The following is a 121,805-nucleotide window of genomic DNA, read 5'->3' as shown; positions in this document are numbered from 1 at the left end:
GAAGACTGGAGATTTCTGAAAAGAAATAAATTACAAATCTATATAACTTTCTGACAACAGTTGATTTGAAAGATTTTTTTTTTTGCCACAGTGTTCTTTTAGGGTGTTCACATTAACTATACTAAATGAGAACCATTTCCATCTACTCTACTCTCCTTGTTTTAACTTAACTTACACTTTCAAGTCATCCTGGTTTCTGCCCACTCCCTGCAGCTGCTGCTTGAATTTTAGAGCTGGTCTTCTTCCCTCAGTTCTGAGCCTACTGCTTTCTGCTAAAGACACAAAAAACTGTGTCTGAGCTGTTCTGATGGTCTCTGCTCTCAAACCCCTCTTCCTCCCTCCCTTCCGAGACGGCTTATGTAAACAATAATGGAAGTAGTCCAACAGCATCCAATTTTAAAGGAATCTTAAATTCTTTATTGTGCTCACAAGCAAGGATACAAATAGTATCCATGCTTGTGAGCACAATGAAGAATTGAAGATTCCTTCAAGATTGGATGCTGTTAGACTCACTTTCTGAGATAGTGGGCCCCAGTGTGCAGCCCAGTGTGCTTTGGTGCTGCTGGACCCCACTTGCTACTGGCTTATGTAAACAAGTCCCTATCTGCAACTTAGTAGCTTCTTTGTAATACCGGGAGGGATAATCTGAGGTCTACTTGCTGATGGACTCACTGTAATTAATCTCCCCGGCATTACAAAGTTGAAGATAGGGACTTGTTTACATAAGACAGCTCAGAAGGAAAAGGGAGGGGAAGGTTGAGAGCAGAGACGGACTCTCAACAGCTCAGATACTTCTGTGTCTTCTGCTGTGTCTTCAGCAGAAAGCAGCCGCTCAAAGCTGAGGGAAGGAGACAAAAAAGGTAAAGACATGTATAGAAAGAATTGTTAGTCTCCAGGAGGGGGGGATGTTTCAACATATATTTTACCTAAGCGGGTAAACCCTTTAATATAAATTCATTGGTTTTCTTTGTTAATTGTTCATTCTTGCACCAAATACAATAGTGAAGGAGTGGCACATTGATTATATAAGTACAGTGCCAAATTTTGCAAGTGGGTCTTAGTTTGAAAGAGAGAAAAACTTTCCTCTGATGTGGAGGATAAGCAGAATAATTAGTAATTTTGTGGCATTGGATGTTATAATAGATCAGTATATATATATATATATATATATATATATATATATATATATATATATATACTTTCTGATGTGCTGAAAGGAAACTTCTGACTAAAACTTTTTCCAGACATAATATTGACTTGATTTACATCCAAGCTGTTCTTTCCACGTGATGGTATTACAGACGTGTGTTTGCCTGAAAATTCTGAACATTTTAGATTGATTTTAATTAACTTATTCTGCTACTAGAAGTATTGACAAGAAGTTTTTATACTGATCCGTAATCTTTTTCTGACTAGGAGTTGTAAATCCTAGTATTTGTTCATGCATACACTTTACTTTGTTCTGTGTTCAGACAGAGAGCTCAGCCAAGGTTAAATCAAAATCATGTACAGGGGTGTAGCGAGGATTTATGGAGCCCATAGCAAAAAACACAGTTTGGGGCCCCATGAATCCTGTACCCCTATAAACTCACCTGGCCTGGTGCAGTCCCCCAGGGTTCCTCTTTTCTTCCTTGGCACATGAGTGAGGTCATGGGGGGATTGCACCAGGCCAGGTGAGTATGGAGGGGAAGGGGCAGATTAAAGGCTATTATCAGAAGTGAGACCTTCCAGTAGATTTATAGACCCCCTGTGAGCCTGGGCCCCATAGCAGCTGCCTGCCTTGCCTACATGATAGTTATGCCACTGACCATGTATTAATTCTAAGCTAAGAGGTTACCTGGCTATAACCATTTCACTCCTTTTAAATTCCATTATAAAGCTGGTGAGATGGCTAGATGTAAAATAAAAATAAAATATGATCGATTGTTTGCAGATTTTCAGCAATACTGTTTGCAGCTAGAGATGAGCGAACAGGTTCACCAAACTTTGAAGCAAAGTTTGAGTTCATCTGACCCGAACCTTAAATGGACGTACTAAAACAGCATTTTTTCGTTCCAGTGTTGCTGTTGGACATAAAAAAACAGCAACATTGGAACAAAAACATGCTGTCATAACTAAACATACACAAAAGAAGCTAGCGGGGGAGAAAGCAATTGCAATACACATAGATCACGTCTATGTAACTGCTTAATTCCCCAGAATAATATAAATTATTAAAGGGGTTATTCAGTGCTATAAAAACATGGCCACTTTCTTCTAGAGACAGCACCACTCTTGTCTCCAGGATAGGTGTGGTTTGCAATTCACTTAATTGGAAGTGAGTTACAAAACCTGCACCCAAACTGGAGACAAGAGTGGTGCTGTCTCTGAAATGTTTTTGTAGCCCCTTTAAGCAGTTGCAAGCAGTTAGTTTTCTGTATGTTACCTTTACATGACCCCTGTGCATGCTGATTGCTTTCTCCCCCACCAGCTTCTTTTGTGTATATTTACTTATCTCGTTATGTTTTTATTCTAACGTTGCTGTTTTTTTGTTTCCAACAACAACACAGGAACACAGACATAAAGTGAAAAGTAAATATACACAAGCTGGCGTCACCATAACTTGGGGGAAAATGCCTTCCGGCAGGGGTCCCGGGGCCGGTCACACAGGGCATTGTGGGATCAAGGAGAGGTAAGCAATACTTGCTAGTTATTTTCTCCCCTGCCACTTGAAACATTTTGGAAACGGACGGACTTTTCCTTTAAGCATGGGCCCTGCTTGCAGTCTATGAGGAAATAGTAGAGACACAAAAATTTGAGAAAACCATGTATGTTCGGATGACGCTCTTGGTAAAGTACAATGCTAAATAGTAGAAGATCTAGATAGGAGGAAGGCTGAACCTGTAGGTTAGATCCAGCTTCTTAGTCAGCTTCATCCTTCCTGCCCACATAGGTTTGTGTATAGACACTTATCCTTCTGCCTTGGGGTATGTGACTAACTTAAAGAATGATGCTTTATTTCAGAACAAAGCTGCTCCTGTTCCTGATGCATGAAGTGTATACTCAGACACAAGTATTCTCTTTGTTCTATAATATATAAGAAAACATTATGTATTGTAATTACTAAACCTGTCCAAATCCCATAGCCGTGAGGCATTATATTCACATATTCTTTACAGGCTCAATACAACGATGAACGGACCTAAAATACTTACGTTTTTAGAGGATTTCATCTTTTAAATGAGACCAGATGGAAATAGTTAGAGATGTTTATGGAGAGACCACAATTCCAGATTCCTTTTAGTATAAGAATAGTTAATATCTGACTTCGGCTTCTGAAAAGAGGGTTATGGAAAAGCTTGTCTAGGAAATGTATAACATCCTATTAAAATGTTTGTAGACTGCAAAGATTTCTACAGACATTCACTTGGACTTTAGTTAGTCAATAGTCTAGGCGGCCACCGTGTGGAGAACAGGAGATGATGGTGACCAGGTACAAGATGAGAAGGGAAAAACAATGGACTGTTACCCTTTCAGGACCGGCCAAGATAGTTCCTAGAGCCCATTTCTGAAATCTGATCAGTCTCACATTATGTGGTTATCCCTCCGTGATATTAAAATTTTATTGTTATGACTAAAGTCACAGAGAGATGCAGGAGAGACACAGACAGTGTACCCTAAGCTCAGCCCTGCCCCGCCCACTGTCCCTGCCTACTTGTTACTATCTGCCTTAAAGTGGCAGCGGGCAACTGGGCGACGGTCCCTGGCCTGAATACGTGAAACAAAAAGACAAGACGAACAAACACAATAAGAATAGTCAGCAATGAAGGTCACAACAGTCGGGCAGCAAAAGTACAAAATCAGGATCCAATAGGCTTAGTCAAAAAACAGGCAATATGGTCCGGGGCAGGCAGGGATGGTCAGAAATACAAAGCAGAAGGGTCAGAATAAACACAGAATAGCAATGACAGAAGCAGGCAGAGATAAACTCAATAACCAGCAAGGAGTATACAGACTGGGGGCGTTATATAGGAGACCAGGGGTCTGATCCGGGATACAAATGGACCATCCCCCTTATCTCCAACCACAGGCACCACAAAAAACATCCACTGGCAGGAAGACCTGTCAGTCACAGAATGGACCAAAACAAGATTAACCATGAAGTGGCCAGACAGAAGTCATCAGGTGTAGTCGGGAGTGTCCATGAAACCGAGTGAGCAGACAAAATAAACCAGTGTTCAGACTAATGCGAAACAAAACACAGAAACAGAACAAATTCAAGAAAATCAGTGCCTTCTCGGCCGCACAGCGCGAGCCGAGGGGCGCATCAAGCTCCGCAAAGATACAGTCCTGACACTTAGGGTCCTATTACACGGAGCGATTTTTAACGACTAACGATAAATGATCGCAAACAAGATTGTTTATCGTTAGCCTGAAATCGATCACTATATTACACAGAACGATAATCGTTAGTTATGATTGTTACTATGATCGTTTACTCTTTCTGATCCCAGAAAAACAATGAACAATGTGCAATTACACTGAGCGATTAGTGAAAAAATGTGGAACTTGAGCGAACAAATGTGGAATTACAGCAAACGATTAACGATAATTTTAGGTTCGGATCTAAATCAACAATCAACGACATATTAACGATTTTTCAATCGTTGCCTGCATTTACACAGAACGATTATCGTTTAAATACGAACTATTTTACGATTTTTCGCACCACAATCATCCCGTGTAATAGGGCCCTTATCTTAGCAATTCTGAGATTGTTTTCTCATGACATATTGTACTTTAGGTTAGTGGTAAAATTTGGCCGATACCCGTATAATTTTGGTGTGAAAAATGCCCACAATTGCCAGCGTCATTACACACGCGACAATACTGAATATGTGTACTTTTTGTATTTATTTATTTTTTTACATTTCTTATTGCATTGGGGGCTATGGGGATGGTATATGTTGTGTTCTTTTATTTTTCTTTTTTGTATGTTTTATTTACTGTCATACTTTATTTTACTGTCCCACTATGTGGACATCACTATTCGATTGCCTGATTACAGGCACATTACATTACATTGCAGATCTGCATTGCATTGTAATGTGCCTGTAAAATAGGCCAAGCTGACCAGCCTTAGGCCTTCAGGGAAGCCCCCTGGAGCCATAACAACCATTGGGGCCGTGCAATTGCTTCTGCACAGCCCAGATGGGAATAGAGGGAAGATTTTCCCCCTATTCTACACTATAGGTGCTGCGATCAGCCTGATTGCTGCACCAATAGGGTTAACTGCAGCAATTCGCGCTCAGCAAGGGTCATGGCACATGCGGCGGGTGCCCGGCCATCACTGACAGCCAAGACCTGCCGCGGGATAGCACGGGCACAGCTTCTGCGCCCATTTCATCCCAGGACATAACTGTACGTACTTGAGTGGTAACGCAAAAAAGGACATCCAGTTACGTCCTGAAGGGGTTGAAGGAGACATCCAGGCAGACCTTTTTTTCACAAGTGCCAGGGAGGGGAGAATAAAAGAATTAACATGCTCTCACCTCCCCGGTTCCAGTGCTGGTGAGCGCATACCGCCGATTCTTTCCCGGGTCCCTGGCCGATTCAGTCCCGAGTGGGGACCCGAGATGTGAAATGTCAGGTCCACTCAGCCAGTCAGCAGCTGTAGCTTGGTCCCACCACTGACTGGCTGTGTGGACCTGACACATCCCCACTGGGATCTGAAAGCGGCCGGGGACCTGGCACTGAATTGGCGGTATGCGGCCACCAACGCTGGACTGGAGGAGGAAAGAGCATGTTATTTTATCCTCCCCCTCCCCATCACTAGTGGAAAAAGGAGGTCTACCCAAACCTTTAGCAGTCATAAAAGACAGCCGCACAATGACATTATGTGAACATAGCCTAAATCTCAAAAATGGCTGAAAAAACTAGAAACATAGCCTTAGGCTAATTTTTTGTCTCCCAGAGAACTCCTTTAAGTATAGGTAAAAAATATTTTTTTGCCAAGCCTTAAAGTCAAAAACCTATAAGCATAATTATATTTCTGTAATATTCGGCATACTACTAGTATAAATGATCAGAAGTCATTGTTTACAACTTGGAAACATCTGCGGAAAACAAGACTAGGCAGGTCATAAAACGATTACATAAAGTTATAGCACAGATGGAGGGTGTCAAACTGGGCTAAGATTTCTAACATGTAAAACAATTGTACTAAATAAACATCTTTAGCCAAAGAAATAGTATCTACAGGGAGGAAGGAATCAATGTCCATCCCAATGTCAAATCAACTAAAAACAGGAGTTTTATTTATAGATAGTAAAGTATTTGCTGATGGCAGAAAACTTTATACAAAGCTAAGCCTATTTGTCATTTTTTTTTTTTACAGAAAGACCTTAATAATCTCAGAGCATGTTCAAGAACATGGTACATTTAAAGGGAATCTCTCAGAAATTCAGACCTGACCCGAGGTGCTGACAGTGTGATACAGATGACAGTGCCCTAGTGGATATAGCACCTTTTGTATATCTATCCGTGGAGGAGATTACGCACAATCTTTATTTTCTTATAGTAAAGAAGAGTCAAAGAGGAGTGGTGGCTCAGTGTTTGTGCCGCGCTCTGGCACGCCTTACCACTCCTCCTCCTTCCTCTTCTCTATGAATGAGCTTTTTGGCTCCGCCTCCATTGCCGCTGATATCAAGAGTCGTGCGCGTCCTGCATACTTAACCTCTGCAGGTGGTGTAGCCGGAAAGAGGCACACACTGGCACTGATCGGCTGGAGCCTATTCCTTTAGCTGAAGTGTGGCACTTTTTCCATCTTAAAGGGGAACTATCAGCAGGTTAGCAGGTTCGATTAATCTAACCTGCTGATAGGCCTCTATTGCACACAGGGTGCCGAGGAGGAAGATGTGTCGGAAGGGTGTTACCAATGCATATAAGAAACTTATTCAAGCAAAAACAAGAACAGAAAGCACTGAATGCTGTGCATACATAGTTTAAAATAGCTTTATCTTCACAGGAGGCTCAAAAATAAAACCACTTAAACAGACGTAAAGGCGTACATCTGTGTGGATCTCCACTTCTGCTTGGCTATAATAAGTCGTACATAAAGCCAGGGAACGATATATTCTAATGTGATATTCCGAAGGGAGAACCTTCTTGACGTGTGAAGGAAAGGCAATTCAGCTATCATTAACAATAGCTATATATACTATGTGATAAGCAGTTAACACTTAAAGGGGAACTATCAGCAGGTTGGACGAATCTAATCTGCCATCTATAGCAGTGTAATCCTAAGAACCATAAGGAGGACTGCCCCATCCCCATCAGTTGACCTAGCCCACTCCTTCCAAAAATAATCAATGGAGTAGATGGGCTGGATCGGTGCTCTGGGGGCGGGGCTGTGCTCCTAATGGTTCTCCGGACCAAGAATTACACTGCTAACAGCACAGGAACAGAGGAGGAGGAAGGTAAGAGACATACCGTCCTCCTCAGCGACCCCGACGCTATAGGCAGCTACCAGCAGATTAGATTCATCCAACCTGCTGATAGTTCCCCTTTAATGTATGCTTATGACATCATAGTGGGTCACTGCTGAGGTCAGTGATTGGCTGCAGTGGTCACATGTCTAGAGGGACTGGATACATAGTAGTATTATAGGCAGAAGATAATGCTAAATCTCTTCTGAATTTTTTAATGGTTTAAGGCAAGTAACATCCAGCAGAGTGCAATGCAGAGAAGACTACCGAATGGAATACTGGAAAACGTTAGTGACACATCGAAGAGAGTGTAAAACTGTGCACATATGAGTGTGAATGGAGATCGCCGGAGAGAGCCGAGTACATCACATGGGAGAGGATAATATTGAGGTCGCCGGGGCGTACAGAGGTTAGATTCCCGGCAATCTCTTACTAGTTCCTTATCCTATGAATAAGGAACAAGTTAGTTTTAGGCTATGTTCACACTACGTAAAAGTACGGCCGGCAACAACGGTCGTACTTAATGCAGTGTGGAACATAGCCTATTGTGCTATGGGATTCTGACCGGAGCGTATACACATCGCATACGCTCCGGCCAGGATCCCGTACAGGGCCGCAAATAACTGACATGTCAGTTTTCGGCGGCCGCAATTCAATGAGTTCTGATGCGGGCGCGCGCTGGTGCGTGAGAGAGATAAAAGTATTTACAGGTACAGACTTTGCAGATAGAACCTCGACTGGAAAGTGATGGAAAAAGCTCGAGAAGAGAGAACTAAATTGGATATGTAAGAACGACAGAATAAAGATGTCTGATGAGTAGAATGGATCACATGGAGACAGTGGGTGGAGTTACGTAGATGACGTATATGACACTTTGAGAGTGTTTTATATCCTAGTGTGTGACGCAGGAGGCTCAGTCAGGTCAGTCTTTGCTCCGTGTCTGAGGTTGGATCATATTGCTCCCATATGGTGGGGCAGCGGAGGTTTTCATAGCAAACATTATAACCTTTACCATACAAGAGGCTACTTATAAAAATATCATGTCTTTTTAGCTTTCAGGGTTACTATTACATTGTGTGGATTTCTGATTTTAGCATTGAATGGTTGAAAGTTTTGTGGAAAAGGAAAAAGTTTGATGAAGGTCTTAACTAAATCCCCGACCCTCTGTCTCCTATAGGATTCATTGATGGGCCTCTCAATAAATCTGGTGAATCGGAGGCATATGTCCAGTAATCTGCTCCAGCTTTGAGATGACGTCGATTATCACCGTGATTTACAGTTACACCTGCTTGCAAATCATGGTAAATGGGGACAGGAGGAGGCCATGCTCCCTCTGCACCTTGCTGCACCCCCTCTGCATCTTGCACGTTGGGTTGTGTCATAAATTCCCAGTTTGAGCAGAAAATTGTGACTTTTTGTAGTCTGAGGAAAAATCCTCCCTTGGAGAATGTAGGAGGAATTATACTAATGATTGCTGAATAAAGGGAATGTCTGCTCCTGCTGCCGTGGGGGCAGGGAAGGGTTACCCAGTACAGAAAGAATGGAAAGTGATTTTGTTCTGCACCTTGGAAAGCTGTGTGATCTGGGATGATGACCTGTAGGGATGAGCAAAACTGGAAGTACAACAAAGTTTGCAAGAATTTTTGTAAGCTTTGTTTTAAAATTTGTACTGTCTCAGTCAGTCCGTCAGTGATTGGCTGAGCGAGAGAGTGACAGCCTGCTCAGCCAATCACTGGCCACAGGGCTGTCTCATCTCAGTTAGTGATTGGCTGAGTGGGAGAGTGACAGCCTGCTCAGCCAATCACTGGCCACAGCGCTGTCTCGTCACAGTTAGTGATTGGCTGAGTAGGAGAGTGACAGCCTGCTCAGCCAATCACTGGCCACAGCGCTGTCTCATCTCAGTTAGTGATTGGCTGAGTGGGAGAGTGACAGCCTGCTCAGCCAATCACTGGCCACAGCGCTGTCTCATCTCATTTAGTGATTGGCTGAGTGGGAGAGTGACAGCCTGCTCAGCCAATCACTGGCCACAGCGCTGTCTCATCTCAGTTAGTGATTGGCTGAGTGGGAGAGTGACAGCCTGCTCAGCCAATCACTGGCTGCGTCGCCGTCCCATTGTCTCAGTTGGTGATTGGCTGAACTGGGTTGTGGCAGCTGCAGAGAGATAATGGACATTGGGGGAGCGTGGACAGGTAAGTATTGATGAGTGAGTTCTTTTGAACCACACTAAAACAGCTAAAAACCTTTTAGCTATTTTATTGCAGTTTGTATATGGTTCGGCTTGGACAAATCTAAACTTTATGTTAAACTTCGGCTAATGTATGTCCTGCAGGAAGTGGTGTTTTCTTTCCAGTCTGACACAGTGCTCTCTGCTGCCACCTCTGTCCATGTCAGGAACTGTCCAGAGCAGCAGCAAATCCCCATAGAAAACCTCTCCTGCTCTGGACAGTTCCTGACATGGACAGAGGTGGCAGCAGAGAGCACTGTGTCAGACTTGAAAGAATACATAATTTCCTGCAGAACACACAGCAGTTGATAAGTATGGGAAGACTGGAGATTTTTAAAGAGAAGTAAATTACAAATCTATATAACCTTCTGAAACCAGTGGATTTGAAAGAAAAATATTTTCGCTGGATAACCCCTTTAAGTTAACAAATAACACTTGCAAAGAGAATAATACAGCTCTTCTTCAAAACCTCATTGGGTTATAATCAGTGGCGTGTGTTTGAACCCAAATGGTTTGTGATCAAATACCCAAATTATGTAATGAAACCTCCTAAGCGCTGAGCTGAAGGCATACAATGTGTACTGGGGATTATATTTCAAATGTTCCTTATTTCCAGTAATCAAGAACGTTCGGCGTTCCCTCAAACCAACACGTCATTGATGTAAGATATTAGGACAGACACATTTCCCACTCTTCATGTAGGTTGGATACATTGCTTTTGGGTTCTTCATACCGCATGTGTTTTTATATGTACTAGAATGTAAAAGAGACATGATTGTTAGTGGATGATTACAGCCCCGTGCAGTGTACAAGCAATAGAATGTACCTGTTCTTTCAAAAGAATAAATAAAAAAAAAAACTGCAAGATTTTATTACATTTAAGAAGTACTCTGGCGAAAATATTTTTCTTTTAAATCAACTGGTTTCAGAAAGTTATACAGATTTTTAATTTACTTCTATTAAAAAATCTCCAGTTTTCCAGTACTTATCAGCTGCTGTATGTCCTGCAGGAAGTGGTGTATTCTTTCCAGTCCGGTCTCTGCTGCCACCTCTGTCCATGTCAGGAACTGTCCAGAGCCCTGACCTTACGGTCCTGAAATAATATGAATATACAGAAAAAGTGATTACTAAACTTTGATGAAATTAGAAATGATCCCTTTGTTGGGCCCAAGGAAATCTATATATTTTTTTCCCACCGGAGAAGAAGGACGAACTTTCCTGGGTTTGGATTATGCTTAAAAGATCCTATTTGTAGAGTAGAGATGAGTGTCTCTTTGATTGACACTGTCAGCTTGCTTCGTTCTGTGAAGTGGATTCTTGCCAATTTATCAAGGAAATCGATATAGGGAGAGAGAGGAGAGACTAACAGAGCGATATAGGGACAGAGAGGAGAGACTAACAGAGGGATATAAGGACAGAGAGGAGAGGAAGGCTGATTGTAGGGAACTGCTTGTTGTAGCTGTAATGGGGAACATCATTACTGTATAAAGGTACAGGGGTTTTCATTTCTTTATGAGGTACAGGAAGGCATTGGTATTATATGGCGGCACAGGGGGCTTTATCATTATACGGAGGCATATGGAGCATTAATAGTGTAAGGAGGCACAGGGGGCATTGTTATTGTATGATTATTGTATGAGGGCACAGTGGGGACATTATTGCTGTATGGGGGCACAGAGGCATTTTTACTACTGTGTTTCCCCGAAAATAAGACATCCTTCTAAGATAAGACACCCCAGCTAGCCTACAATTTAGCTTAAAACAAGGCTTCCCCCCGAAAATAAGGGAGGCTGGGGCGAGAGTCGAGGGGGAGACCAGGGGGAGAACTGAGGTTGGAGAGCCGAGGGAGGAGGCCAGGGGGAGGCTGGGGGGGAGCACTGTCTTATTTTGGGAGAAACAGGGTATATTTGGGCACAGAGGATGTTATTTCCCTATGGAAACATTATTGCTGTACAGGAGCACAGGGCTTTACTATATTACTATATGGAGGCACAAGGGAAATGTTTAGTGTATGAATAACAGGTGACATTTTTACTATATGTTGGCACAGAGGGCAAATTTCTGTATGGGGGAAAAGGGATGTTATCACTGCACAGGAGTACATTATTATAGTATATATATTATTATTATATATTAGTTACTATATATTAATAAAACGGAAGATTTACCAAAAACCAGCACTGAGGATGAAGGTAACAAAACTACTTTCATTCTCAGCGTCTAACCTCCCCTGCTGCTCGTGCTGTACAGTCTATTCTAAGAGCGGAGTTGTATAATACACATATATATCATGTTCAGGATGAGAAATAATATAGTACAATGTGAGGATAGTCATGTATCTGGATATGTTTAGACCTGAGACGGAATATCCATGATGGATATAGGACAGCATTCTCACCAAAATGACCCGTGAATTAGAGAGAAGACATTGCGCACAGTGTATTTATTATAATATCTACCTTACCTTCACGTCTCGTCTACAAGCAAATGTTATGTAGATGAACGCGAGTGCAATATAAATTATAGGTTATAATAACAATTTTCTGCTGTAGCAACAAGGCTTAGCACATTGTAACCATACGGACCACAGTTTGTAGTCATCATGCGGCTAAATAGTAGTAAACAGATTACGTATGGCGGATTCTGGATGCTTAAGGTAATGTGACTGTCTTCAGCCATCAATCTGTACATAGGAATATTCCCCTGACCTTTCCTTATTGTGAAATACATCACTAAGACATTTTGATATTATATTCTCATCCTTCATACGTGTCATTTCAGCTACATTGTTGCACTGATCACCGTGGTGACCGATCTGAAAATATTGTGGACTGAAGTCGGTAAATATTTACAGCCGAGCCAGATGGAGACTGATCGAACTGCAAGGTGTATTGATTTCAGGCTAGGTTCACACTGCGTTTTTGCAATCCGTTTTTTTCATTAGTTTGTTGTAAAAAAATTTATGCATTTGTGTGCATCCGTTTTTCCATTGACTTCCATTGTAAAAAAAAAACTGCTAAAAACGGATCGTTTTTTTTTTGACGGACACAAAAACGTAGCTACTTTTGTGTCCGTCAAAAGAAACGGATCCGTTTTCATTCTTTTCTTTTTTTTTAAATGGAAGTCAATGGAAAAACAGATGCACACAAATTCTTTCCTTTGTTTTTCATCCGTTTTTTTTTTTTGGGCAAAAAACTGATTAAAAAAACAGATTGCAAAAATGCAGTGTGAACCTAGCCTAATTTTCACATATACATTATGTGATATTATGGGGTGACACTTTTATTAGAAAAACAAAATGGCCGGCACACTTCAGTATCACTTAGGCTTGTAAGATTGCACATACTTAAAGGGCTAGTTCACCAAATTGTATATTTCTTTCACATCAATTGGTCACAGCAAGAGCCAGAGATTTGTAATTTACTTCTATTAAAAAATCTGAAGCCTTCCAGTACTTATCAGCTGCTGTATGTCCTGCTGGAAGTGGTGTATTCTTCCCAGTCTGACACAGTGCTCTCTGCTGCCACCTCTGTTCGTGTCAGGAACTGTCCAGATCAGTAGCAAATCTCCATAGAAAAGCTCTCCTGCTCTCCAGAATGAACTCTGGCACTAGTTGAATTTAATTTTTTTTCTGAACTACCCCTTTAAGCTTTTTATTGTATCTTTTTTTATAACATATGTATAGCTTATGTACTGTATTTCTGTTTGTTTGTTTATTTATAATTTATTTATTAAATAGTCAATTTTATTCTTATCTATTACCCATAAAATAAAAGCCATTGAGGACATATAGTGAAAAGCATGAAAAGTGTTGTTTTTTTTTTTCTTCTATTTGATGACTCTACCCCCACGATGCACCCTTCCAATGATTTCATTTATTTAGAAATGAATCACTCTGAACTAGTTGTTTGCTGAACATCGTACAAGGGAGTCGACTGTTTATGCAAACAAACATGACAAAATAGTAAAGTAAAAGAAACAATGACATAACAGTAAAAGAGAAAGTACAAACATGGACATCCTAAAATGGAAAACTACAGGATGATCCTACTAATATGTCAATCAATGTATCAATACATATGCATGGAAAGTGTTTGTATCGTCATTGTTCCTACTAAACATAAGTTTTGTTAATTTTTGATTAAACATATGAAAAGTAAAATCTGTCAGTGGGGGAATGAATCCATGGAAATTTTAGGACAAAAATGTAACTTTATGGGTAACTTTATTAATAAGATATTTGCTTATACAATGAGCCCTCGCCTCAGGTATCAGGGTTCCTCAACCAATAGGAAAGTAGCTGGTGGTGACAGTCATAGAGGTCTTTAGTCTTTTGTCCTATCAGATGAAGTGATTTTTATCGTTTATCGATAAACGTTCGCCAACAATAGTCCTGGCAGATCTAGGCCCTGGCTTGGCTACAACAGGGACGTCTGCTCTGTGTTTCCCTCTGCCACGAGAATCTGGGAAAGAACTGACCTCCTCCCACCAAGTAACCTCCTACAGGGACTAAGTAAGATACCCTGTGAGTGGTAGAAAGGAATGTGTGCAAGAAAAAGAAGAGATAGGTTGGAAGTAAAGAGAATCTCCTATAGGTCAGCAGAAGCACATGGTACACATAAAACAGTAACCCATTCCTAACTTTAGCTTTGCAATACATAAGAGTATACATATAAAAAATACTGACATATAGTGGTGACACTTTAAAGTGAACTACATCACCACTTAACCTGGAGTAAGAAGCTTTTTTGGAAGGTGCAGAAAACACCCGTGGTGGGACACTGCATAATCATTACATGCAATAGTCCCCTAGGGGAAATTTGACATAGCCCCTCCCCCAGTTAAAGTTTAAATCACCCCTCCCCTCCTTTTTAAAGATGAAACATGTAAAAATAAATGAATATATTATATATTGTAGAGTGCATAATGGTCCAATCTAGTAAACTATAATAAGATTATTCCCGCATTGTGAAGGGCGTAAAAGAAAAGAGGAAAAAATGCAAGGATTACTGATTTTTTTGTCACTTTATGAGAAAAAATTGTAAAAAAATATCAAAAATTCCCATCTACCTAAATAAGATACTAATAAAAACTAGAGATTGATGAAATAAAAGCGCTATGGATTTTAGAAGGAAAGGAGGAAAAAACGTAAAAACACAAAAATAAAAAAGGGGCCTGGTCCTTAAAGGAGAAGTCTGGAGGAAATAAAAATTTTCAAGCAGGCAGGAGAAGGGAGGAACATAATAAACAAGTCCTACTTACGACTCCAGCAGGGCTCAGGGATCTCCTGCTCCAGCGACCCCATGACTCAGATAATGGATTGCCTGCTCAGCCAATCAGTGACTGGGGTGGGACACAGCTCCTGTCACTCATTGGCTGAGCATGCATTCCATCAACCAAGTGGGGCATTTTCCACCAAGTCGTGGCGACATTTTGTTTTTTGGAGGGGGTTGAACATGCTCTGGGTCTCATGCCCAATCTTCTAACATCCTAGCATCACCCCTAATAGTCATTATACTTTCTATCTTCCCCAAAAAATAAAAGTTACTTTTCTGACCCATCTGTTCCATTTCATACAGCAAGAAGAGGTTCCTAATATCTGCTCACAAGAGCTGAACAGTTGTGGGATTTCAGACGTCTCCTTGATGCTCTTGGTAATTTGTACCAGGCTACAATCTCTGGGCGTTGGAAACAATTTGCACCACAGCTTGATGCTGCTTCTAAAGGAATGTGACTGACTAAGCAGAAGGGATCCCGGCCAACATTCGAGACTCATTCTGAACTTTCTGATCCGTATAAAAAGGCATTTTCCATGAAACTGATTGATAAAATGTGAGATGGCTATTTTGTAAACAGTGCAGTTACCCCGGTATTGCTCTCATTGATTATTTTGTAAACACCGCTCCCCAAGGTGTCCCCTGGGAACCGGGCCTGAGGGTATGTTCACACTGAGGAATAGGAGAGGAATTTCAAACCCCCGCTTAATTTTCCACAAATTGTGCTTGAAGTTCCGCCTGTAAAATAAATACAGAGCAATGTCCCATTGTGTTCAATGGAATTTCCGCTCTGTGGTGGAATTAACGCACGGAATAGTCAACCTCGGATCCGCTTTCCGCCCCAAAAATTAACATGGCAATTCTTTGGGTGGATTCCGCTAGAGAAATCCCATAGAAGCCAATGGGGCTTTCAATTTCCGCTTTCCGATTGAATTCCGCACAAGTTCTGTGCCAACTCAGGGAGAGGAAATTTTTTTCAGGAAAATTTTATATTTTGGGCGGATGTCGGATTGAGCTTCAGAATATCATTAAGTCAATAGGACAGGCGGAACTTTGAGCGGAGTCCATCGCGCGGCCTTTGCTTGAAATTTTTGCACATAATCCATAGTCGGGACATACCCAAACACTGATCACTGTCAGGAAGTACTGATGATTTCCTGAAGGCCTACTGATTAGGATTTCCTGACAGTAAAAACTAACACGGAGGTGTGAGGGGGGGCCTTAATCCTAACAGCATACCATTTTAAGTTGGAAAATAAAAAGCTGTCACCTTTCTATAGTTACAAAATTCTCCACTTTTCCATTATTTTTCTAAATCTCCTCCATTGATATAAATGACATTTAAAGTTGAAGTCCTGCAAAAATTATAAAAGGCTTCCAAGTGGTGCGAGAATATAATAAACAAAGAAACTCACGCCTCCTCAAGCCTTCATTGCGCTGCTCCTGGGTCCCATTGATGGCCGCCAGCTGTCTCCTTCTGCTGAAAACTAGGTATGTCACATACCCAGCTCTTCCAGCTGCAACGTCCCGCCCCAGTCACTGATTGGCTGAGTAAGCAATCACTCACCCAGGTCTGTGACGTTGCAGCTAGAAGAGCTGCAGGAGGCTGCCGGCTGTCGACACGAAGAAGGGTAAGTTTACTTTTTTATTATTTATGACAGAGGCTGCAGGTCACTTCCGGTACAGTCAGTGTCTGTATACCCCGCTGCCCGCCCCGGAGGATGTTGGGAGTGCGCGCTCTACCGAGAGAGGAGCTGCTAGGACCAGCGGACAGGTGAGTTACTGGTTTATTGTTTTTTCCGCTGGGGCCACAGAAATGGGGGATTGGCTACTCTGTGGGGCGCTATATGGGGTATTGGCTACTATATGGGGGATTGGATAATATGTGGGGCACTATATGGGGGATTGGCTACTATGTGGGGCATATTTGGGGGCATTGGCTACTATGTGGGGCACTATATGAGGGATTGGCTACTATGTGGGGCATATATGGGGGGATTGGCTACTATGTGGGGTACTATATGGGGATTGGCTACTATGTGGGGCACTATATGGGGGCATTGGCTACTATGTGGGGCACTATATGGGGGCATAAGCTACTATGTGGGGCTCTATATGGGGGCATTGGCTACTATGTGGGGCACTATATGGGGCATTGGCTACTATGTGGGGCACTATATGGGGGCATTGGATACTATGTGGAGCACTATATGGGGGCATTGGATACTATGTGGGGCACTATGTGGGGGATTGGATTCTATGTGGGGCACTATGTGGGGGATTGGACACTATGTGGGGGATTGGATTCTATGTAGGGCACTATGTGGGGGATTGGATTCTATGTAGGGCACTATGTGGGGGATTGGCTACTATGTGGGGCTCTATATGGGGGCATTGGCTACTATGTGGGGCACTATATGGGGCATTGGATACTATGTGGGGCACTATGTGGGGGATTGGATTCTATGTGGGGGATTGGACACTATGTGGGGCACTATGTGGGGGATTGGATACTATGTGGGGCACTATATGGGGGCATTGGATACTATGTGGGGCACTATAATGGGGGATTGGATACTATATAGGGCATTTTTGGCGGGATTGGATACTGTATAGGGCACTATTCAGTCAGCAGCATGTGGTGACTGTAGGGGAGTGGCTATGGAGGGTTGCTATGGGGGCGTGGCTATGGAGAGTTGCTATGGGGGCGTGGCTATGGAGGGTCGCTATGGGGGCGTGGCTATGGGGACTGCGGCACACAAGTCCCTCTTTGCTCTTTGCAAAAGTTGGGAGGTATGCCAGTGCTCCATACAGTCTTACCAGAGTGAACGACTAAGTGCACAGGAATGGCACTTTAATCCATCTAGAACACAGAAAAAAAGACAAATTTGGTCAGCTCTCCTAGAACACCATTCACACTAGGCAGGAGCACGTTGCTATGGCTGACTTTAATGCTTTATGCTATGGCTGACTTTAATCCATCTAATCTGCTGTTAGTTCCCCGTAAGTTTTTTATATGAATAGATCGCTGACGGTGCGGAGATGCCAGAGCTATGGTCCTTCTTTTGACCCTCGGCCCAGTTCCGGTGCCAGTCTATTCCTAGGCACTTCTCCAGCCTGGAGCACTAAAGGCGGATTCACCTCGTGACAAAAGCCCCTCCCCTCTGTGACGCGGCTCCATTGATTTGAATAAAGCCACATCACAGAGGGAAGGAAGCTTTATCACACTGCGGACGGGCCCACCTCCAGTGCTTCAGGCTGAGCCGGTGTCCAGGAATAGACCAGCGCCATGCACAGGAACTGGGCCGCGGTTCAAAAAAAAGGACCGTAGCAGCGGCGTCCTTGCACCGACATATAAAAACCTTGGGGGAGATTTATCAAACATGGTGAAAAGTGAAACTGGCTCAGTTGCCCCTAGCAACCAATCAGATTCCACCTTTCATTTTCCAAAGAGTCTGTGAGGAATGAAAGGTGGAATCTGATTGGTTGCTAGGGGCGACTGAGCCAGTTTCACTTTACACCATGTACTTTACTGCAATGTACTTTACGGTACATTCCCTTAAAATATAAAATAAGAAATGATGGTTAGAGATCATAGACCTCACAATCTACCCTATTATTATTAAGCGGAGAATACTTTAAGCTGGATTACCCCTTTAAAGATCACACGCTGTAAAAAGTAATTAGGATGGAGTATATAAACAGAAAGCATGTGGAAAGATTTAATCGTTTTTTGTTTTTTTTTGGCTTTTTATCACACAACCGGGAATTAAGCTTTTGTCAGTCTATTTTTAAATAAATTTGTCCTGGACTGTCTCGCTTTTCACCCCGTGTCACATTTTTAGTTTGACTTCTGAGAGGCATGAGAGAGTTCGGCTGCTTATCCTCTTATCACCCCAGAAAAATACGATTTAGTCAGCACAAAGTAAAATATACGGCCACCTCAGCACTCTCCCCGCACCGCGCCAAAACTGACTGTAATGTTTGGAAATCGAGTCCCATAAGACCGTGGTGAGAAGTCGTACAATAACATTCCTGCTTACATTATATACTACGCATGCTATACTGCACCAACTAATGGTGGGAGATATCATAGCGTAAAAGACTGTATGTATGGCGAAGGTTCCTTGTGGCTTCTCACCATGTATTTTTATGTTAGGTCCCTCAGGATGCCACTGGATGGATGGGTGGATGGATACCTAGATCAGCTGCAAAGTATTAAAGACAAAAATACATGGAATCAAACACTGGGAAATGAAACACATCAAGGATCCAAGTCTGATTTATTTAAATCTAACCAAAGGCTTCCAGCACTTTACAGGAAAACATGGGGGGGAGGGGTCTTGCCAAAAGCTACTGAGGCAATAACTCCTAAGGAAGATTATCCCCATCTCGCTGGTGGTTATAAATCTTGAAAAACTACAGGAGATTACATTTTTGTGGCAAAACCTTTCAATGCCTATTGTTATTCAAGACGTCAGAGCAAAATTTATTTAGAAACCTTAAAGAAACTCTGTCAGTAGGATTATGCAGCCCTATCTAAGGGTAGTGACAGAGAAGCTGTACAGAATGATGTATCACTTACATTGTTCTGTGCAGCTGATCCGGAGATATCCTCCTGAATAACATCCTCTTCATTATGTGCATGAGCTCAGTAGTCCTGGATATTCATCAGAAGGAGGAAGAAACTCCGCCCACCAACTGCGAATTGGCAGTTATCAATCCATGCTGTGTATGGGCAGTCAACTGTCATTCAGCAGCTGGAGGGCAGGGGAGGGATGTGGCAAGAATCCTATTCTCCTGCATATTAGGAGAACTGCTGAACAGAATGATGTAAGTAATACACCGATCTGTTCAGCACTTCTGTCACTAGTTTATGTTGCCCTCATTTAAGGCACCATACACCTAGTGACAGATTCCCTTTAAGAATGAAGTATATGAATGTGCATGGTATTCACATGAACACTGCTAGATAGCAGGTTGCACTAGATGCACTAACGCAGTTTATTCTATAGTAACAGCGTCACTATCACAGTGACGTTCCAATAAAAGGTACCAAAGGAAACAGCTTTTGTCTCATTTTCGTTGACACAAAATGCCTAACTACTAGAGATGAGTAAACCTCGAGCAAGTGACATTTGATTACTAGTTGCTGAAGAAGTTGGCCTGTTCAGACCTCAGCATGGTCCTCTACTGGTGACATAATTCCGAGACTGCGCTGTTGGCCATGATGTAGTGTCTGAATTGTATGGTTTCTTTGTACCAGTCTGAACTCTGTTCTATTCCAGCCCTTGCGGTGTGGTTATTGACAGGTTCTACCACACCCTTCTGCTTTCTTCTGCTAGCTTTAGTGTTGGGCTGCAGATAGTTTAGACTGAGTGGTCGACAGTTGCCTTCACCCCTCATCTACTGTGCCTGTCAGCCTGTGTTCTGTGTGATCTGGATGTCAGAGGGCTGGTCCAATCATGCCCTGGATCAGGACTCTGGCATCTTTGTCATTATCTTGCTCATTGCTTGCGATAGTCTTTTGTAGCTTGAGCTGGTGTTTTTATTCGATTTGATTGCTTCAGTTTCTGACCTCTCTGCCTGTCCTTCTGACCTCTCTGCCTGTCCTTCTGACCTCTGTTTTTGCCTTCTTTGCCTTTGGGGCTGCATCCAACTTCTTCTACCACCGGTATTTAAATGCTGCACACTCGAGCTTGGATTAACCAGAGTGTTAAGGTTCGCTCACCTCTACTAGCTATCGGAAAGTGGTGAAGCTACGGATCTACCCAGCTGGAGAAAGACCAAGTTATCATTTTGTCAACCTACAAGTGGTGTCAGGGCTTACCGTATAAACTCCATATGATAAAAATAACTGCTCTAGAGATTTTTTAAATTAGATTCTTAGAAAACCATTTGATTTGAGTGTACAATCTTGACATGTTTTAGAAAGAGATGGTCCTATGTGTTATATATGGGGGGGGGGGGTATGTCATAGAGAAACGTCATAAGTTTTGATTGGTCCAGGTCTGAGCATTTAGAACAAGCGGGGGGAAACGACCACTCTGCAGTGGTGTCCACTCCCAGCTCTGTGTCAATGAAAAGAGACGGCCTCATAGACTTATTATTATGAGTCCGACCATCCCTAGTTTTGACATGTCTCTGTGGCATTTCAATTTATTTTATTTTTTTTTCATTATGACAGCAACACTTTAAGGATTATGGACACATTTGAAAAGCATTTTTTATTCTTGATTTGCACTTACTGTAGTGGAGAAACACTCTCTCCATAGGTCTTTATTAAAAATCTTCTTCTATGCCACTACACTACACTAGAGAGGGAGCTCCTTCTCTCTACAATTGTATAAAGCTTGCGTGATTCTCTCAGAGTAAACTGCATTGTATCTGCTCTCCTCTCTCTAAATCCTGTGTGGGCTACTCTCCTAAGATCCTGTCTAGAGATGAGCGAACCTGGAGCATGCTGGAGTCCATCCGAACCCGATCGTTCGGCATTTGATTAGCGGTGGCTGCTGAAGTTGGATAGAGCCCTAAGGCTATGTGGAAATCATGGATATAGTCATTGGCTGTATCCATGTTTTCCAGACAACCTTAGAGCTTTATCCAAGTTCAGCAGCCCCCGCTAATCACATGCCGAAAGTTCGGGTTCAGATGGACTCGAACCCGAACCCCGTTCGCTCATCTCTAATCCTGTCCCTTCTGTCCGCAGTCTGTGCAGTATGTAACTCCCTTCTCCTACTTGCTGCCGCTATTAACACTGAGAGAGCAAAACGTCTGTCTGATAGATTTATATTATTTTTCTAGTAGCAGCTAAATGGTAGGAAATTTTCAATGGAGACTATATAGTTTTAGTGTCATTGATAAAACCATGATATACTGTACATTGGTTTAATTTCAGAGATGAACGAACCTTGAGCATGCCTGGGTCTGTTTGAACCTAAACGCTCTTTTCAGCCGATTACCGGTGACTGAAGAAGCTGGATGCAGCCATAGGGAGTCCTGGAAAACATGGATACAATCTATGACCTATGGCTGTACTTATCCATGCATATCCATGCTGTATCCATGTTTTTTCTCACAGCCCTAGGGCTGCATTCAACTTCTTCGGCCAAATCAAATGCAGATTGTTCAGGTTTGGATGAACCCAAGCGTGCTCAAGGTTCGCTCATCTCTATTCACTATTAATACAACCATGTGGCTTAATGGTAGAGTGAATACAATGTTCCTCTGCATTGAGCAAACACAGATGTTTAAGTCTGACGACAATCAGTAAAGTTTCCAAAACCTTCTTGAAAATTTTGTGAAAAGAAAATTTTAGAACCAAGCAATTGACATGTCATTTATGGTAGAAAATACTTGTTTTCTTCCACCTCCAGATACATATCGCATGTGAACATATAATACTTTAGTCTATGTAATAAAACAATACCACCTGAAATACTAACACAGTTAAAGCTTTCCTGGGAAACAGGATCCCGAAATCGACATCTGGAAGACCCAGGTTTATTATTAATACTGATGCAAATTTCACAGTTCAGCGGGTCCATGTGGAACAATAATATTCCAAAATATCTCAATAGTGATTAATCTAAGAGCCTGATAGATGGAAGGAGCTCCCTCTGGCAGCCCATAATAGGGGCTTAAAGGGGTTATCCAGGCTTGGAAAAAAAACATATTTGCTTTCTTCCAGAAACAGCAAGACTCTTGTTCATTTGAAGTGAATGGAGCTGAACTACAATACCACACACAACCTGGGGACTGGGTGGTGCTGTTTTTGCAAGAAAGTTTTTAATTCCATTTTAATCTGTTTTTTTTTTCATTGAATTCCATTATAAAAAAAACAGATTGACCTCATTTTTGTGCCCGTTAAAAAAAAAAGGATCCTTTTTTTTTTTTTTATAATGAAGTTCAATGGAAAAACGGATCAAAAAAATGCACACACTCAACTGGTTTTTCCATCCGTTTTTTGCAAAAAAAGTGATTGCAAAAACATAGTTTAAACCCAGCCTAACTCCATTGTCACTGTCAGGTTTTTTTGTGTTTTTTTTTTTTTTTTGCAGAAATCAATAGTCCAGGCGATTTTAAGAAACTTTGTAATTGGGTTTATTAGGCAAATCTGCCATTATCTGCATTCAAAAAGACTTTCCCCAGGTCCCCCCCTCCCTCCTCTCTCTATTCCACTGCTCATTATCAGGAAATCTTGACTAGTTTATATCAGTCGAGCCCTGTGTAACCTATGGGGAGGGGAGGGGGGGGAGGAGGGAGATTAGTCGCCAGCAGAGAACAAAGGATTACACAGTGGGAGCTGTATGAAAGGCTTTGGCTATATCCATGTTTTCCAGGACTCCCTAGGACAGCATCTTACTTCTTCAGCCACTGGTAATCAAATGCAGAGCGTTCAGGTTCAGACAGACCTGAGAATGCTCGAGGTTCACTCATCTCTAGTAGCCAGCATTAGATTTTTGGCCATTTGCGCAAAAGAAGCTATGCTGCAGCTTGCCTCTGATTGGGCACATTAGGCACCCATGACCCTGGGCCCTAATGTTGTCCTGTCCTGGATTACATTTGGTAAGTACTAACCCCTGCTTACTGTACCTCTAAGATGCCCTGACAAAGGTTTTTAGGCATCACTATGAGGCAGGCAAAGGGAACCCTTTACACCCTTAATGGGCCCATGATGAAAACAAACGTCATGGGTCGTTAAAGGGTTAAAGTTAAAGTGCCCTCTTAAAGGGGCACTCTGGAAGTCACTTTTAAAAGGGTGCTCATTTCAACTAGTTCATGGTATTTACTTAACGTAAAGGGGTTATCCAACGAAAATCTTTTTCCTTCAAATCAACTGCTGTCAGAAAGATATATATATGTGTGTGTAAATTACTTCCGTTTAAAAATCTTAAGTCTTCCCATACTTATCAGCTGCTGTATGTCCTGCAGGAAGTGGTTATTCTTTCCAGTCTGACACATTGCTCTCTGCTGCCACCTCTGTCCATGTCAGGAACTGTCCAGATCAGCGGCAAATCCTCATAGAAAACCTCTCCTGCTTTGGCAGCAGAGAGCACTGTGTCAGACTGGAAAGAAAACACCACTTCCTGCAGGACATACAGCAGCTGATAAGTACTGGAAGACTGGAGATTTTTAAATAGAAGTAAATTACAAATTTATATAACTTTGTAATTTGAAAAAAAAAAAGATTTTCACTGGAGTACCCCTTTAATATTATGGACTGAACTGTATAACCGGCGCACACAGCTCTTCAAGTAAGAACAAGTGTATATGGAATATCCATAGTGGATTGTCAACTTCCCATTGGTTTTTTTCTATTATAAATATACAGCAATAATAATAGTTTAATCCACAACTCACATGGACCCTTTATTAGAGGAAAAAGGAGTACGTCCACCAAACAGAAATAATGTTACTACTAGAGAAAAGTCTTGGTAAAACCTCTGTTTATAGTTTATTTGCTATTATGACTCTTTGGAAAAATATTTTTTTTTTAAAAAGAGACAGCATTTGGCTAAAGGACGTTCTTTGTAAGCTTTGTCCACATAAACAAATAAATAAATATATACAATCTTTGGCAAACAAAAAAAATTATTTTCTTTTTAAAGTTAAACAAAAGCTAAAAAAAAAATTGAAAAAAAAAATCAAAGAAAAAAAAACATAAATAATTTACAAAGAAATAAGATGTACAGTCTATTAATATAAACATCTTTGCTCCACGTAACACTTTGCGGAACAAATCCTGAATAGACTCCATATGAAATACAATGCATACATTTAATGAATGAACGGAGAGAAAAAAGAAAGCTGTAGGCATGGCAAGAATAATAGTACATGGACTTATGGCAAATATATAAATGTGCATAGTTCATATTGCATACAGTGGCACTAAAACCGTGGATTAAAATATGAGTGACAGATGCCACAAAATTCCCTTTTACTAGGACCCAATTTTACATTGATATTTTCTATCAATATTTTATATTGCAGTTGAATATTTTATATGAGACATTAAACTATTATTATTACAATGCATATCTATAATAATAACAACATAAATGCCTATGTACACCAGTATTATGCAATAGACTAGGAACAAACCAATCAGAAATCAGCAGGTGACACTAAAACTAAACACGCGAGCGGTGAGTTAATAATCTGGCAGCGTTTAGTTCTGACTATAATAAATAGATATGTTTTACGCTTTTGCGTCGCATGGTAAACTATAGCAGGGGGCAGAATCCCACATGCACCTTCTGTGGCCGTTGAGTCAAGGGCAGAAGTGGATCGGAAAAACCATCAATAGGATGTAATATGGCACATATTATTGTATTACAGCTCTGTGCACCTTAGCGCTTAAAGTGATTCTGTAGCAATGGACTCCCCCGACAAACCGCCGGTACTGTTTTTCGTCTTCATCAAGGCATGTCCGGTCCCAGGGTCTATCTGTTTCCTGAGGCCGCTATTCTGGCTAAAAACAACTGGCGCAGCGGGGGTGTCCATGAGGCGGGCCTAGAGCATCCATGCCTCTCTCCCCATCTCTCTTCTTTTTCACCACGCCCCTGGGCTGGATCTTCAACACATCAAAGATAAAGGTGATGCCGAGAAAGAAGAAAGGTGGGGAGAGAGGCCCTATAGACATAAGGCATTGATGCTCTTCGCCCCACTTCATTCCCACCACGCCATCGGGTTTCTAACCTGAATACTGGCCCCCAGGAAACAGGCAGACCCCGGGACTGGACATGTCTTGATGAAGACGAAAAACGGTACTGGAAGCAGTCCGGCAGTACAGATTCGCTTTAAAGGGGTCATCCATAGTTAGGAAATGTTTTATATATTGCTTCCCTGCTGGAGAACATGATAAACATGTTATGCTTACCTCTCTGCGCTCTGTGTCCTCTGCGGTGTCCCCTGCTGATTGCAGCTGCCGTCATTTCCAAGACAAACGTGTTCCAGGAGTGACCGCCTGCTCAGCCAATCACTGACTTAGACCGAACAGTGCCGCGGCCAGTGATTGGCTTAGCGGGTTCTCCTTCTTGAGACGACACTGCACCCGAAGCGGCGGCAGCAGTCAGGGAGAGACTCCTCAACAGGACACCGGGGGGAGCTCAGAAAGGTAAGTATATCATGTTTATTATGTTCTCCAGCATGGCAGCGTTACATAAAAATTTTCTGAAAGCTGGTTAACCCTTTTAAACTGCACTCTATTGTGGTTGTGTACAAGATGCTATTTAGGTTTTGAAAACATGGAAAAATATGTAAAGGTAAGATGTCGGATGGAAATTCTATTGCCTTGGCTATTGATTCAGTTTAAAGTGCTAGTTTTTAAAGGGAAGCGGTCACTAGATTTTTCTACACTAAACTTCTACTGTTACGCTGCTGGGGAGTAACACTCTAAGAATGCCCGTTCTAAACGTCTTAGCATCATGTATGTAGAGATGTCATGAGTAGAGATGATCGAACAGCGGAAAATCTTAGGTTCTATAGATTTTCTGTTGTTCGATCATCTCTAGTCATGAGAGCAACTCGAGCATGCTCATCTCTACTTACAATGAATGAGACGGGGCTGCTACATTGTATTATAGCTTCCTTTTATACAGTAACTTGTTATATTATAAGATGCTAGTGGTTTGGTGTACAAAAATCTAGGGTCAGGTTCCCTCAAAGCGTACCTCAAGTCCAAGACAAATAGTAACAATTATAAATCCCTATATAAACCCTAGAATACCTTCATAAGGATATCAGAATTTGGGTGGACCGTTATGATCTCTCATATCATGTCTGGCTGCAACAGGGAGAACTAAAACCTAAATTCTATACACATAAGCACACTAGATACACAGATAGAAACATTTCCGCAAGATCACACTTCTATTAGGCCATGACCACACAACGGCTTTTTTTGACCTTATGAAAGCCGTTTTTTGGGGACTGACGGCATTTCACGTCCAAATTAGAGATGATCGAACATCAGAAAATCTTAGGTTCTATCGAACTTGAACCTTGTCGAACCTTCCGCATTTGATTCCTGTTGCCTTCCCGGTCCACGGGGAGGGAGAAAACAGCCTGGGTACCGCCTGGAATTCTGGGATACAGTCTAATACCTAGGCTGAATCCCAGAATTCCAGGCGGTACCCGGGCTGTCTCCTCCTTCCCTACAGACCAGGAAGGCATCAGGAATCAAATGCTGAAGGTTCGATAACGTTCGAGTTCGATAGTCCAAATAAGGGCTGTTTTTTTTAAAACAACTTTATTTGGGCATGAAGTGACAGTTGTCTAAAAAAAAAAAGTCAAACAGACAAAAAAGACGTTGTGTGGTCGTAGCTTAAAGCTTAAAGGAGAAGTCGGTCCGTTTTTAAAATCCGGCAGGTGCAGGGGGGAATTTGATAACAAGTATGAACTTACCTCTCCCTGTGCCTGTAGTGAGAAGGGGCCACGGGACCCTTGCTGGGCTCTGAGATCTCCGGCACTGACACGTCACAACCCAGCTGATGGACTGGCCGCTCAGTCAGTCAGTGACTGGGGCAGGACGCCGCTCTATCAGCCGGGACAGGCATTTTCCCCCTAGTCACGACGTTACCACAACTTGTGGGAAAATGCCTTCCAGTGGGGGCCCGAAACCCGTTCTGTCTCTCACTGCAGGGACAGGGAGAGGTAAGTTCGTACTGGTTATCACATTCCCCCTGCCGGCAGCCGGATTTCAAACATGGACTTCTACTTTAAGAAGATTAAGGCTACAATGAAAACTTTCATATGAGAATCTTACTCACGACTCATTTTGCCCGTCCAGCATATTACGTTAAAAACAGCAAGTGTACTCATCATGTGCATACATCGATAGCCACGTTATTTCTTTATTCTTGTCAGCTTTCTTACATCACAAGAGCATACAAAACACTAGAACAACTGTTATGATTGTGATTGTCCCTGAGGAAGGTCATTTTATGCTATGACGTACATGTACGTGCCTTTACTATAAAAAAAAAATAATTATAATTAAAAAAAAAATTAAAATAAAAATATTGTTACCATGGTTAACTGTTAAAGCTATTAAAAAAAAACACAACTAATTTTTTTACACTATGCTGGGTTACCAGGTGTTATACTGTGTGAATAGTGCTAGTTATTAGTGCTACTATTTAGGATTATGAAGTGATGTGAATGTTGTTGTGTACGTTTTAGCACCAACATTGACACATATATAAATTTTTTCTTACTTTATAAAAAAAAAAATTTTTAGTTATTAAAACACACAAAAACAATGTGCATAGAACATTAACTAGTCCTAACATAAATCTAGGAGATTGCCATGACCCGAATTCTCATATTGTTACATCCTGTGACATGACCGTCATTTAGATGTGTGCTACATTTAATAATATAAAGCGATTAAAAAAAAAAGAATGTACTAAATTAAGGTTAAAAAAACAGGCAAACAAGCATTGGTGACATTGTGGTATAAAGCGGATTGATATTCCAAGGATACACAAGCACATTTATAAACCTTCTAAGTAAGATATGGGAGTCGGTTATAAAAGATTGGAGCATAAATTAAAATGTGCGCTCTTATTGCGGTAACATTTTACACAAATCACCGTCTGAAACTGCGGATTTATCCACCTAGGAAGAGATGGGCTACAATTGTGCAATTTGTTTTTCTTAATGGTTACATGAGGCATTGCCCTTCCTGTAGTGAAGGGGTCATTTTGATGATGCTTGGGAGTCCTAGGTTGAGTTGAGGTGTCTTGGTCACATGGGATGTACAGTACACAAATCACATCAAACATTTCTTAAAAATCTGTAAAAAAAAAAATTATTACAATTATTAAAAAATTATTTTTTTAATTACTAAAATAGCACATAGAGATGAGCAGACTTCCAGAGTTGCCAAACTTTTATTAATCCTCTAAAATAGAAATTATACAATTTTAGTAAATTAAGAAGTTGCATACAGTTAGTTTTCTGTGTGCTAATGTTCCCCGTGTATGCAGATTGCTTTCTACCCCGCCGACTTGTTTTGTGTATATTTAATTATAACAACATGTTTTCATAACAGTGTTGATATTTTTTTTTTTCATTTCCAGCAACATTGCAATGAAAACTTAAGTTGTGATAATCTTCTATGTTTCTATGGTTACGAACTTTGCAAAAAATTCAGTTTAGTAACAAACCAAATTTTTTGCAAAGTTTGTAATACATCTCGGTTTGCTCATCTCTAAATACCTTTTGTAAATAGTACCAGAAAGGGAAGGGAGCTGTACGGAGCAGAATGTGGAGAGAATACATATTGAGGAACTCACACAGGCTGTAGATAGGGAGGAACGCACACATAAGGCAGTTTTGAAGTGAGAATCATATGCTAAGTACATAGAAATGTATATTTTGCCATCTCTAAAACTAGTAGATCAGAAATGCTACTTGACAGATTTATGCTATTATTCTGATAATAGTGGCTAAATGGTAGTAAATTTGTTAATAAAGACTATTTAGAAGGTTGCTTAATTTTGCACCATCTTGCGACAATAATAAAAAAAAAAAAACATTTAGTGCAAAGGTTTCCATAACCGGTAATACCACAGAAATAGCATCTAACTAACCCGGGAAACCACACATCGAATCAGAATCACACACTGGCTTTCGTGCCAACACTCTCTCATTTTTACTGATTTCATAATGGTTTTCTACATTGTTTGCACATATTGTTTTGATTTTGCCTGATAATATGCCACATTGCTCTGATTTGCTGCATCTATGTACATTATAACTATATTTCTGGTATAATTATATGCAGAGATGAGTGGACTGAACTTCTCAAACAGTGATTCGTTTTGTACTTTTTGCAAAAAGTTTGGTTCAGTACTGAACCAAACTTTTTGCAAAAAGATTCAATGAATCAAACTTTAAAACAAGTTGTAAAGATGTCTTCCTCTGGGTCTTCAGAGTCTCCAGCCGCCTCCAGTCCGTTCGGCCAACCACTGACTAAGATGGGACAGCATCATGGCCAGTGATTGTATCTCTTGTCTCAAGTAAGTTGTGTCTCCGCAGTGTTTTGGACAACCATCATTCCTTTGAATGCACTTACTAGGCTTTGCTCCCACTAGCCTCACTGATGAGGGGCAAATACCCTGAAACAGCTGTGTGTGGATGGATACCTTGCTTGGGTATTTTCCAAGTCCTGTAATTTTTGAGACCCCCTTGGCTTAGTTGTTCCTTCCTGGTAGAAGGACTGGCTAACTCACTGACGTTGAGAAACATGTGATGATGTCTCTGCAGTGTTTTGGTTGATCTCCCTGAGGTCAACCATCTTTTTTTGGCTGAATAGGATTTTGAATATTCAGTTTTTGGCTGAATTGGATTTTGGGAGCTGAGGAGGACAACAGAAAAGAAGAACACCTGGGGTATGCAGACAGGTAAGTAAAGATGAGCAACTTATATTCACCGTACTAAAAGTGCTAAATGCCTGCAACCGTTCAGCTGTTTAAGTGCGTCCAATTGTCCAATGTTCAGTTCAGATGAACTTGAACTTTACGTTACATTTAAATGAACCTTTAGAAAGTTTGCTTATCTCTACTTATCAAATTTTAAGGAGTTTTGCTGTGATATATTTCCCTTTTACTCCTTAGGAAGTGGAACATTGGGGACCATCTCATTATATCAGTCCATGGTTTGTGGTCTTAATTTGTTTTTATGTGGAATTTGATATATGATTTAGGATTGGCAATGCCCGAAACTTGTCAGTTGTCTGTTGTTTTTTTATTTTGTTTAGTTTTTTAAGGATGTAAGCCACAAAAACACTCAGACACCTTTCCAATTCATGTTAATAGTATAGGGCCTGTCTACTGTTGCTTGTGCCCATAGAGCTTGGTTTAAACACTCCTTTTAAAAGGGTATACCCATTTAGTTCATTGACCCCCTGTGACCTACTTGAAGCTACCAAAGCTGGTCGGGAAGCTGAAAACAGGCGAATAGGTTGTTTTATGCAATTTACGTAACTCCTATGTAGGTTTTTGGGAGTTTCTAGATAGGAATACGCCTTTAAAGGAGAAGAAATTAAAAATTGGAGAGAAGGCAGAGGGCTGCGGGAAAATAAAAAAGTATTCTAACCTGTCCCCGTAGTGCTGCTTTTGGGTCATGTTGACAGCCGCTGGTGTTCTGCAGCTTTTCCAGTGGCAACATCATGTACCCGGGTGATCAATTGCCTGCTCAGTCAACCAGTGGCTGGCTGAGTGAGCAACTGCTAGGCCGGGTCATGATGTTGCAACTGGAAGAGCCGTGTACGTAACGTACTGGGATTCCAGTCAAAAATTACATCTTGCGACCATTAGCGTGACCCAGGAGGGGCACTATGGAGGCATGGGGTGAGGTGAGTTTATCCCCCCCCCCCTTCCTTTTTGAATTTTGCGTGACTTCCCCTTTAAGCATTACTATAGAAAAGAATTAGGTTTGCAATATGACCAGAGAGGTAAATTGTAGTTGGGTTCCTTGGACAGCAAAAAAGGACAGAGGACAACCAAAGTTTACAAAAGTCTGTGAATTCCCAGCTTTCCTCTCGTCATATTTGAAATTGCCAGAGGAAAATTCAACAGCTGGTGAGTGTCTGAGATTCTCAGAGACTTTATATAGTTACTTTATGAGATAGCTTATGTCTTGGATGAATCCAGAAAGATGACCTAATACTTTGACTAAACATATGGAATAATTATTGTAAATGCATAGAGGTTGGGCTTGATTCCATTTTGACATTCTGGTGAGATCAAGAACAACGTTATATATTAGCCCCATCTGTTGTCGTAGCCTGACCCTTTTATACACTTTTACAGACTGTTTTTATCTTAGTTAACTTGGATACCATCCTGAATTGCTTTCCTAGATAGTCACATTGCTGCATTTACTTTTTTTTTATCCTTATAGTACCAAGTTTTATCATGTACAAATATGGGTCACCAACAAAGGAATTGTAAAATCAATGAAAATATGAATTCTCCATCTACGTCAAATTATGAGCGTGAGTATAAAGCCCTTTTCTCACTGCCATTTATTCTGTATAATATTCTGAATAATGACCCATTCATTTCTATGGCCCCAAACACACACTCCTAGGTGTTACGAGTCTGTGTTGGGTCTATGATCTGTGCCTCAAAAAAATGGGCAAGCCATTGTATGGCTAATCGTTGTGCCATGGCTCACCTCTTCTCGAAGAATGGGTCTGTGCTAATGTGGCTGGTTACGGATGTGTGAATCTGGCCTAATTACAAGAGTTTTTCCTTCTGTTTCAGAACCAGAGGTCAGTATACATTCATCTATTTGTTTCAGTTAAAGGAGTTATCCACCACTAGTTCCAGGTCAGGTGTGGTCTGCAATTAAAGGGGTTATCCAGTGCTACAAAAACATGGCCACTTTTCCCCCTCTCTTGTCTCCAGATTGGGTGGGGTTTCAAACTCCGTTCCATTGAAGTAAATGGAGCTTAATTGCAAACCACACCTGAACTGGAGAGAAGAGAGGGGGGAAAGTGGCCATGTTTTTGTAGCGCTGGATAACCCCTTTAAGCTCCATTCACGTCAATGGAAAGGAGTTATAAAACCAACACCCAAACTGGAGACAAGAGCGGTGCTGTCTCTGGAAGAAAGTGGCCATGTTTTTGTAGTGCAGGATAACACCTTTAATTTCACATCTAACAGTACCACTGATCCCATAGTATTTTTGACCTACCATATATGATCTATTGTTTTGCTAAAATATTTATTTTAAAAAATTCAGATTATAGGATGTCTTCAAAAACACTCACCTTTACATTCATACTTGAGATCAGAGAAATAGATCAGCTCCTGGGAGAAAACAAAGAGTCCCAGCCGTCCCCCTGCATATGTCTTGTCAAACAGCGGCCCGGAATCTGCCATTATCTGTTTTCCTTCAAACACAACGACTCTGCGTCAAGAAAGTGATAAAGAAAGGGTCACATGATTGCTTTAAGCCTGGGAATCTGTATCCCATAGACTTCAGTCGCTGAATCTGTAGAAGAATCTGGGTCTGTACTAGGACAAGCCTTTTGTAAACTACTGATCGTGTGAATAGCCCAATAGAAATCAATGGGCACTAACTTGAGTAGGTAGTTGCAAATTGGTAATTGGCATTGATTACGGGGCATGTGAAAAATACCTTAGACTATAGTGGGCCAAAAGCCCCCTATGCAAAGTAAATAGATTTTTCCAGCTTAAAGTGTCACTGTTGTTACAAAAAACTTTTGATATGTCATAGAAATATAAAAAACTAAAAGTACAACAGCAACTTACAGGTGCAAGTGCTTACCATATATACTCCCCCCAGTGTACACACGATAAAAACCTGCTTTGTAGATATTGAAAAATGAGGATCTTAGCAAACTATTTGATCAAACAGAATGTACCATGTCGCCACGTTAAGGTGCCCTCAGAGACATGGTGCCTACTCTAGCATTTTCACACTAGCAATGGCCTCTCCTGGGCTGAACAAGTCTACAACAGGGCAGATAGGATCCAAATGTTCTCTTTTATAGCACCCTTGGGACAGGCTTGTTTAGCCTATAACAGACCACTGCTAGTGTGAAAATGCAAAAGTAGGGTCCATGCCTCTGGATACACCTTAACGTGGTGACATAGTGACATGGAACACTCTGTTTGATCAAATAATTTGATATGATCCCCATTTTTTAATATCTATAGAGCAGGTTTTTTTTTATAACGTGTACATCGGTGGAGTATATATGATAAGCACTTGCACCTGTGGGTTGCTGTTGTACTTTTTGTTTTTTTGGCTGTACTTAAGCCACATGCAGTGTGTCAAAGGTTTTGATCGGTCCAAATCGGAGTGTTCAGACCTCTACCGATCAGGGAGAACAAGCAGGGAAAAGACGTGCAAATTATCTCCCCACTTTGAGTTAGAAAAAAAGAGTCAGGCTCCATAGAACTCCATTAAAAGTCCGTCTCTTTAACTCTTTCCCCGGCTCACATTCTCAATCTGTACAGGTCCAGACTAGGACCAATCAAACCTTTTGACATGTCTCTATGACATGTCAAAGTTTTTTGTAATGACAGTAACACTTTAAAGTAAAGTGACTTACCAAAAATCTACAATCACTTATACATCTAAATCCCCAAAGAGTTTGTGTCATCCATTAGATGCCATATTTCTTACCTAATATATCCAGTCTTGGGTCTGTGAGTTAGATGCCACCTATATGCAGTATAATCTTTCCAGCCGATATTCTTGGGATCGTGCCATAAAGTTCTCACCTAAGAAAGTCAAGTTTTATTTTGTTAGAACAAAACACAAGAAAAATATAAAATACCAATAGTCAGATACTAATGTGGTTTATACCTCTCCGGGTGTATTTCCAGTATGCCAGAGAGCATTTCTTAAGTGCTCGCCAGTGCCCGTTGTAGAATTGACAACTTTTATCGAAACTCCTGAGTACCCATAAGCCCTGGATGGTTTGTCTTCCCAATAGGTCTGTGTAACTTGTTTCCACATAAAAACATAAAACCTGCTGCTAGACTGATAACCAAACACAAAGCCGGCGTAGTCATCATCCCGATCTGTGTTCACGAAAAAGGTTCCGCTGAAGTCCACTGCGCTGAACTCATCATAGCCTGGAAGACAATACCACAATCTGTGAGCGTATGTAATAAGTATAACATACCATAAACCTATTCACGTACAAATGTTACAATTTAGACATCAAACAAGTGGAGATACTGACTACCAATTGGGATTTAAATAAACTTGGCTATTAAACTATAAACAATGCCGGGTGCCTGCTCCTGGATCCTGCTGACCGCCTGCACGTCTCCCTCTGCTCCTACGTTACCACCCGGCTGAGGGATACCCCGCTCAGCCAGTCAGTGACTGGGGATACCCCGCTCAGCCAGTCAGTGACTGGGGATAACCCGCTCAGCCAGTCAGTGACTGGGGATAACCCGCTCAGCCAGTCAGTGACTGGGGATAACCCGCTCAGCCAGTCAGTGACTGGGGATAACCTGCTCAGCCAGTCAGTGACTGGGGATAACTCGCTCGGCCAGTCAGTGACTAGGGCAGAATACCACTGCAGTCACTGATTGGCTGAGCAAGCTAAGTCCCACCCTTCAGTGACGTGGCAGCAGACTCATGACGTACTTCACAGCCGGAGTAAAATGGCATCCAGTGAGGTACAGGAGTCCAATGATGAGGCGCAGAGCTGGCATGAGGTCCGGTAAGCATATGTTATTTGTTATGTTCCCCCACCCCCTGCCCAATTTAAATTTTGGCACCCTCCCCCCCAAGACTTCTCCTTTAAGACAAGAAGCTTAGTCTGGTAGCCACTAGACATGCAGTTCCTCAGATATTGTGAAGGAGAAGGGGGTGGGCTCCTGTATGGCTCTAAAGGGAACTGATCACCTGTGAGAGAGAGTGAATTGGCTCTAGTACCTTACAGCTGACAGCCCAGCTCTCTGACACTGTGGCTGATATTCTTTGGCAGGGCGGCAATTTCAAAACCTTGATCTTTAATCCGTCCCGACGCCCGGTAACTAGGCATGAGGGGGGGAGCGGCATGTAGTCACGATGGCTCCGTCCTCTTCTCAACCACTCACTTTATTGGCAGCCTAAGCGCTGGGAACCAAATGCAAAGCTCAGGCTGCCAATAAAAGCATGTTGGGCTGGGAAGAGGGCGGACATGATTACATGCGCTGTGGCTCCGCCCACATGCCTAGTTACCTGGCACCGGGATGGGCGATTAAAAATTGTGGTTTTGAAATTGCTGACCTGTCCAAAAATGCCAGACACAGTGCCGGAGAGCTGTGTCCGGCAGCTGTAAGGTACTCTGGCCAACTCAAGAGGTGATTGGTTCCCTTTAAAGGGGAGGGTTAGCAAGAATTTTTTTGAATGTGTTATTATAACGGAAAGATTTGCACAGCTTGGCTATGTTCACAAACTGTCAAAATGTTGGCCGTTTTTATTTTATATTTATTTATTTTTTAACAACTGCGGCTATTCCTATAACAACAATGATCATTGTAAAATAATGGCAGCTACTTGTTGTTAAATGACAACCTTCCAATAAAAACTTCCGTCATTTTGACGGTGTGTGTGAACATCGCCTTTCTGTGTTATTTAACCCACTCTTGGTTTTGGTTGAAAAAAATACTGACCAAAATACTAATGGAAATGCTATGTGTGAACATAGCTGAAAGATTCTTTCCAAATACAGGTATTTATATCATTTGAAATATTGGATGTTTTTTAGCCTTATTTTCAGTTGTTTGTTTGGATCTCACACAATGTTTTTTTGCTTTTTGCTTGTCTCTAGTCCTTTTTCAGACGTTTACGGCTTAAGAAACTTTAAACATATCTTTAGAGGTGTGGAATTCTTCATTACAGTAGGAGTTCCCATAGTCATATAGAGGAATTTATTATTTTTACATATAATACTCATTTTAGATTTCATGTAACAATTGATTGAGGGATTTCCACTTTCCAATGATGATAACATTTTTTTAGAGTAATTTATCAAGTAAAAAAAAAAACAGTTTTCTGATTTAGAAAAGTTACACATTTTTGTGCTAGTCTTAATTACACAAAAATCGGTAACATTTTTAATGCTGTTCACATTTTTATGTGGGGGTGGGGCTTAGTGGGTGGAGCATGTGTCAGATTTAAGTGACATATGTGTAAAAGACTAATAAGGTCTTCATTGGAATGATTGGAAGACGATCTAACCAGAAGATGAACTTCATATACAATATTAAAGTCACCTACCCACTGCTATTCCTGGATCGGAATTAGCGGTCTGAACCAACTCTTTGCCTTGATGGCGAATGACCCAGTTGGGGTCAATCTGTGCTGTTCCCTTAGGATCTAGAGGCACCATCTGGAATTTTCTAAAGTCTGTCTCACTAATTCCGCTGTTTTCTGGGCAAACATCAAAGATGTCAGGAATACTGTCATTATCAAAGTCATCTTTGCAGGCATCGCCCCGGCCATCACCTGTAAAAAGAAAAATAAATTAATATGATCATAAGATGTTATTTATCCATAATGGAGCATGCTCGAGTTCAGTGGTGCGGCATATGATTACCGGTGGCCAGGGGCGTAGCTAGGATTCATGTGGCCCCATAGCAAGAAACTTTACACCCCCCCCCATTCTCACATGACCTAGCGCATTCCCATAGTGTTCCATTTTGCCAGATCCCCGGCACAAGAGTGACCTCACTGCCACACTAGGATGCTGGGAGAATGGAGCGATGAAGGTCATGCGAGGGGGTTTGGGGGTTGTGTGCATTGGGGGTTGGGGTGGGGGTTTGCTCTCGTGGCTTAAGGTGCAATGCTGCCTCCAGCCACAAGAGAAGTGGGTGCTGTCAGTTATAGCTGCCATGAAGATAGACCATGATTCATCCGGGCATCCCAGGCCCCATAGCACTTGCGTGGTCTGCCTCCATAGTACCTACGTCACTACCAGTGGCTGAAGAAGTTGAATGAGACCCTAAGGAGTCTAGGAAAACATGAATACGACCATAGGCCATAGGCTGTATCCATGTACTCCAGGACTTCCTAGGGCTGCATCCAACTTCTTCAGCCAAATGATCAAACGATCGATTATAAATAATAACAATAACACTAAGTTACAGAAAAAAAAGACAAATACATTTAGTTTTCTATTAATCTTTCTTGTCTTTGTCAGGAATAACGGACAGAGCTCGCCTTCCCTGATTCAGTATATTTTGGCACGCTGCTCGGTATGCAATTTAGCAATGACTGGCTTAGGCCTTTTATCCCTGACATAGTTGCCTGCAGGAACATTCCATTATGGATATTTAATATCAAGCGCATACTATTGCGGCTTCCCTATCAGGATCAAGATGCCGTATATCACAACCTTAAGGCCATATGTGATCGCAGGTGAAAAATGAATCTCTTTCACATGTAAAGGCTAATACAAGTTAAAAGACACGGAAACCAAGACATAAAAGTATGCAAAAAGCATTTACCTTGAGAAACAAGAACTGTTGTGCTCAATAGATTAGGCTGTTCACACAATGTACAAGTAAGTGCAAATAACGGTCGTTATCAATGAACTTGCACATTAATAACGGTCAATGTTTGGCAACAACGACCATTATTTACACTTATTTTTACAGGTGAGCGAGCTCGGTGCTTGATCGAGCATCACGGTGTTTGGTATACAAAAAGCTTATTGAAAAGCAATCAGTAAGGCGGCAGAAATGCATAATGCTCGAGTCTCCCAACGTTTACAATAAAGAAAAACTTCCACTCCAAGGAAACACAGGTATAAAATGGACGCAGGACTTCAGTATGAGAGGAAAAATTTAAAGGGGTATTCAAAGATAAAATAACTCTACAGGATAGGGGACAATTAACAGATTGTGGGGGTCCGATCTCTGTAGCCCCCAGTAATCTCCATATCGGGCCCACGGCTCCTTTGTTATGAAAACAGCCGCGACTACAGGATGTGACCCGCGACTCTATTCGTTTCACTGGAGATCACCGTGGGGTACCGAGATTTTCTCACCCACTCATACTGAGGTTTCCGCACCATTGTTTTTATTCCTCCATTGTTTACAATGGGGTTTGTTCCTCGGGCGTTAAAAAATTCTTGATTCGAGTAATGAACACTCGAGCAAAGCTCAACACTAATAATTGACTGTGTTTTTCTGTACGTTAAAAGTAACCAATAAAAAACGTATCCATTAAACGGACAGCAAAGACGCAGTGTGAACCCAGCCTTAAAAAAAACCCAAAAAACTAACCAGTATATTTGCTCAGTATTTTGGTCAGTATTTTGCCACCAAAACCAGGGGTGGATTGGAAACACAGAAAGGCTATGTTCTCACACTGTTGAAAATAAGTGGATGCCCGTCATTTAACGGCCAATAATTGCTGCTATTTTAAAACAACAGGCGTTATTTGCCATTAAATGGCGGCCATCCACTGAATTTCAACAGTGTGTGAACAGAGCCTTTCTGTGTTTTCATTTTTTCATTTCATTCCTGGTTGGTTGCACAATACTGAGCAAACATACTGCATGGGAACATAGCCTTAGGCTATGTGCACACACAGTAAGAGACTGGCCGTTCCGTGACCCGGCTAGGTCATGTAACGGCCGGTCTCTGAAAATATCATCCTGGCCGGTACTTTAGCCTCGGACGGATGATGTTTGCAGCCGCAGAGTACTGATGCAGGTGCATCCGTGCGCGCCCGCATTAGGACTCCCCACTAAACTCTATGGAGCATATGGCCACAGCCGCTCGCTCCACAGTGTGCACTGACATGGTTTTCTGCAGCCGCTATTCAATAAAAGAGTCCTTTAGCCGGACAACCTTTTACATAATGCATTGCTCAAATCTGATTATGTGCATCAATAAGTATTATAGCTGGAGGGGTTAGGTCCTGTGTGTTAATAGACAGGTACAGAAGCAAAATTATACGTATGAAAGTGAAGACAGCCGTGCCTTTCCATTTCATAGCTGTCATGTCTGAGCTTATGGAGAGAACTGTGATGGTGGAAGATAGCTGTGGAATGTCTCTACGCTAGATATTAGTTTCCAGGTTAATGCTTCATTAAATGTTGTTGGGTAGCACAAGTTACACTGCAGCGGCAGGACAGAAGTATTCAGCAGCCGCTTCTATCCAGAGCTTGGTTGTTTCAGCCACATATATTGTTTGTAGCTGCATATTAAGAAGCAAATAAACTAAAAAATTATGTCTCATCAAAATGCACCTTTGGCCGTGTTTCCACATTTGTGTTGAGAATAGAGCCATTTGGTTAGTGGTGGCTGAAGAAGTTGGATGCCGCCCTAGGGAGTCCTGGAAAACATGGATACAGCCTATGGCCTATGGTTACCGTATTTTTCGCTTTATAAGACGCACTTTTTTTCCTCCCAAAGTGGGAGGAAAAACCAAGTGCGTCCTAAAAAGCAAAGACGGCTCCCAAGCAGTGCTGAGCACCGCAAGGAAGCCGTCCCGCCCGCCCCCTGTATTGCCGCTCACTGTGCATATGCATAGTGAGCGGCCCTGAGTGATCCTCTCCGCCCGCCCAGCCCGCCCCTTCTATCGCCGCTCAGCTGAGCCAATCAGAAGCCTGGGAAAGTGCAATGAGCAGCACTTTCCTGGGCTCCTGATCGGCTAAGCGGCGATGGAGGGGGCGGGCTGGGCGGGCGGAGGGGATCGCTGTCCTACTCACCTGTCCGCCAGCACCAGCAGCTCCTCTCCCGACACTCGGGTCTCCCGTCATCCTCCAACACAGGCAGCGGGGTACAGAGACGCTGCCTGTGACCCGGAAGTGTTCTGCAGCGGCTGCAGGACACTTCTGGCACAGGCAGTCTCTCTGTACCCCACTGCCTGTGCCGGAGGATGACGGGAGACCCGGGTGTCGGGAGAGGAGCTGCTGGTGCCGGCGGACAGGTGAGTAACCTGTTTGTTGTTTTTCTGGTCGCAGGGGGCATTGGCTACTGTATGGCGGCATTGGCTACTATGGGGGCACTGTATGGGGGCATTGGCTACTATGGGGGCACTGTATGGGGACATTGGCTACTGTATGGGGGCATTTGCTACTATGGGGGGCACTGGCTACAATGGGGGCACTGTATGGGGGCATTGGCTACTATGGGGGCATTGGCTACTATGGGGGCACTGTATGGGGACATTGGCTACTGTATGGGGGCATTTGCTACTATGGGGGGCACTGGCTACTATGGGGGCACTGTATGGGGGCATTGGCTATTATGGGGGCACTGTATGGGGGCATTGGCTACTGTATGGGGGCATTGGCTACTATGGGGGGCACTGGCTACAATGGGGGCATTGGCTACTATGTGGGGCATTGGCTACTATATAGGGGCATTGGCTACTATGGGGGGCACTATATGGGGGCATTGGCTACTATGTGGGCACTATATGGGGGCATTGGCTACTATGTGGGGCACTATATGGGGGCATTGGCTACTATGTGGGGCACTATATGGGGGCATTGGCTACTATGTGGGGCACTATATGGGGGGATTGGCACCAATCACACTGCTGCTATCTCCAAACTGTGACAATGAGCAAAATATTTTTTTTTCTATTTTTCCCCCCTAAAATCAGGGGTGCGTCTTATCAAAAGGTGCGTCCTATAAAGCGAAAAATACGGTATATCCATGTTTTATAGGCATCCAACTTCTTCAGCCACCGGTAATCAAATGCTGAATGTTCAGATTCAGAAAAACCCAAGCATGAGGTGATCAGTCGGGCTCATAATGTAAGACTAAGGCTAGGTTCACACTTCGTTTTTGCAATCCGTTTTTTCATCCATTTTTTGCAAAAACAGATTAAGGCTATGTTCCCACTACGTATCTTTTCAGCCGTGGATGCGTTCGCTTGAAAGTATACGATATACGGCCGCACAGTGCACACTACGTGTGAGCTTACGGCCGGATCGTATGCAGCGCCGTGAAAAATGAACAAGACCATTGTTTGAGGACGAAAATGTTCCAACTCATGGCCGTGGATCTCCATGCGGTCACGTACGGAGTACTTATTTCAGCCAAATTGAACGTGATTTTTAGATCCAAAAGGTTTTGTGTGTTTTATTGGGCTGGGCGAAGATTTCCAAGTAAATGACCTGTTTCAGATCGCTTAGAAACAAGCTAGGGAAGCATAACTGTACTACAGGCGTATGTTCACGGTTCGCCCGCATGTTCGCAATCCGGCCACGTCTATTTTTCCCATACAAGCGAACAATAACAAGAAATCGTTGATCGTTTATTAAGACCTGGACCTATTTTTATCGTTGCTCGTTTCGCAAATCGTTCGCATTGAATAAGACGTCGTTCGGTCGTTTGCAGTACTGACGAATGCAATAGCGACAACAAGACGACCGCAAGAACAATCATAAGTAACAATTATCGTTCCATATAAACGGGTGAACGATTTCAGGTCTTTCACAATAGCGGTCGTTTGGATCGTTTATCGTTAACGAATATGCTTACGATAATCGTCCCACTTTTAAAAGCTTTTTATACCTAGTTTACCTTTATTTTTGTTTTGCTTTTAGAGTGTGAATATAGTCTAAGCCTAAAACATAAAGCAACATGGAGGAGGATTACAGGCTTCCAATGTTCCTGGTTTAGCTCTTGTGCACAAAACAATCCCATAAAGAAATGATCCAAGTGTAGTATTTATCTGCGGAAGCATTCCGAACACCATGGATAGCCGCCACAAGTTACAGAAGTAACCCTTCCTCTTAGTTCTATATGCCCATTCATCTTCACGGAGTTTCATTGTAAGTTATGTTTTAGACTTGTTTTTGTCTTATTGTTAGAGTAGGATCAGGCTTATCGATATGATATGACATTTTTGTTAAGCCAAATACAAGAATCTTAAAAAACATATATTGCATAGAAATATCAGGCACTTCTATTGTATCTTACCATTGGAGTCCTTTTGGTCAGGGTTATAGACTAGCCGACAGTTGTCCCGATCATCCGGGACACCATCGTTGTCGTCATCTGAATCACAGGCATCTCCTCTCCCATCTTTATCATGGTCTGCTTGGTTTGCATTAGGTATGTAGGGGCAGTTGTCCAGGTTATTCTGGTAGCCATCATCATCGATGTCTTCATTGTTATCACACTGGTCTCCCACAAGGTCATTGTCCCAGTCGGTCTAGAAGTAAATATTCATTACAGCTGAGTATACGAGGAGTTGGTGTGAAATACCACAAATACCTGAAGTACTCCTGGCCAAGGGCTTATTCCCACGCCCCAGAATTGTACAGACTCTATGGACAGGGAAGCCCTGTAGTGGAGTGTTTCCCCGACTGGCATGATCTATGAACATAATGCCGGGAACGGGGAAACTGTTTGAATCTCCGCGGCACTATAGCCGTGCGGCATAACATTGACCAGTGTATGCAGTAATCTAAGATTGCATGTAATAGTCCTTAAAAAGTGAGAAAAAATTATAATAATAAAAGTTAAACTTGCCCCTTTACCATTTTATACATAAAACACAAAAATAAACATATAGTATATCGTATCGTTCGTAATCGTCTGATCTATAAAGCTATAACAATGATATTCCCATACGACGGGGGGAAAAAAAAAGGAGGTGAAAAAAAAAGGCACCAGGACTGTAGAGGATTTGTTTCATTACTTATCAGAAAAAATATAATAAGAAAATATAAAAAAAATTAGATACTAATAAAAACTGAAGTTTGTGCCGCAAATAAATGATGCCCCAACCAGCCTTGTAGGTGATAAAAACAAAGCGCTATGACTCTTAGAAGGTGAGGAGAATAAAAAACGAAAATTGGCCTGGTCCTTAAAGGAGAAGTCCAGGCAGAGACATCTTTTTCAAACTTGCCGGCACGGGGTGCGTGAAAAAATAACATGCACTTACCTCCCCGGCTCCAGCACTGGTGCTGTACACCAGAAAGCGGCCAGGGACTGGGGATCTGAGTAGCACATAATTTTGTTTAACCACCCCCTCCCGGCAAAAAAATGTCCCTGCCCGGACTTCTCCTTTGAGGCTAAAATCCACTGTGTGCTTAAAGGGGTTATCCAGCGCTACAAAAACATGGCCACTTTTCCCCCTACTGTTGTCTCCAGTTCAGGTGCAGTTTGCAATTAAGCTCCATTTACTTCAATGTAACTGAGTTTCAAAACCCCACCCAATCTGGAGACAAGAGAGGGGGAAAGTGGCCATGTTTTTGTAGCGCTGGATAACCCCTTTAAGGGGTTAATAGACATTCCATGTTGGATCTCAATCCACCTTTATTTGAGCTACAAGGTACATGTACAACCTGCCAGATAGCAAGTAAAATGACACCTACTAACCCCCCCAGTATAATTCTACTACATGGATCGTTCCAAACCATAATAGTTATTTGTGTTTTGCACAAGAGTCGGTGTGTATGTCAGGCATTCAGACATGCGAGGCTCCGAATTTCACATTGAACTGTCTTGCCCAAACAAAAGCCTCTGGGAATGAATGACTGCCATTGACTTTCACAATTTTCAACTATTCAGCCTGGAGGTACAATTCTGAGTACTTCTACATTCCACAGATAATGTCTGTATTAAACAAAACTACTATAGCTGAGACAAAATTTTTATTATATAATTTTCAGCACAAGTTATTTGGGTTGCAGCAATATATTTGCAATTTTAGGCTATGTTCCCATAACGTCTTTACTAGGCTGGGTTCACACCACGTTTTTGCTAAAAACGGATGCATTTGTGTGCATCCGTTTTGATGCGTTTTTCCATTGACTTCCATTATAAAAAAAAAACGGATCAAAACGCATCCGTATTTTTTTCAACATACACAAAAACATAGCTAACCTTACATTTGTGTCCCTTAAAAAAAAAAAAAAATGCGTTTTGATCCTTTAAGTCAATGGAAAAACGAATCAAAACGGATGCATCTGTTTTTTCATACATTGTTTGCAAAACAAATTGTTGCAAAAATGTAGTGTGAACCCAGCCTTAGACAAAATTACAACCGCTTTGTTGATAATGACGGCCATTAATTATTATCTTGATCATTATTGATTGTAAAATTATAAAACGGCCGTTATTTCACCAAAAAAGCTGTTGTGGGAACATCGCCTCAATGACATTAAATATAACACAAGCTCTGCTTCTGACTTACCTGGTCAGGGTTACTCTTTAAAGGACAGTTATCACATTGGTCACCGACTCCATCTTTATCTGTATCTATCTGGTCAGTATTGTACACATACGGACAGTTATCCAGCTCATTCAAGATGTCTGTAGGAATACAGAGTGGATTATTCATTAGTCATCAATAATATAATATAAAGGGTTATAAAGGAATTCATATTAGTTAGCAATGTGTTATCTTTATTCTTATAACAAACAAAGTTTTTTTAATAGGCCGGTACACCCTTCTGCATTATGAACTGACGGTAATCTAACCTTTATTGTGCTTAGTCTTATAGGGAAGAAAAACTCTGGACCATGGCATATCACAATTATTATTCTAGATTTGCAAAGAATTCATAGCACAATAGGATACAGTATGGCATGAAAGATAGCTATAGGCCACGTGTATGAATATTAAGGCTATGTTCGCACACCATTAAAATGACAAATAGACAGACATCATTTAAAGTGCAGTTATTGTCCTAAAAAACAACTTTTAAACTTGCAGCCCTGTGTCAATATGGCGTGGCCTAGAGTGTCTGTGCCCTAGGCCTGCAACGCCTCTCCGTCTCTCCTCCCCGCCCTCCTCATCATTAGAAATGCCCCTGGGCTGGATCATTGAGGCACATGTGCAGTGTTCAGACAAGTGATGAATAGGAGAAATCCTGCCTGGGGCATTCCTAATGGTGAAGAGGGCGGGGAAGAGGGATGGAGCGGTGTCGCAGGCCTAGGGCACAGGGCTGCAAGTTTAAAAGTAGTTTTTTAGGACAATAACTGCATAATCTGCCGAATGAACCCCAGGACAGATCTTGAATTAAAAGTAGTTATCCGAAGGTACAAGCGGTTTGGGGGGGGGGGGCAGATTGTGGGCACAGAGTTGCTTTAACGGCAAATTACGTCCATTATTTTATAATAACAGCCACTGTCTTACAAATAACGCCAGTTGTTATTAAACATGACAGCCTAACAGCTCATCACACTGCTCACTGCCTTTCACAATGCTCTGCTCCCTGCCGATCCTCCCAGGTTGCCGGGAAAAGCTGAATCCAATTCTGGGAAACTGGGAGAAGTTTCCTGGGGTGCAGAGCAGTATGAAAGGCTGGCGGCTTGATGAGCGAAGTGCAGATGAAATAAAGCTCTTCGCTCATCTCTAGTGAGAGATAGATATTTAAGATATTGCTATCTCTTTCTTACAATGTAGGTGAAGCCGATAGAAAGGGAGAGCGACATAGAAAGTGGAATCAATCTGCACTCCACCATACAGCTCTACAGCTGGTGTACACTAAGGAGTTATCCAGCACTGGAAAAAACATGGCCACTTTCTTCCAGAGACAGCAGCGCTCTTGTCTCCACTTTGGGTGTTGGTTTTGTAACTCAGTTCCATTAAAGTGAATGGAGCTTATTTGCAAACCACATCGGAACTGAAGACAAGAGCGGTGCTGTCTCTGGAAGAAAGTGGCCCTGTTTTTGTAACACTGGATAACCCCTTTAACTCCCAAACTAAGGGTGCCCCATTGACATTGCCATGGCAGACAACCGGTCCCCCATGCATTTTTTTGCACTGAAATATGTAACAATATTCATCAGGAATGAAGAGTAATTACAGGAGATGTCTGCAGTGAGACAACCACTTCAAGGTGATGAAAATGACAGATTCTTTCTGTCAAGTAAAAGAGAGGTAAATTAATAAAGAAAGGAGCATACCGTCTCCATCAATGTCCACAGAACAAGCATCCCCCTCCCCGTTATTATCGGTATCTATCTGAGCCGGGTTGTGCACGTAAGGGCAGTTATCACACCGATCTCCTACTTCATCCTTGTCATAGTCAAACTGGCGCGGGTTATAAAGCAGGGGGCAATTATCCTGTAACATAAAAAAAAACACAAAAGGTACATCACTGATCAGTTATTGAACTTTATATATTTAAAATTCTAGTTAAAGAATAAACAATAACAAAGCAACTAAAATGAAAAAGAAAAAAAAAATTTGACATCTTATAAACACATAACAGATGTTCTGATCAGTGCTGGTCTGGGTTCTAAGACCCAGAATCATTAAAAATATTATTATTGGGGTTTTTTCAGGATTTTAAGGCAGTGTGAAACCAGCTTAAAGAAGAACTCTAGGCCACAACTAAAAATCCACTGCAGGCAGGAGGGTGCGGTAACAAAAAAGAATCTATACGTACCCGCCCCTGTAGCATGCATTGTCGCTCCCGGACCCCCGCCGTCCTCCTGGAACGTCTCGAGAAAGACTCAGGGATGCCCATTCAGTCAGTCAGTGAATAAGGCCCAACCGCTGGGTCAAGAAGTACCAGGAAGCCAACAGACAATGAAGTCCGGCAGCTTACAGAGAGGTGAGGATGTGGCAATATGAGGGCACGCGGATGGGTAAGTATAGGTTGTATATTATGTTGCCGATAGGTTGGATGTTTTGTTGCTGCCCTGAATTTTTTTTTATGGAGTATTCCGTTAAAGTTATATAATTTTGCAATTTTGCAATTTACTTTTGCAATTGCCTTCCAATGAGCCATGTTTCTGTCATGTGTAGAGATGAACGAATACGATTCGATCGAGTAGGTATTCAATCGAATATTGTGGTATTCGAAAGATCCGAATTCAAATCGAGTAGTGAGGCGAATACGCGGGAAACATTTGAAAGCCCTCCCATCGCAGTTGGCTCTTTTTTTAATCCAATGACCACGCAAAGAGGTCGTGAGGGACCCTAGGAGTACGCACGCAGCGCGAAAACGGCGTCTACCCTCATTGGATGGCTGAACCACATCACCTTGAATCTTAAATACTTGGCTCCCGCCTCTCGACTGCAGATGAACTTTCAACCTAGTCAGGGAGAGATCTTCCAGCAGGGAGAGATAGGTTTTAGTAGCGTTTTGGTCAGGCAGGATTACTACTGAACCCCAAAGTCCTTTTCAGGGCTAAAATACAGCGAAAAAGTCGTCTCTGAATCCAAAGCTTCTCAGTGCTAAGAAATAGATGATATAACAGCAGCATCAGCAGGTGTATTCATTCCAGTACCCTGTGTGTACAAGTCACTTATAGTGTCCCTGTTTAACACCAATAAGGGCACGTTATACATATAGTTCCAGTAGCCCACTAAGGGCACCTGATATATACTGTTTCAGTATCCCAGTAAAAGGCACGTGATACCTATTGTTCCAGTAGCCCAGAAAAAGGCACGTCATACATACTGTTCCAGTAACGTTCGTACAGCATTATGCGTGATACGCGTGAATAACGTGACGCTCTGCGGACGCACATTGGAATCATGTATGTAACGCTGCGCAAGAAATACGAATGAAATGTGTGAACATTTCCATAAATGTTTGTAAAGCGTTCACAAATATTTTTCCTTCGCAACTGCAGAGAGTGGCATTATATTACGATTTTGGGGTGTTGGGTGCACCCAGGCATGCTCCCCAATGTCCCAGTGTCATTCCGGAGGTGTTTGCATCGTTTAGGGAGGTTTCATGTGGGACTTGGTGACCTCCAAGTGGTCGAATTTTGATTTCCAAGTGCCGCAAATTTTTTTCCCCATAGACTATAATGGGATCGAATACTCATTCAAATAGTCGAATATCGGTGCCTATTCTATTCCAATTCTCTAAAGTCGAATATTTCACTACTCGCTCATCTCTAGTCATGTGTGATCTTGAAAACCAGGAGGAATTTATACAAAGTTTTGACACTGTGCCCGGCAGTCTCACAGAGGAAGCAATTTCAAAATCTTGATCTTTAAAGGGGTAATCAACTCAAACATAACTTTTCATATGTTGCTGCCCATAGTGAGACTAACAATTCATTCCATACAGAAGGGGGGGGGGGGGGACGGAGAGAAAAGCTCACACTGTTTTTTGTGTCTCAGAACTGGGGGGAAGGAGACTGAATAGATAACAACAAGTATGGAAGGAATTGTTATTCTCACCATGGGCAGCAACATATGAAAAGTTATAAAATAACTTTCATATGGAAATACCATAACAAACAACATATTCTTACCTTTTTGCACTCCCCAGGTGTGTTTGCGGCTGAGTCGGACTTGTCTGGAGGTGACAGCCTGCTCAGCCAATCACTGGCCATGGCGCTGTCCCATCTTAGTCAGTGATTGGCTTAGCGGGCTGTCACCATCAGACAAGTTAGTCTCGGAAGTGGAGCTGAACACCTGAAGATGACATAGGAGGACACCGGGGGAGTGCAGAAAGGTAAGAATACATTGTTTTTTCTGTTATCCCTATGGACAGTCTGTTCACACAATGTATTGCCATTCTCACGGCTGTACATTGTATTGAAGTCGATAGTTGGTTAGTTGGAGTGCAGGCACACCCAAATGTGCCCACATTCCAATTAAAATAATATGATGTTCAGTATCGGCCGGGTGAACGTGAGAGACAGCTTCCGTTGTTCTTACATAGTGTGAACATTCCCTAAAACAGAAGAGTTTTGACCACTCTCCAGGTCTTAGAAGCCAGAGGACTGTGCATAAATCTCCCACCCAGGCTTTCCTGAGGAATATCACAGATGCCATAATAGTCCAATACAAATAATATCAGTATGAAGCGTCCCTTGGTTTTCTATGAAAAGAGATCCGTGCTTTGTAAACATCTGTGTTAGATCCATGAGTGTAATTGATCTATCCTCCAGTGTTTTCTGTGTCCTATAGTAGACGGTTGTAGATAAGGATATTATTATCCGCTAGATTGTGAAATACGCGGCAGACGAGAAAACAAAAGCTTTTCACATGACAGATTTACAAGTTATAATAAGTGGACGCGCTGTGAGCCAAACCTCTCTGGTTCAGTCCCAAGTCTCTGCAGGCGGAAGGGAACAGGATCTGTCTGGATTTCCAGGAAGACCCAAGGACGCTGATATCACTTTAGCAGGGATGTTACTAAGATTTAAGACTCAATAGCCAAAATGACGCTGGGATGGAAAGTTATGTGTCGGCAGGAAGTCACCAGCAAAGAAATCTAGAGAAAACCTAATGGTGAGTAAACAACGGCCATAATATCCTGGGAAAAAAATGCTCATATTAAAAGCAGGTGATGTTAGGTTTCCATGGACGTCCTGCGCAAACCCCCTGGGCCGTGCCGAGAGCTTGTGGATTAATTCAACGGTGTTAAGAGTAGGTGCAGGTGCAGAAGTTGGACCGGACCACATGACGTTATGGTCATTGACATAAAGCTTCAGTGTTCCATGAAAGAACGTTGCAGTCAATTCTTAACTAGGTAGAAGGGGAACGAGTTGGAATCTATACCTAGCTGAAAAATATGTTTTTCTTTGAGTTTCAATGACTGTTGTATTTAAAAGGAATCCCAGAACATACGAGGGTTATAGGTGAGCTCATATTTTTACACGTTCTGAGCAGCTACATCGTGCTCGTCTGCGTCCTCAGGGTATAGATATATGAGGTTGTCAAAAAAACAGAGAAGATTAGCGTTCTTCCGTCTGTTTCCTACACGGCTGGGCCTTGAAGCCATCGGGGGCACCCAAATTCATCATCCAGATCCTGCGCTTCCATTGAGAGATGCAATTTGGGAGCAAGCCAATGGAAGTATTAATATGGCGATAATGGGGGGCGTTAGGACTTGTGGTACAAACGGGAGAGGGGGGGTCTGTGACTACTGGCTGCAGCTGGTGGCACTGTTTAAGGGTCACAATGTTTGTCAATGTCATGTGGATCTGTAAGTTGAGACTAACACAGGTGACAACTTTTGACAGGTCTTAAAAGTTATCAAGTTGTAAACTGTAAGAAAATTCTAATGTTTGCTATTATTAATGAGGTCGTCCATGCAAAACTAAAGTGTCAACTATCCACAGGATAGGGGACAAATAAGAGATTGCGGGGGAGGGGGGGAGATGAGTCAGACCTCCATACCACCCGACAATCTCCATATTGGCCCATGGCTCCTTTGTTATAAATAGAGCAATGGGTACGGCACATGACCCACAACTCTATTAATTCCTATGGAGCCACTGGAAAGAGACAAGTACAGCTCTCGGCTCTTTCTGGTGGCTTAATATGAATGAATAGAGCTGCGGGTCACATGCCGTACCCATGGCTGTATTCATAACAAAGGAGATCGGCAGGGCGTATGGAGGTCGGACCCCATACAATCTATTACTCGCTCCCTATCCTTGGATAGTGGAGTGGACAACCTCTTTTAGATTCAATACACAATAAATTTACCTTTTCATCATCTACTGAATCGTTATCATCATCTTTGTCGCAGGCATCACCAATGCCGTCCTTGTCAAAGTCTTCTTGTCCTGAGTTCGGCAGCATGGGACAGTTATCCTACAAAGTAACAATATGAAACAATAAGGAGCCAATCACGTTCTAGATACGGAGAAAGAAAGTCTGACTGATCTAATAAAGAGTTTGATTGGGTGGGCTTAGGCCAAGTTATAGACCATCCCACCATGAATCCACAGATATTTGCTTCTTCATTCATCCCTCGTCTCAGCCTGTACCATCTGCTCGTCTTTACAATTAACATGAAGTGTAAAGTCTGTAGTGACAATACATTGAGATATATATATATATATATATATATATATATATATATATATATATATATATATATATGTTAGTGTAGAGCGAGCATGCTTGGTTGAACATAGAGCTCGATCAAACATCGGGATGCTGGATCCTCCACCAAGCATCTTGTGGTGTTCTGGTAAAGGTGGCTATACACCTTCAATAACTGATGGCTGAACGATCATTCCTCCGTCAGCAATATTGAACGCCCACCACAGTAACCCATTAAATTTTTAGTTCAATTTTTGTATCTTTCATCCCTTCAAGTGACGTCTAAACAAAATATACAAAAATTTGAAGGAAAAAAAAACACTAGGTTTCTGCAAGACGCATTAGAACTCCGGTGGGATGCCGACAATTTTTTCACACTCATTTTTGTATATTTCATTTAAACATCCCTTCAAGGAACGAAATATAAAAAAATGCAACCAGTTGAACCAGGCACCCTCAGCTTTGCGAGCAGGGGGCAAGTGGTAAAATGATCAAGTCTCCCATTGATATTAATGGGGTTCGTTACTCAAGTTGAGTAAAATGCCCGACTCAGATAACAAGCACTCGAGTATTTTAGTACACTATATACTAAAGTATATAAATTTCCAAGATTAATTTACAGCTCCCTGGTGGATATTATCCACATTCTTACCTTTACACAATGGTAAGTAGCATTGGCAGCACAAATGAGGTTAGTATTCGGCCATCCATCCAAATCAGTGTCTTCCCCACAGATGATACCGTCTCCAGCATATCCCGTCTGACATTCGCACTTGAAGGACGGTTCACTAAAGTGGCCAATATAAATACATTCGGCATTCTTGTGGCAGTTGTGAGTCTTGTCCTTGCACGGGTTAATGGGTTCACATTCCTGCAGACACATTTTTTAAATTATTATTTATGTATTATATTTCTAGTAAAAAATAATATGTAATTAGGTTTATGTTTTTTTTTATTAACAATAAAGCAATATAATTGTCCCCACTGGCTACATTGCTGCTAAGAAGGCGAAATACTAAGTAAATTAGGTTAAACTGTCCACATTCCTGTCTCCTCCGCCAACAAGCGGTGCCCTGTGCATTCCATCGCCGGCCTGTCACTCTCCATAGTAAATACGGACAACCTGATACTGTTTTGACAGATGCAGTTCATTACCGTTCCTTGAAAGAGTTTCAAAACATGGAGTGGAGATTAATGATAGTGTGTCAGCTACCCAAAACAAGGCAGTCTGACCTGATAATGGAGACTTTGCTTCAGCCTCCATTTACTCTCTCAATTGTTTAGTGTAAAGAAACCTGTATTCTGTTTCTACAATGCAAAAGCATCACATTACATAAGACATTGTCAAGTAACATGGAAGCGGACTAGCCTCCCATCCCAAAGAGAATTATATATTGTATTAAATTAAAGCAAAAAAGCAACGGGGCAGCAAAAATTCTGTTTGGGCAGGGGGGGTGGGGTATGCATTGCTACCGCTTCCATGCCCGTGCTGCACACAGTCGGCATTCTGCTGCTCTCACCTCTTCTATGTCATGACCCGGTTGATGGATGCCCCATTTAGCCAGTCACCGATGCAGTCACTGATTGGCTCATGGAGCATCCATCAACCGGGTCAGGCATTTTCCCCCTTGAGTTGTGACTCAGGGAAAATGCCTCCTGTTGGGGGTCCCGAACCTTCTGACATGGTGACTCGCGGGCACGGGGAACGATAAGTAGTTGTTGCTTATTATGCTCCCCCCCGCCCCTGTCGGCTGTTAAATAAAAAAAATGAAAAAACGCCGGACTTCTCTTTTAACTAAACTTACTTGTTTTTCTTTCTTGGCCACTTCTAATCCAACACCAAATGGTTGACTGCCCTTGTAGCGTGGTGGGCATGGCAGGCAGTGAAAACCTGGATCTGTGTTCACACAGCGATGGACACCTCCCAGTCTGAAGCAGGCGTCAGCAACTAGTGCGCACTAGAGGGAAGACAAAGAGGCACCAGGATCATTGAGTGGGCGCTACTATTTTGGCTAATAACGAAGACGTAAAAGATTTATAAAGGCATTTGTGTTACTTTTGAGCAGTTTGCGGCGGCTGTGCCATTTTTAATTTTTTACTCTCAGATTAGTCTCTCTATTAGTCAGATTTATCCTGTGTAATTTCTTCAGTTTTTGAACAAGGAAAAATTGCGCAGCAGTACTCAACTCCTACCCAGACATAGTTTTTTAGCCAAGCAGTTTTAGCCAATAAATTGCGCAAGATTGTGCAGATGATGAATGTGCCCCAAAATGTTATTAAAGGGGTTATCCAGTGCTACAAAAACATGGCCACTTCCTTTCAGAGACAACACCTCTCTTGTCTCCAGTTCAGGTGCGGTTTGCAATTAAGCTCCATTCACTTCAATGAAATTGAGCAGTAAAACCCGCCAAGCTGGAGACAAGAGTGGGGTTGTCCCTGGAAGAAAGTGGCCATGTTTTTGTAGCACTGGATAACCCCTTTAAGGCTATGTGATCATAGCGGGGAATGGTGGCCGTCTTGTAATATTGATGGGCGCAAATAAAGATCGAGCCTAAATGCTACGTTTACACGAAACAATTATCGGCGAATTTTCGCGATAACGATCGAATTCAAACGATAATCGTATGTGTAAACGCGGCGAACGATCAATAAATCGTTCATTTTGATCTTTTAACATGTTCTTAAATCGTCGTTCGTAAAAAATTTGCCGATCGTTCCGTGTAAACAGTCGTTCACTGATTTTACCTATGTGTGAGATAGGCTTAAGCGATTGCAAAACGAATTTTCTGTACGATATATCGTTCCATCTAAACGCTGCTCGTTATAAAAAAAAATTGTTACTTCGAAATCGTTAATCGTACGATCGGGCCAATAATCGCCTCGTGTAAACTTAGCATTAGGGTCCATTTACACAGAAAGATTATCTGACAGATTTTGGAAGCCAAAGCCAGGAATGGATTTGAAAAGAGGATAGATCTCAGTCTTTCCTTTATGACCTGATCCCTGTTTATAGTCTGTTGTTGGTTTTGGCTTCAAAGATCTGATAGATAAATCTGTCTGTGTAAACGCACCATAAGGCTATGTTCCCACTAGGTAAAAGTGAAAACTGTTTTTATTGGACCGCCATCATTTATTCCCAAATAGTGGCTGTTATTTTACAACAATGCTTTAAAATAATGGACGTTATTTGCCGGTAAATGATGGCCATCCAATAAAAACGGTTGTAATTTTGATGGTGTGTGAGCATAGCCTAAATCTGCCATCATTTCATTTTAAGGTATATTGTACCTCATCCAGATCCTCACAGAATGTTCCGTTACCGAGGTATCCGTCAGGGCAGGCTCCACATGACCAGGATCCGTCCGGATAGCTATTACATTCAGCTCCAGGGAAGCACGGACTAGATAAGCATCCATCTGTTTAAATATTCGGGAAAATAAACAAAAGGTCAATCAAACATCCCCCTGCTCCTCCCCGGCCTCTGGAGGAGAAAATTCTCTCTTTTGGACATTTTATAATTCATTCACTCCCATTTATCCCAACTGCTATAAGGTACACGCACCCCGCTGCACCATCCATGCAGACAATCCAGAAAAATCACATTTTTCCATACTTAACAGCTGCTGTATGCCCTACAGGAAGTGGTGTATTCTCTCCAGTCTGACACAATGTTCTCTGCTGCCACCTCTGTCCATGTCAGGAACTGTCCAGAGCAGGAGAGGTTTTCTATGGGGATTTGCTGCTGCTCTGGACAGTTTCTGACATGGACAGAGGTGGCAGCAGAGAGCGCTGTGTCAGACTGGAGAGAATACACCACTTCCTGCTCCAAAATATACTCAAAGTAACCACTAACATATGGAAAGATCATCTGGTCATGTCAAAGGTGTCCATTGCCTTTAAAGGGGTTGTCCAGTGAAATTATTATTATTATTATTATTTTTATTTTATTTTTTTTTCAAATCAACTGATGTGAGAAAGTTATATAGATTTTTAATTTACTTCTATTAAAAAATCTCAAGTCTTCCCATACTTATCAGCTGCTGTATGTCATGCAGGAAATGTTTTATTTTCAGTCTGACACAGTGCTCTCTGCTGACATCTCTGGCCGAGAAAAGAACTCTGTCTCGGTTTTCTATGAATCCCCCATAGAAAACATCTCCTGCTCTGGACAGTTCCTGTTTCGGCCAGAGATGTCAGCAGAGAGCACTGTGTCAGACTGGAAAGAATACATCACTTCCTGCAGGACATACAGCAGCTGATAAGTATGGGAAGACTTGAGATTTTTTTAACAGAAGTGAATTACAAATCTATATAACTTTCTAACACAAAAAGCTTTTCGCTGGACAACCTCTTTAAAGTGCTAGCTATGCTACATTGTAACATAGCTATGGAAATCCTATCTAAACAGAAAGCCTTCCACCAGCCAAACCTTATTACTTAGTCTCTCTTCCCCGTGGCTAACTTTAATCAAAGTTCCCATGAAAAGTACAGTATAAAACAGTTCATTGAAGCCCCCCCCCCAAATTCTGTCCCCATTAGGACGTTCATATGGCGGATGAGTTAAAATATTGCTGGGAAGTTGAAAGTTGATGTTCTCCTATTCAGATCATATGATATTGATTTCCATAAAATACCCTAATAATAAACAGATGTGGCTGTACTGGATGAGGATTGCCTGGAAGATTCTATAATTATATACATCCAAAGCTATAAAAATGACTCGGACTTAAAAAAAACACCACAAAGTTGGGGAAAACTGCAATTATGTTTTACATGCAGTATAGCAATGAAGTTTCCCAGGAGTATTTCCTATATCCAGGTCTTTAAGGGTGTGTTCACACATACAGGATCTGCAGCAGATTTGAAGCTGCAGATTTAAAGCAAATCAATTCTGGGCCATCAAATCTGCTGCGGCTCTGCTGCAGATCCTGTACGTGTGAACGCACCCTAAGGGTACAAACACACACACCATATACGCAGCAAATACGCAGCAGATTAGACCTAAATAACTGAACACAGCATCAAATCTGCACCATCAAATCTGCTGCAGATCTGCTGCGTATACGGTGTGTGTGTTTGTACCCTAAAGGGTTTATCCACAATTAGAAAAACACGGCCACTTTCTTCCAGAGACAGCACCGCTCTTGTCTCCAGGTCAGGTGCGGTTTGCAATTAAGCTAAATGCACTTCAATGGAACTGAGTTTCAAAACCTGCACTCAAACTGGAGACAAGAGCGGTGCTGTCCCTGGAAGAAAGTGGCCATGTTCTTGCAACACTGGATAAACCCTTTAAGAGTGCATTCCTATTACGTAGCATAGATGGAAACACCATCAGGGGACCCCTCTGTGATGAAAGTACGACATATGAACAGTGGTTATCTGCATGTTAGAATAACACTAATATAAAACACCACCCAAGATGCAAAAACAGCATAACTTCTCCTTTAAAATATAGAAAAGGCCAGATAGGGCCCATTACATTCTATAGGTGCCAATGCCTTTGATATGTAACAAAGCTATATACTGGCACGTACGCAGAGCGAGCAGACACTGTAAGAATTCATCAACATCCGGAGATAAAATTATTCTAAAAATACTTGGTAATTTAAAAAAAAAAAAAAAAAAAAGATTTTCTATACAAGAAACTGTATAGTAGTGCTAGCATAATTTTCAATCTGGCTTTTCAGAACAGTGATATTTAAAGGGGTACCCTGGCGGAAAAAAAAACAAAAAATTCAAATCAACTGGTGTCAAAAAGTTTGTAAATTACAAAAATTTGTAATTTAATAAAAAATTTAATTAAAAATCTTAATCCTTCAAGTACTTAGCAGCTGCTGTATGTCCTGCAGGAAGTGGTGTATTCTTTCTGGTCTGACAGTGCTCTCTGCTGCCACCTCTGTCCATGTCAGGAACTGCCCAGAGCAGGAGAGGTTTTCTATGGACATTTGCTGCTGCTCTGGACAGTTCCTGACATGGACAGAGGTGGCAGCAGAGAGCGCTGTGTCAGACTGGAAAGAATACACCACTTCCTGCAGGACATACAGCAGCTGATAAGTACTGGAAGATTTGAGATTTTTTAAATAGAAAAAATGTACAAATTTCTATAACTGACACTGGTAGATTTTAAAACATTTTTTTTCTGCCTTTAACATAGAAAAATGTCTTTGTGATTACATTAAGATTTGTTCTCAATAATAATAACTACTGCGTTGTTATCACCATTCTGCAGCCGATATTTTAGACTTATGGGGGGAGATTTATCAAACATGGTGTAAAGTGAAACTGGCCCAGTTGCCCCTAGCAACCAATCAGATTCCACCTTTCATTTTCCAAAGAGTCTGTGAGGAATGAAAGGTGGAATCTGATTGGTTGCTAGGGGCAACTGGGCCAGTTTCACTTTACACCATGTTTTATAAATCTCCCCCATGATGTATAAGAGTGTTAGGTTACATATACGTGTCCTCCCTTGAGCCGTGTGTTATTCTCACTTCTTTATTCGCTTTCATTGAATTCATTGAATTTTTTAGCCGCCACATCTAACATTCCCAGTAGCCCAAATCTTAAAATTTGACTTCAAATTTCTAAAAATCTTCTCTGGGAATTTTCAGGAAATTGCTGTAACGTCTAAACTAAAATATTTAAAAATGTTATCTTTCCAACATGTTCTGCACAATGGCGCACACACTCTTCAGGGCGCACAGAGCACCTTCACTGTCAGCATGTTGTTTCAGGGATCGGAATTCATACAAGCAGCTGCTGCAGATCTCTGCTCCCAGAATCACAGACAAAAAGTTTCTGGGAATCCATTCAACATTGTGATCATATCAGACTATCTTAATATTTTCTTTTGCTTTCATTTGCTCCTTGCTAACATTTATATAAAGCAGACGGAATGAGTAAAGACATAGGCATGGTATTAACTGAAACCTTTTCGTCTGCTTAGGGTGGATACTATGGCTTCAGATCCCAGTCGGGCCAAAAATGCTGATAATTCAGATAATTAGATATACAGTTGGGCTGGGTTCACACTATGTAAAAATGACGGACGTCTTTCTTAACCCTTTCACGACCTGGGGTCATTGATGCCTCAATACCCAGGTCGCGTTTGGGCATCAGCTTATGGGATCATAATGATCCCATAAGCTGATGTCCGTATCTCTGCCCCCTCTCCTCTGTCCCCTTCCGCTGTTACTATCTTTTGACAGCGGCAGGGGAGAGAAGGGAGGGGGCAGAGCTCACGGGCGTGCGCCCAGCCTTCCCTCCCGACCCCCGCCGGCTTCCGTAGCCAAGAAACTGGAAGCCGATGGCTCCCATTGGGGCTCTGCGATCACTTCGCAGAGCCACGATGGACACTGGAGAGAGAATTCTCCCTCTGTAGAGGGAGAAATCTCTATCTGGAGCCCTATAGATGCTGCAGTCTTGCTGACCTCAGTATCTATAGGGCTATCGGTCCCCGGCTGTCAGCTCCTGCGCCTGTGTCAGCTGTCATTGCACAATGGCGTCCGTTGTTATGAAAGACAGCCGTCATTTTTACATAGTGTGAACCTATCCTGGATGGTTTGGTTGAAAAGAATACTGACCCAAAGATTGACGGAAATACTATGTTTGAACACAGCTTTAGGCTATGCTGATACACAGTAAAATAGAAGCAAAATACGACAGTAAAATAATTGTAAAACGCGGCTGTATTTCTGAATTGAATAATGAGCTACATTAAAGTCTATGGACAAATGGGCGTCTGTGGAAAAAAAAAATTCTTCCAAAAAGTAGAAACGTGAATGGTTGCGACGATTCCCATTTGAGCCAAAATGACGGCCATCCAAAAAAGCATTGTGGAAACATAGCCATCATTTGCTTTTATTTTATTGTGTGAACATTAAAAGAGGCGATGGGATAACTGCTTTAAGGAAAGATCTATGAAAGATCCATGGAAGATCCATACCTGTGCTCCCTGCTTGCTTGTTAAAGCTGCTGGACATGTCGGAAGTCAGTAATCCCTGCAGGGGGCGGCTATGCAGAGCAGTCCCGGCGGGGATGATTGACATCACAGATGCCTGGAGACATTGGAAGCTGATGCTGTATTATTCAACCTATGATGGTCTGTAACAGGCCATCGTAAGTGGGATCCACCGCATGTTAGGGCCATAGTAAATCAGAGAATTATTGTATATGTCTAGTAAGCCCATAAAGTTTGTGGCCAGTAGATCTGTCACAACTGTAAAATGCGACAGCATGATGTAACTCACCTATAGGACAATCTTGCTTGTTGCACATTTCCTTTTCTTTAGTCTCACCGGCGCATTTCTTTCCTCCATATTGGGGTCTAGGGTTGTTACAGATTCGAGACCTCTCTCGTAGACCTCCTGCACAGCTCACAGTGCAACTAGACCATGGCGACCAAGGTCCCCATTTACCGTTAACTAATAAACAGAAAATTAAGTTTGAACGTTGTATAATGTGACAAGCATAAGCATTATGTTACTTCTACGATACGAAAATTTATGGCCATATTATATATAAATGCATAAAGAATTACAAAGTTTTTGTCTTCTTAAAGGGCTATTTAAGGACCATATAAAAATTATATTCTGCTGTTCAGGGTAAAAGTACAAAAAGAAAAAAAATACTTACCTCAGTCCTTCACAGCTAGCATTCCTGCTGTTCACCCCTTGCTCCTGCTTCCAAGATAAGACACTACTGGGGCCAGTCACTGGAGAAGGACACTACTGTGGTCAGTCACTGGAGAAGGACACTACTGGGGCCAGTCACTGGAGAAGGACACTACTGTGGTCAGTCACTGGAGAAGGACACTACTGGGGCCAGTCACTGGAGAAGGACACTACTGGGGCCAGTCACTGGAGAAGGACACTACTGGGGCCAGCCACTGGAGAAGGACACTACTGGGGCCAGTCACTGGAGAAGGACACTACTGGGGCCAGCCACTGGAGAAGGACACTACTGGGGCCAGTCACTGGAGAAGGACACTACTGGGGCCAGTCACTGGAGAAGGACACTACTGCGGGCAGTCAATGGTACAGGACACTACTGCGGCCAGTCATTGGAGCAGGACACTACTGCGGCCAGTCATTGGAGCAGGACACTTCTGCGGCCAGTCACTGGAGAAGGACACTACTGTGGTCAGTCACTGGAGAAGGACACTACTGCGGCCAGTCACTGGAGCAGGAGACTACTGCGGGCAGTCAATGGTACAGGACACTACTGCGGGCAGTCACTGGAGCAGGACACTACTGCGGCCAGTCATTGGAGCAGGACACTACTGCGGCCAGTCATTGGAGCAGGACACTTCTGCGGCCAGTCACTGGAGCAGGACAGGACTATTCTGATCACCATTGGAGTTGGGGAAAAAAGTTTTCTCCCTGTGATGGGAATAGGAATCTACCTTATAGGAGTTTTTGCCTTCTTCTGGGTCAGCACTTAAGGGTTTTCGGGGGGTTGGACATGATGGATTCTTGTCTTTTTTCAACCTTATTAACTATGCTACTATACATTATATACATATGATCTGCTCATTACCCATAAAATATGCACAATAAAAATATTCCCTCTTTTTTTGCCAGAAATTATTGGTACATCCCAGACCCAAAAATTTGATACATTTAAAGTCTATTCACTTTGTATTGTCATAATGCTTTAATAAGTAAGCAATCACATACTCGGACATGGGACGCCTTCACATGCTTTTGTCTCCCGTCCATTCCCAGTGCAGTTCTTGCCTCCAAGCTGTGGCTTGGGAGAGTTGCACAAACGAATACGTGTAATATTACCAATTCCACAGGTTACAGAACAAGCTGACCATGGTGACCAATGACTCCAACCACCATCCTGTTGTACTTAAAAAGAAAAAATAAATAAAAGAAACTTTAATGCAAATTTAAAGGGAAAAAGATGGTTCTTAGTGATAAATTATAGATGGTTCTGCACTTACTGCGGTTGTCACATCTTCCAAGATTGCATGTTCTTGTTTGGATTGATGAACCAGTGCATGTGCTAATGGTCGCATCACATGACCTTCCTCGTTGTTGAGTTCCAGATCCACAAGTTAAAGAACATTCTGTCCATTCAGACCATGGAGACCAACCAGCTTCACTGTCTGATGCTATTAAAATATATATACAGTATATGAAAAGAATGAATAACAAACTAAACTAAATTTGAAATAATATTTTGCATAAATTTTAACCAACTATTTTTTTGGACAAAATGTTCAATGAATTTTCAACTTTATTATAGATAACACAGACACAATTTTTATATAGTACTTACACACACAGACAGGGCAGCACTCCCCTTCAACAAAGGTTGGGCTGTCACAGTGGACGGTTGGACACGTGATCTGGTGGCAAACTGTCTTTGAACTCTGGGAAATTTCAAATTAAAAAAATAAAAATAAATTGTGCTAAAATGCCAAATTATACAAAGAAAAGAACACCCAGCCTTTCTCCTCAACGCACAGGAAATTCCCACTTAGCCAACCATTGGATGATGGAAGCCATCACTGCGGCCAGTTCTCTGCACAACCTTTTGGTCTTGCTTTTATCTTATTTTGGTTTATATTGTAATTGAAATAATTTGTGAATATTTTTGTACATACTAATCTTATATCTACATACTTGTGTTTTACGTATAGTTTCCCGAAAGCCCTAGGGACAGTCCTGGAAGCTGAGAGTGGCAAATATTACATTGAAATATTGGCTACACAAAATATTTAGGGCCCTATCACACGGAGTGTAATAAAGACAACAATCATCCGATCGGCTGATCATTGGCTGATCGTGTCATTTGGTCCTGAGTTATAATAACCACCCACAGGACGGTAATAGTGACGCATAGCTGACACCTGGTGAATCTGTAAAGAAAACTACCTCTCCATGCTCCCCAATATCTTCCTGGCTTCTCTCTGCTCCCCACAGCTGCCACTGCAACTTCAGAGCTGGTCTCTGAAGTGGCAGGCTGCTTATCCAATCACTGCTCGGGACAGGACTGCCGCAGCCAGTGATTGGCTAAGGGTCCTATTCCACGGGCCGATTAACGATGTAAACGAGCGCCGATCTGCTAGATCGGCGCTCGTTTACTGGGCCTATTCCACGGCCGCGATGATCGTTAAGCGAGGACTGCAGGGACATCTTTGCCGATGTCCTTGCAGCCCTTGTTTCATACATTACCTGTCCGGGCTGCAGGTCTTCTCCTTTTTCCTCCCGATCCCGCGACGCAGCAGCTTCGGAGCGGTCTGTCTGAACTGACAGACCGCTCAGCCAATCACTGGGCGCGGCGGTTCCGGCAAGTGATTGGCTAAATGGTCTGTCAGTTCAGACAGTTCAGCTCTGAAGCTGCTGTGGTGCGGGATCGGGAGAAGGAGAAAACCTGCAGCCCGGACAGGTAATGTATGATGCTGCTGAAATCATCGGTCGCTGCCGCAAAACGCTATTCCATCGTAGCGATGCGCTGGTGGCGAACGATGATTTTGGGTCTGAACCTAAATGATCGTGTCATCGGCTGATCGTTCTCTCTATTCTACGGAGCGATAATCGGCCGAATCAGGCCGATTCGGCCGATTATCGCTCCGATTCGGCCGATTATCGCTCCGTGGAATAGGCCCCTGAGCAGTCTGTCACTTCAGAGACCGTCTCTGATGTTCCACCGGAGACTGTGGGCAGAAGGCAAGAAAACACCATTGCTGCACGATAATTGAGCGGTGTAATAGGCTCAGTAAGCGAGCGCCGGTCTAGCAGATCAGCGCTCTTTTACTATAGTGATCGGGTCCTGTAATACGGCCCCTCCACAATGGCAAGAGACAGTTTCTGTTTTCAAAACATTCCATAAATAATTACACCTTTAGAATAGTATTGAGTAGGAGCAGATTACCTGGCAGGTGCACTTTGTACAGCTGTCTACAATCCAGTCCTCGTTATCAGCAAAGACACGGCCGTCCTGCCAGCATACTGACTGGTTCCTCAGCGTTCTGTTGGGACCAATCAGTTCCCACAACTCCTGGTTTTCTTCAGACTGAATCATTTATGAAATTAAGGAAATGTTCATTATGATTTCGAATATGAAGTTCATATATACATACTTAGAATTAAATAACTCTAATAATACTAATATATTATGACAATAGAATATTAATGTAATATAGAAAAATAAAACCTTTTACGTGATAATTAGAAACGAGCGAAGGGAATGTCCCAAACCGAGATTTGTTATGAACTTTTTGCAAAGTTTGGCACAAGTTTGAAAAGCTGGAGACTGCACATCTAAAAATAAAAAATAAAAAATGTTTCTTTCACCTGTCTGTGCTCCCTCAGTCTCCTTCTTTAGGTCTCTGGAGTCTCAAGCACGTTCAGCCAATCACTTACTGAGAAGGGACAGCACCTCGACCAGTGATTGGTTGAGCAGGCTGTTACTCTTGTCTCAAGATTGACAGCCTGCTCAGCCAATCACAGACTGACTGAGACAGAATATCTCCAGTGCCAGTGACTGGCTAAGCGATATGATAAGTTTAGGTGTATAGATTTAATCGTTTAGCCGTTTTAGTCCAGTTCGTTTAAGGTTCCGTTGGGATGAACCCAAACTTGAGGTTAAAAGTTCGTCAAACCTGACAAACCGAACTTTTGAAAAGTTTGCTGTAAGAATAATGTAAAATTAGTCTGTCGGTAAGGTTACTACTTACTACTTTCTGAAGATTTTCTAGGAGATTATTGACAATAACACGGAGTCCGGACAGCTCAGTAAACATGGTTCCTAACTCTTCACATGAGCGATCACAGAAGTCTATCTGTCTATCTTCTTTCTTTCCCACGTATTCAGTCAGGGGGGTGAGATGGATCATTTCGGTTTTCTCATTGATTGCATTATCCCCTAGAAAGACCAAGGAATTAACAGTAATTTAATTAAGGGGAGAGGGAAAACTTTTTTTAAAATTGCTAAATAAAGACATCTGCACGCAAAAGTTCAAGTGTGATCGGTTACGGAAATTTTTTTTATGTTTAATGCATATCTTCCATGTACAGGTCTGTGGGGGAAATTCCATGCAGTTTCCCTATTTTTAGGTCATTTTCACTGTTGTTTGTAACCACTCCCCACCGTCTCCCCGGCTATACTTCAACAACCGGGGGGTTCTCGCAAGTGAAGCCCACCACACAGTGTAGGTTTCCTTTTTGAATTGGCACACATTATAAATCTGACGTCACTTAAGCCAAGCCAATACCTTGGGACTATGCGTGAGAGATGCAGAACACCAGATAACCCCACTCAACTGGACTGATCCACCATCGCCTGGCTCACGGAACAGCCGTGTCAGAAAAGATCATCCTGAATGATCTTTACCGTCGCTGAATTCGTGCGCTCCCGCATCCGAATTTCCCGCTGTGTAGTGTGAACATAGCCTCAGGGTGGATTCCGACCTCCTCAATTACATCTAGGGAAATTCATGGCTACTGTGTGGTTGACTTACGCCTAGAAAGCTTCTGACAACCGCACCAGCATGTCGTTTTAACACAGGTCAGAGCAGCTGCCAATATGACTGTTCATGGTCATGCGGTTTTAAACGTAAAACTGCTGTTTACTTGCAAAATGGCAAGTTACACACAAATAAGACAAGTGCACACTTGGTATAAACCATACATGGAAGTGCACAGAGCGATCAGAGAACTATAGAAATAAATATATAACCACACAAAAGAAGAAAAAAGCCTGAGATAACTGTGCACATCACACAAAATGTAAAATTTAAAGGGGTATTCCGCTCAAACATGTTGCTGTCCATGGTTAGACAAACAATTCCTTCCATACTTGTTATTATCTATTCATCCTATTTCCCCAGTTCTGAGCTGCTACTCTCTGCTGAAGACACAATAAAACTGTGTGTGAGCTTTTCTTTCTGTCTCCCCCTCCTTCCCCCTTCTAAAAACGGCTGAAGTAAATAAGTCCCTATCTGCAATCACAGTAAGTTCATTGGCAACTTGACCTCAGCTTAATCCTCCCAGCATTACAAAGAAGCTACAAAGTTGCAGATAAAGCCTACATCAGCTGTCTCAGAAGGGAGGGGGGAGGAGCGGGAGACAGAAAGAAAAGCTCAGACAGTTTTTTGTGTCTTCAGCAGAAAGAAGCATCTGAGAACTGGGGGAAGGAGACTGAATAGATAATAACAAGTATGGAAGGAATTGTTAGTCTCACCAGGGACAGCAACATATCAAAAGTTATGTCCAGGAGAGAACAAGACAATAAGACCGAATAACAATACCAAATAACAATACCAAAAGAAGAATGATTCCAGCACCCAAAACTCTGATCCCCTTCCAGCCAGCTCTGCCTACCAGGCTATTATCCTCAGCCTTTCCTATTATGTTGGTTTGGTACCTGCTGTTCTATTCCTGGCTTTGTTCCTTACTATTAGAGTTGAGCAAACTTTATGCAGACCAGGATAAGTCTGGTATTGCAGCTATGATCCATTACTTAAAAGGAGAAGTCCAGCAAAATATTTTATTAATGTTTTGTATTGTCCCCCAAAAGTTATACAAATCCCCAATATACACTTATTACGGGAAATGTGTATAAAGTACTTTTTCCCTGCACTTACTACTGCATCAAGGCTTCACTTCCTGGATAACATAGTGATGTCACTTCCTGGATAACATGGTGATGTCACTTCCTGGATAACATGATGATGTCACTTCCTGGATAACATGATGATGTCACTTCCTGGATAACATGGTGATGTCACTTCCTGGATAACATGGTGATGTCACTTCCTGGATAACATAGTGATGTGACTTCCTGGATAACATGGTGATGTCACTGCCTGGATAACATAGTGATGTCATTTCCTGGATAAAATGGTGATATCACGACCAGACTCCCAGAGCTGTGCAGGCTGTGGCTGCTGGAGAGGATGATGGTAGAGGTATGCTCAGTGTCCCTCCAGTGCCCTGTGTCCCTCAGTGTCCCCCTGCCTTCATCCTCTCCAGCAGCCACAGCCTGCACAGCTCAGGGAGTCTGGTCGTGATATCACCATTTTATCCAGGAAGTGACCTCACTATGTTATCCAGGAAGTGCCATCACCATGTTATCCAGGAAGTGCCATCACCATGTTATCCAGGAAGTGCCATCACCATGTTATCCAGGAAGTGACATCACCATGTTATCCAGGAAGTGACATCACCATGTTATCCAGGAAGTGACATCACCATGTTATCCAGGAAGTGACATCACTATGTTATCCAGGAAATGAAGCCTTGATGCAGTAGTAAGTGCAGGGAAAAAGCACTTTATAAGCATTTCCCGTAATAAGTGTATATTGGTGATTTGTATAACTTTTGAAGGCAATACAATACTTAATAATTATTGCCAGACTTCTCCTTTAATAGCAGTATGCAGACCCATTAATTTGTATGGTCCCATACACAAATCTGTAGGTACCACAGATTGTATTGGAGCTGGGATTGATGTCACAAAAAATACTGGCAAGTCATTTTAAGGCCCCTATCTTGAATGCAAGGGAACATGCCCTTTTAGAAAGCTGCGGATGCACATCCATGGTCCCATCTGTAGCCACAACTCTGCGGGACAACAGATGTTAGAAGGAGGCCTAAGGATATTAACAAGGTACTTCGGCAACTTTTTTTTCTCTTTCATATCAACTGGTGTTAGAAAGTAGTAGAGGTTTTATATGGAGATTTGCTACTGCTCTGGACAGTTCCTGACATGGACAGAGGTGGCAGCAGAGAGCACTGTGTCAGACTGGAAAGAATACACCACTCCCTGCAGGACATACAGCAGCTGATAAGTATTGGAACACTGGAGATTTTTAAATAGAATTAAATTACAAATCTATATAACTTTCTTACATCAGTTGATTGCAAAGATTTTTTTGCCAGAGTACCCCTTTAACTGCTAGATACAGTAGTCAGCAAATAACAGGAGAAGTTAAAGGGGTATTCCCCCCAAAATTATTTTTGCATTAATATGTTGCCCACCCGTAGCTTTCCATCTTTCCAATATCAATGTATTAAGGATTCTGCACAGTTTTGCTGTTATCCAGCTGCATTCACCCCCACGGATTGCAGAGAATCATCAGACCTCAGTCCACACCGATACGCTCCCTGCTCCTGGCCCCCACCCTCCGTGACGGCATCACGTGTCCTCAGTCCCAGCACAGTGAAGTGACTGAGAACACTGATGCGGTGGCTGCTGTTACAGAGGGAGACAGTGATCAGCGCAGCTAACTAACAGCAGCCACCCGCTCACCCCCAGCCCAGAGCTCACCCCCTGTGTCCAGAGCCTCCAGGCGCATCGTCCAGCACTCACTCGCAGCACACAGGGTCCACAACCAACAACCAACCCGGGTCCACAACCAACCGCCTTCCCCCCCAATCACCTGTGGCATTCCTCACTCACCCACGGCATAGCCTCAGCACTCACCCGCGGCACCCCCCGCAAGCTCCGCCCCCGCGATCGCTCACGACAAGCTCCGCCCCCATCACCCGCGGCAAGCTCCGCTCCCCCGTGATCGCCCGCAACAAGCTCAGCCATGGGGCATCACCTTCACCCGCGGCACTCACCATCTCAGCTCTGCTACTCGGTCAGTGCCATCTCAGCTCTGCTACACCTTCCCCCCAACTCAGCTCTGCTACACCGTCATCCCCAACTCAGCTCCACTACACCGTCCCCCCCAACTCAGCTCTGCTACACCGTCCCCCCCAACTCAGCTCTGCTACACCGTCATCCCCAACTCAGCTCTGCTACACCGTCCTCCCCAACTCAGCTCTGCTACACCGTCATCCCCAACTCAGCTCTGCTACACCGTCATCCCCAACTCAGCTCTGCTACACCATCATCCCCAACTCAGCTCTGCTACACCGTCACCGCCAACTAAGGTCTGCTACATTGTCATCCCCAACTCAGCTCTGCTACACCGTCACCGCCATCTCAGCACCGCTACACCGTAATCCCCAACTCAGCTCTGCTACACCGTCACCGCCAACTCAGCTCTGCTACATTGTCATCCCCACCTCAGCTCTGCTACACCATCACCGCCAACTCAGCTCTGCTACATTGTCATCCCCAACTTAGCTCTGCTACACTGTCATCCCCAACTCAGCTCTGCTACACTGTCACTTCCAACTCAGCTTTGCTACACCGACACCGCCATCTCAGCTCTGCTACACTGTCATCATCTCCTTCATTGTCTCAGCTCTGCTACTTCACCATCATCAGGCAGAAGCATTGCATGATGGGAAATGTAGTTTCCTATCTTGGATATAGATCGGCTTTTAGAAAAACTTGTAACTCAGGAATGGCAGCAGCTAGAAAGATGGGAAATGTCTCAAAATACTCAGAGGGACTTGGTGAGTAAGGCCAGCTAGGTTTGGGGACATTACATTTTTTTAGCTCTTGGGGGGGGAATACCCCTTTAATTTTTGTCTAGATATCTAAAGGTATTTTTTTTCTCTTTATAGTGCAATACATTATTTATCCTAAAAGTAGCCATGTATCCTATTAAGTGGCCACGTCAGCTATACAGTAAGTAATATTTAGAGGGGAGACTTTGCGGATAGATTACCTGGTACTGTCAGAGCCTGAGCTGAATTATGTTTAACAGGAGCAGACAATCAAACACGCACTACATATGTACAATGAATCACTAAGGCTTCCAGTACTACAGCAGATCATAGGTCCCCATAGCACTATGTCTTCCATAACATATGGATTTGTCCTTTTACTCCTTTCATGAAGCCCTCGAGAGATCAATGAGAACAAATACACAGTGATGTCACACGCCAAATCGTACTGGATAAAAACAAACTAGGAAAGCTTATATAAAAGTATAATAATATTACAAAACCACAAAGGAAACAGAGAGAAATATTCCAACACCAGTGGAATAGAGAAGTGCTTTTCCACACTGATGGTAAAGGGATTGTTCACCTTTTTTTTTTTACTTTCAGATCAACTGGTCCCAAATGTGTAATTTACTAATTTACTAATTTTCTAATACTTATCAGCTGCTGTATGTCCTGCAGGAAGTGGTGTATTCTTTCCAGTCTGACACAGTGCTCTCTGCTGCCACCTCTGTCCATGTCAGGAACTGTCCAGAGCAGCAGCAAATCCCCATAGAAAACCTCTCCTGCTCTGGACAGTTCCTGACATGGACAGTGGTGGCAGCAGAGAGCACTGCGTCACACTGGAAAGAATACACCACTTCCTGCAGGGCATGCAGCAGCTGATAAGTAATGGAAGACTGGAGATTTTTAAATAGAAGTAAATTAGAAATATATATAAGTTTTTGACACCAGATGATGGAAAAGAAAAAAAGAAAGAAACAGGAGTACCCCTTTACGGGGGACATAAGACTACTGATCCTTCATAAGCTTAGGAAACAAAGATCATTGTTAAACGTCTGTTACTGATTGGTAATACAATGGGGCATGCATGTGGATGGCACTACCTGTGTGGCTCAGCTGGCAGCCTTTTGTCCTTAGAACATCTTCAACTGTGGTATCGAATATTAGCTGGACGTTCTGAAGCAGTCCCTGCAGATACAGCGGAAATAGATAAGCCGCAAGTAAGATTTAGGGTCCTATTACAGTGATCGATTTTTAACGATTAACGACTAACGGTAGACAATCGCAAACGAGATTGTTTATCGTTAACCTGAAATCGTTCACCATAATACACAGAACGATAATCGTAAGTTACGATCGTTACTATGATCGTTTACTTCTTCTGATCCCAGAAAAACAATGGACAATGTGGAATTACACTGAGCGATTAGTGAACAAATGCGGAACTTGAGCGAACGAATGTGGAATTACAGAGAACGATTAACGATAATTTTAGGTTCAGATCTAAATCAACGACACAGATGATTTTCCGATCGTTGCCTGCCATTACACAGAACGATTATCGTTTAAACGATATAACGATTTTTTGCACGATAATCGTCCCGTGTAATAGGGCCCTTAGAGTTTTTTTAGGCTCTATTCACACTGTGTTTGCGATGCCATTGTGTTTGGAAGTCTCCAGGCATATACAGTAAACGCATACAATTGCTGATTGACAGCTATAGAAGTGCCAAGAAGGTGGGTCACAGGGTTGGTAATTTATTGCTACTAGGGTGCAGCACTATTTCATAGAGAAGTAAACAATAAAAAAATCTGCATGATATATTTTTATAACATGCAGCATGTGTCATAGGTATACAGCAAAAGTATATGTCATGGAATTATTGTACCTCCAATCGGCACTATGAGATCCATTATTACAAGAGCCTTAGTTATCTATTCACCATGACCTTAAAGGGGTACTCTTTCAAATCAAATGGTGTCAGAAAGTTATATAGATTTATAATTTACTTCTAATTAAAAATCTCCAGTCTCCCAGTACTTATCAGCTGCTGTATGCTCTGCAGGAAGTGGTGTATTCTTTCCAGTCTGACACAGTGCTCTCTGCTGCCACCTCTGTCCATGTCAGGAACTGTCCAGAGCAGCAGCAAATCCCCATAGAAAACCTCTCCTGCTCTGGACAGTTCCTGACATTGCTTTTAGCAAATTTACCACTAGTACATCGCTTTTTATTTTCACATGAATAAACTGCCGCCGACATGGGGATACAAGTCCTTTTTTTGAACAGCAGTTCCCGCGCATGACACTGGTTTATTAACAAGCACTGGTGGGCATGAAGCACTGGGTGGGTGGGCCCGCCGGCCCCTAGTGTAACAATCTCTCCTCCCCTCTGTGAAGTGGCTTTATTGATTTTAATGGAGCCAACAGAGGGGAAGAGGGTTTCACCACACTGGGGCTAGCTGGCCCACCCCCAGTGCTTCATGCCTGGCCAGTGCTTGGTAATAGACCGGTGTCATGCGCAGGAACCCGGCTGCTGATAAAAAAAAGGACATCCCAGCGGCGGTCTATTCATTGAAAAAAAAAAAAAAACAGAAAAAGTGATGTGCCTAGTGGTACGGTCTTTTTAAGGTTTCTTTTAAATAGAACTAAATGACAAATCAAAATAACTTTCCGACACCATTTGATTTAAAAGAAAAAGAAATGCCAGAGTACCCCTTTAAACAATAACAATTTTTAAATAATTAAAAAAAAAAAAATTCCTAATGATAATTAGATCAAACTTTTTCTGGAGGCAGAGATTTTGCCATATATATATGTTTTATATTAAATTATGGACAGGGTAGCGCTGCATTTTTGCAGTCCAAAAAAAAACGGATGGAAAAATAGATGCAATTGTGTGTATTCATTTGAATCCGTTTTTCCACTGACTTCCATTACAAAAAAAAAAATAAACAGATCCAAAGGATCATTTAATTTTTAGCATACACAAAAACATTATGACCACTTTGTGGACATTAAAAGTAACCATTTAAAATGGATCAGTTAAAAAGACAGCAAAAAAAGCAGTGTGAACCCGGCCTAACAGAACACAGAACACAGAACACAGAACTGTATCGATACCATGCGCTGTACTGATGGTTTATCCACTCATTTCCAATTTTTGTGCTCTACTTTTTAGGCCATGTTCCCACTACGTAGGTTCTGCAGTAATCACGGCCGAGGTAACAACGGCCGTGATTCCTACGGAACTCACGTAGTGCTGCTTTCTAAGGAATCCCAGCCGGAGTGTATACACATGGTATACACTCCGGCTGGAATACCTCGCAGCGCCACAAGAAACTGACATGTGAGTGCACGCAATGGAGCGTGCGGCTCCGGCTGCACGCTCCATTGTGAGCAGCGGGGAATTTGGATGCGGGTGCGCACCGATGTGCCCGTATCCGAATTCAGTGGCGCTAAAGGTCATCCTTTATGATCTTTTCTGACATCAGCCGCTCCGTGACCCGGGTCACGGAACAACTAGTGTCATACAAAGTGTGAACATAGCCTAAAGGAGTATTCCCATCCCTTTGAGTTCAATGCTCAGAAATGTTCTTCGGTTCTATAGAGAATGAATGAAGTCCTGGCTAAGCACAAGCAGTGCGCTCTATTCACTCTGGAATGTGGATCAGTTCTTGGGATCACTGAAGTGGGAAACCCAACAGTTAGAAAACGAGCAGATGGTGGGGAATCTGTCACTAGGTTTATGTGGCCTTAAATGTGGGCAGCATATACTAGTGACAGAAATGCTGAACAGATCGGTATATTACTTCCATCATTCTGTTCAGCCGTTCTCCTAATATGCAGGAGACTAGGGTTCTTGCCACACCCCTCTGCCCACCCTCCAGCTGCTGATTGACAGTTGACTACCTATACACAGCATGGATAAATAACTGCCAATCAGCAGCTTATGGGCGGAGTTTTCTGCTTCTCATGAATATCCAGGACTACTGAGCTCATGCACATAATGAAAAGGACTAGTTATTGTCCACGTTATTCAGGAGGAGATCTCTGGAAGTAAGTGATACATCATTCTGTTCAGCTTCTCTATCACTAGTTCATGCAACCCTTAGATAGGATGGCACAAACCTACTGACAGAGTCTCTTTAATAAGATGGCAATGCACCAACACAGAATAATTAAGAAATAAAAGGATTTGCTTACCCTAAAGTGATTCTCACGTATCGAGCCCTTGGCCAAATACATCTTGTTGTTAGCTCCTCTTAAATGCTCATAGAAGGTTTCCTCCAGGCGGAAGCTGTCCATAAGGTCACAACCAACATACAGGTTAAAGTTTTCCCCCGTCAGTTGAACTGTAATATTTTTCCACTGGGAGTCGGCCAAATCGACGTCCTCCAAGGAAATGACATTCTGTGAGCCCTCCACCCAATATATAAGGTCCAAGGTATTGGCCCGGCCATTGGAAACCAGCTCAAACAATCTATTGGAGATGCCGGGGCCCTCCACAGAGATAATTGTTCCTCGGTTGAGTTTGTCTTGCCTCATGGAAGCAGTAAGGATAAAGCCTTCATTTTGTTGCATCAAGTCAATAATTTGCTTCATCTTTTCCGATTTAACAGGCGGTATATGATCAAAGCGAAGGAAGCGAAAGGCCGGGGACTGAGGATCCTGTCCACGGAACAGTTTGACTCCAATGGTCTTCTTGTTTATGTTACTGGCGTCAAATAGATCAAACGTGGTTTCATCTTCTTTCTCTTCATCTAAAATAATTACAATTTATTGAGTTTTCAATATATTATTTCAACGTTTTGTTGCCTGTATAGTTTAATTAAGCTGGCTGAAATTTATTCAGTTCACATCTGTTTAAAGGGGTACTTTGTTTCTTTCAAATCAACTGGTTTCAGAATGTTATATAGATTTGTAATTTGCTTCTATTTAAAAAAAATAATTAAGTATTGCAGTAATTATCAGCTGCTGTATGTCCTGCAGGAAGTGGTATATTTTTTCCAGTCGGACACACTGCTCTCTGCTGCCACCTCTGTCCATGTCAGGAACTGTCCAGAGCAGGAGAGGTTTTCTATGGGGATCTGCTACTGCTCTGGACAGTTCCTAACATGGACAGAGGTGGCGGCAGAGAGCACTGTGTCAGACTGGAAATAATACACCACTTCCTGCAGGACATACAGCAGCAAATAAGTATGTGCAAGTAACTGGGACATCCCTGGGAACTTAGCTTCACCCAGATAACCGGGGCTTGTATCGCCCTAGGAGGACGAGTCACTCGACACTGTAGCGCTCTCTGCTGCCACCTCTGTCCATGTCAGGAACTGTCCAGAGCAGGAGAGGTTTTCTATGGTGATTTGCTATTGCTCTGGACAGTTCCTGACATGGACAGAGGTGGCAGCAGAGAGCACTGTGTCAGACTGGAGAGAATACAACACTTCCTGCATGACATTCAGCAGCTGATAAGTACTGGAAGACTGGAGATTTTTAACTTTCTGAAACCAGTTGATTTGAAAAGGAAAACCAACCAAACAAACAAACAATGTTTTGCCAGAGTACCCCTGTAAGGCACAGCCTGTTAAAATATAGTATCTGGTATTTAGAAACTGTATTGTAACTTATTTTAGTTGACATAAAATACCATTAGAATTACATCTACAATAATTCCTATGCAGTTTACAGACTGGCCAGACATTTATATTCCCCCTAGAAGGAGCGTACCTTGAGCACGAAGGGAAGCGCAGAATGTAATAAAAACCGGCAGCCACACCAGCTTTCTTTGCAGCATAACTCCTACAGAGGAAAGAAGGATTTAAGAAGGTGAGAATGGCGTCTTGTAGTCTCTGCAAACAGATAACAAGTGGCGGTATGACATATAAGTAAGTACTGTGTGAACAACCCTATTAGACACTGGACAAGACGAGTTTATTATTCCGTAAGATTAAGCCGTGTCGGGGATTAGATTGGGATCACGCACAGGGGGGGGAGATTTATCAAACATGGAGTAAAGTGAAACTGGCTCAGTTGCCCCTAGCAACCAATCAGAATCCACCTTTCATCCCTCACAGACTCTTTGGAAAAAGAAAGGTGGAATCTGATTGGCTCAGTGGGAACGGGGCCAAACACCATGTTTGATAAATCTCCCCCAGTTATGTCTAGTGATCCAGCAATGTCCTAAATGGAAATGGATGGGAACGCCAGCTGACACAGACTGGATTGCAACCTACCTCTCATCCTTTGCCGCTTAGGCCCTATTACACCAAATGATTACTGTCCATACTTGGCCAATTACCGGCCACTCTGGATAATAATTTTTTTTCGTAGTAGGACATGTTGGAAGGCAACGATCAGCGACAGATTGTTGTCTTAGATGTTCTATTAAAAAGATAGCGATAGTGGCGGTCTGCCACCCGTTGCTCCGCATAATAGGTGCAGCGCCAGCAGACCACTGCTCTCGTCAATGGGCCACCCGGACGATTTAAGGATCATCCTGGCACAGTCCCTCCTGCTGCTTCACGTGACACGAACCGCCCATCCCCTGTGCCTCCCCACACGTCTGTGTGTGTAATAGCACAGGTAGTGAGCAGGGAATTAGGCGTTAGAGAGCTCGTTTCCCCCTTACTATGGTGTCGTTAGGCCCTTAGGGTATGTTCATACTGGGTGAAAAAGTCGGACTCTGTTAGACCGCCGCTCTGCTATAGACTCTGCTCAGAATCCCGCCTTGCGTGTCTCCACTCTCCGCTCAAAGAATTGACACATTGCGGCAGAAAGCAGAGGCGTGTGAGGCATTCCACTGACATACTTCATCACACTGGGGGGCCGGCGGGCCTGCCTCCAGTGCTTCAGGGCGAGCCGGTGTTTGAAGATACATCGGGTACATAGTGGTACATTCGCTTTACCATAACTGAAGCAGAAGTTGATGTTGTAAGTGATGAAAAAAATATTAAAATTACTTAATAAATACAATGCATAGAATAGGACTCAAAAATTCTCCCATCTTAATGACTTGTAACAGAAGAAGACAAAGAAGGTTAGGCCTGATGTTATATCTTTGGCCCTGTCAATCAAGAAAACAACCCAGGGGTTATTGGGAAAGACTGGCTGTCTACCTGGCGGACGCATTTCTACTCAATTAACGGAAAAAAAAACATTGTCTAAAAAATCATTAAGGGTCAGAAGAACTAAAAGAAGAGGCGGCTATTCCTGATAAAACAGCACTTTGTTGCCGTATTTTGTGCAACGTATACAATGTTAGACAAGTAATCGCTATATAAGTATACAGGCTAAGTAAATGCTACATGACAGACCTTGTAAAAATAAAAATTTCAACCAGGAAATAACCCAAATAAGGGTGACAAAAGCCGATATTATTACACCCCATAAGAGAACACAAACGTGATGTCTTTCAACACCTATCAATTATACACACCAATTTTCCCATTTCCAAGTATAGGAGAAATGACCAATAATGTGATTCTCTTGTCTCAATACGATATACAGTGGTACCTTGGTTTAAGAGTAACTTGGTTTAAGAGCGTTTTGGTTTAAGAGCTCACAGTTTTTCAAAATTGTGACTTGGTTTAAGAGCATTGTTTTGGTTTAAGAGCTCCCTGTACTAGGTGGGAGCGCGAGTTGGGGAGGGACATGGTCTATATAGCGGGGTCTACAGCCCTGTACTCTAACCCTGGAAGTCTCCCTTGCCTTCCAAATCATAGCAGATCCACTTCAGGCTGGGGCTTACATCAGGGGACAGGACTGTGGAGGTAATCTCTTCATAGCTGTAACCCCTCTCTCCCCGGACATAGAGTGCTGCATGTATGTGCCCACATCTGCCCTGCTCATTCCTTCCTGCTCCCTGCAGTCTCTGTCAGTCCTGATGAGTCCATGCTGAGCACACACCCCTTCCCCATTGCTGTCATGTGACCACACAGACCTCTGACAGCAGCCCTGCTTCTCTATTCTAGCCTGTTGTACTACGCTGCTACATTATAGGGATCTGCAGTTCCATCCTGTATCTACAAACTGCTGCTGTGTTTTAGGTTTATGCCCTTACTATACATTATATACCACATGCTGCTATACTGTACAGTAACCTATAATATCACATATTCAGCTGTTTATAAATGTCTGTTTCATTTGTCTTACATGTTATTCAAAATATAAAATCATTATTTTTGGGGAGTGGAACCAATTGTCTGCATATCAGTGATTTCTTATGGGAAAATTTGCTTTGGTTTAAGAGTGGATTTGGATTACAAGCGCCGTCCCAGAACGAATTATGCTCGTAATCCAAGGCACCACTGTACAATATACAATACTATAAAAATACTGGAGTTCAATTGTAACAAGCATACCCATCCAGGCTCCTCTTACGACACTGAATCTTCAGGCACACCATTTAACAGTTCTTGGCACTGGATTCTGCTTGTTTACTAGTTTACCGTTTTTTATTTAGTTTTTTCTACCGTTCTTTAATTGATCCATTGCATAACTATTCTAGGGATTGCTCAACACTATGATTGCTATGCGTGACTCTTGGCTTGTCTGACTATATTTCTGATTACTCCAGAATACAGCTTTCCAGTTCTGCCTCACCTCCTGTACCGAACCCAAGGCTTGTTTTTGCTTGACCTGTCAGATACAGGGTCATTGGTCTGGATCAAGCACAGAAGGGTTATCGTAATACTCAAGGCAGAGGCAACAACAGGTAAACAGGTACAGGTCAAATACAGGATAGCAGATCACAACTATGGAAAACCAGACTATTGTTAGCTTACGCACAGGTGGGCATCTAGAGCAGCCTCAAAGAGGTAGTGCCAGGCAGGGATAGGTTGGAGGACACATTTGTATTGTGTGCAATGGCCCTTTATGTACCGTGAGAGTATGTGTGTGCTAGACGAGGAACAGCAGCCATGGTAGAGAAAGCAGGGGACAGGACAGAGGCCTGGATGCAGAGAGGTTGAGCAGTGATTTACCAGCGGTGAGTACCAGTACAGACCATACACTGGTGGGTACTAACCATGTCCCTGAAGTCCTAGGGTCATCAGAGTAACTCCAAAACCAAAGCAAACCACAATACTAGGTGGCACTAGATGGTGAAAGCTGAAACCTAGGGCAGCATATCCAGTCCAGTCATAGACAGCTTGTCATGTCTGCACAGAGTTGTCTTCAACCTAAGACTGGTACAAGTTAATGACAGTCACAAGTTACGCAGTTGAAATATATAACCCCTGCCAAAAGACTATAGAATCCCCACACATGGCCAACCCTGTTAAAGCTCAGAATAATACAGCATAGACATTGAGGGGTGCAGGAAGGTAGAAGCCCTAGGAAGTCATGGAAAACGTGGATACAGCCACAGGCCATAGGCTGTATGCATGTTTTATAATACTTCCTAGGGCGGCATCCAACTTCGGCAGCCACCGGTAATCAAATGCCGCACACTTGGGTTCCAACAAACTCAAGCATGCTCGAAATACGCTCAACTCTATTCGTAACCAATTTGGTCACTAACTGGAGTTGCTAATTTTCTATATGTGGATTGTGCAAGTTCACCTACCTTACAGGGGAGACTAGGTATTTTAAACAATTCTAGACTTGGCAGATTATCGTTCTGTGATGGAAATGATCATCAACTGATGGTGTTAACTCCTAACTGCCTAAAAATCATCGGCTGCTGACCAAGTATCGATGCTTTGCCAGCAACAACTTTGTACGTACAGTCCCTGTCCACGCTCCCAGTGTTCTCACTTCTCCTCGCTCCCGCAGCCACCAATGGAACTTCTGAACCGGTCTCTGAAAAGTCAGGCCAGTCAGCCAATTACAGGCTGATGGACGGGACAGAGACTGGTTCAAAAGTTCCAGTGGCGGCTGCGGGGAGAGGGCAGAAACAAGAAGAACACCGGGAGCGTGGACAGGTATGTATAAAAAAATTTTGTTTTAGTTTTTTTTACAAGTTCATCAGCCCTTGTGTCACGATTATTGATCCGTGTAATAGGCCTTAAGAGTAAGAGAGTGCCGATCTAGCAGATTGGCACTCCCTTATTCAGAAAATCGAAAGAAAGAAAAAAGTTTTTGTGCCAATGCAAATTGAGGCGTCCCAGTCATACAAGGAAATTAATCATATAGTAGACTTCTACTTCTGCGTGTGTAGCGCACGGCTACGTCTATGAATTGAATCAAAGTATTATGCAGATTCCTGGGCTATTTTTGGAGCAGCAAGACTGAACTAGAATAAGAATCTCGTGAAAACCCGGGACTGACTTGGTAACGCTCGCTGCCTCAGGACCTGAATGAATCGATCAGTTACAGGAAATAGTTTAATGATGTTTATTCCATTGCGGCACCTCCGAATGTCTAGGTTAGTGCTGCTCCATAGAGTTGCATTGAAATATAATAACCTACTCTCTGTGCGTATTCCATGGTAAAATAATGATTATTTTATGAACAGTAACTCCGTAGGCCAAAAATACAGGGGCACTTTTTTTTTCAGGTATAAGGTGAGAATATAGCTTCCAGATGTTCTTAGAAGTAATTTTCCAGATGAAGTACAGAGGCTCAGAATCTTTCAACTAGCAAATCCGAGCAGTGCGTCATGTGGGTATTCATGGGTAGACTTTCAAAAATGACTTTTCAGTTTCCCGGAAAGTGACTGGTTTTAATTTTAACTACTAAATGGCTAATTTGGTTTAGGCGGCAACTTTTCCCTTACCCTAGCTAATGTGTGGGAGTTACCCTGCTCAGGAGCCAAAGCCAAGACTTGCTCTCTAGGTTTCCAGCAGCAAGAACCTCCAAGAAAAAAAAAAGTCTGGGGAAAAAAAAAAGTGACTGACTGTGAGACATCTTAGAATTACTCCTACCCATAAGTGTTTGCCTAAACAATTTTTAAAACCATAGAGGTAGGATTGAGAAGTGTTTAAAAACGCTGATAAATTTGCTGGCCCAGATTTACCCTTAGACAGGGTAAACTAGCACTAGACAGTCTAAGGGTACTATTACACCGGACGATTATCGTTTAGATTCTCGTTATATCGTTCGAATCTAAACGATAATCGTTCGGTTGAATAGCAGTTAACGACTAACGATCGAACGAGAAATCGTTAATCGTTTAGTAAGACCTGGACCTATTTTTATCGTTGCTCGTTCGCAAATGGTTCGCATTGAATAAGACGTCGTTTGGTCGTTCGCAGTAGTGACGAACGCAATAGCGACGACAAGACGACCGCAAGAACGATCATAAGTAGCAATTATCTTTCCATGTAAATGGGTGAACGATTACATAATAGCGGTCGTTTTGGATCGTTTATCGTTAAAGATTATGCGAACGATAATGGTCTGGTGGAATTTATCCCAGGGGCTCGTGCTTTTTAATAATTTTGTCATATTCTTAGATTGCCTAGTCTAAGGCTATGTTCACATACCGATGAAATGATGGCCATTTTTATTGGATGGCCGTCATTTAATGGCAAATAAACATTCCTATAATAATGGCCATCATTTTAACAGTGCCCATAACCCTTATGCAAAAGTCAGCCGAGCCCACCACTGTTGGTGGATTCAACTGATTCTCTAAGGTTTATTTTTTTTTGGCTTTGCTGAATGTTCATGTGTATGGAGATATAGGAAGAGATAACTATTGGCCAAACCAACATTCAGACATTGGAAGCGGAGGACCAGCTTAAGTTTAGACTAGCTATCGGTTAGGTTAAACTGTGGCAGAATCTTGTGGCAGAATTCTTTTTTTCCAGCAAAGCTTGCATCTTAAAGTGTACGTATCATTTCATGCTGGCAGAAGGATACGCTGTAGAATCCTGACGGTATGGTGTACATTCAGGCGTGCGCCAGACACTGTATTCTTCCCAAAGCACTGGAAATGAATTGATAGGTACTAGAGCAAATTTCGCACACGCTCGGGTTCGTTTGATTCTTTTTGGCTGCAGAAGCCAGATACAGGCCTAGAGAGTCCTGTAAAACATGGATAAAGCCATAGGCCATAGACTGTATCCAGGACTCCCTAGGGTTGCATCCAACTTCAGCAGCCACCGGTAATCAAATTCGCTCAACTCTAAAACGTATCCTTTAAGCAAAGCCTCCTTTTACTGCAACCACCAATAAAAATCCAGCTCACTCCTGTTCTTCTCGCAGGGACTAGCAGCGGACACCACCACAAAGTCCAGCATCAGAAGATAAGAGCAATTCAAGCTTTATTCGTTGTATCTAAAAGCTCCATACGGACACAAGTGATCAGGAGAACAGAACAGAATGATAAAAAAAAAACAGAAACGCAATGGCAAATGTCAGTAACCACAATCAGGTTCTGTTCACACTGGAGCCGGCTTCTTTAAATATAGACCCATGCAATATCACAATGAAAAAATATCATCTGCCTTATTAAAGTGTCGCTGTCATCATAGAAAACCTTTCACATGTCATAGAGACACGGTTAACAAGGAGTCCAACAGCATCCAAGTGGAGCATTCTTCAAAACTTTGTTGAATGATCAAGGACACAATACGAATACTCTTGGAAGCCATTGGACTCCTTGCTAACCGTATCTCTGTCCACTTGGGGTTGGGGACCAACCAGCAGACATCTGACACACAGCTGCAACATTGGGACTACTGGTGCTGTTGGATCTACCTTGCTCCCTGATGTCATAGAGACATGTCAAAAGTTTTGACCGATCTGGGTCTGAATGTTCATAGAAGGAACCGGGAGAAGAACTGGCTAAGTACAATCTTCTCCCGGCTCTGTGTCATGTGACCAGTTGGGTTCATAATGTAAGTCTATGGAGCCCAACTGATTATGCTGACACAGAGTGGGGTGAAGATCCCTCACCTTCCAGATCATAGCAAATCCACTTCAGGCTGGGGCTTGCATCAGGGGACAGGACTGTGAAGGTAATCTTTTCATAGCTGTAATCCCTCTCTCCCCGGACAGAGAATGCTCCTATATTGTGCCCACATTTTCCCTCCTCATTCCTTCATACTCCCTTCAGTTTGTCAGCCCTTGTATTTCCCATCCTCTCCATTACTGCTATAATATGGCTGCACTTACACTCAGCTATTCACACTGCTGCTATAATGTGCCTGCACTTACACTCAGCCATTCACACTCCTGTACAGAAAAGTTTCTGTCACTGTCCTCCTGCACAGCTCTGTGATTCTCACTTCCTGATTGGTCAATGCTGAACACACCCCCTTCCCCTACTGCTGTCATGTGACCTCTGACAGGAGCCCTGCCTCTCTATTTTAGCCTGTTGTACTACGCTACTGCATTATGGGGATCTGCAGTTCCATCCTGTATCTACAAACTGCTGCTGTTTTTTCATTCTTATGCCCTTACTATACATTATCCCCACATAATGATTGTACAGTAACTTGATGATAATTTGACACATCCACCTTTCTAAATGTTTGTTTTACCTGTTTTTTTTTTTTTTTTTTTTTTTTTAAATCATTATTTATTTATTTTTTTGGAGGGGGGGGGGGACCAATTCTTAATAGGAAAATTTGCTTTGGTTTAAGAGTGATTTGGATAACAAGCACAGCAAGGAACGAATTATGCTCGTAATCCAAGGCACCACTGTATGTCTTTCCGTAATATAGTTATATATGTTCCTGTAATATGGGTATATATGTTCCTGTAATATGGGTATATATGTTCCTATAATATGGGTATATGTGTTCCTGTAATATGGGTATATATGTTCCTATAATATGGGTATATATGTTACTATAATATGAGTATATATGTTCCTATAATATGGGTATATATGTTCCTGTAATATAGGTATATATGTTCCTGTAATATGAGTATATACATTGGCACATGAGAATAAAGTACATGTGTTAAATTATAACAAAGGAAACCGCTCACGTAGCTCATCAGCCAAGACAGACAAACCTCACATCTATAATAAAATTCTCTGTGTGCTGAGGTCAACAGGGGTCACACACAACCATGTTATTAACCATCCAAATACTTTCTTCAGGATGAAGGAACACAATGCACTATATTGTTCTAGAGCCGTCTATAGGGCTGGCAAATCCTCCTGAGCATTGAATGTTTATGTTTATTATATGATATCACATGGACGTCTGGGCCTGACCTTACATGCCGGAGACCGGGGTGTTGTGTGTCTATATGGTGGAGGGAGTGAGGCATAAAACAGGAAAGACTGAATCTGTATAGTCTGGAGGAAAGAAGAGAAATGGAGGACATGATGGAAATCTTTATATATGTTACAGGAGGAAGAAGGGAAAGGAGGGACATGATGGAAACCTCTATATATGTTACAGGAGGAAGAAGGGAAAGGAGGGACATGATGGAAACCTTTATATATGTTACAGGAGGAAGAAGGGAAAAGGAGGACATGATGGAAACCTTTATATATGTTACAGGAGGAAGAAGGGAAAGGGAGGACATGATGGAAACCTTATATATGTTACAGGAGGAAGAAGGGAAAGGGAGGACATGATAGAAACCTTTATATATGTTACAGGAGGAAGAAGGGAAAGGGAGGACATGATGGAAACCTTTATATTTGTTACAGGAGGAAGAAGGGAAAGGGAGGACATGATAGAAACCTTTATATATGTTACAGGAGGAAGAAGGGAAAGGAGGACATGATGGAAACCTTTATATTTGTTACAGGAGGAAGAAGGGAAAGGGAGGACATGATAGAAACCTTTATATATGTTACAGGAGGAAGAAGGGAAAGGAGGACATGATGGAAACCTTTATATTTGTTACAGGAGGAAGAAGGGAAAGGAGGACATGATGGAAACCTTTATATTGGTTTCCAATATACACTTATTACGGGAAATGCTTATAAAGTGCTTTTTTTCCCTGCACTTACTACTGCATCAAGGCTTCACTTCCTGGATAACATAGTGATGTCACAACCTGACTCCCAGAGCTGTGCAGGCTGTGGCTGCTGGAGAGGATGATGGCAGGGGGACACTGAGGGACACAGGGCACTGGAGGGACACTGAGCATCCCCCTGCCATCATCCTCTCCAGCAGCCACAGCCTGAACAGCTCTGGGAGTCAGGTTGTGACATCACCATGTTATCCAGGAAGTGACATCACCATGTTATCCAGGAAGTGCCATAACCAGGTTATCCAGGAGGTGACATCACCATGTTATCCAGGAGGTGACATCACCATGTTATCCAGGAAGTGACATCACCATGTTATTCAGGAATCAAAGCCTTGATGCAGTAGTAATTGCAGGGGAAAAAATCACTAAGAATTTCCTGTAATAAGTGTATATTGGTGATCTGTATAGTTTTGAGGGGCAATACAATACTTTGATAAAAAAAAATTTTGCCAGACTTCTCCTTTAAAAAAATATGTCTGGTGTACCCCTTTAAGGCAATTTTTTTAACACATTGGCTGATGGCTTCTTTGATTTGTCATCCTATAAAATCTTCCACAATCCATAGGCACATGGGATTACTGATAACACCCATCCAACTAAGCTTTCCACAGCCCACTTATATAGTGCTTTGGGGATGAGAATAGTAATCGTAAAGAAAGTGTCCAGCAGGTACTTAGGCCTCATTACATTGGTGACAGTTATGTGTGAACATAAAATCCCCTTTCTTGCAGCTGTTTGTGGTTTACAGTCATTCTGTCCTGTGTTAATCTCCCCAGAAGTCAGGTTAATGCTGTGTCTCCCTCATACATATGTAAACCAGCCAATGTGAACAAGAAGAGCTAAAGTAAAAATAAAAGTGCCAGAGATTTGTAGTTTACTTCTGCTTAAAAATCTCCAGTCTTCCATGACCTATCAGCTGCTGTATGCCCTGCATAAAGTGGTGTATTCTTTAATCTAAAACAGTGCTCTCTGCCACCACCTTTGTCCATGTCAGGAACTGTACAGAGCACCAGCAAATCCTCTCCTGCTCTCCAGACTGGAAATAATCCACCACTTCCTGCAGGGCATACAGCAGCTGATAAGTACTGGAAGACTTGAGATTTTGTTTTAATAGAAGTAAATTACAAATCCCTGGCCCTTTCTGGTATCAGTTGATTTGAAAGATTTTTTTTTTTTTTGCTGGAGTACCCCTTTAAATTCACACTATGGATATTATGCTGCTAAAGTCATTGATTTATAGAGTAAAAACAATGAATCAGGCTCCATTATAGCTGTATGGCACTTTACAATACTACAATGAAATTATTCCATTACTTTACTGTTAGAAATTGGTGTGAGGCCATTACAAGCCACAATAAAAAAAAGTATCTGTTTTTCCGCTCTACAAATATAGGGACAAAGGGGGAGATTTATCAAACATGGTGTAAAGTGAAACTGGCTCAGTTGCCCCTAGCAACCAATCAGATTCCACCTTTCATTTTCCAAAGAGTCTGTGAGGGATGAAAGTTGGAATCTGATTGGTTGCTAGGGGCGACTGAGCCAGGTTTACTTTACACCAGGGAAGAGGAACCTTCAGCCATTCAGCTGTTGCAAAACTACAATTCCCATCATGCCTGAACAGCTGGAGGGCTGAAGGTTCCCCATCCCTGCTTTACACCATGTTTGATAAATCTCCCCAATAAAGTGATACATAAAAATATGTTTTCTTCCGTCTATAAATAAGAAAAAGGTTCAACAAAATGATCCTATTAAGTATGAGGAGTAAGGGGCCAGTATGAGGAATCAGGGGCCAGTATGAGGAATCAGGGGCCACTATGAGGAGTCAGGGGCCACTATGAAGAGCCAGGAGCCACTATGAAGAGTCAGGAGCCACTATGAGGAATCAGGAGCCAGTATGAGGAGTCAGGAGCCACTATGAGGAATCAGGAGCCAGTATGAGGAGTCAGGAGCCAGTATGAGGAGTCAGGAGCCACTATGAGGAATCAGGAGCCAGTATGAGGAATCAGGAGCCAGTATGAGGAGTCAGGAGCCACTATGAAGAGTCAGGAGCCAGTATGAGGAGTCCGGGGGGCCACTATGAGAAGTCAGGAGCGACTATGAGGAGTCAGGAGCCACTATGAGGAATCAGGAGCCAGTATGGGGCGTCAGGAGCCAGTATGGGGAGTCAGGAGCCAGTATGGGGAGTCAGGAGCCAGTATGGGGAGTCAGGAGCCACTATGGGGAGTCAGGAGCCACTATGGGGAGTCAGGAGCCACTATGAAGAGTCAGGAGCCAGTATGAGGAGTCCGGGGGGCCACTATGAGAAGTCAGGAGCGACTATGAGGAGTCAGGAGCCACTATGAAGAGTCAGGAGCCAGTATAAGGAGTCCGGGGGGCCACTATGAGAAGTCAGGAGCGACTATGAGGAGTCAGGAGCCACTATGAGGAATCAGGAGCCAATATGGGGAGTCAGGAGCCAGTATGGGGAGTCAGGAGCCACTATGGGGAGTCAGGAGCCACTATGGGGAGTCAGGAGCCACTATGGGGAGTCAGGAGCCACTATGGGGAGTCAGGAGCCACTATGAAGAGTCAGGAGCCAGTATGAGGAGTCCGGGGGGCCACTATGAGAAGTCAGGAGCGACTATGAGGAGTCAGGAGCCACTATGAAGAGTCAGGAGCCAGTATGAGGAGTCCGGGGGGCCACTATGAGAAGTCAGGAGCGACTATGAGGAGTCAGGAGCCACTATGAAGAGTCAGGAGCCAGTATGAGGAGTCCGGGGGGCCACTATGAGAAGTCAGGAGCGACTATGAGGAGTCAGGAGCCACTATGAAGAGTCAGGAGCCAGTATGAGGAGTCCGGGGGGCCACTATGAGAAGTCAGGAGCGACTATGAGGAGTCAGGAGCCACTATGAAGAGTCAGGAGCCAGTATGAGGAGTCCGGGGGGCCACTATAAGAAGTCAGGAGCGACTATGAGGAGTCAGGAGCCACTATGAAGAGTCAGGAGCCAGTATGAGGAGTCCGGGGGGCCACTATGAGAAGTCAGGAGCGACTATGAGGAGTCAGGAGCCACTATGAGAAGTCAGGAGCCAGTATGGGGAGTCAGGAGCCAGTATGGGGAGTCAGGAGCCAGTATGGGGAGTCAGGAGCCAGTATGGGGAGTCAGGAGCCAGTATGGGGAGTCAGGAGCCAGTATGGGGAGTCAGGAGCCACTATGGGGAGTCAGGAGCCACTATAAGGAATCAGGGGCCATTATGAGGAGTCAGGAGCCAGTATGAGGAGTCCAGGGGCCACTATGAGAAGTCAGGAGCCAGTATGAGGAGTCAGGAGCCACTATGAGGAATCAGGGGCCATTATGAGGAGTCAGGAGCCACTATGAAGAGTCAGGAGCCAGTATGAGGAGTCAGGAGCCAGTATGAGGAGTCCAGGGGCCACTATGAGAAGTCAGGAGCCAGTATGAGGAGTCAGGAGCCACTATGAGGAATCAGGGGCCATTATGAGGAGTCAGGAGCCACTATGGGGAGTCAGGAGCCACTATGGGGAGTCAGGAGCCACTATGAGGAATCAGGGGCCATTATTAGGAGTCAGGAGCCAGTATGAGGAGTCCAGGGGCCACTATGAGAAGTCAGGAGCCAGTATGAGGAGTCAGGAGCCACTATGAGGAGTCAGGGGCCAGTATGAGGAGTCAGGGGCCAGTATGAGGAGTCAGGAGCCACTATGAGGAATCAGGGGCCATTATGAGGAGTCAGGAGCCAGTATGAGGAGTCAGGAGCCACTATGAGGAGTCCGGGGCCAGTATGAGGAGTCAGGAGCCAGTATGAGGAGTCCGGGGCCACTATGAGGAGTCCGGGGCCAGTATGAGGAGTCCGGGGCCACTATGAGGAGTCAGGAGCCACTATGAGGAGTCCGGGGCCACTATGAGGAGTCAGGGGCCACCTCCCCTGAGTGCGGCTCAGCATTCCCTCTTTGGCAGGGACACTTTTGGGCTTTGGTAAAGTCTCGCACTCAGGTGCTATTTCTGACACGTTCCATGGACCATAACAGATAGAAGCGCAGAAGGAATCCCGCTCACTCCCAATAATATTATTATCCAGCAGAAAAGACAATTGTTACAGTACAAAGAAAACAACGGGATCGGTCGGCTGGGAGACACATAGTTAATAAACACTCTGCCACAGATAAATGAAGAGGATGGGAGCCCTTTAATATAATCATTTAAAGAGGTGACCATTCAGCTTTAAAGGGGTACTCTAGTAAAAAATCTTTTGCTTTCAAATCAACTGGTTTCAGAAAATTATATAGATTTGTAATTTACTAGTATTTATAAATCTCAATTCTTCCCATACTTATTAGCTGCTGCATGTCCTGCAGGAAATGTTATTTTCTTCCCAGTCTGACACAGTGCTCTCTGCTGCCACCTCTGTTCATGTCAGGAACTGTCCAGAGCAGCAGCAAATCCCCATAGAAAACCTCTCCTGCTTTGGACAGTTCCTGACATGGACAGAGATGACAGAAAAGAAAACACCACTTCCTGCAGGACATACAGCGGCTAATAAGTAAAAAGATTTTTAAATAGAAGTAAATTACAAATCTGTATAACTTTCTGCCATCAGTTGATTTGAAAGAGAAAGATTTTTCACTGGAGAACCCCTTTAAGCAGTTCTCCATCAATCCCATCAATACACTATATGATTTCGGTAGAATCCACAGCCATCACATCCCGATGAATCATCATCATCATCATCATCATCATCATCATCAGCCCATAGAACCGCAATACAACTAACATGTCCAGCGGATAGGACCGAACGTGATTAATGCTCAGGTCCTATTCACACAGTATGGCTCATGTTACTAGAGAATGAGGACATCTATACATCCCAGGACAAAACAATATACAGCAGCGCAATAACAATATATACACAGCACAATATATATAAGTTATGTTATAAATAAATATTTATACATATCTCCATCTCAGTATTGTAAATAGGGATAATAATAATAATAATAATAATAATAATAATAATAATAATATATATATATATATATATATATATATATATATATATATTTAGAATGTAATGAGTACAAGTGGGGAATAGTATGCTTATACTATATCTGACCTGGTAACTCTTCCACTTCCCCTGGTCTGTATATGATGAGTAATCCAGCCTCCTATATAGCAGCCACACAGCAGTCTCCCCCTGCATTCCTTTAGGGCCAGATACAACTTCATCAGACTAGTAACAAAGTAACCATCCAGCCCCTTCCAGGCAATGCATCCAGCTGTACCAAGTCCTCCAGTGCCAACCAAACCATTCATCATCATCATCATCATCATCTCCACTGAAATCCTCACTAATGTAAATCTTACTGTGCAGCCAGCTGTTCTGCTCTTAATCCAGAAAATTGCAGAAAATCTCCATACATAACAAAGTAACAAAGAGCTCTGTATATGAAGAGTGTAATGCATTCCTGTATATATTCCATATACATAGCTATATATATATATAAATAATTTCTTACCTGTAGCTGGAAAAAAATACTAGAAACAGTGAAGCCTACAATAGAAATATCCTTGGTTTGCTGTGAGGTCTCTTCTTCTTCTTCTTCTTCTTCTCCTCCTCCTGCTGTCTTGTGAGGAGCCTTGTCCACAATGCTGCAGGAGAAGTTCTCCCTCACTTATATACTCCCTCTCCAGCTTTGCTGTCAATCAGCCCCATAAGGAAGCACTTTCAAGAAGTTCGAAAAAAAAAAAAACAGCCCAGAGTGGAATGACATAATCCCCGTCAGAGCTGACACTATTCCCTGGCTGAGCAGAGGTGATGCTGCTGGAGGCTGGCCCCTTGTGTGTGTGTGAGGAGGGGCCACAGCCAGGGGCCAGGGGGGGTCATTGTGTGCAGGAGCTATAAATAAAGGGCAGGGGGACACAAGTCTCTGGGGTCTGTGATCCCTGCTGTCACCTACAATGTGGAGGGATCTGACCATGAACCTGGCAGAGAATAGACTGCTGCTGCTGATCTGGTGTCCTCACAATAGACTGCTGCTGCTGATCTGGTGTCCTCACAATAGACTGCTGCTGATCTAGTGTCCTCACAATAGACTGCTGCTGCTGATCTGGTGTCCTCACAATAGACTGCTGCTGCTGATCTAGTGTCCTCACAATAGACTGCTGCTGCTGATCTGGTGTCCTCACAATAGACTGCTGCTGATCTGGTGTCCTCACAATAGACTGCTGCTGCTGATCTAGTGTCCTCACAATAGACTGCTGCTGCTGATATAGTGTCCTCACAATAGACTGCTGCTGCTGCTGATCTAGTGTCCTCACAATAGACTGCTGCTGCTGATCTAGTGTCCTCACAATAGACTGCTGCTGCTGATCTAGTGTCCTCACAATAGACTGCTGCTGATCTGGTGTCCTCACAATAGACTGCTGCTGATCTGGTGTCCTCACAATAGACTGCTGCTGATCTCGTGTCCTCACAATAGACTGCTGCTGATCTAGTGTCCTCACAATAGACTGCTGCTGATCTGGTGTCCTCACATGGAGGAGTGTGCACAGTGACCCTGACACCCACTGCTCTGCTCTTATTATGTTATAAAGTTTATTGACTGAATAATGAAAAGTTTTTCAACTTTTATATGTGTTTACTGAAAGTGTATGGGATGGTTATATGTTCTTATGTGTTATATATTATATTATATGTTCTTATGTGTTATATATTATATTATATGTTATTTGTTCTTATGTGATATATATTATATTATATTATATTATATTATATGTTCTTATGTGTTATATATTATATGTTCTTATGTATTATATATTATATAATATGTTCTTATGTGTTATATATTATATGTTCTTATGTATTATATATTATATTATATGTTCTTATGTGTTATATATTATATTATATGTTCTTATGTATTATATATTATATTATATGTTATATGTTCTTATGTGTTATATATTATATGTTATATGTTCTTATGTGTTATATATTGTATGTTATATGTTCTTATGTGTTATATATTATATTATATGTTATATGTTCACATCTGCCCTGTAAATGCCTATGGGACTGATCCAGAAGCTGAAGAGCTATTTATTCACCTGACTTGACTTTATTCTGTGCTACAAAAAAAAACAAAAAAACATAGTGCTGGGTTTCAGGGGTTGGAGTCCCTTTTACTATTCACCAGACTATACAGTATATGTGACCATAAAGTGCAATAGATGCAGGTATAGATACATAGAAGAGACACCAAAACACATTTGGTTTTGAAACTGGAAGGGGTGACAACACAGGGAGGTGGTTGGGGCAATATATATATATATATATATATATATATATATATATATATATATAACAGACATGAAACAATATTCATCTTTCTTCCCCAAGTTTATGAAGAACCAGTAGTCTGATGTCACCATATAGGGTAAAGTGGTACCCTGGTGAAAACACAACTGGTGTGGTGAAAATGTAGGTGGCACTCACCGATGTAACCTTCTTTATTTCATATAACACACAAGCTAAAATGTAGCATGTGAGAGCAGGTGGGAGGACGCCCCATGCAGTAAGCAGTTACAGCCGTTTCACGCGCATGCGTGCGCTTCCTCAGTATCTATTGTTAGCACCAAAATAATAAAAGACACAAAAAGATACATCTTACCCAATGTAGTCGGCATGTCACATACTCAGCATATAATAGTATTGGACAGCAGTCAGGTTTGGACAGCACTGTCTTTGGTTGGCATATCACTTTTTGGGTTGGATTTTCTATATACTCCGTCCTATTGGTATGAGGGAGCCAAGTGCAAAAATCCAATGATGAGAATGAGAATGATTAAATCCTTTAAGTTGCAGTTATGATGTATTGCAGCGTGTCCAGGCAGACTATGTAAACCATCATAACCTCCCCCCGAGTGATGTGGAAGGATGCCGGCTGGAAGAAGGTTTATCCAGTGACTTTGATCTGTCTGTGGGTTTGAATGCTGTCGTCAGGAGGCTTACCCTAAAAAGACACCAACACAACAATACAATGGACTCTAAATGTTATAATCCCGACTGCTATATAAACTGATCAGAAAGCAGCATGCACATTCAGGGTCTGTTCACACAGAAGGAATCTGCAGCAGGTATGATGGTGACGATATCAATGTAACTAAATGATTAAACATATCATCAAATCTACTGCAGATCCTGTATATGTGGATGGAACCTCAATCTAACATTGAGGGAAAGAGACTTTCTTAAAGGGGTACTCCGGGCTAGGGGCATTTTTACTGTACGCCGAGTCCCGGCGCCGGCCATACAGTAAAAATGCCCCTAGCCTGGAGTACCCCTTTATCTCTAGCATCAGCTTTCTTTTTGTCAATTTTCTTTGTCAAGAAAAATGCAATTACAATCATTCATTGTGAATCACATTATTCAACAAAAATCGAGCATTTCAAGAGGTTTGCAGACACTCCCTTCATCAGATACAACACTGTGATATGGATAGTTTCCACAAATTTAAAGAAGCTTAAAGGGGAACTCTGGATAAGAACGATTTAACCCATAATCTAAGCTTGTAATAGGTTTCTATTAAATAAATTGGGCCATTTGGGAATTTCACCCAGCATGAATCCTGCCCTATTATATTACAGTACAGTACATTATATTACAATGTATCTCCTAGTAGTTACTATAAACTGTGCCTGAGCTCGGAGGTTTGAGTGCCAAGGGATCCACCATTGTTGCAAGGTTATCTGGATAAAACAACTTTTAAACTTACAGCCCGTGCCAAACGGGAGTATCTGTGCCCTAACTTTGCACCACCCCTCCGTCCCTCCTCCCCACCCTCTTCATCATTAGGAATGCCACTGGAACATTTTCTTCATGCTGAACATTGCACAGGTGTATTAACGATCCAGCCCATGTTCAGTATTCACACAGGTGAGGAATAGGAGACAATCTGCCTGGAGCATTCCTAATGATGAGGAGAGTGGGAAGGAGGGTACGGAGGGGTGGTACAAGGTTGGGGCACAGATACTCCCGTTTTGCACGGGCTACAAGTTTAAAAGTTGTTTTTTAGGACAATAACTGCATCACCTGCCGAACGGACCCCAGGACAGATCTTGGATTAAAAGCAGCTATCCAAAGGTACAAGGGGTTTGGGAGGGGTCAGATTGTGGGTACAGAGTCCTTTTAAAGGGGAACTCTGGTTAAGAAAAGGCTAACCCTGTTCAATCCCCACACATAATCTAAGCTTGCGTGTGATGTGCTGTCTGCAGCACATCCTGACTCACATCTTGAAGCTGCGGAAAATCCTCACTGCCTGCTCCACTCTGTCTCCTCTCCCCTGTCCACCCCCTCCCTTCTGAGACAGAGGTCACATGATCTCAGTCTCTTTTGTTGCCAGGCAAGGTATAACAACTTATCTGTAACCATGCCCACCACTGACATCACACAGTGGTCCCCTGGCCAAGGGTGGGGAAATAACAGCCTCTCCTGAGCAGTATAGGGGAAAGGAAACACTGTTGTTTTAGCTTTCTCTCTCTAATCTATCTAGAAACATAGAAGAACATCTATTTAAGTGAATAGATAGATAGATAGATAGATAGATAGATAGATTCAAATTGTGGTCATATATTATCAGAGGAGGGGAGCTCAAACCCCTGAAATGTGTCACCGGGGTTTTAGGAGTTAAGCCTCATGCACACTTAATGCGAATCACGGGACATGCGGGCCGTGAAGCTGCAAGGTCGAATCGCAGACATCCCGGCACAGGACTGTACAGGCCGCGCAATTGTGTCAGTACAGTCCTACAAAGATTGAAATACTTTCATCATCATGTAGCATTATGATGCCGGGAGGTCTGCAATTCCTCTGCACAAATTCACGGTCCGCATGAAGTCTTACAATACTAAATAAAGTCAAGTGGTCCCGGCCGAGATTATCCCGCCTTCATTTTGAGACAGACTCATCAGGGGGTAACAGCCCGCTCAGCCAATCACTGGCCATGGTGCTGCCTCTTCTCAGCCAGTGATTGGCTAAGCGGGCTGTCACCCCCAGGTGGGATCATCCCAGGGGAGAACATGGAAAGATAAGAATAGTCTGTTTGTTATTTTCTCAGCAATATATGAAAAATAGAGTGAGCAGAATACCCCTTTAAAGATAATTTCCCAGCTATCCATACCACTAGGACCCTAGATCCCTAGAATAGGAGACTACTCCTAGTGTGGTAGGCCCCTAATGGGAGAAGATGTACAGAGACATTGCTGAACATGCATACATCCTGCTGTATAGAACTCTATGTAAAATACTAAAACAGGTAGGTCAGCCGGACATAAAAATAAGAGGCACCTGGCATATCATATCATATATCATATCGGAGAAATCACATTTCCAAAGTTTCACTCATGTTTAATGAAATATAGAAAACAATGGTCCATCTGTAGATAGTCAGGTTGTTACTTGTCTCAATGTTCTTCTCAACACAGAACAGATTTGCTGCAGGCTGAGATGAGCGCAGTCTGTGTGGCCGGAGTGATTGATGGACCGAGTCTATGGAACTGACTCACCCTGTCATCCAGCAGACAAGCAGCATGCGTACAAGATGCTGTCACTTCATCCTTATACCGCCCATATGTCACTCGCTGAGAGGTAAAGTCACTATTACCCTCGGACCCTTTTTGTTCCCTAAATGTCCCTCTTTTTTAATGTGGAACATAGATGCACAGTACATGAATGAAAGTAGTATAATGCTCCAGAAACTGCAGCTCCTAACAATATACTAGGATTATTATTATTATTCATAATAATATTAACAACAACAACAACAATATTAATATTTATGTGTACAGCGTCAACTGGGGGTCACACAAGAGCTTACACACTAGGAGGAGGACTGGGGGGACACAGGAGCTTACAGACTAGGAGGACTGGGGGGGACACAGGAGCTTACAGACTAGGAGGACTGGGGGGGACACAGGAGCTTACAGACTAGTAGAACTGGGGGGACACAGGAGCTTACACACTAGGAGGAGGACTGGGGGGACACAGGAGCTTACAGACTAGGAGGACTGGGGGGGACACAGGAGCTTACAGACTAGGAGGACTGGGGGGGACACAGGAGCTTACAGACTAGGAGAACTGGGGGGACACAGGAGCTTACACACTAGGAGGAGGACTGGGGGGACACAGGAGCTTACAGACTAGGAGAACTGGGGGGACACAGGAGCTTACAGACTAGGAGGAGGACTGGGGGGACACAGGAGCTTATAGACTAGGAGGAGGACTGGGGGGACACAGGAGCTTACAGACTAGGAGGACTGGGGGACACAGGAGCTTACAGACTAGGAGGACTGGGGGGGACACAGGAGCTTACAGACTAGGAGGAGGACTGGGGGACACAGGAGCTTACAGACTAGGAGGACTGGGGGGGCACAGGAGCTTACAGACTAGGAGGAGGACTGGGGGGACACAGGAGCTTACAGACTAGGAGGACTGGGGGACACAGGAGCTTACAGACTAGGAGGACTGGGGGGACACAGGAGCTTACAGACTAGGAGGAGGACTGGGGGGACACAGGAGCTTACAGACTAGGAGGAGGACTGGGGGGGGACACAGGAGCTTACAGACTAGGAGGAGGACTGGGGGGACACAGGAGCTTACAGACTAGGAGGAGGACTGGGGGGACACAGGAGCTTACAGACTAGGAGGACTGGGGGGACACAGGAGCTTACAGACTAGGAGGAGGACTGGGGGACACAGGAGCTTACAGACTAGGAGGACTGGGGGGACACAGGAGCTTACAGACTAGGAGGACTGGGGGGGACACAGGAGCTTACAGACTAGGAGGACTGGGGGACACAGGAGCTTACACACTAGGAGGAGGACTGGGGGGGGACACAGGAGCTTACAGACTAGGAGGAGGACTGGGGGACACAGGAGCTTACAGACTAGGAGGACTGGGGGACACAGGAGCTTACAGACTAGGAGGACTGGGGGGACACAGGAAATTACAGACTAGGAGGAGGACTGGGGGGGGACACAGGATCTTACAGACTAGGAGGAGGACTGGGGGGACATAGGAGCTTACAGACTAGGAGGACTGGGGGGACACAGGAGCTTACAGACTAGGAGGACTGGGGGACATAGGAGTTTACAGACTAGGAGGAGGACTGGGGGGGATAGGAGCTTACAGACTAGGAGGAGGACTGGGGGGGCACAGGAGCTTACAGACTAGGAGGAGGACTGGGGGGGCACAGGAGCTTACAGACTAGGAGGAGGACTGGGGGGACACAGGAGCTTACACACTAGGAGGAGGACTGGGGGGACACAGGAGCTTACAGACTAGGAGGACTGGGGGGGGACACAAGAGCTTACAGACTATGAGGAGGACTGGGGGGACACAGGAGCTTACAGACTAGGAGGAGTGGGGGGACATAGGAGCTTACAGACTAGGAGGAGGACTGGGGGGGACACAAGAGCTTACAGACTAGGAGGACTGGGGGGGGACACAGGAGCTTACAGACTAGGAGGACTGGGGGACATAGAAGCTTACAGACTAGGAGGACTGGGGGGGACACAGGAGCTTACAGACTAGGAGGACTGGGGGGACACAGGAGCTTACAGACTAGGAGGACTGGGGGGACACAGGAGCTTACACACTAGGAGGAGGACTGGGGGGACACAGGAGCTTACAGACTAGGAGGAGGACTGGGGGGACACAGGAGCTTACAGACTAGGAGGACTGGGGGACATAGAAGCTTACAGACTAGGAGGACTGGGGGGGACACAGGAGCTTACAGACTAGGAGGACTGGGGGGACATAGGAGCTTACACACTAGGAGGACTGGGGGGACACAGGAGCTTACACACTAGGAGGAGGACTGGGGGGACACAGGAGCTTACACACTAGGAGGAGGACTGGGGGGACACAGGAGCTTACAGACTAGGAGGACTGGGGGGACACAGGAGCTTACACACTAGGAGGACTGGGGGGACACAGGAGCTTACACACTAGGAGGAGGACTGGGGGGACACAGGAGCTTACAGACTAGGAGGACTGGGGGGGACACAACAGCTTACAGACTAGGAGGACTGGGGGGACTGCAATATCAATTTTTAATCTTTAAAATGTTCTATATTCAGATGTAAAGATGGGCAAGCACCAAGATATTGAAAACAATAGGAGACTCAAGTACTCACCCAGATGCCCCTCTGAAAGTACCTGGTTAATCGGAAAGTCACAGTCTAGCCCCCTGGAAGTTAAGTTAACCCTCTGGGGCCAGACTGTACTCTTCTGTGGGGAATGTATACACTTACCCCTCAAGACTTCTTTCTGTCTTCATTTTTGCCGTTCAGCCAATCAGTGGCTGCAGTCCCTCCTCAGCTGCTGATTGGCTGAGCAGCGATAAGGAAGACAGAAAGAAGTCCAGAGCGGTAAGTATACTTTCCCCACTATGTATATAAATATGTGTGGAAAAATAATCTTGCATATAATGAACCATAAGGATCCCTATGTTGTCTGTGTTACAAACTGGGATTAAACATGATTTAGAGATGAGCGCAACTGCAGCACGGTCAAGTCCGATTCTTCAACATTTGATTACCGGTGGCTGAAGAAGTTGGATGCATCCCTAGGGAGTCCAGGAAAACATGGATATAGCCAAAGGCCATAGGCCTGGAGAGTTTTGGTGGTTGACTCGGATTCACAGTCCCCATAAAGTAGGTCTGAGAACTGCACAAAAGGAAGATCCCTATTATAAACTGGTGCAGTACATCCAGAACCAAGAGATGTTTATTGAGCTCATGTACAGACAGACCATGGACCACAGACGTGTATTTAAAAATGGTATTAAAAGTCTAATAGGAGTCATACAGGTGACTGCATCCCTACGGCCCTATTATACTCATTATAAAGAGTTTTCGGCGGCGGACGTACATGGCGCTGTGAGAGCACCTTCTTGGTATTCAGAAACTTACGGGGTCACAAGACCTTCAAAATGACTGTGGAAGTACATCAAGAACTTCATCGCTTTGTAAATATTGTTCCAACCAAGGAGATATAGCCGGTAAGGAGAAAATTATCCGTTTCCTGGCAAGGCAATTTTTTTTTGAAAAAAATGAATTCTTGAACAACTGATGTTTGAAGTTTTTGACTGTCTGTGCGGTTTACTGTGGGCTGCTCTTTAAAGGAGTACTCTAGATGCCAGAAGTTAAAAGATTTGTAAATCTCCAGTCTTCCAGTACTTATCAGCTGCTGTATGTCCTGCAGGAAGTGATGTATTCTTTCCAGTCTGACAGAGTGCTCTCTGCTGCCACCTCTGTCCATGTCAGGAACTCTCCAGAGCAGGAGAGGTTTTCTATTGGGATTTGCTGCTACTCTGGACAGTTCCTGATATGGACAGAGGTGGCAGCAGAGAGCACTGTGTCAGACTGGAAAGAATACACCATTTCCGGCAGGACATACAGCAGATGATAAGTACTGGAAGACTGGAGATTTTTCAAATAGAAGCAAATTACAAATCTATATAACTTTCTGATACCAAAAACATTATCCAGAGTATCCCTTTAATAAAGGAAACTATATCACATGAAAGGAAGTCGGTATGTTGACCTCCGCTCAGTGACAGAACAACCTGCAGCTGATACAAGGCACTGTGTAACATGACTGCACTCAGGTCCTTTGTGATGTTACCTCCTGTCTGTATCTGTCAGTCAAATGATTTAGCGTTTAGTCTTCTAACACTTCGGCTAGGCTACATTTTCCTTCTGAATGAGGAGCACAATGGCAGAAAGATTCTTACATTCACAGCATGTCAGTCCATGTGGAGAATTTTCTGCTGTTTCCCGATTGGCCCAGATTTTTCAAGCTGCCTGAAGCCAACACAGCAACCAATCACATCAGGTTTTATATCCCAACGAGATCTGGTAAAGTCAAACAAATCTGTGTAACTTTCTGACACCAGTTGATTTGAAAGAAAAAGATTTTCGCTGGATAACCCCTCTAATAAATAACCTGTATAATTTACAGTATGTGGATAGTGGGTAAAACAAGGACAGGTCAGGCGGTATTACTGATTCCAGGGAAGGTTGCACTTGGTACAAACTACAGAATTGTTTTACTACTGCTGGATATTTGGATATTTATTTCCCTAAGGCTATGTTCACACAACGTTCTTTTTAGGTAAAGAACGGACGCTGATTGCAATTGCCTCAGCGTCCGTTCTTTACTGCAGGGAATCTGGGAATCAGTCAGTACTATGGGCTCCAAGTTCTCCCTAACTACACAGTAACTGTAACAAATAGTGTGAGCTCCTCCAGGAGAAGTGTAAGTAGGAGATGCCATAAAACTGCCAATAGAACAAGGACACTGAACGATCTGTACTGTTCATAATTGTACTTCTTGTTGGTTTATCTATAAAGAAAATATATATAAAAAAATATGGGTTTCACAAAATGCAATAAATGAGTTGCCAGAAAACAAAATAAATGACAGGATGTAGGGATATTCATTAGGAATGTACAGAAGATTACTGATGAGGCAACTGGACTAATAGCTAATGCTTGTGTCTGTTCAGATTTGTAATTTACTTCTATTAAAAAGTCTCAAGTTTTTCAGTACGTATCAGCTGCTGTATGTCCTGCAGGAAGTGGTGTATTCTTTCCAGTCTGACACAGTGCTCTCTGCTGCCACCTCTGTCCATGTCAGGAACAAATTCCTATAGAAAACCTCACCTGCTCTGCAGACTGGAGAGAATACATCACTTACTGCAGGACATACAGCAGCTGATAAGTACTGGAAGACTGGAGATTTTTTTAGCAGAAATAAATGACAAATCTCTGGTACTTTCTAGCACCAATTGATTTAAACGAATTTTTGTGTGTGATATACTGCTTTAATCTGTCACATCCAATTCAGGTCCCAAACTTGCTGACACATTGCACCTTTCATAAAATGAAACTGTACTTCCATACAATAGAAAATGTTTTTTAACCCCTTCAAGACCGAGCTCATTGATGCCTGGATGTCCGGGTCAAATTAATGCAATTTTCCTCCCCGCCTTCTAAGAGCCATAGCGCTTTTATTTTTCCACCTACAGAGCTGGTTGGGGCATCATTTTTGTGCAATATGATCTCTATTAATATCATATTGGTGTAACTGAAATTTTTTTTATTGCTTTTTAGTAAATTTTTTTCTGATATATAATTTTTAGAAATCAGCAATCCTGGTGTGTTTTTTTCCTCTTTTTACGCTGTTCATCGTGCGGGAAAAATAATGTTATATTTTAATAGATCAAACAATTCTGCACACCAAGATATGTAATATGTTTATTTATTTAATTATTTTTAATATTTAGCTTTTTATTATGGGCAAGGAGGTATATTAAACTTTTATGGGGGGGGGGGGGTTGAATACTTTTAAAAACTTTATTTTATTACACTTTTTTTACCCTTTTTTTTTACTGTAAAACATGCAATCAATGGCATAGCTTAGCATAGATCAGTGTTATCGGCCATCTATGCATAGAGCCTGCCTGAGAGCACACTCTATGCCTGGATGGCCGATCCGACAGGACAGAGGTAAGTTGATTACCCCCGCCTGTCGGTACAAGCTGCGGGGATCCCGATCACTCAGTGACAGGAGCTTGTCCTGTCACTGAGTATCTTAAACGTCGCAATCGCTATAGATAGCGGCATTTAAGGGGTTAAAGAGAGGCAGCTGTGGGATCGCAGTTGCCTCTCATTACCCTCAGCTCCCGGGACACTGATGTGTGCGGGACTACTCTCACTGCAGCGGTCCCGCACACATCAAACCCCTTCACAGTCAGGAACGTACATATATACATTCCTACTGCACGGGGTATGTGCAGTAGGAACGTTTATATAGAGATTGCTGACGGGAAGGGGTTAATCTCTGCTGCAAGCTGGAATGTCTCCTCTCTCCCCTTCCTGGAATCCCAGCAGGGTCAGGTATGGGAGAGAGAGGAGGTGTTTTTATGTTCCGGAAGCACAGACAGACATATGAAAGGTACCATGTGCCTCCTTGATTGAACACTTTCAGCAGTTTGGAACATGAATTATAGTTAACAGATTTACTTAAAATCCACAATGAAATGTATTTATTGATCAAGGGTAAGACATCCTCACAAGGTAAAGAGAGTCGCATGCACAGAAACTCTAAAGTGGTCTTTATACTGGTCTAGACATGGGGGAGATTTATCAAACATGGTGTAAAGTGAAACTGGCTCAGTCGCCCCCGGCAACCAATCAGATTCCACCTTTCATTCCTCACAGACTCTTTGGAAAATGAAAGGTGGAATCTGATTGGTTGCTAGGGGCAACTGAGTCAGTTTCACTTTACACCATGTTTGATAAATCTCCCCCATAGTCCCTACCTATAGGTACCTAAAGGCATTAGGGTATCTGTACCTAGGCCCAAACCAGTGTCAGAGAGCTATACAGATTTGTACATGGCTTCTATTTTACAACCTCCAGTCGTCCAGTACTTATCAGCTGCTGTATTCCCTGCAGAAAGTGGTGTATTATTTTCAGTCTGACACAGTGCTCTCTGCTGCCACCTCTGTCCATGTCAGGAACTGTCCAGAACAGCAGCAAATCCCCATAGAAAACCTCTCCTGCTCTCCAGACTGGAAAGAATACAGCACTCCCTGCATGACATACAGCATCTGATAAATACTGGAGGACTTGAGAATTTTTTTTTAAAGAAGTAAATTACAAATCTCTGGAACTTTCTGGCACCAGTTGATTTGAAGGAAAAAAAATTCTATACTGTGTGTGTTGCCATCCGATTGGGAATAGACCGTGAGCTAAATAAATCAGTAGTGTAAATGTTATGGGTGAAGGTAACATTGGTAGATCACAGTGGAATACCCAGACTGGATATCACAGCACATGGTCCCGCCATGTTTCTAGGAAGCAGAGCTCTGAGGAAGAAGAGGGTATCATGAATACCAGCTAGAGCATAGGCAATAGGACTGTCCTGAAGGAAACCTAGATTACTTTATTCATTGGAAGCTTATGATGAAATTTGCAGAACATAGAAAGCAAAATTTATTGTTCTTTTAACGCACACTATACTTAAGGACTCCCTCCCAGGGTGGAGAAGCTGTAAACATATATTCCCCTCATTTATGAGTTCCATTTAGCTGGGGGTTTTAGAGAGCGTTGTGTAGAGAGCGGAGTCTGGAATTCATTAGCATGTGTGAGTATGGCTGTGTGTGCTGAAGGCAGCCGCTAACCTCCACCTCTCGTGTCACTCAAGAAGGTCTGGACTTCTAAGGGCTTGAAGAAGTCACACATTCCTTACAGATTTAGCAGAATGCGGGGAAGGAGAAGAAGAGATGAATTCCGGTCTGCTCCAGTCCTCCTGGTGCTTTATACTCTCTTCCTTTCTGCTCAGAATTATAGAGCATTGGGTAACGGAGCTGATGAATCACGCACTGATAAATGATTATTTCTTCAGATACTTAAGCTGCTTCCTCCAAGGAATTTTTTTTACCTTGATCTTTTTTTCTTATCATAACATTTCCCAGAACTCCAGCGCTGTCCTGTTCTCCGCTGTCTGTAAAGAGACGCGTGTAAATTACTTGGAGGAAATCGTAGACACGTCACCACCGAGTAACTAGATAAACTGGACGTCATAAAGGCTAATGGCAGGGGCCGTGACTATCACAGGAGCTGCCATAGTGGCTGCTATGGGGCCCGCCTCATCAGGGGGCCCAGTATATTGCAGGAGTGGGCCCCCTGATGCAGCAGGCCCCATAGCAGCCGCTATGCCATCGCCATTTGCAGCACCTGGTGACCGAGCGGCCCGGGCCTTTATGGATGCTGGTGGCACAGTCCTTTTTTTAAACCTCTGCTCTCTTCCTGCACTCGACGCTGATCTATTCCCAAGTACCGCCAAGGTATGAAGTTCTGGGGGTAGGCCCGCCGCCCCCTAGTGTGACATTCTCCTCTCCTCTCTTTGACATACCTCCATTGAATCTAAAGGGAGGGGTTTTGCCATACTGGGGGCCAACGGGCCCCCCCCAGTGCTTCATGCCCAGCCAGTGCACGGGAATAGACCGGCACCGTGCGCAGGAACCAGGCGGCGGTTTAAAAAAAAAGGACCAAAGCACAGGCCTCCCCGGGCCGGCAACTGTCTGTTAATTTAACCCCTTAAGGACCGGGCCTAAAATGGCCTTAAGGACCGAGCAAATTTTATGAATATGACCAGTGTCACTTTATTCATTAATAACTTCGGGATGCTTTTACCTATCTGGCTGATTCTGAGAATGTTTTCTCGTGACATATTGTACTTCACATTTGTAGTAAATTGGAGTCAATACTTATAACGAATCTTTATGGAAAAAAAAACAAAAAAAACAAAATAACATAAAAAAAATTGTGAAAAATTGCATTTTTCCAACTTTGACATTTTCTGCATTTACAGAAAATGGTTATGCCACATAAATTATATATTAAATAGCATTACCAACATGTCTATGTTGGCAGCATTTATTAAACTATCTTTTATTGTTTTTAGACAACAGGAAGCTTAAAACATTAGCAGCAAATTTCCAAATTTTCTGTAAAATTTCAAAATCAGATTTTTTTTAGGGACCTGTTCAGGTTTGCTATGTTCACACTATGTATATTTCAGGCAGTATTTGGTCCTCATGTCAGGTCCTCATAGCAACCAAAACCAGGAGTGGATAGAAAACACAGAAAGGATCTGTTCACATAATGTTGTAATTGAGTGGATGGCCGTCATTTAATGGCAAATATTTGCTGTTATTTTAAAACAACGGCTGTTATGTTGAAATAATGGAAGTTATTTACTGTTATATGGCGGCCATCCACTCAATTTCACCATTGTGTGAACAGATCCTTTCTGTGTTTTTAATCCACTCCTGGTTTTGGTTGCAATACTGACTGAAATATACTGACTGAAATATACGTAGTGTGAACTCAGCCTTAGGCTATGTTCACACTACGTATATTTCAGTCAGTATTGTGGTCCTCATATTGCAACCAAAACCAGGAGTGGATTAAAAACACAGAAAGGATCTGTTCACACAATGTTGAAACTGAGTGGATGGCCGCCATTTAATGGCAAATATTTGCTGCTATTATAAAACAACGGCTGTTATATTGAAATAATGGCCGTTATTTACTGTTATATGGCGGCAATCCACTCAATTTCAACATTGTGTGAACAGATCCTTTCTGTGTTTTTAATCCACTCCTGGTTTTGGTTGCAATACTGACTGAAATATACTGACTGAAATATACGTAGTGTGAACGCAGCCTCAAAGTGTATTTGAGGGGATTGTATGTTAGAAAGCCCCACAAAGCACGCCATTTCAGAAACTGCATCCCCCACACTCTGCAAAAGCATATCCAGAAAGTTTTTTTAACCCTTTAGGGGAGTCACAGAAATAAAAGTGTGGAAGAAATTTGAAAATTTAAATTTTCTGTGCAGAGATTTTATTGTAATCCAATATCTTTCATAATTGTAAATCTATTACCAGAGAAATGCACCCCAATATTGATTGCCCCGTTTCTGCAGTTTATAGAAATACCCCATATGTGGCCCTATTGCGCTATTTGACGCAACCACAAGCCTCAGATATAAAAGGAGCGCCTAGTGAATTTCAACGCCTCCATTATATTTGGTCATTTTTGACTGTACCACTTCAGGTTGGCAGAGGCTCTGGGGTGCCAAAGCCTAAAAAACACCCCTAAAGGGACACCATTTAGAAAACTGCACCCCTCAAGGAATGTAACAAGGGGTGCGGTGAGCATCTGGACCCCACAGGTGCTTCACAGGTGCTGCATGGAATGCATAGAATGGAGTCTATGACACGGGTAGAGACATGCGCCCGCATCAGTCCGCCGGCAGGTGCCAGCTGCGGAAAGCACAAAGGGTTATCCTTCACCATTCCGCAGTGTGCACGTATCCTAAATCTGTAAGTGTACCCTGAGGTACGCTCACAGAGTTTGGAGAATTTCACGTCATACCGTGATCTCTTATTGGGACGGTACTGGTGGAAAAGACGTGTCTGGGGGGCAGCGTACGCTACGCTACCCCCAGATACGTCACTGGATGATGAGGATGAATGGAGGAAAAAAGGATCCCCCCCATTCATCCTCACTGGCTGTTTCGTGTCGGAGACAATAATAGTGTATGCGTCCGCCGACGAAAACACCCTGGGGGCCATTTTTATATGGGGATTGGTATATGGGGTATGTAAATGTGTAGTGGTGTAGAGTAAAACTTTATTTTGTGTAGTGTAATAGTGATTTTTGCATTTTTTTTTACATTTAATATAAAAAAAAAAAAAACTATGCCAAAAAAGGTACTTATCAGCAGAAAGGAGGAGTTGCTGATTGGCTGCGCACTTACATGCGATGCTGATCAGCACTCAGCGGCGATAGGGTGCGGTAAATAAAAAATAAAAACTTTCTACAACCCTATAGCTACTGATAAGTGTATTATATACACTTATCAGCCGCTAGGGGGCAGTAGGACGTAAATTCCGGAAATAGCCGAAGTTTGACGACGAGGGAGCCGAAGATTGTCGAAGGGGACTGACGGAAAAAGCTGAAGACGCCGACAAAGAAAAGGGCGCGATCGGGACCCGGAAGACACAATCAGGACGCTGGATCAGATGAGTATGGGTCAATACCTGCTCTGGACACGTCAGCTACCTAGCTATATCTTGGGGGAATTAGATCGCCGTGATCGTCAGCCAATAGCGGCGATTGTCGGCAATGGGGGGGGGGTATAACCACCTCTGTGCCGCAAGCTATGATGGCCTGCTATACATTATAGCAGGCCATCTTCCCCGATCACTGTGTGTGTAAATGTACGTCTGTTTGCGTTAAGGCACGGACTTCGGTACATTATGCCAGCAGTCATTAAGGGGTTAAAAGGCCCATAGTGATGTAACTGTTGGTACATTTGCTTTAACTGCTCCTGACGAGCACTTGCAGTTAAGCGCAGTACTGTTCTGCCAATCACTGGGCAGCACTGTGCCTCCGACCTGTGCCTCCAAGTCCACTCCCATCCCTCCTCAGTGCTCCGGCACATGAGTGACATCACTCTTGTGCTCGTAGAGTGGGGAGAGAAACGCTGCAGAGCCAGATGATAGGGGGATGCCTACATAGGGAGGAGGGGGGTTACTACAAAGGGAGATGCCTACATGGAGGGCACTATCTACTGGGGGGGCACACAATACACTGGGGGGAGGGGAGTACTAGGAAAGATGCAGCAGGATTTGTGGTCAGTTGGGGGCCTCATCAAATGTTTGCTATGGGGCCCAGCCATTTCTACCTATTCCCCTGGCTAATGGACTACTCTTTCTTCTCTGTCTCCTTTCTGATGAAAAGTTTAAAGATTTCAATAAACTACCACATTTTTCATTTTATAAGATGCATTTTTCAGAACAAAAAAAGTATGTGTCTTATATTCTGGAGACCGGAGGCCCATTGCTGAGTCAGTGACCTGTGCAGCGACTGATAGCCTCACCTTCCTGTCCCTTCTCCTGCCGGACCCCGATCTGTGAGATCAGCGCCGGGCAGGGCAGGAATCTGGAGGTGATGTGGATCACATCCAGATTCCTAAAATGTAAAAGCCCCTGGTAAAATTACCCAGAACAGAGCTGAAGCACCTGCAGGACCTTCAGTGATGTCACAGTCACGTGATAAGACACGACTGTAAAAAGTGTACACTACATATACGGTAGGTAAGGACAATCTGTATTAAAACATGTGTGTGCATGTGCTGTTTGTGTATGGTATTGTAGAAGAGGTGTGTATATGTATATTGATACAGCATTGTAAATGACTGCGGGAATGTTTTTATAGCATTGGTGTGTGTGTTTTGCTGTAGCAGATCTGGGTGTGCATGATGTAGCAGAGCTGTTTGTGTATTGCACTTGCAGCAGAGCTGTGTATGTGTGGGTATTCTGTACTGTGGATAGTGTTAAAGTGGTCCTGTCATTTTAATACACAATGACCCCTTCACTGCCTTAGAAAGTTTAATTAGCATGAAATATATTTTTTTTCAGTTGTCTAAACCAGGGGTGCGTCTAGTAAAGCAAAAAATATTGTACATACAATTGTGCTCTCAAAGTGTCTCTGTCGTTATAACTTTCAAAGCCTAAAAGTAGATGTGATATAAAGCAAGTTTTGCAATTTATATTCATTATTTTTTATTTATTTTTTATTTATCATGGAAAACATAGGACTTCCTGTTTAGACTTTTTTTTCCAAAATAGTCCAAACACAGGAAGTGCCACATTTCCCAAGTAATCTGCACTCTCAGAGAAAGCAGTCATATGAATGATAGAAACATGAAGCCGTGACACTGTACAGCTCAGAAGTCACGTATTTAGTCTCTGGACCTGGATTCAGTAAGTATAGCTGTTATATAGCAGCCTGCAGGAGACTGGACCTGGATACAGTAAGTATAGCTGTTATATAGCAGGATTCAGGTGACTGGACCTGGATACAGTAAGTATAGCTGTTATATAGCAGCCTTCAGGAGACTGGACCTGGATACAGTAAGTATAGCTGTTATATAGCTGCCTTCAGGAGACTGGACCTGGATACAGTAAGTATAGCTGTTATATAGCTGCCTTCAGGAGACTGGACCTGGATACAGTAAGTATAGCTGTTATATAGCAGCCTTCAGGAGACTGGACCTGGATACAGTAAGTATAGCTGTTATATAGCAGCCTTCAGGAGACTGGACCTGGATACAGTAAGTATAGCTGTTATATAGCAGCCTTCAGGAGACTGGACCTGGATACAGTAAGTATAGCTGTTATATAGCGGTCTTCAGGAGACTGGACCTGGATACAGTAAGTATAGCTGTTATATAGCAGCCTTCAGGAGACTGGACCTGGATACAGTAAGTATAGCTGTTATATAGCGGTCTTCAGGAGACTGGACCTGGATACAGTAAGTATAGCTGTTATATAGCGGTCTTCAGGAGACTGGACCTGGATACAGTAAGTATAGCTGTTATATAGCAGCCTTCAGGAGACTGGACCTGGATACAGTAGGTGATAAGTACTGAAAAACAATATTTTTTAAATAGAAGTAAATTACAAATCTCTGCCACTTTCTGGCACCAGTGGATTTGAAAGAAAAAGAAAATTGGTGAACTTCCCCTTTAAATGGTCCATAGATAAATTTGCCCTTATTTCACATCATTGTTTTAGCAATTATATTTACAGTGATTAATACTTTTCATGTATCCTGTTATGGAACTGGTTGTATGTTCTTTTCTAAAGTTAGCAGGAAGCTACTGGACTTCTGATGTGTGATATGTGTCCATATTAAGTACGTGTACAGGGTGACCTGGCGTTTCTTTTGATGTCAGTTTTTTAGGCTTGTGCGTTGATTTTTAGCACTTTTAGTATCATTCCTGACCATCGTGGCTCGTAGTTCTCTGTTCTGTGTGTATCGCTCATTGCATTCTTCTGATTTGGTGAGTCAGCTTTGGCGCGGGGAAATAGACAAAGAACAGATTCTTCTCATTATTAATTACAATTTACTTTTTCCTTTTCGCTTTACAGGAAATACAAATGTTATATTTCAATCCTTGAAGGGATTCTTAAAGAAAGGGCATAGCTGTCATTTTCTTACTGTATTCTATTACCATGAAAAGAATACAAAACACATAGGAGACCAAGGTCCATAGGGAAATCAGGTGTCTTTCCGTGACCATGTGATGGATACAAATGGAAGAGTAATTAGCATAAATAACAAGTGCTCCATTAATTCGTGATTAAAGGGGTACTCCGGCGCTGATAAAAAAAAAAAAAAAATCAATCATTCAGTTTTTACATTTACCATACCTCTGGAGTCTCCATTTTAATTTCCCGATGTTTGCAGGTCCCTGAAGCTCGAGTTAGTGTCTTCATTTTTTCTTTACTTCCTGGTTTGGGCTTTCCCATGATGCACTTTGTCTCCTGTGATGTCCAACTGACTCGGTAGAACTGTTAGATGGCTTACATCTTGTTCAGCCAATCAGAGCTAAGCAACCTGAATCATCTAACAAAGGAAGGCTGGCCTAACAGGGCTTAGACCCACCTCCCTCTTGATGATGTCATTGTCACAAAATGACCCTTGACATTTGACCCTTTTCCTAAATTAATTGAATCACTGACACTGCCGTATCCTTAGGGGTTGGACCTTAGGCTATTATTATTGTTGGGCTATGTCCTCCCAGAAACTAGCATTTGCACAACCCTGCCCTTTATAATGTAACAATCTAATGAAAATTGGATTGTTGGATGGATACCGGTGCGCTTACTGACCTCCCATTGATTGTTGGACACCTTTCCCACTGGTCTACGCTGCTTCTAGCCCCAGATTCAACCATTTACAAATAATTCTAGTTTAACATCATGGCACCTGGCCAAAAAACTACATCTCTCAGCATGCATTGCACCTCAGAGCCGACTGCCTGGTACCCGTCCCTGTCTTGTAGTATCTGCCCAACTTTGGCTCCATCTGCTTCTGCTTTGCATAGTATTTACAGTATCTATCTAATTACAGTATCTATCTATCTATCTATATGAAACAACAGTGTCTCCTTTCCCCTATACTACTCAGGAGACGCTGTTTTTTCCCCACCTTTGGCCAGGTGATCACTGTGTGATGTCAGTGGTGGGCAGGGTAACAGATGAATTGTTACAGCTTGTCTGTCAACAGAAGAGACAGAGATCATGTGGGAGGGGGAGGACAGAGGAGTGGAGACAGAGTAGAGCAGGCAGTGAGGATTTTCAGCAGCTTCGGGCTATGTTCACACTAGGTTAAAAAAAAAAAAAAAAAGGCGTCTGCTTTTTCTTTTTAAAATAGCGCCTGTTATTACAGCATTTTAAATTACTTCAATGAAATGCATTGAAGTCAATTGAATGACAGTCGCCCAATGCACACAGGACAAAATAATGATTATGACAATTATTTGCTGACTTTTTTTTTTTTCAATAGTGACCCAGCCCCTTATAAAATATGCTCTGCCAAAAATCACCCCAGCCTGGAGATCTCCTTTAAGTCTCGGAGTGGCCCTTTATTGGTTCTGACCTAGACAAGTGTCCTATTTTGTTATAAACAAAACCCTTGTTTGCTTTTTCCCATTCCACTTACTGTTTATTGGTAGAGGGTGAATAAAATCTAATCTAGTTATGCTCACTAAAAAAACAGAAAGTGCAACAGCAACTTACAGGTGCAAGCGCTTACCTTATATACTCCCCCCGATGTACACACAATAAAAACCTGCTCTATAGATATTAAAAAATGAGGATCTTAGCAAATAGCAACTATTTGATCAAACAGAGTGTACCATGTCACCATGTTAAGGTGTCCTCTGAGACATGGTCCCTACTCTAACATTCTCACACTAGCAATGGCCTCTCCTGGGCTGAATAAGCCTACAACTAGGCAGATAGGAGTCAAATGACCTCTTTTTATAGCACCCTTAGGACGTACCATACCATACATACCATAACATAGTGACATTGTACACTCTGTTTGATCAAATAGTTTGCTAAGATCCTCACTTTTTTATATCTACAGAGCAGGTTTGTAACCTGTGTATGCTGGGTAAGCCCTTGCACCTGTGGGTTACTGTTGCACTTTCTGTTTTTCTGTCTGTACTTAAGCCACATGCAGCGTGCAACTTGCAGTGTGAAAAGAGGCATAGATGCGCTTCCAATTTTTCCTTTTTAACAATCGCTCACTGTTATTAACTTACTTTGTGAGTATATTATCAGTTTGCGCCGTGTTGGATTAGAATGTAATCGTCCCAGCGTTGTGTACGTCCCGCAGGTTCAAACACATGTCCTCAGCCCCAGATAATAATCTCATTAATCCTTTCTTTGAAGAGAGTGGAACCGGATCTTGTAACTTCTAATTCAGCTAGACGGAGATGTGAAGCGTTGTCTTCAGGCCAAATTGTCTCTTTTATGGTTACTTAATTTTAATCTGAAAATAGCTTCTTTAAAGGAAAAAAAAAAAAACTTATGCTAGAAAAATCACTGCGCCGTGTAGTACCTGGTGACAAGAAATTAAAAGATGAAAAAGTCCAATTGTTTAACCCCTTAAAGGGGTTGTTCATCCGCATTTTTTTTCTTTCAAATCAAATGGTGCCAGAAAGTGTCAGGGATTTGTAACTTACTTCTATGAAAAAAAGACTTGTCTTACAGTACTTATCAGCTGCTGTATGTCCTGCAGGAAGTGGTATATTATTTCTGGTCTGGAAAGCCGGAAAGGTTTTCTATGGGGATTTGCTCTTGCTCTGCACAGTTCCTGATATGGACAGAGGTGGCAGCAGAGAGCACTGTGTCAAACTGGAAAGAAAACACCACTTTCAGCAGGACATACAGCAGCTGATAAGTACTAGATTCTTAAATAGAAATAATTTACAAATCTCTGGCACTTGCTGCGACCAATTTTTTTTTGTGAACTGCCCCTTTAAGAACAGAGCTAATTTTAATTTTTTAACTTTTTTTTTTTTTTTGCTTCTGCTCTGTCTGGTGTGGTTTTTTTATGCAGCGGCCATTGTTGTGGCAGCCCAGTGGTGTCTGGGGGTGGTAAGGCCCAGAACTCAGGGGGGCTATGTCTAGCACCATTGGAGCTGCTGGACAGATGGGTCGCTCCTCCCTCTGGTGGTTAGGGAGCCATACAAATCAGGATCCTTGGAGCGGTGTGTGGGCTTATGCACTTTGATCAAAATGTAACTAACTTCTGATGTTTGCAGTATATATAGCGCAGAGAAGCAAAAGGATCAGTGATAAGTATATGGATGTGCTACCATGGCTACTATATTTTTTCTCTCTAGAGTACCTTTTATTTTTTGGTCTATGGGGCCATTTGAGGAGTCTTTTGTTGCACCATAATCTGTATTTTTTATCAGTATGTTGTTTTTGATGTGATGTGACCAAAAATCAGCAATTTTGCTCTTTGTACTTACGCCATTTACAATGTGCGATCAGGAATGTGATCATTTATTAGTATGGGCGATTCTGCATGCGGTCATGTTTTCCTTCTTATTTTTTTATTAAAATAATGGGGAAATGGGTGATTTAAACTTTTATTTTTACACTGTAAATTGTAGTCCTTGTAGAGGCCTATATGAGCAATACATTGATTGCTGTAATCAATGCAGTGCATATTACTCGGGACTGCTAAAGCCCATAGTAAAGGATTGCCGAGCCGGGATTTGCGTCATTACATCTCATAGGCCCAATCCAGCCCAGCAAGTATGACAGATTGCCCCTTCACGATAGCATTGCGGAGGGGTGATCACACCACCAGACCACCATGGATGCTGTTTTAACGTCAGTTTTGACAGCAGTATTTAACCCCTTAACGACGCATGATGGGTATACCCGTCATGCAGCCCATAAGGGCCATCAGAGAGGGCTCCCGGCAAGAGCCCTCTCTGCAGCGCGCAGTCCCCTGTTGCTACGTGTAGCCAGGGGCCGCAGGTATTATCGCCACGGTCGACTAATTAACTTTTTAAATGCATCTGTCAAAGATGACAGCTGGATTTGAATAGTGTATGTGTCCCCTGCCCCTGGTGTCTAGTGGGGGATGCAATCACTGAGGGGAGATCCGTTGTACTGAGTTGGCCGGGGCTCAGTGTCAGAATGACGGTGATCCCGGCTCGGCAATCCATGTAGATGGTCTGCAGCAGACCATTATAATAGAGCACCGATCTGATGAATCAGTGCTCTATTATATAGACAGCATTGATCTCAATGAGAGATCAGTGCTGTGTATATAGACGTCCCCCAGGGAGATCAGTGCTGTGTATATAGAAGTCCCCCAGGGCTTCTAATTACTGTTAGTGAAAAAAAAAAAAAGTGTTTTTATTAACAAAAAAAACCCTCCCCTAATAAAAGTTTGAATCACCCCCCTTTTCCCACATTATAAATAAAATAAAAAAATAAACATATTTGGTATCACCGCGTGTGTAATCACCAGAACTATTAAATTATTACATTCCTGATCTCGCACGGTAAACCGCGTAAGCGCAAAAAGCAGCCAAAGTGTAAAATTGCGCACTTTTGTTTACATTAAATCCAGAAAAAAACAACTTAATAAAAAGTGATCAAAAAGTCGCATATACGCAAACAAGGTACCAAAAGAAAGAACAGATCGTGGCGCAAAAAATGACACCCCACATAGTCCCATAGACCAAACAATAAAAGCGTTATAAGGATGGGAATAGAGCAATTTTAAACACTTTTTTTTTTTTTTGAAGGTTTAAATTTATTAAAAGCAGTCAGATAATCTAAAAGTTATACAAGTTACATATCATTGTAATCGTACTGACTTGAGGAACATGGATAACATGTCAGTTTTACCATAGGGCGAAGAGCGTAAATACGAAACCCCTTTAAATAAAAGGAATTGCACCTTTTTTTTCAAATTTCACTGCACATATAATTTTTTTCTGTTTTTTCAGCAAATTTTTTAAAAAAAATTAAGTCTGTATTCGAAGTATAATTGGTGTCGCAAAAAAATTAGGGCTCATGTGGGACTGTAGGGGGAAATATGCTAGCGCAGTGGCCTTTTAAACATGGAGGAAAAAACGAAAGCGGAAAAATGAAAACTGGCTCCGTCCTTAAAGGGTTAAATGGTTAATTAGCCAGAACAGCAATTGGTATCCAGGACTTTTTTCTTTGCATAAAACTGACTGCAAAAACAGTGTGAACCCAGCCCAAAGGCAACCAGGATTCATAATAGATTCACCTACACAATACAAACAAGACAAGACCCGACTAAAGAGATAGAAGGAATTCTATAAATCCCATAAAACTACACAAATTAAAGGGGTAGTTTACACACACACAAAAAAAAATCTTTCAAATCAACTGGTTGCAGAAAGTGCCTGAGATTTGTAATTTACTTCTATCAAAAAATCTCCAGTCTTCCCGTACTTATCAGCTGCTGTATGTCCTGCAAGAAGTGGTGTATTCTCTCCAGTCTGACACAGTGCTCTCTGCTTCCACCTCTGTCCATGTCACAACAAAACGAAAAGGGAAGGCCCGTTATATGGACTCACTGGCACAGCAAACAGATAAAGAAGAAAATATGTATCTTTATTTCACATAAATCAACAAACATCACACTGGGACATAAACAGTTAAAAACATCTAAAAAAAAAACACCAAATACATCAAGGGGGGCCCACTACATATAGGGAAAGGCCCCCAGGACACTCCGACAAGCAAAAATTCCCAGTACCATATCTAACCAACAAGTCTGACGTGATAACTGTGCCGCACTACTGTAACAATGAGGATGAGGTAGAAAAACTACCAAAAGATGTGCAAAAACAAGCAGGAGCAGGTATAACCAAAATATCACCAAAATATCTCCAAATTGTCAGAAGGTCCATGTCGGGGTCCACTGCTCCCCACACGTTCCGTTCCTCACTGGGAACTTCCTCTTTGGTTAATGATGGCCTCAGTGTGGAAACCAGATACATATATATATATAATGAGATAATGGAACATACCTGGGCCTGTGCAACATGCCAGAGATGGAAATCCACAAACAAGATGGCGTCAGTCACCTGACCGGCTAAACATTTCATGTGATGCTCATTGATAAACATACCTGGAAGGGAGAAGCCATAACAAACATGGCCGCAGACCCTCAAACACCCGACTGCACATGCTCAGGTCTCGGCACATCAGAGGGTGACATGAGCGGCCGACAAGCCGTGTGATACTCCTTCATTCAATAACTCTATTGACATTAACCCAATGCTACAGCTACCATTATATTTAAAATGTGTAAATCAGCTAAATAACGGCGGACATATCATAACTACCTCATGTAAATTAGATGTGTGAACATGTGTGTGGAAACCATAGATTGCCCCTGTAACAGGTGCACCAAGCTCGGATGAGCAAATAAAAAATTGTTCTAACACATACAAGTGTGTGAATATGGCCCAATGCAGAGCAAATACTATAGTCTATGGGAAAAAAAAAAATAAAAAAAAATAAATATATAAATATATATATATATATATATATATATATATATATAAAATAAGTGTCCTGGGGGCCTTTATATATAAAATAAGTGTCCTGGGGGCCTTTCCCTATATGTAGTCGGGCCCTCTTGATGTATTTTGTGTTTTTTAGATGTTTTTAACTGTTTATGTCCCAGTGTGATGTTTGTTCTTTTGATTTATGTGAAATAAAGTTACATATTTTCTTCTTTATCTGTTTGGTGTGCCAGTGAGTACATATGACGGGCCTTCCCTTTTCGTTTTGTTGGTACTATTTATATTCCTGTCATCTTCTGAGCGCCCTGTAATTTTGGCGGTGCACAGTCCCTATATTTCTGTCATACTCTGACCATGTCAGGAACTGTTCACAGCAGTAACAAATCCACATAGAAAATCTCTCCTGCTCTCCAGACTGGAAGGAATACCACTTCCTGCAGGACATCCAGCAGCTGATAAGTATTGAAAGAGTTGAGATTTTTTAATAGAAGTAAATTACAATCTCTGGTACATACTGGGACTAGTTGGTTTGAAAGATTTTTTTTTTTTTTGCTAATTTAATAGGAAATCCAATTCAACTATCCAGGTTACTAGAAAGTACACAGAATAGCAGGATTCATAACATTCATAACAGACAGAAAAACAGAAGTTCTATTTTAGTTTTTTATTATTATTTTATAACAAGTCACTAAACAAGCAATTAAAGTCTCATTTTGTAAAAATGGTCAAAAAGTTTATCTCTAATTGCCACAAAAAAAAAAAATGTAAAAGTCTGTTTATGATCATGTTCACACACAGTATTTCGATCAGTATTTTTCAACCAAAACCAGGGGTGGTTTAAAAAAACAGAAACTGTGCAAATCTTTCCATTATAATGTTTCTCTGTTGGTTCCACTCCTGATTTTGGCTACAAATACTGCCCAGAATACTGACAGAAATGCTGATCAAAATGCTGTTTGTGAACATAGCCTAATACAGACATGTATCAGTATAAGGATATCTTCACACACTGCCATTATGCGGCCATCTTTTTGGCCGACCATTATGGTTTATGTTGTCGCATTTTGCAAAAGCGGATTATAAATTATGAGTATGTTCAGTATTTTGACGGTTGTATTTGACAGTGTGTGATAGGCTATGTTCACACAATAACAAATAGAGAAAAGGCGTCCCGTTTTTGCCGCGATTTAACTGACTGCAATGGGAAGACGGATGTCCAATGCACACAATGCATTGAATAACGGACGTTTTTACCATGGAAGGCAAAATAATGAACATGATCATTATTTTCTGACGTCTTTTGCAAACAGCGGACGTTTTTTATTAGTTGTTTACACACAGTTTTTCTTTTGTCACTGTTCTTTCTCTGTTTTTACTTTTAAATTCAATGGACTTTTTAATTAAGCCGCATCCAAAGTCCAATTAGTAACCCCAAACTAGAATAAGAATAAGGGGAGGGCAGACAGCTAAATGACGTCCGTTATTTTAGACTCAAAATAACGGACGTCATTTTAAATGGAGCAAAAAAAAAACATTGTGTGAACATAGCCATAGAGTAGAGAGAGAGAGATGATCACTATGTGATGTCAATGGTTGGCAGAGTTACAGATGAGGTATTACAGCTTGCCGGGTAACAGAAGAGTCAGAAATCATGTGACCTCTGTCTCAGAAGGGAGGGGGAGGACAGAGAAGTGGAGACAGAGAAGACCAGGAAGTGAGAATTTTTAGCAGCTTCAGGGTGTGAATCAGGATGTGCAGCAGACAAACTGACCAATTCTTGTAATAGAAACCTATTACACACAAACCTAGATTATGGGTGGGGATTGGACAGGGTTAAATCTTTCTTAGTAGTAGCCTTAATATATCAATGCTATACTGCAGTTTATAGTAACTACTAGGAGATATATTGTAATAAAATGTAGTGTAATATAATAAGGGAGAGTGCATGTTGGGTTATATTCACTCCGCGACATACGATGGTCGGATATAGTAATTATTCAGCAATATAGAGGATACATTTCCATTTCCAGCTCGGGCGTCACGCATATATCACACAGATGGACTTTGGTGGTTAGATATAAATATTTCATATCTTCATTTGCATGCCGGAGCATTCTAATTATTTTCACCCTCCACTATTAGGGCCAGCTGCTAAAAAGCTTGCGTCTTGGGGTCATTTTCTTCTCTCATGCAATTTCTCTGTATGATTTTTCGAACAGCTTGTTTCCTTTTTTTTTTTTTTTTTGCTAACAACTTTTGCTGAACTACACTGCTGTTATGCAATGTCACACTTCAGTTGATTCATGGCAGATGTTATGCATCTATAACCCCTTTAGGACTGGGCCAAAAATGGCCTTAAAGGGGTAGTCCACCCCAAAAAAATTTCTTTCAAATCAACTGGTGCCATAAAGTGCCAGAGATTTGTAATTCACTTCTATTAAAAAATCTTAAGTCTTCCAGTACTTATCAGCTGCTGTATGCCCAACAGGAAGTTGTATTATTTCCAGTCTGGAGAGCAGGGGAGGTTTTCTATGGGGATTTGCTGCTGCTTTGGACAGTTCCTGACATGGACAGAGGAGGCAACAAAGAGCACTGGGTCAGACAGGAAAGAAAACACCACTTCCTGCTGGACACACAGCAGCTGATAAGTACTGGAAGACTTAAGATTTTTTAATAGAAGTGAATTACAAATCTCTGGCACTTTATGGCACCAGTTGATTTGAAAGAAATTTTTTTTGGGTGGACTACCCCTTTAAGGACCAGGGGGCATTTTGGAAATCTGACCTGTCTCCCTCTATGCAGTTACGACTCCGAGATGCTATAACTCAGTGATTTTCAACCAGTGTGCCGCGACACATGGTCGGGTGTGCCGCGGGGAAAGTTCCCCAAACTATGGTGCCCCTGTGTTTTGTTCCCCGGCAATGCGCAGCGATCAGTGGCGGATTATAATGTGGGCGTTTTTTTTTCCTATGTTTATTCTTGCATTATGGTCTTTAGGGATTATGGGGGAGATTTATCAAACATGGTGCAAAGTGAAACTGTCTCAGTCGCCCCTAGCAACCAATCAGATTCCACCTTTCATTTTCCAAAGAGTCTGTGAGGAATGAAATGTGGAATCTGATTGGTTGCTAGGGGCGACTGAGACAGTTTCACTTTACACCAGGTTTGATAAATCTCCCCCATAGTGTGTATTGCACTTTATTTATTCATATTTTATGTGTTTTGTTTTTTACATTTTTACTTTATTTTACTTTCACACCTTGGGGACTTTGCTGCCTGATTGCCTGATGACAGGTATAATATTTTGCTGATCTGTAGTACATTGTATAGTACCTGTCATACACATAGCTGAGAGCAGAATCTGATCGACTACTGTAGCTATGGCAATGGAGGCCTCTGGTTGTCATAGCTACCATCGGAGCTCCCGATGGTGAACAGAGGGAGAATTCTTCCTCCGTTTTTCCTATAGGCACTACTGACCGCAGCATCTATAGCGTTAACTGCCGGGGTCTGAGCATGGCTCGGGTCCTGGCAGTTGTAGCAGGTGCCCAGCCATCACTGACACCCCGGGCACACTGACAATGGGTACAAAGAATATCACTCCTGGGGTTGGATAAAAAAAAAAATATTCATTTAGTAGTCAAAATATAAAGGACCTGTAGAAAAGGATAATAAAACAATGTACTGTATGTTAATTAAACAAGGCAGGGAGAGGTGAGGGAGGAGGCATGCATGCTGTGGCTCAGCATCACCTCTGTGGCAATTTTAGCGTCCAAGGAAAAATGCAATTTTGATATTTTTGCAAATGGCAAAGACAAAGGGAAGTAGGCAACAAGTACAAGATTGTGTGGGGTCCAACAGCTAGGCCACCAAGGATCCCTAGATCAGCCACCTGACTGCTGGAGATACTATAGCCGAGTGCTGTACTCGGATATCTTCAACGTCTCCATAGAGAATGAATGTTGCTGCAGATCATGCGTCGACGCGCTGTTCCTTTCAAAATATAGTAGTTTGGGAGCCATTCTAGAGATCCCTGGGGACCCAGAGGTCATTCTCCCCCGCCCCCCCCCCCCCCACCACTCAATCTCATACATACAATTACAGCAGGCAGACGACGCATAGTAAGTTACCAGCATTTCTAATGTCCTCCATTCATGTCATGTCTCTCGCTGTAGTTTGATGGTGTGAGGCGGCTTTATTGCCCTTTCCAGAATTACATTGTTTCTCAGGAATTTCTTTTCATTGGAAACTTTGTTACAATAACAATTTAAAAACGGTGTTTACTCCCTTCGCTATTGTTCCATGTTATAGTTTGGGTAAAGACCGTGAACTTTTCAATTGGACAAATATGCAAAAACGGGGAATATCGACTTCCATCAAATGGTTTTCTTTTACATTTTAACAAACAATATGAAAAGAATGTGTAACTAAAAAAAATGGGTGACCTACTGATCATATATTATTTTTTAAAAGGAATCTGTCACTAGGTTTATTCTGCCTTAAATGAGGGCAGGATAAACTAGTGCCGGAAATGCTGAACAGATCGGTGTATTACTTCCATCATTTTGTTCAGCTGTTCTCCTAATATGCAGGAGAATAGGATTCTTGATGCACCCCTCCCCCCACACTCCAGCTGCTGATTGACAGTTGACTACCTATACACAGCATGGATAGATAATTGCCAATCAGCAGCTGATGGGTGGAGTTTTCTCCTTCATTTGAATATTGAGGACTGCTGGGCTTAGATAGGACACCCTAAGCCTACTGACAGAGTCTCATTAAAGTCACTACATGAAAATGACTTGCTGCTTTGTGTCTGGGATGTCTGTGTGCAATGTTAGCACAACAGAGAGGACTTGCTTAACCCCTTAGTGACCGCCGCACGCATATTCACGGCGGCCAATAATGGGCTTTATTCCGATGCGTACGCCTTTTAACGGCGGGCGCATCGGAATAAATTACCGCCCGGCGGCGGCTGCAGGACGGGTGATCAGCGGTCAGTGTGACCGCTGACACCCTCCTGTAACTGCTCGGAGCGGAGGATTCTCCGCTCCGGGCAGTTTAACCCGTTAAATGCCGCTGTCAAAGCGTGACAGCGGCATCTAACGGGACCCGGTGGATCCCGGACGGCGCCGCAGGTCCACTTACGTGATTGCGATGTCCCGCGGCGCCCTCCGGGGTCCCGATGTCTCCATGGTGATCCCGGGGTCCTAATGAAGGTCCCCGGGGTCACCATGGAGATGCCTGATGCTGACAGGGGTGGCTGTGGCTATTGCCTGTCAGCATGAGGCATGATACAATACACTGCAGTACATCAGATACTGCAATGTATTGTATCAGTGATCAAAGAATTTTACACTAGTGTACAGTAATGTACACTAGTGTAAAAGTAAAAAAGTGAAAAAAAGTGTGCACCAAACGCAACACAGCCCCCCCAGCCACCCCCAATAATAAAGATGCATTACATTCCCTATACCCAATAAAACGTGACATAAAAGTGATCAAAAACATACATCATATACATATTTGGTATCGCCACGTCCGTAACGACCCAATCTATAAAACTATATCAATAATTATATCCCACGCCACACGCTGTAAAAAAAAAAAAACAGTACCAGAATAGCTGTATTTTATCAATCCACTTTAGAAAATACGTCCTAAGAGTCATATACATATAAAACTTGGTATCAATAGAAACGACAGATCTTCCCGCAAAAAATAAGCCCAAAACCAGCTCTGTCGCGCGAAAGATGAGAACGCTATGGATCTTGCAATGCGGCGACAGTTTTTGTGGGTTTTTGCTAGGAAGATAGTTTCTATTGCGCCAAAGTGATAATAGTTAAAAAAAAACCTATACAAATGTGGTATCGCCGTAACCGTACCAACCCAGAGAATATATGTATTATGTTATTAGTGACCGCCGATACGGATTTTTACGGCGATCACTAATAGGCTCTATTCTGCTGCCATCAGCTCTTTATGGCGATGGTGCAGAATAGTGCAGCGGCGCCGGTAATGCCCGCAGCTCCCCTCCTCTCAGCTACCGGAGGTAGCTGAGGGGTTGGGGCAGAGTGTGGGGTCAGTCCCGGACAGTCCCCTCACTGGCGATCGCCGTTATTACCAGTATAACGACGGCCACTGGTAACAGACATTGCCAGCGCAGCTGAACGCTTTCATCTCTTCTCACCGTGAATCCACAGTGAGAGGAGATGAGAACATGTCCCCCCCCCCCTGTCCCCCGAATTAACCCTAGTGACCTGGTCACTGACCCTCCCCTCCCAGGGCGGCCATCTGATCCAAGATGGCCGCCGCCATCTCTGTGAACAGACTCTGTTCACAGTGATGGATTCCTAAAAATGATCAAAGCTTCATTCTCTCCACCACCGGAGGTGGCGGAGAGCATGGGGCAATGATCGGTGACCACCCGGTGTGGTCCCAGTACAAGTGATCAGCGGTATATACTATATACCACTGATCGCTTGTTCCAAATGGTTCCGGCACTTTTTTACGCCTGTCACCAAAGTCAAGTGCTCTGGATTACCTGTAACCACCCCAGATTACCTGTAACCACCCCAGATTGCCCGTAATCTCCCCAGATTGCCCGTAATCTCCCCAGATTGCCCGTAATCTCCCCAGATTGCCCGTAATCTCCCCAGATTGCCCGTAATCTCCCCAGATTGTCCGTAATCTCCCCATATTGTCCGTAATCTCCCCATATTGTCCGTAATCTCCCCAGATTGCCCGTATCCACCCCAGACAGCCCATAACCACCCCAGATTGCCCGTCACCACCCCAAATTGCCCATCACCACCCCAGATTGCCCATCACCACCCCAGATTGCCACAGACTGCCTGTAACTACCCCAAATTGCTCGCAACCAGCCTAGATTGCTCGCAACCAGCCCAGATTGCTCGCAACCACCCCAGATTTCCCGTCACCACCCCAGATTGCCCGTTGCAACCCCAGATTGCCTGTAACCACCCCAGATTGCCACAGACTGCCTGTAAGTACCTCAAATTGCCTGTAACCACCCCAGATTGCTCGCAACCAGCCCAGATTGCCCGTTGCAACCCCAGATTGCCCGTAACCACCCCAGATTGCCACAGACTGCCTGCAACCACCCCAAATTGCTCGCAACCAGCCCAGATTGCCCGTCACCACCCCAGATTTCCCGTCACCACCCCAGATTGCCCGTTGCAACCCCAGATAGTCAGTGAACACCCCCAGATTGCCCATCACCACCCCATAAAGCCAGTGAACACCCCCAGATTGCCCATCACCACCCCATAAAGCCAGTAAACACCACATAACCACCCCATACAGCCAGTAAACAC

The 121,805-nt window shown here is 42.8% G+C and overlaps 1 protein-coding gene across 1 annotated transcript; it reads right to left on the bottom strand.

Annotated features, from left to right (window-relative positions):
• Positions 1 to 27,795: 27,795 nt before the first annotated feature.
• Positions 27,796 to 89,060, bottom strand: THBS2 (thrombospondin 2). Its single transcript, XM_069954388.1, has 22 exons — positions 88,945 to 89,060; positions 74,276 to 74,347; positions 72,755 to 73,311; positions 69,655 to 69,739; positions 63,880 to 64,067; positions 63,075 to 63,215; positions 61,476 to 61,569; positions 61,138 to 61,308; positions 60,866 to 61,042; positions 59,438 to 59,611; positions 54,480 to 54,607; positions 52,997 to 53,149; positions 51,844 to 52,062; positions 50,850 to 50,957; positions 46,349 to 46,508; positions 44,631 to 44,749; positions 42,407 to 42,641; positions 36,738 to 36,965; positions 34,323 to 34,594; positions 34,140 to 34,237; positions 32,755 to 32,894; positions 27,796 to 28,767 (listed from the first exon to the last, which is right to left on the bottom strand). The coding sequence occupies exons 2-22, from the start codon at positions 74,340 to 74,342 to the stop codon at positions 28,760 to 28,762; spliced, it is 3,522 nt and encodes a 1,173-aa protein (XP_069810489.1). The 5' UTR covers positions 74,343 to 74,347; positions 88,945 to 89,060; the 3' UTR covers positions 27,796 to 28,759.
• Between the last annotated feature and the right edge of the window lie 32,745 nt (positions 89,061 to 121,805).

The sequence above is a fragment of the Dendropsophus ebraccatus genome, chromosome 15, assembly GCF_027789765.1.
Source record: "Dendropsophus ebraccatus isolate aDenEbr1 chromosome 15, aDenEbr1.pat, whole genome shotgun sequence".
Classification (NCBI taxonomy): Eukaryota; Metazoa; Chordata; class Amphibia; order Anura; family Hylidae; genus Dendropsophus; species Dendropsophus ebraccatus.
Note: the sequence above shows the minus strand (reverse complement) of the source record. Positions and strands in the feature narration are given on the sequence as shown.

Bases quoted from the DNA above. Each gene is read 5' to 3' on its own strand.
- THBS2 (XM_069954388.1), bottom strand. From the start codon at position 74,342: ATGCTGCAAAGAAAGCTGGTGTGGCTGCCGGTTTTTATTACATTCTGC. The intron at 69,740-72,754 runs GTAAGCAAATCC...CTGTATCTGCAG, and splicing joins TACGTGAGAATCACTTTAGG to GGACTGCTTCAGAACGTCCA. The intron at 34,595-36,737 runs GTAGGTGACTTT...ATTGTCTTCCAG, and splicing joins CGATCCAGGAATAGCAGTGG to GCTATGATGAGTTCAGCGCA.